The sequence below is a fragment of the Elephas maximus genome, chromosome 7, assembly GCF_024166365.1.
Source record: "Elephas maximus indicus isolate mEleMax1 chromosome 7, mEleMax1 primary haplotype, whole genome shotgun sequence".
Classification (NCBI taxonomy): domain Eukaryota; kingdom Metazoa; phylum Chordata; class Mammalia; order Proboscidea; family Elephantidae; genus Elephas; species Elephas maximus.
In genome coordinates this window covers 113,331,678-113,449,180 of record NC_064825.1, presented here as the reverse complement: position 1 = coordinate 113,449,180, position 117,503 = coordinate 113,331,678, and the positions used below count along the sequence as shown (strand labels likewise).

Sequence of the window (117,503 nt, the reverse complement as noted above, 5' to 3'; positions counted from 1 at the left end):
AGAGAAATCATGACCTGAAATTTGCCAAAATATGGGTTGAAACACCAACTTCCAGGTGTAATTCACTATAAAGTCATCATTCATTGATCCCAGGGCTTATTCATTGAGTCCAGGACTAGTCACAGACAAAGCAGTGACATGTTTTCAGAAAACACTCATACAGTCTTTAAGAATGGTTGCAATATTAAGAGAAATAACCCATAGAAACTCTACAACTGAAAATTGCTCTTCCTATCAGCTGCAGTAGAGAGCCTATAATTAGAGCATTTCTAGGGAAATTCTGTAAGCCCAGTTTTACTGCTCCAGGATTCAGGAGACAGTTCCATTTTTATGTGAATAGACCAAAGATAAAATCCATATATTTGGAAAGAATAAAGGCAAGTAGGAATTACTGATGAAGAGTTTTTTTAGTTAGAAAATTATGTATAAATAAAGCAAGAGAGACATGGATGGGGAAAGGAGAGTCCCCAAATTTTATATCCTAGTGTGTTTTAAATCATAGTTTTCATATCCACTTAGTATCTTCATTTATCCCAGAAAGCATTTAAGGAGCTTAAAGTATTAAAAAAAAAAAAAAAAACTTTTCAAATTTGTGCTGATGGTGGACCACAAATTTGACTCTAAGCTTTCTAGCGGCATGTGCAAATTGTTCAACCTTCTTTTTTATAGAATTGTATTGTCCAGAAGTTATAAAAGAACTGATCAAGATGTGTAGACTTATATGTTGTACAGAATTCATATTAAGCTATCAGAATAAAAGTATTAAACTTTTGGATACTATTATAATTTTGGGTAACATTGAGTATAATAAAATGATAAAATGAAAAATTATTGTGCCTGGAGTCTGGAAAATATTTTTTCATTATGTATTCTCAATGGTGTCATGTATTACTTTACAAGTAATGCAATAAAAGAGATAAGGGATCACAAACACAAATGCTTAGGGGAGCCATTTAGATAATAGAGATAAGTGAAGTAGATTGGCATAAAAGTGAACTAAGGTGAATTGGAAAGGGACCCCAGACAATCTGGCCAGTTGAATTTTTGCCATGTGGTAATGTGGGCGCAACATTCCAAAATTTTAATAGTGTCCAATTTTGAAGAGATAGCAGAACTCATTATTTTTATATGAAATATTCCAAATATAAAATGATGGCAACTAATTTAATTTTTAAAACTATTTTTAACCAGAGCACTGTAAAAGAAGGCTTGATGTGTAAATAATAATTCTGTGTAAGGCCCATGCAACAGAGTATATTCTCCTACTATCTGAATTGTTCCTGGTAACCAAATATTCTTACAAGATATTTGCTTTGACTAGCCTATATGGTTTACCCATTACACAAAATAACCTATGTACTCAAATAGCATGCAACAGCATGCATGAAAGTCTTCACTGGAAAAATAGAGATAACATAACAATTCTTGCCTTGGAAGAGTTGGTTGGTGTCTACTTCATGAGCAAGACATATGAAGAGAAAGTTACAGTTAAATGTGATTAGTACAATAATAAAAATGTGAACAAAATGACTAACTGCAGGCATCAGGGTAAGCATCAAAGAAAGATAAAGTTTAACTAGGATTTGTAGAATAAGTAGGATTTTCTAGGAGAGCAAGAGTAGCGAGGACTTTCAGGGTGAGTGAACACTACATGGAAAGACAGGAAGAATGCAAGAGGAATCAATGATATTCCACATGGATGCAGGGATGGATTTTTCATTGTAGTAAATAAAACATTAATTAAGTAATAAACTGAAAAAGTCCTTCTCATAGTTCAAGAAGTATGGACAATTCCCAAAACTAAGAAGTTGCTTTTCTCTGAATGTATCTTTGCTATTGGTCTGAAAAGGAGCCCTTGTGGCACAGTAGTTAAACATTCAGCTGCTAACCCAAAAGTCCACAGTTGGAACTCACCAACAGCTTCTCTGAAGAAAGATGTCTGCTTCTGTAAAGACTACAGCCTTGGAAATCCTATGAGGTAGTTCTACTATGTCCTCTAGGATTGCTGCGAGTCGTAATACAGTCAATGGCAATGGGTTTGGTTTTCTGCTTTGAAAGAGGATCCCTGGTTGTGCAATGGATAGGTACTCAGCTGCTAGGTTAAGCGCTCTACTGCTAACTGAAAGGTCAGCAAATGGAGCTCTCCAGAGGCTTCATGGGAGAAAGATGTAGCATTCTGCTCCCCTAATTATTAAAGCTTTGGAAATCCTATGGGGCAATTCTACTCCATCCTATAGAGTCACCAGGAGTTGGAATCAACTAGACAGCAATGTATTTGCTCTTTTTTGGTTATTCTTTAGTAGCGTGATTGTGCATTTGAGTGTGTGAGTGTGGGTATGTGTGAGAGAGAGATATCCAAATTATGGGTGATGAATTACAAATGACAATTTGAGATCTTGAAATAGAGGCAATATGTGCGGCTTAAGTCCACAAACCTTTTCATGTCCACAAAATTTTTTTGTGTCAGTTTGTCATATTGTGGGGTCTTGCGTGTTGCTGTGATGCTAGACACTATGCTACCAGTATTCAGATACCAACAGGGTCACCCATGAAGGACAGGTTTCATCTGAGCTTCCAGATGAAGACAGACTAGGAAAAGAACCCAGCAGTCTACTTCTGAAAAGAATTAGCCAGTGAAAACTTTATGAATAGCAGAAAAACATTGTCTGATATAGTGCAGGAAGATGAATCCCCAAGGTTGTAAGGCACTCAGAAAATGACTGGGGAAGAGCTGCCTTCTCAAAGTAGAGTCCATTTTACTGGCATAGATGGAGTAGAGCTTTCTGGACCTTCATTTCCTGATATGGCATGACTCAAAATGAGAAGAAACAGTGGCAAACTTCCATTAATCAGAACATGGAATGTACAAAGTATGAATCTAGGAAAATTGGAAATTGTCAAAAATGAAATGCAATGCATAAATATCGATATCCTAGGCATTAGTGAGCTGAAATGCCCTGGTATTGGCCATTTTGAATCGGACAATCATACAGCCTACTATGCTGGCATTAACAACTTGAAGAGGAATGGTGTTGCAGTCATTGTTAAAAAGAACATTTCACGACCTATCCTGAAGTACAAGGCTGTCAGTGATAGGATAATATCCATAGGAAGACCAGTTAATGGCACTATTATTCAAATTTACATACCAACCATTAGGGCCAAAGATGAAGAAATTGAAGATTCTTATCAGTTTCCTCAGTCTCAATTGATTGAACATGCAATCAGGATGTATTGATAATTACTGATGATTAGAACGTGAAAGTGGGGACCAAAGAAGGACTGGTAGTTGGAAACTATGGCCTTCCTTGGTGATGGAAAAAAAAATGCCAGAGATCGAATGATAGATTTTGCAAGACCAAAAACTTTTTCATTGCAAATAACTTTTTTCACCAACATAAAAAGCGACTAAACACAAGGACCTTGCTAGATGAAACACACAGGAATCAAATTGACTATATCAGTGGAAACAGATCATAGAAAACTTCAATATCATCAGTAGGAACAATGCCACGGACCAACTGTGGCACAGACCATCAGTTGCTCACGTTCAAGTTCAAGCTGAAACTGGAGAAAATCAGAGCAAGTGCACAAAGCCAAAAAACAACCTTGAGTATATCCCACCTGAATTTAGAGACCATCTCAAGAATAGATTTGACACACTGAACACTAATGACTGAAGACTGGATGAGTTGTGGAATGACAACGGACATCATACATGAAAAAAGCAAGAGGTCACTGAAAAGACAGTAAAGAAAGAAAAACGAAGATGTATTTCAGAGGTGACTCTGAAACTTGCTCTCGAACATCGAGCAGCTAAAGCAAAAGGAAGAATTAATAAAGTAAAAGAACTGAACAGAAGATTTCAAAGGGCCTTTCGAGAAGACAAAGTAAAGTATTATAAGGACATGTGCAAGAAACTGGAGATAGAAAACCAAATGGGAAGAACATGCTAGGAGTTTCTCAAGCTGAAAGAACTGAAGAAAGAATTCAAGCCTTGAGTTGCAATAGTGAAGGATTCTACCGGGAAAATATTAAACGACTCAGAAAGCATCAAAAGAAGATGGAAGGAATACACAGAGTCATTACACCAAAAAGAATTAGTTGACATTCAACCATTTCAAGAGGTAGCATATGATCAGGAACCAATGGTACTGAAAGAAGAAGTCAAAGTTGCACTGAAGGCATTGGTGAAAACAAGGCTCCAGGAATTAATGGAATATCAATTAAGATATTTCAATAACCAGATGCAGCACTGGAAATGCTCAGTGAACTATGCCAAGGAATATGGAAGACAGCTTCCTGGCCAGCTGACTGGAAGAGATCCATATTTATGCCTATTCCCAAGAAAGGTGATCCAACCAAATGTGAAAATTATCAAGCAATATCATTAATATCACACACAAGCAAAATTTTTCTGAAGATCACTCAAAAGCAGCTATAGCAACGTATTTGCAGGAAACTTACAGAAATTCAAGTCTGATTCAGAAAAGGATATGGAACCAGGGATATCATTGCTGATGTCAGATGGATCCTGATTGAAAGCAGAGAATGCCAGAAGTATGCTTACCTGTTTTTTATTAACCATGAAGAGGCATTTGACTCTATGGGTCATAAAAAATTATGGAAAACATTGTAAAGAATGGGAACTCCAGAACACTTAATTGTGCTCATGAGGAACATGTACATAGGTCAAGAGGAAGTTGTTTAGAGAGAACAAGCGGATGCTGACTGGTTTAAAGTCAGGAAAGGATTGTATCTTTCACCAAACTGATTCAATCTTTATGCTGAACAAATAATCCAAGAAGATGGAATATATGAAGAAGAATGGCACATCCAGATTGGAGGAAGACTCATTGACAACCTGTGTTATGCAGGTGACACAACCTTGCTTGTTGAAAGTGAAGAGGACTTGAAGTACTTACTATTGAAGATTAAAGACCACAGCCTGGATTACACCTCAACATAAACAAAAATCCTCACAACTGAACCAATAAGCAACTTCATGACAAACTGAGAAAGGTTAGAAGTTGTCAAAGATTTCATTTTACTTGGATCCACAATCAACACCCATGGAAGCAGCAGTCAAGAATTCAAAAGACACATTGCATTGGGCAAATCAGCTGCAAAGAACCTCTTCAAAGTGTTGAAAAGCAAAGATGTCACCCTGAAGACTAAGCTGCGCCTGACCCAAGCCATGGTATTTTCAGTACATCGTATGCATGTGAAAGCTGGACAATGAATAAGGAAGAACGAAGAAGAAGAATTGATGCCTTTGAATTGTGGTGTTGGCAAAGAATATTGAATATACCACTGACTGCCAAAAGAAAGAACAAATCTGTCTTGGAAGAGGTACAACCAGAAAGCTCTTTAGAAGCAAGGATGACAAAACTGTGTTCTTACACACTTTGGGCATGTTGTCAGGAGGGATCAGTCCCTGGAGAAGAACATCATGCTTGGTAAAGTACAGGGTCAGTGGAAAAGGAGAAGACCCTCAAGGAGGTGGATTGACACAGTGGCTGCAACAATGGTTCAAGCATAACAATGATTGTAGGGATGGTGCAGGACAGGGCACTGTTTCATTCTGTTCTGCATAGGGTCGCTATGAGTCAGAACCAACTTGAAGGCACCTGATGACAACGACAACAAGTCCACAAAGGAGCCCCGGTGGCTAAGCGCTCTGCTGCTAACCTAAAGGTCAGTGACTCAACCCACCAGCAGCTCTGCAGGAGAAATATGTGACAGTCTGCTTTAGTAAAAGTTACAGCCTTAGGAACCCTATGAGGCAGTTCTACTCTAGCCTACAGAATCACTAGGTGTCAAAATAAAAAAAAAAAATAGACTGTACAAAATGGGCTTAAGTCCACAACTTTGGCCTTTGGGAGGCAATCACAATAATTAGAAAATTGAGATTTGTGTAAATAGTAAAAGTGATCTCCCTCACTCCCAAGAAGGAACTACACTTTGGAAAATATTCACCTTATGTTAATTGTTTTAATGGCATAAAGACACTCATGTAATCTATTTAAGAAGACAACGAGAAGATTAGAATTTAATCTACCGATTTCCTACACTTTCCTTTAAAAAGATGCAGTAACTCACACTCTAAAGTTTTGGAAGAAAATCAATATATTATGATGATAGGACCTCCTCCCATGCAGTTAGGTACTTAATTAATACAAGCCAAATGCACTGCTTTCCTTTCATTTTATCTTTAGTGGAGTCCTGTAACTGATATAGAACGAGTACAACTACAAACGGGGTTAATGGGCACAAATGTTTTTATTATTTTCTTTAAATCTTACCTTTTTTTTTTTTTTTTAACAGTACCCTTCACCACAGTTTCCGTCCCACTCCTTCCCTCCCTCATAACCATCAAAGACTGTTTCTTTTTTTGTGTAAACCTTTTCATGAGTTTTTCTAGTAGTGGTCTCATACAGTATTTGTCCTTTCATGATTGACTTATTTCACTCAGCATAATGCCCTCCAGATTCATCCATGTTGTGAGATGCTTCACAGATTCATCATTGTTCTTTATTGTTGCATAGCATTCCATGGTGTGTATGTACCCGAGTTTGCGTCTCCATTCATCTGTTTTTGGGCGACTAAGTTGTTTCCATCTTTTTGCTGTCATGAATAATGTTGCAATTAACATGGGTGTGCATGTTTCTATTCATACAACTGCTTTTATTTCTCTAGGATATATTCCTAGGACTGGAATTGCTGGATAACATGGTATTCTATTTCTAGCTTTTTGAGAAAGTGCCATAACACCTGAATTTTCCGATTAGTAGTTTTAAAACTGTTCTGCAGAAACAATGGATATAAGGCAATGAAAAAAGGTTTGTGATAAAATAAGATTGGGAAGTACTGGAGTTTGAAAAAAATTGTGAAATGGGATTCTCTAGTGCAGGAAGCCTCAGAGCCTTCTATATGTCATGCGCATCGTGAAGCTACAGGAGGCTTACAAGGTTATGCAGCCTTTCCAGAGCTCACTTGTTCAAAAACCCTGGAGCATCTCAAGTGTTCTCTTAAGGCTTTTTTTAAGGATCCCTAATTTCACACTGAGCAACAGGGAATGCTAGAATCTGTGCACCTTAACAGCTACCCAAAATATAAGGAAGTAAGATATACTCAGTTTTAGTAGGGAAACCACCTTCATTCAGTTGTACCACTGGCGGGCACCAAAACACATTTTGAATTTATCATTGGTCCATGCTTTCAAAAAATAAATGCTTAAGGGAGATACTGACTATGCAAGAGGCACTCCATAATTGTAGAAAGGGGGAAGAGAAACAAGCAGAAAAAAGAACTGAGAGAAATAAAATAGAATGTGACATCAGAGCTTTGCACCTCAATCGAAGGTAGACACAAATTTTATCTACTCTCAAATATCCAATGTATACAACTAGACCCTAAATAATACCACCTGTTTTTCTTATAATATTATATTTAACCAATAATAATGGCTGCTTATTAAATATCTATTTGAGTCAAGACATATGGGGTATAGATAGAGAGATGATAGAGAGATAGATGATAGCTGTAGACAGCTAAAAATAGATAACATAGCTCATGAGACAAGCTCCAACTATTTAAAATACTCTCATATAACTTGCACACATTATAACTTTTTCTCTTTTGAAATTATGACGTGTTAAGCTGTTCTTTGGTCATACCTCCTTAGTCTCTTTTCCCTCTCTATTTTTCAGCCTTCTCTTATCATCCACAACCCTCTTCCCAAAAACCTTCTTAGTCAGTTTCTTACCTGATTCACATTTTAAAGGATGTAAGTACCTGGGAAACATTATTCTCAATTTCTCAATAAAGAAAAGATCTTTGAGATCCAAAATATTTTGAATACCTTACTGCCTGGCCAGGAGATTATCAATGTCATGTACTTAATCACATTAAAAAGATACAGCTTCATTTTTAGAAGATCTCAATGTAACCTAAGGCTGTTACATGCATGTGCATGTAAGTATTTATGTAAACGGATTATTAGTGTGTGGATAAGATAAATATTGTCAACAAGTTTAAAATACACTTGGTACTCCCTATGATAAACTCAAATTTGCTGCATTAGAGCTAGAGCCATTTTTCTACCGAAGGGAAATAGCTGAATGATCATTAAATACTTAATAAAAATTCAGCTGAAGATGATTTTTATTTCTATAACCAAAGGATGATAGAGCTTGCACTGTCAGGATGTGTCAAAGGCTCATGTTTAATGGCTGTAAGAACCACCTTTGATAGCTTCCTATTTACTTTTACTGCAGTCAGTGTGCCCTGTATAGTTAGAAAGATCGCTCACTTATTACACATTTATGCAAACAGTAGCTAACTTTATCCCACCTAAATCATTTTCTAACTCCTTTCTCAATGTATAATTAGAGAGATTGCTGAAACTGTTGTGTAACAGCCATGAATATATTCATGTCTGTATGGGAAATATCACACAGGGAAATAATTAAACCTCAGTAAGTCAGGGAACCAGAAGATCTTTAAAGGAGGGGTTCTTCTATGACACTGAAATTTAATTTCAGTAACTCTGCCCAGAAATGACTTCAACTGGGCATTAAGACATAGGTAAGTCTGCCAAAATAGCTGGGTAATTATAAATATTTAAAACAATAAAATGAAGAAAAGTGTAGATAAGTCATGTGGTCATTGGATCCACGTATCACATGTAAATATACATTTCCCAAGAAGGAGCGTCTTCCTTGTTTACTCTGCCATCATGAACCTCAGAGACATCCCCCCTCTTGGCATTCTATCCCAAGTGTGTCGCAAATGCACGACAATGCATTAACCTAATTTTAGGTCATATTACCCTCATTGTGCCTGTATACTAACCAGTGATATGTCAATAAAAACTCTTTTGAGTTTTGATTTGAAAAAAATGGCCTTGTTACATTAATACTTAATTTTTCTTTCTGTGGGCTTTGGAGTCCACACTTATTCAATCTCAGACTTTGGCTAAATGATTTCTAATGTGACTAATTTCTAACATTCTGATTCTGCATTTATGTGTTCAGCAATCTGATCCCTCATATACATTCATTCCTAGCGTGCTTTGTATCTCTAGTGTACATACCTTTGAAACTCATTGCTGTCGAGACAATTCCGACTTATACCGACCCTATAGGACAGAGTAGAACTTCCCCATAGAGTTTCCAAGGAGTGCCTGGTGGATTCTAACTGCCGACCTTTTGTTTAGTAGCCGTAGCTCTTAACCACTACACTGCCAGGGTTTCCACATACCTCTTAGTAAATATTAAATTTGACCTAGAAGTTTCTCTTCCCAGTAATTTAGAGAGATTTATAAAGTTATGTAAGTTTTATTTTTGTTAAAATTAGTAAGACTCCTACTTGAATTTGTCTGTCTCTCCTTTGAATTACCTTTGAATTATTTGATAATTTTGAGGGTGTTGGGGAGGTTGCCCTTTCAACAGATATTGCTGTAAAAAATATTAATAAAAAGATCAATTTAAGTGCTTACTTCAATGTGGATATTCAGTGCCTGAATGAATGCTGAGAATACTATTTGTAAAGTAAAATTATTATTATTCCAATAACATTTTAATGTTTTCGAGTAACCATTTTAATTAAAAAAAAAAAACTGAGTCATTTCAACTGCCTAAAAATGTAAGCTAACATTCAAAGAATATTTGGTTGTCACCTGACTCCAGATAAAGTTCCAGAATTGAACCAAAAGGAGAGAGTGCAAGTATACAAGTCAGAATTTTTACCCCTGCCTGAGCCCAGGAAAGATTTTTCTCAGAGACACTAGTGGTCCAAGGAACAAATTGCCAAAAATTATTTATACCCACCTTGCAATTTGGAGCTTTTATCCCTAAATATTTTTTCAACACTCCCTGAAGAAGTAATTATAATGTTACTACAAGAGACAGCTCTAGGGAAAAACAGTAATTGGTACAGATTGATGCTCACTAGATTCTTGGGATTTGGTAATGTGATTGCAACAATTTGTGATCACTTTGAGTTGATTGCTTTGGCTGATAGTTTGTTCTCATGGGAATTTTACATTATGGATCACCATTTATTCCAAACATATGACTAAAATAACTGAGAAAGATATAAAACAATGACATAATTTATGAACTTAGATGTTTTCTGTGATCCTTTGCTAGTCTGGATTGTGTTTTGTACACACCACCTTCCACAAAAGAGCTATCAAGTGAATGCTTACTGAAAAGAATTTCATTTCTAGAATAAGATAGTTAGGTTATAAAACCTGGTGACTTAAATTATTTGGACAAGATGACATAAAGAGTTGTGACAGAGTTAATTTAGATGATAGACCCAAGTGTTGGTAGATGATATTTTATGACAAACCTGGTAAGCATGTAAAGTAACTTAGTGATATGGTATTTATTTCCCCATACATGAAAACAAAAAGGGTAAAGTTTAAAATAGTCTGACTACCGAGAAGAGACAAAATTTCTCAGTAGTTAATAGAGCAGATCAGCGATTACCAAGGGTTGGGTATTCAAGGAGGAAATTTTCTTCAAAGGGTCAAAGAGGAAATTTGAGAGGTAATGAAAATATTTCATATCTCCTTTGTGATGGTTATTATATTCTTGTATGCATTTGTCAAAACTCACTGATTTATAGTCAAAATGGATATATTTTATTTCATGTAAACTATATTTTAAAAATTAAATTTTAAAAGATCCTACAATTAGTTATTATCATTCCCAACCAAGTGAGAGTAAGGTACAAATCAAAGAAATCACTTGTCCAAAGCACACATATCAAACTTGAGAAACAGATTCAAAATCATCTGTACTTCATTGTTTATTACAGTACAGAATCTTCCCAGGGAACTACTGCTTGTATGCAAGCTTTATATGCTTCAGCCTAGATAAGAGAAACATGTTCTGAGCATAGTCCCCAAAAGGTCAAGTTGATTTGTCCTTTTATTTGTGATTCCTGCCATTGCTACAAATATTAAGAGACAGAGAACTCCAGAGTTTCATTTACAAAAAGAAAAAAAAAAAAAGAACCTGAGCTACCATATTCATGGATTCTAAGAAGTGAAGTTTTACCCACATTTCAACATGTATGAAGTCAGGATATGCTTTACAAACGCAGTCAGCCAAGTAACCATCATGACGTGGCTGTCACTATATGGACACGCACATCAAAACTTGTAGAATGGGGCTTTTCTTTTCAATGGTGACAGAATATTCATTAAATGGTATTTAATGAATCTCACCACTGGAAGCATCTAAATTACTGCTCCAAATTTACTTATGTGACACAGGACTAAGCTCCCGGAGAGGAAACCAACAAGATATGCTATACTTAGCAAAGAGAAGGCTGCTCGTATTCTGAGAGGAGAAATGAAACACTGGTACCACACAAAGTTATGAGATAATGGATTTCAGAAACAGAATGAATGGAGAGAGCTTGTTAATACACTAGGCATCTAGGAGAGACACCATCAAGCTAACACTTTAAGAGAAAGAACCACATCAGATCCCAGAAAAAGGGCTACTTGAGTTCTGACCTAATAAAATCTAAAATCTATCCTCTACAGGATCAAAAAGAGATATCAGAACAAAATACCTGACAGAAAATACCCCCAACACCCTTTGAAGTAAGACAACACAATTCTAGATATCCTACTTTGTATCATCCATAGTTCCAGAATACAATAAAAAATATATATACTATGCATGTAAAAAATAGAGAAACTATGAACCATAAACAAAAAGGAACACAGACAATAGAAACAGATCAGAAGACCATCCAGGTGTTGGAATTAGCAGAAAAGAGACTTTCAGCTGTAATAAATTTGTTCAAAGACACAAAGAAAACATGGTTTACGATTGAAGAGATGAGTACCGTTAGTAGAGAAGTGGAGACTATAAGAAAGGACCAGATGAAAATTCTAGAGCTAGAAAGTACATACCAAGATTCAGAAATGAAGAGAAAAATAGCCAAAATTACAGTTGTAAATTTTAACTCCTTTAGTAAATGTTAGAGAAAGTAGACCAGAAATCCATAAGAATATACTATATCTATTCAATATTGTTAACAAATTTTCTTCAATTGATATTTATGGAACGTGACACCCAAAAATTGCAGAACGCATATTCCTTTCAAGTATACATAGAATTTACACCAATGTAGATATGCTGAGCCATATAACTAGTCTCAATAAATGTTAAAGATTAAAATCATAAGGAGTATGTTCTCTGACAACAATAGAAATAAATTAGAGATCAATAACAATAAAATATCCATAGAATCCTCAAACATATGGTAATTAAACACACTTTTCTAAAGAATCCGTAAGTTAACGTCACTAGGTGAATAAGAATATATTGCAAAGTGAGTGATAAAAAAGTATCAAAATTAGTGACTTGCATCTAAAGCAATGTTTAGGGGGAAATGTATAGTTTTAAACATTTACATGAGAAAAGAAGTAAATCTTTGATTTTGAAAAACTAGAAAAGAGGGAAGTGGTTCAAGATGGTGGAGTAGTCCAATGTTGCATAAAGTCTTACAACAAAGACCCAAGGAAACAAGTGAATTGGATGTAGATGACAACTTTGGAGTCCTATGCATCAAAGACAAGGCTGAACAATGAGACCGAGGACCAACTAGAAGGAGAGGCAGTACGAAAACAGCAGACATGGAAAATTACAGATCGCTAGCACACTGCTAGCCAAATCTGCACAGAGTGGCTATATTGAGAAAAAGCAAACAGGGTTCCCAGCCAAAACTCCCATTACCTTGTGCCGCCAAGTAGGAGTGTCTCTGCACTCCTGTCCAGAGTCCCCTCCCTGCATGTACCTCACTCACTGTGCCCATGCCAACCTCCCCAGCTGGAAGTTGGTGGGCATGTGGGGCCCCCTATCTTCTTAAACCATCTGCCTCCTTACATGCAATCACAGTCTAGTGGCATCCACCACTGCCCTACTTCCTAAGCTGAGGGACACAGACCTGTAGCACCTCCTACTCCCTCTGGTCACCTGCACCGGGGACCAGAGGACCAACAGAGCCTCCTACACTCTCTGGCCCCCACACCAGGGACCTTAGGGCAGACAGTACCTCCCACTCCCTCCAGGCAACTGGGGGCCTGAGGGCTGGAGGTCCCTCTCACTCCCTCTAGCCACCTATGCCAGCGACCCAAGGGCTGGCAGTACCTCCTACTCCTTACAGCCACCTGCAACAGGGGCTTGAGCACAACCTCTCCTGTGATGTGCTATAGTGGACGGGAGTACAGTCTCCAACATGGCACCTGTGAACAGGTGACATCCGTCTTGCTCTCCCCCTGAAACCGGAGGCTTGTACCCATTCCAAATACCACCTTGCAGACCTGTCTGCCTGGGACTGTCAGTGACAATTTCTGGACTACCCACCCAGTGACCAATGACCCAGGCACCCTCACCCTGACTGCCCAACTATAGACAGAATGCACACACAACACTCAACCCAGTGACCAGGGAGAATGACCTCTGCATGCACTGCCAGGTGACTGGCTGGACAGTCACATCACCTCATCAGCTCCATCCTCAGCAGGCCCACAAAACCGGTGAACAGAGACCTACTCACACGCACATACACAGACACTGCCCAACTCACCCAGAGACAAGAGGTGAGAAGTTCAATGCAGCCAGATTTACCACCAGAGTAGCACACATACCCAGCCTAATTGGATATATCAAAAAAAAAAAAAAATTAGGGACACACCAAACAAACATAATTCAATAAATGTATATAATAACTTCTTCATGCCTCAGCGAGAACAGTCAATATCAAATTATATAAAGAAGCAGGACAAGATGGCTCCAGCAAGTGACCAAATAAATAATCAGAAAACCTTCCAGAGGAAGAAATACCAATGGAACTACCTGATGAAGAATTCAAAAGACTAACATACAGGGCTTTCCAAGGTATCAAAAAAGAGATTAAGGAAACACAAAGAAAACCAAGCAAAACATAGACAAAATCAAGAAAAACACAAACAAAACAATAGAAGAATTCAGGAAAACAATTCAAGAGCAAAATGACAAAATAAATAGACAATTAGAAACCATACAAAAACATCAACTAGAAATCTAAAAAATTAACAATAAAATTTCAGATAGACAATTCAATAGAAGGATATTGGAGCAGAATTGAAATGACAGAAAACAAGATCAGTACATTTGAAGACAAATCCCTTGACATCAAATTGTTTGAGGAAAAATCATAAAAAAGAATGAAGAAAAATGAAGAACCCTAAGAATTATGTGGGACACTATCAAGAGGAAAAACTTGTACATGACTGGAGTTCCAGACCAGAAGAGGTGGAAGCAATGGAAAACACAAACATAATTGTTGGAGATTCGCTGGCAGAAAAATTCCCTAATATGAAAGAAGAGAAGATATTCATCTAAGAAACTCAATGAACTCCATACAGGATAGACCCCAAAAGAAAGTCACCAAGATGTATCATAATCAAAATTGCCAAAACCAAAGACAAAGAATCCTGAGAGCAGCTCAGGAAAACAAAAAGTCACCTACAAAAGGCACCAGTAAGACTAAGCTCTAGTTACTTGGCAGAAATCATTCAGGCAAGAAGGCAATGGGATGACATATATAAAACCTTGAAAGAAAAAAATTAGCAGCATAGAATTATATATCCAACAAAACTATATCTCAAATGAAATGGCAAAAACTTGACATTTACAGATAAATAGAAATTAAAGGAAATTTTAAAAATCAGACCAAACTTAGAAGAAATATTAAAGGGAGTACTTCGAATAGAGAACCTTTGGAACACAGCAAAATGAGTGCTCAGAGGATCATAACAGAATAGAGTTAAAAACTGTACTCCAACAATTTGAAAACCTAGGGGAAATGGACAAATTTCTAGAAATACACTATCTACCTAAACTAAAACAAAGTGAAGTAGAAAAATTAAACAGAACCATAACAAAAGAATAGATTGAAGAAAAAAAAAAACTCCTAATACAACAGATGACGTCCCTGGAGATTTCTACCTAACATTTGGAGAAAAGATCACAGCAATACTACTCCAACTATTTCAGAGCATAGAAAAGGAAAGAATTCTTTCTATGAAGACAGTATACCCTCGAAAAAAAAAGGTAGGCAAAGATAACCATGAACAAAGATTACAGACCAATATACCTCATGAATAAAGATACGAAAATTCTCAACAAAATTCTAGCCAATAGAATTCAACAGCATTTCAAAAAAAAAAAAAAAATACATCACAACCAAGTGGGATTCATACCATATGTAAGGATGGTTCAACGTTAGAAAATCAGTCAATGTAGTCCACCATATAAATAAATCAGATGATAATCTCAATGGATGCTGAAAAGGCATTTGATAAGGTCCAACAACCATACCTGATTAAAAAAAAACTACAAACAAGATAGGAATAGAAGGAAATTCCTCAACATAATAAAGGGCATTTATACACAACCAACAGGCAATATTATTCTCAACGGAGAGAGACTGAAGGTATCTCCCTTGAGAACGGGAATCAGACAAGGATGCTGTTTATCACCACTCTTACTCAACATTGGGTTTGAAGTCCTAGAAGAGCAATAAGGCAAGACAAAGAAATAAAGAGCATTATAGTAGTAAGGAACAAGTAAAACTATCCCTATTCACAGATGTTATGATCTTATACACAGAAAACCCTAAAAATTCAAAAAGCAAGCTACCGGAACAAATAGAAGGATCCAGCAAAGTAGCAAGTTACAAGATCGACATACAAAAATCAGTTGATTCCTTTACATGAACAAAGAGAACTTTAAAAAGAAAATCAGGAAAACAATACCATTTACAATAGACCTATAGAAGATAAAATACTTAGGAATAAATTTAACCAGGAATGTTAAAGAACTATAAAAAGGAAACTACAAAGCACTACTGCAAGAAACCAAAAGAGACCAACATAAATGGAAAAACATACTATGTTTATGGATAGGAAGACTCAACATTGTGAAAATATCAAAACCGTCCAAAGTGATCGATAGATAAAATACAATCTTGATCCGATTTCCAATAGCATTCTTTATCGAGATGGAAAACAAATCACCAACTTTAATAGAAATGAAAAGTCCTCAGATAACTAAAGCATTATTGAAGAAGAAGAACAAAGAATAGGAGGCCTCACACTACGTGATCTCAGAAGCTACCATGCAGCCCCTGTACTCAAAACAGCCTGGTATCAGTACAACGACAGACACGTTGACCAAGGGAAAAGAACTGAGAACTCAGACGTAAATCTATCCACCTACGGACACCACATCTTTGACAAAGGACCAGAGTTCATTAAATGGGGGAAAAAAATAGTCTCTTTAACAAATGGTGCTGGTAAAACTGGATGTTCATTTGTAAAAAAAAAAAAAAAATGAAATAGGACTTCTACTTCAAGCCATACACAAAAACTAACTCAAATGCCTCAAAGACCTAAAGACAAAACCTAAAACTGTAAAGACCATGGAAAAAAAAATAAAGATAAAGCTAGGGGCCCTAATATATGACATGGAAAGAATACAAAAAAAAAAAAAAAAACTACTAATACACAAACAGCAGAAGACAAACTAGATGAATGGAACCTTCTAAAATTAAACACTTAGGCTTATCAAAATACTTCACCAAAAAAGTAAAAACAGAAGCTATATACAGGGAAAATAATTTTGGCTAAAACATATGCAATAAGGGTCCAATCTCCAAAATATAGGAAACCTGAACACCTCAACAACAAAAAGGAAAACAATCCAATTAAAAAATAGGCAAAAGATATTAATAGACACTTCACCAAAAAAGACATTCAGACAGCTAACAAACACATAAATAAATGTTCATGATCATTAGCCATTAGGAATATGCAAATCAAAATTACATTGAAATACCACCTCACCCTAATATCACTGGCACTAATGAAAAAGAAAATAACAAATGTTGGAGAGATTGTGGGAAGATTGGAACTCCCATATACTGCTGGTGGGAACAGAAAATGGTACAAGCACTATGAAAAATGGTATGGCACTTCCTTAAAAAACTAGAAACAGAAATACCAAATGGCCCAGTGATCCCACTCAGAGGTATATATCCCAAAGAAATAAGATCCATGACATGAATAGACATAAGCACACCGATGTTCACTGCAAAATTATTCACAATAGCAAAAAAGATGAAAACAACCTAAGTGCCCACCAGCAGATAAATGGATTAAAAACCTGGTACATACACACAATGGAATACTATGCAATGATAAAGACTAATGATGACTAATGAGCAAAACATCTCACTACATAGATGAGTTTGGAGGACATGATGCTGAGTGAAATAAGTCAATCACAAAAGGAGAAATATTGTACGAAACCACTTTTATAAAGAAACAAGAAAATGTTTACTCACAGAAAAAAGGTAAATATCATTTAATGGTGACCAGGAATGGTATGGGAAGGGAGAGATAATGACCAAATAGATGGAAGACGTGCTAATATTGGTGAAAGGAAAGGCAATACACAATAGGGGGGAAGTCAGCAAAACATGATCAAGAGAAGGGAGGACACTGAGAGGAATGCAAGAACAAAGGGTAGCAATGGTAATTACTATAGCATAGGCAATCCTGCGACAATAGTATTAATAAACAATAATTTACAAGTGGATACATAGATAAGTATGCCAAGAGATGTGGGAGGGTGTAAGTGAACATGCCCACCTGCAGATATAGACTTGGTGGTGGATATTTCTACATACAAAACTGTAGGTTCTTCTTATATATTAATGTAGACAACAGAGCACACAAGGGCCACAGTCAGGGCAACTTTTTTGACATAACCAAGCACCTCACGACAAAGTTCCCAGGCTCCAGGCAAAGGACCTAGACTCGGGGGACATCTACATCAATTGACACAACATAGTTCATAAAGACAAAGTTCTGCATCCTACTTTGGTGAGTAGTGTTAAGGTCTTAAAAGCTTGAGAACAGCCATCTAAGATACAACTATCATTCTCTTACCATCTGGAGCAAAGGAGAATGAAGAAAACAAAAGAGCCAAGGAAGCAATAGTCCAAAGGACTAATGGACCACATGAACCACATCCTATGCAGCCCTGAGACCAGAAGAATTAGATGGTGCCTGGCTACCACTACCAACGACTCTGACAGGGATCACAACAGAAGGTTCTGGACACAGTGGGAGAAAAATTATAAAACAAAAACTCAAAATCATGAAAAGACCAGTCCTACCGGCCTGACAGAGACCGTGGGAACCACCAAGACTGTGACCCTGAGACACTGCTCTGAACTGGAATTAAAGCCATTCCCAGACACCACCTTTCAGCCAAAACATAGACAGAGCCATAAAGTAAACAATAACACCTGAGAGGAACTTGCTCCTTAGAACAAGCAATTATATGAGATCAAAAGGGCAACATTTGCTCAAAAGCAAAGATAAGAAGGCAGGAAGGGGTAGAAAATCATGAAGAAAGGAAACGGGAACCTGAGGAGGAAATGGAGAGAATGCTAACACATTGTGGGGAATGAAACCAATGTGATGGAACACATTACGAACAAACTGTGGAATGGGAAACTAATTTGCTCTGTAAACTTGCCTAATGTGTAATATATATATAATGGATAAAAAAAACTAGAAAAGAAGATAAAAGTAAACTTCAAGTAAGTAGAAGAAAGTTAAGAACACACATCAATAAAATAGAAAACAGATAATCAATGCAAAAAAAAAATCGGTTTTATAAACCTGCTAATTAAATTGAAAAACCACCGATCAGAATGCTCAAGAAAAGAAAGAGAGAGAGAAAAGACAAACTGGTAATCTCAGGAATGGTAGAGAAGATATTTGAAAATATGAAAATATAAAAAACCCAAACCCAAACCAAACCGAGCGCTGCCAAGTCAATTCCAACTCATAGCGACCTTATAGGACAGAGTAGAACTGCCCCATAGAGTTTCCAAGGAGTGCCCGATGGATTCGAACTGCCAACCATTTGGTTAGCAGCCGTAGCACTTAACCACTACGCCACCAGTAGTACACATTAATGGTGGAATGACGGTGTTTTAGAGAGCAGGAGAATCTTGCATTTGCATTTGCCCCTTAAGCCATTCTTTTGAGCACTAATCATGAAGGCAATTATATTTTGCTTTGTTGGTATTTTAGAAGAGGTCAGAGCAACATCATTTCTTCCCTTAGACCATGTCCTCATGCCTGTAGTACATTAAAAAAAAAAAAAATCCATCTCACTCTAGGCCTATATTCAAAAAGGAAAGACTTAATATTACATAATTGAGCAAAATTCAGAATAAAAGCAATTCGCACATCAAGATAGTTCCTCTATTTCCTATGACCCATTGCTTTTCTCAGGTCCTCTGTTTCTCCACCCCTTAATTTTAGTCCTTCCTCTCATATCACCTCATTCTAAAATTTTTAAGTGCCAGTGGTATAGAAAGATTTCTCTCTAGGCTGGCATGCCAGAGGGATGAAATTGGTCCCTGTACCTCAGAAGTCTGGATCTACAAACTCTAAGTAAAGCGCTATCATTCTATCCCCTTCTCTTCCCTTTGCCAGCTCCACCACTACACAAACAAATTAATAAGAACCAAGAGATCACTATCATGACCCTTCGTTTCTGTTCTTCCTTGAAAAATCAGGGGACGATCTCAGAAGGATGTGTTTCTTAAAGATCTCCCAAAGACAAGTAGGACTGAGAATAGATTCACATCAAGTAACTGAGCTGAGAGCATGTTTATCCGTTTTACATTTGTGCTTACATATGTAAGCACTCAGGCACACCTATGCGACAGGGCATAGTAGTTGGGAATAAGTGACCTAGAGCAGTGCTTCTCAAACTTTAACGTGCTTACAAATCACATGGGAATTTGAATGAAATGCAGACTTGAATACAGTAGATCTGAGGTGCAGCGTGTGGTTTTACATATCTAACCAATTCAAAGGTACTCGCTATGTGGCTGGTCCATGGATGATGCACCTTAAGGAGCAAAGGCCTCAAGTAATAAATGCAGCTCATTGTTCCCCAGACATAAGACCTTCAGCTGAGATATCTGACACGTACCTATAGAGAATATTAATGCTCAATCTCAAAATGTAAAGATACTTGAGCCAATCTTTTTGAGTGATCATTTATTGGACAGTGGAGGTATTGCCATCTTACTGGCCATATCGCGTCTAAGAACATTCTTCAAGGCTCGCTTTACATCTTTGTTCCGCAAACTATAGGTCATCGGGTCAAGCACTGGGCTTACAAAGGTGTAGAAGACAGCTATTATTTTGGATTCCTCAGCAGTCTTGTCTGTTGGTGGTCTTACATACATGCAGAAGAGTGTCCCGTAAAATAGGATGACAGCCATCATATGGGAACCACAGGTAGAGAATGCCTTGTGCCTTCCCTCGGCTGATTTGATGTGGAGGATGGCAGCAATAATGAAGACATAGGACACCAGGACGATGGTGAGGGAGTTGGAGAGGTTGAAGCCAGCTGAGATAAGCATGGCATGTTCCTTGATGTTAGTTTCAGAGCAAGACAGTTTAATGAGTGGTGGATCGGCACAGTAGTAGTGATTAATGACATTGGATTTACAGAAGGTCAAGTGGAAGGTCAGAATGGTCTGCAACAGACCATCTGAGAAGCCATAGACATAAGGAAACACGGCCAAACTGATGCAGATTTTCCTGGACATTTTTACACTGTAGAGCAGAGGGTTGCATATGGCCACATAGCGGTCATAGGCCATTGCTGCCAGCATATAAAGCTCAGTGAGGAGAAGTGCGATGAAAAGGTAACACTGTGTAAAGCACCCAGCAAAGGAAATGGTCTTCTTCTCTGACAAGAAATTAGTCAGCATCTGTGGGGTTGCATTTGAGGTGTAGCACAAGTCCACAAAGGCTAAATTAGTGAGGAAGAGGTACATGGGGGGGGTGAAGACGAGAGTCCAGTCTGATTAACACTATCATACCCATGTTGCCTATGAGGGTGACAAAATAAACACCAAGGAACAGCACGAAGAGGAGAGGCTGGAGTTCTCGGCGATTTGTGAGCCCAAGGAGAATGAATTCTGTTATCATGCTGTCATTTTTATTGGAAAATTCCTGAAAGTTCATGCCTGCTCCTAAAACAAATGAAAATAAAACAAATCATGTTTAATTAAATCATTTTTCTCTAATCTCCTTATGTCATCCAAACTTTCTTTTTCTGAATACTACCATAATCGATTTTATACCTCTACCAAGTCCTTTCTTCTACCTTTGCATTAAAGTACTTATATCTTCCTACCTATACCTATAGCTACACATATAGCTTTGTTGTTGTTATTAGAGGCCACCAAGTCAGTTCTGACTCATAGCGACCCTAAGCACAACAGAAGGAAACACTGCCCGGTCTTACGTCATCCTTAACAATTGTTTCTATGCTTGAGCCCACTGTTGCATCCACTGTGTCAATCCATCTCATAAAAGGTCTTCCTCTTTTTCATGACCCTCTATTTTACCAAGCATGATGTCCCTCGCCAAGGACTGGTCCCTCCTAATAATATGTCCAAAGTATGTGAGATGTAGTTTTGACATCCTTGCTTCTAAGGAGCATTCTGACTGTACTTCTTCCAAGACAGACTTGTTCACTCTTTTGACAGTTCATTGGATATTCAATATTCTTCTTCTTTGGTCTTCCTTATTCATTGTCCAGCTTTCACATGCATATGAGGCGATTGAAAACACTACGGCTTGGGTCACACACACCTTAGTTCTCAAGGTGGCATCTTTACTTTGCAACGCTTTAAAGTGTCTTTTGCAGCTTTGAAGAGGTCTTTTGCAGCTGATTTTCCCAATGCAATGTGTCTTTTGATTTCTTGACTGCTGCTTCCAAGGGTGTTGATTGTGGATCCAAGTACAATGAAATCCTGGACAACTTAAATCTTTTCTCTGTTTATCATGATGGTGCTTATTGCTCCAGTTGTGAGGATTTTTGTTTTCTTTGTGTTGAGGTGTAAACCATACTGAAAGCTGTGGTCTTTGACCTTCATCAGTAAGTGCTTCAAGTCCTTTTCACTTTCAGCAAGCGAGGTTGTGTCCCTTGCATAACACAGGTTGTTACTGAGTTTTCCTCCAATCCTGATGCCTCATTCTTCTTCAAATAGTCCAGCTTCTCAGATTATTCCCTCAGCATACAGATTGAATAGATATGCTGAAAGCATACAACCCTTACACACACCTTTCTGACTGTAAACCATGTGGTATCCCCTTGTTCTGTTCGAACAGCTTCCTCTTGATTCATGTACAGATTCCTCACGAGCACAATTAAGTGTTCTGGAATTCTCATTTTCTACAATGTTATCCATAATTTGTTATGATCCACACAGTTGAATGGCTTAGTATAGTCAATAAAACACAGGTAAACACCTTTCTGGTAGTCTTTGCTTTCTGTCAGGATCTATCTGGCATCAACAGTGATATCCGTAGTTCCACATCCTCATTCCACATCCTAGTTCCACGTCTTCTTCTGAATCTAGCCTGAATTTTTGGCAGTTCCTTGTGGAAATATTGCTGCAGCTGCCTTTGAATGATCTTCAGCTAAATTTTACATGCATGTGATATTAATGATATTGTTTGGTAACTTCTGCCTTCATTTGGATCACCTTTCTTGGGAACAGGCATAAATATGGACCTTTTCCAGCCCGTTGTCCAGGTAACTGTCTTCCAAATTCCTTGGCATAGACGAGTGAGCACTTCCAGTGTTGCAGCTGTTTGTTGAAACACCTTAATTAGTATTCTGTTAATTCCTGGAGCCTTGTTTTTCACCAATGCCTTCAGTGCAGCTTGAACTTCTTCCTTCAGTACCATCAGCTCCTGATCATATGTTACCTCTTGAAATGTCCGAACATATTTTTGGTATAGTGATTCTGTGTATTCCTTCTATGTTTTGTTGATGCTTCCTGTGTCGTTTAATATTTTCCCTGTAGATCCTTCAGTATTGCAACTCAAGGCTTGAATTTTTCCATCAATTCTTTCATCTTGAGAAATGCTGAGTGCGTTTGTTTCTTTTGGTTTTCTATCTACAGGTCTTTGCACATGTCATCATAATACTTTACTTTGTCTTCTCATGCCACCCTTTGAAATTTTCTATTCAGCTCTTTTACGTCATTATTTTTTCATTTTGCTTTAGCTACTCAAAGTTCAAGAGCAAGTTTCAGAGTCTCTTCTGACATTGATTTAGGTCTTTTCTTTCTCTATTGTCTTTTTAATGACCTCTTGCTTTCTTTCTGTATGATGTCCTTGATGTCATTTCACAACTGGTCTGGTCTTCAGTCATTAGTGTTCAATGTCTCAAATCTATCCTTGAGTTGATCTCTGAATTCAGGTGGGATGTACTCAAGGTCATACTTTGGCTGTCATGGACTTGTTTTTATTTTCTTTAGTTTCAGTTTGAACTTGCATATGAGTAATTTATGGACTGATCCACAGTCAGCCCCTGGCCTTGTTCTGACTGTTGATATTGAGCTTTTCCATCATCTGTTTCCACAGATGCAGTTGATTTGATTCCTGTGTATTCCACCTGGCAAAGTCCATGTGTATAGTCGCTGTTTATGTTGGTGAAAAAGGTATTTGCAATGAAGTTGTTTTTCTTGCAAAATTTGAATCGTGGGATCTCTGGCATCATTTCTATCACCAAGGCCATATTTTCCAGCTACCGATCCTTCTTCTTTGTTTCTAACTTTCACATTCCAATCTCTAGTAATTATCAGTGTATCCTGATTGTGTGTTCTATCAATTTCAGAAGTTGGTAATAATCTTCAATATCTTTGTCTTTGCCCTTAGTGGTTGGTACGTTAATTAGAATAGTTGCATTAACTGGTCTTCCTTGTAGGCGTATGGATATTATCCAATCACTGACAGCGTTATACTTCAGGATAGATCTTAAAATGTTCTTTTTGATTATGAATGCAATGCCATTACTCTTCAAGTTGTAGTCCTGGCCTAGGAGACTATATGATTGTCTGATTCAAAATGACCAACACCAGTCTACTTCAGCTAACTAACGCCAAGGATATTAATCTTTATGTGTTCCATTTAGTTTTTTATGATTTCCAGCTTTCCTAGATTCATGCTCCATACTTTCCAGATTCCAATTATTAACGGATATTTGATGCTGTTTCTTCTCATACAACATCCACAAATGAAGGTCCCAAAAGCTTGATTCCATTCACATCATTAGGGTTGACCTTACTTTGAGGAGGCAGCTCTTCCCCAATTGTATTTTGAGTGCCTTCCAACCCGGGGGGCTCATCTTCTGACACTATATCAGGTAATGTTTTGCTGCTATTGATAAGGTTTTCACTGGCTAATTCTTTTCAGAATTAGACTGCTGGGTACTTCTTCCTACTCTGTCTTAGTCTGGAAGCTCAGCTGGATCCTGTCCACCGTGGGTGACCCTGCTGGTATTTGAGTACAAGTGGCATAGCTTCCAGCATCACAGAAACACACAAGCCCCCACAGTATGACAAATTGGCATACAGCTTTACCTATATCTATTCCTATATCTTTCCTTATAAGTTTGGAATCCAGCCAAAGCACCTCACGTGCAGCCACTACCTGTTTGTCAGTGAAAGCTTGTGTATTGTTACAATGCTGAATAGGTTTCACTGGAGCTTACAGGCTAAGATATACTTCAGAAGAAAAGCCTAGCAATCTATTTCTGAAAAATCAACCAATGAACTTAGAAAAACAGAACAGAGGAAAGTGGGAGTAAAGAAAGCAGGATGTGAGACTTTCAGATTAAAAAAAAAAAAAAAAGAAGATGTGGCAAGAAGTTGGACATGAAAGTTTTACTGGTTGGAGGGTTCATTTTTTGCATGTTACCTAATGACCCAATGACCACCTATAGGGTATGAAAAGTTTTGAATCACAATCTCAATGATCTGTGTAGGATCCAGAGATATTAGAGAAAACCGCAGCAGGCCCAGCTGCTTATGTCAGGCCAGAAGAAAAGGGGAGAACTTTCTGAACAGAGAACTCAGGGTTTACTAGGTCACAGCAAGGAACAGCCTCTACCTCATGGGGGAAGAACAGTGAAGGAGTAGCTCCAGGGCAAGAGACATCTGTGACTTGGGAATTGAGACCAGCTCCACAAATTACAAGACACAATGCAAAACAAAAAATGTGGGTATCCTTGCTCAAAAATGGCTAGGAATTTAGACACAGTGGCAGCAGAGTATTGAAACATGTTCTGGGCCCCATGTGAAGTTACAGTTCACTCTCCCGTAAACCCAGCCATGCCTGGATCACATAAACCTTCAGAGTTGACAATGGAAATTTGGCAGTGAAGAAAAACAACCCACCCCCACAAACAAACAGACAGCAAAGACTAGAGAAAGAACTCCCAAGAGACTTTTTCAGCCCAGCCAAGAAGTGCTAAAGGGTAAGCCATCTCAAGGGTCTAGTTGTCGAGACAAATTTTGTAGTCCAGGGCCCTGGTAACGCAGTGGATAAAGTGATCTTTTGGCTAGATGAAGTTTCCAAGGTTTGAAACCACCAGCAGCTCCACAGGAGAAAGATGCAGCAGTCTGCTTCCATACAGATTTACAGCCTTGGAAAACCTATGGGGTTGCTAGATGGCAGGTGTTTTTTGTTTTGTTTTGTTTTGTTTTTGGCTTATTCAATTTTATGTGAATGAGAAAATAACTTTTTTTTTCCAGAAAACAAAAAGGAGGTACCATTAATGAAAACCTTTTAGCAAGAATTAATTGTAAGAATTTTTTTTCCTTCTTTTTACATAAATCCCTTGAAAAATCCAATAATGAAACCCTGAATCCTCAATCAAAATATATGCACATGCACAAAATCACATAATTCATGTGTCATCCAGACCCAAGTATAAGAAATCCTGCATTGGAGAAAGCCCTAATCCCATGCCTGGACATATTCCTACAGTTGTGTGTGGTAAACAGAATGTTTCCCTTTCTCTCTTCCTTTGTGCCAGTTAGAGTTCTTACATACTGCTCAGGAAGATCAAAGGAAATTCCAATACGTCTGTTTTCAGAGCATTTAGTTGAGGTTCACACACTGCTACTAAAAAAAAAAAAGAGAGGATGACATGGACATATTTTCAGGAACCAAGGTGCATCAAATGTAAATTTGTTCTAGAAGCCTATAGAGGGCTAAATCTCTTTGTCAATGTATGCATGCAAAGGTAGAGATAAGCAGTATATTTGAGATGAATGCTTTTGTTGGGTGCCATTGATTTGATTTTGACTCATAGCAACTTTATGTGACAGAGTAGAACTGCCCCATAGGGTTTTCCTGGGTATAATCTTTCAGGGGGCAGATTTACGGGTCTTTCCCCCACAGAATCACTGTGTTGGAACCACCAACCTTTGTGTTAGCAGCTGTGCACTTAATTGTTGTGCCACCAGGGCGCCTTTTGAAATGAATACTCTTGTTTTGTGCTTTCAAGTGTATTCTGAATCATAGGGACCCAGTAGGATGGAGTTGAACTGCCCCAAAAAACTTTTTTTTTTTTTCCAGGCTATAATTTTTATAGGAGCAGATAGCCTTGTCTTTTCTTCTGCAGAGCCACTGGTGTGTTTGAACCATCAACCTTTCAGTTAGCAGCTGAGAAATGTAACCACTGAGCCACCACAAAATAGTAGACTTAAGTAACCCTTAAGTAAACTTAAACATCTTGTAAATATAACTGGTTCATTTACTATAAATGTGGGAGGAGAGTGCAGTAAAAAGTAAATTGACTGAATTAGATTTCCGTTTTGACCTCAGAAGCACATAAAGGTCTATGCTGTTGGAAACCACAGATAAAACTGACTCCTCTTCTAATCTGTTTTCAAAATTATTTCCTTTTTAGAGGAAGTAGAACAGATGGGACTACCTCCATCTCCTTCCCCTTGACCCCTATTCCTTCTGCCACCAATGGTAATTTGGAAATATTCTAACAGATGCTGAAGGAGAAGAAATGACCGAAATGCAAGTTATAAGGTGTTTTCAGGCAAATCAGTAAGGAAACACCATCAATTCCCTAAGGCATCTGGAAGGAAAGAAAGCACAAATGGTGTTCAGGTGGAAGGTAAAGCCATAGCCAGCAGAAACTCTTGGTGAACCTTGACCCATGCAACCCTCAGATGGGTAAGCTCTCATGATAGTTGTACACTCACACCCTGCTTGTCCTTGGGACAGTCTTTATGATCAAATCCACATCCCTAGTGGGGCACTAAAACTCCAACTAGCTGAACTGTCTGTCTGGGGTCAGAGGAGAATTCTTTCAAACTAATCCAAGTTCTGGATGGATTTAGAGCCTATACCCAGCTCTGTCAACAGCTTACTCTCTGGGTGAACTTGGGTAGCATTTAGCTCAGTTACAATCTTTGCCAAATAAATGAATTAGATTATGCCAGGCTACTCCTGCTCTAACATCTGGAAAGTCAAAGGAATGAATATTTTAGTATTTGGAAGGTTAGACTTTCAAAAATACACTTCCAATCCATAATTCTATTTCTGGCTCCATCAGTTATGAACTGGGTGATATTGGCAAGGTATTCAGCCTGCCTGGCCTCTGTTTCCTCAGCTGTAAAAGGGGAAATGGGGTTGAAATGGGGAATAAAATAGCACTCTTAACTAAAGCTTTGCATAGAGTAAGCATATAATGACAGTGGTTAGACATAGAGTTACTTTTCATAGAGGGCTCTCTCTACTTCCTCTACAGCCACTGAGGGAAAAGCAGGTCCTCTTGTAGAAACAAAACTCAAGGTTCATGTGCCCTACTGACTTCCAAAGTCAAAGAAAACCTGATTTTTAAGGAGGGGGGGTAAATTGCATATGATCTGTGGGCCTCAGGTAAGACTTTAATACAATTTCCTCTTCACAAAAAATAAAAACGGCAAAGACACAAAGACTTACTTCTAATTCTGATGGACACTGATTTTCTCAACCTCTCATTAAGGAAGTTTCCTGATGTCTTTCTACGCTGCAAAATGAAGTCGTATTTATAGCAGGATGAAGGAGGTGGGGACCTGCTCACAAAAGCAACTCTCAGAAGAACTGGGGAGTAGGAGCGATGAGTATTACATCCTGAATTGCCCCCTTGGGTTTAATTGGAACTCTCTGGAATCAGGAAGATAATCATATACCTTAGCCACATTTCTTCTATTTTCAAGTTCACCAGTGTTTATCCTAAGAGCTCTGTGGCAGGTGCACAAAGAAGTTTCATCTTCTAATTTTGGCAATAGTCTGAATTTTAAGTTTTCTTTTATAGTACAAAGAACCCCATCCTAAAATCCAAGCTCTTAGAGGTGTTCTCTTCGTGAGCATGAACATTTTGAACATGGTCAGCCATAAGCAGGATTATTAAACAGAAGGTGTCCTTCAGCAAACATCTTGCTGAGCAGTTCCTGTGTCAAACACTTTCACATACACAGTTTTACTGATTCCTCAAAGTAAGCCTATGAGACAAGTATGCTATTTTTCAGCTTTCAGCTAAAGAAAAGGGTCTCACAAAAGGAATAGTGGCAGACTATCTCACAGTAGTTCTATGGGGTGAAGCAAATAATTAATGTGCTCAGGTACTAACCAAAAGGTTAGTGGTTCGAGTCCACCCAGAGATGACTGGGAAGAAGACTCTTTCTTCCAAAAAACCAGCTATTGAAAACTCTATGTCAGACAGTTCTACTCTGACATCCATGGGGTCTCCGTAAGTCAGAATGGACTTGAGGAGAACTGGTAGCTCACTCAGTGCCATGTAGCTATTTCGTGGCAGGATAGGATTTGAATCCCTGTCTTCATATGCTGAGCTACTACTTTCTCAATTCCAGGTTGCTATCATTCCTCAATGTATAATTATTCTTCTTCCTTCCTTTCCACACCACTTTTTCAATCTTTCCTCCAGTCAGTTATTGTTTTTTTCTCATCAAAATCAAGCTGCTTTTGATACTAAGAAAGACTCAGTTTTAAGAAGGCTCAAAAGAAGCAGTCTCTGCCTCCAGGGACCTGGGTGTGAGCTCCCTCCTCCATGCTGACCTAGCCCTCTGCCCTCATCTGTATCAAAGTTGGAAGCACATACTGTTATAGTCACGTGTGAATAATTAATTATAATTCCACCATTAGACTCTAAACTCTTTATAGGCAAGAACTCTGGTCTTCACAGTGAATACAGCCCTTGCAGGTAATGGCTGATCAATAAATATTTGCTGAGTGTATAAATAAGTGTGTACTCTGCATTTAATTCAGCAAATATGTAATAAATCTTGCTTATTTATTGAACGCACTCTATTGTCCCCTAAAAAATGAAATTCTGTAGGAAGATATGAGTAACTAATGTGTATAAGAAACCACATGAAAGAAAAAAAGAACAGTGGTAATTAGTTATAGGTAATCAGCATTGAATACTTAGCACGTGCCAGACATTGGGCTTAGTACTTTATAGCATTGGCCCACTTAATCCTCATACAGTTTGATGAGGTGGTTAGTACTATTTTCTCCATTTTACAGATGGAAGACTGTGGCAAAGACTGGCTAAGTAACTTTCCCTGGTGTATACAACTAATAAGTTGTGAGACTGGAGTTCAAACAAGCCAATCAATAGTCCTTAGTATAGAGTTGTTGTCGATAGTTTAGCTAAGAAATGTGACAAGTTCACACAATACTGAACGTAGTGAGTATAGTGACATTCATTCATTCATCCATGTATTTAACAAATATTCAGGGATCGTCTTCTAACTGCTACTATTTTGTCAATACAGAAAGTATAAGGGAAAACCAAAAGATGGTTTGTGTCCTTAAAGAGTTTCTGTCTCACCAGAGAAAGAATGAGGCATGAGGAACCCTCTGGCACACCTGGGTACTTACCAGATACTAGACACTGGTGTGCTAAGAAATCCATGTTCATTGTCAAGGAATAACAAAGTTTATTTAATGCTTAAATTGCCCTGTGATACAGATATTATTATTTATATATTACAGATGAAAAGCCTGAGGCTCAGACAGTTTTTATTTGTTTTTTTTTTCAGTGACTCTTCAAGAGTTAGGTTTTAAATCAAAATGTTATTTTCCTAGGTATTCCTATGCTGTCTTTAAAAACACTCCAAATCATATGGATTGATAAAAATGCTTAATGGGTACTCATATTTCTGTCCATTTTGGAAATTTATGAATATAAATAAGTATATTGGAAAAAGAAAGATTTCTTATGGAAAAGACTCAGGGAGGGCACTAAAATGATCATAGTTTTTAGACAAACATGGTGGTGTCAGGTACTAGGTTAACAGTGGTTGATGAGATAAAAGGTGGCCAGAGACATGACTAGCTTTCTTTGTGTCATGAATTTTCCATTCCCAGAAATTCACCAAAGAGGTAATTTTTATTAAAGAAATAAATTAATAAAAATCTATTCATTTTGAGAAAAAAAAAAGCATTATTTCAAGCTTCTTTGAAGGTTCTTGAAAATGTAGCAGTTCCTTTTTCTATTCTTTTCTTTTGCTTTTAACTTAGGAAAGTTTGCTTCTTGAAATATTTAGAAAGCCACAGAGATTGTTTGGCTATGGGAAGGGTTGGAAGGAGGGGAGGAAATCTAGGATGATTCAGAAATTTCTGGAATGCAGTAATAAATGAAAGGAGTGCCACCACAATAAAAAGGATTGAGGCAAAAGTTTTGATAACCTTGGAGGGAAAGGTTTAGGGCTTTTGGATGCTTCTTCCTAAATCCCTCATGTTGTTCCCTCAGCAGGGTGTACAGAGATTGATGAAATCATAAAAATGATCATTCCAGCCTCCTGACTGTGAGCTCAAAGTGTCTTCTTTTCCTGTATTGATTGATAGTTACCCTGATGGCCATGCCCTTTGAAAGGGAAGGATAGAGCAAGAGTTATCCTGCTGCTCTGCTGTGTCTGAGTGACCTTGATTCAGATGAAATGATCAGCAAAATAAGTGCATTCCTAAGCTACATTCTCATATCCACCTTTACCTCAAAGCTGCTAGTAATTTTAATATTTAACTCCTACATATACTCCTCAATTGATTCAAGATCCGAAGGTGGGTGATTCAGTGTTCCCTTTAAACTCCAATAACAGTGAATCCAGAAATATCCCAAGCCTTTAAAAAAAAGAACAATTATTGTTACAATAAGTTTATTACTGCTATAACTACCATAGCCACATTTATTGAATAACTACCGTATGCCACTCTGGCCTGAGTCAAGGACACGGCATGAAACAAAATACCAGTCAGATGGTTTCTTGTTGTTAAGTGCCATTGAGCTGCCTCCCACTCATAGCTACCATTTGTACAACAGAAGGAAACCCTGCTTGGTCCTTCACCATCCTCACAACTTTTGTTATGCTTGAGCCCATTATTGTAGCTGCTATGTCAATCCATCTCCTTGAGGGTCTTCCTCTTTTTTTCTGACCCTCTACCTTACCAAGCCTGACGTCCTACTCCAGGGACTGATTCCTCCTAATAGTATGTCCAAAATACTTGAGATGAAAACTCCCCCTCGTTGCTTCTAAGGAGAACTCTGGATGTACTTCTTCCAAGACAGAGTTGTTTGTTCTTCTGGCAATCCATGGTATATTCATTATTCTTTGCCAATGCCATAACTCGAAGGTATCAATTCTTCTTCAGTCTTCCTTATTCATTGACTAACTTTCACATGCATATGAAACAATTGAAAATATCATGACTTGGGTCAGGTGCGCCTTGGTCTTCAAGGTGACATCCTTGCTTTTTAACACTTTAGAGAGGTATTTTGCAGCAGATTTGAGCCATGCAATGTGTCTTTTGATTTCTTGACTGCTGTTTCCATGATTGTTGATTGTGCATCCACGTAAAACAAAATCCTTGACAACTTCAATCTTTTTTCAGTTTGTCATGATGTTGCTTATTGGTCTAGTTGTGAGGATTTTTGTTTTCTTTATGTTGAGATGTAATCCATATTGAATGCTGTATTCTTTGATCATCATCATTAAGTGCTTCAATTCCTCTTCACTTTCAGCAAGTAAGGTTGTGTCATCTGCATATGGCAGGTTGTTAATGAGTCTTCCTCCAATCCTGATGCCAAGTCCTTCTTCACATAGCTAAATATAATTTAATGCAAAGACAGAGAAAAACAGTAGTATCAGGAAATCAACCAAGGAAGTTGAAGCACCTGGAGGCTAAATTGCAGAAATAATTCCCACACCTAAGCAAGGGCAGTTGATACTGTCACCAGAATCCAATGCAGGAAGGAAGGTTCTCCCTATCTTTTTCACCACATACAACCCAGTGAGAGTTTCCTTGTATGGATGCAGTCCTTCTAGAAAACATTCATATTGAAGCAATAAGGGAATGAGAAAGAAATTCAATTATTTCTCTCTCTCCTTTCTAGCTCTGACATCCTAATGTTGCCTTCCATTGGCCAAAGTCAGATGGAAACTAGACAGCAAAGAAGCCCTATTGATTCAATCCAGAGGGGTTAAACTCCAGTTGCAAAAAGCAATGCAGAGGATCTGAGCTTGGGGTAGGGGTGGCAAAGGGAGAATCATCAGCACTCCTTTATTATCTATAAATCCACACATTCCCGTATCTTTGTATTATTAGTTCCATTAAAAGTATAAGGTACAAGGCTCAGAATGAGTAAATAGTCCAAGTTCACCAAAAATTTATTGATCTTCCAAATCCCAAATTTTTCTTTTTATACCTTATGCCATTATTTCTTACATGTTATAAACAAAACAACTTATTATTTCTCCAACTTAAAAAATATTAAGACATTCAAGTGTACATTAAAATAATGAATCATATTGCTTCCTCATTCTTAGGAGACTTGATTCCCTAATGATTTTGGGGAGTGGGCAAAAATCATATCCCCAATGAGTTTAGGATTATCAAAAAAATAAAAGATAATAGTTGTTTTTAATGAGAATGACTTTCTGCTAGAAATAATTGAACCTTAGAGATTTGGTCCCCATGTAGCAATTCCATTATAAACTCTTCTTCAGGTTCTTCTTATCCATCCTGTGTTTGAGAAATCACTCTCCTTTCTCAGGTATGATTAAACATTTTTTTTTAGATTTTGGAACCCAGAAATAAATCTTTTAATCAATAAAAATAAAACAATAGGATAAAACCCATATTCTGACATATTAGCTAATGCCTCTACTAAAATATGCTAACTTTTCTCATGGTACAATTATTTACAAATGTACAAGGGAGTGATATTTACATAATGGAAAGGGAATTATACCAAAGGGAACCTCCATTCTATTGGTAGTTATTGAACATTTACAGTTGAGAAAACACTGTTCTAGGTTCTATTAAGGCTACAGCTACAGATTAGGTAAAATCCTCATCCCAATAACAAAGATTACACTTTGATGTTAGGCCTTCTTCTAGCATAAAAAAAATAGACCTGGTCTTTTTCACATCAAGTAATCATGGTAGCTACAAATTAGTAAGTGCGTGTTTTGAAAGTGTTATGGTACTTTTCTTAATTATGTAACCAGGTAGAGTGAGGTAGAAGTATAACAAGATCCTTATGATCAGAGCAATGTTTCTCAATATTTTTTGCATTATTACCCTCCAAGGAAACATTTTCATCCATTTTTTTTTCTAACTGCCCCTCCTCATAGATATCTAATCTGTGATATATATATATATATATATATACACACGTAGACATATATTTTAATGCTCTATGTGTATATCTGTGCTTTATATATAAAACAGTAAGATTTACTTTTGTTCCCCAAGAACCAATATTCATACCCTTAGGAAACAAATGCACAAAATATAAGAGATCCAAAACGTAAAATAGAAGGAAGATTAGTGACATGAGAGCTAGCCGAGGTAGATCAGAGTGGAGAGAAAGGAAGTACATGGCAAGGCAAAAGAACAACTTGAAAATGATCTTTGGTTTAGAGGAGCAATAAAGGAGGTCCTAGATCAATAAGGCTATGCACCACGCATAAATCCCACTGTCCCTGAGCTAATTAATCTATGCCTGAGGCAGGTAACTTTCCACGACTCGTATTTTAGGTATCTCATCAAAAGGTGTTGTATAAAACAAAATATTACAACTTCAAAGAAAGACAATGCTTACACTCATATGTCCAAGAAAATTGTAAGTAGAAATGCAATAAAGAATTACAAAAAGGTACCATGTAAAATATGAATATACCTATATATATATGGAACATTAAATGTTTAAAATATCAGTCACATGCTCACTAGGTTATTTCCTTATGCCACATACTTTTACAAGTTTGAGAGAAAAAATTATCAGAACACATGATGGGGGTAATGGATAAATGACAAAGAAAGTATTTTTATTTCATTTTCTTTAGACTTTATTAGAAGCCAAGGAACACGATGTTAAAGAAAAACCACTCCGACGTGACTGAATTTGTTCTCCTGGGCCTGACTGACCGAGCTGAGCTGCAGCCTGTACTTTTTGTGGTATTCCTAGTGATCTACCTTATCACAGTAACAGGCAATGTGAGCATGATTTTTTTAATTAGAAGTGACTCAAAACTGCACACGCCAATGTACTTTTTCCTCAGTCACCTCTCCTTTGTAGATCTCTGTTATGCCACCAATGTCACTCCGCAGATGCTGGTTAATTTCTTATCCGAGAGAAAAACTATTTCTTTCATTGGTTGCATCATACAATTCCACTTTTTCATTGCCCTGGTCATCACAGATTATTATATGCTTACAGTGATGGCTTATGACCGCTACATGGCTATCTGCAAACCCTTGTTATACGGTAACAAAATGTCCAAATGTGTCTGCACCTCTCTAGTCGCTGCTTCTTACATTTACGGCTTTGCAAATGGACTGGTACAGACTGTACTGATGCTACGTCTGTCCTTCTGTGGACCCAATGAGATCAACCACTTTTACTGTGCAGACCCACCTCTCATGGTCCTCGCCTGCTCAGACACCTATGTCAAAGAAACTGCCATGTTTGTGGTGGCTGGATCCAACCTCACTTGTTCTCTCACCATCATCCTCATCTCCTATATTTTCATCTTCACTGCCATCCTTCGCATCCACTCTGCTGAAGGGAGAAGTAAAGCCTTCTCCACCTGTGGGTCCCATCTCACGGCTGTCACCATCTTTTATGGGACTCTGTTCTGCATGCACCTGAGACCCCCTTCTGAGGCATCTGTAGAACAGGGGAAAATTGTAGCTGTGTTTTATATCTTTGTGAGTCCTATGCTAAACCCTTTGATCTATAGCCTGAGGAATAAAGATGTTAAAAGAGCAGTAAGGAAAGTTATCCAAAAGAAATTGTTTGTTAAATAAGTAGATATTTTGGACACAGGTACCTAATGTATCTTTATCATCTGGGCAATTAATGAGCATTTTTAATTAGCAAATCCTTTCCTGTCATGGAGAATTTTTTTGTCTTTCTTACATCATATATGGACTTTGGAGAGTGTGTCAAATTATTCGCTAGAGTTTACAGAGCCATCACAATAAATACACACACACAACAACAAGAAATACTGCTTAGAAATTCAAATAGAAGACCAGAAGCTATTGTTACTGCTCTGTAAAATCAATACAGATGACTGCATCCATAGTGCTATTACCCATGCAAAATTGAAAGAGAGAATTACCACATGCGTGGCAATGACATGAAGTCCCTGGGTGGTACCAACAGCTTAGTGCTGGGCTACTAAACAAAGGTCAGAGGTTCAAGCCCACACAGAGCCTCTTTGAAAGAAAGGCTTGGTGATCTACTTTTGAAAAATCAGCATTGAAAACCCAGTGGAGCACAGTTCTACTCTGACATACATATAGTCACCAGGAGTCTGAAAACACTTGACAGCAACTGTTGTTGTTAGCTACATGGCAATGGCAATTCGTTACATTTTTATAGTGCTGAATAATGTCCAAACTATTTTGTAAGAACTTTTTCTCCCTACAAGTTACACAGCTATGATCTTTTGGTTTTATTGAAGTATATTACTCAAAGAACCATCTTTGGAACGATATCACTGATCCAGTGCAATTCTTATTTGTAAAGATTTTGATAGAAATGACAAATTTCCTCAAGAAGCTTTTGTCTTTTCTTTTAAAACCAATATGCAGCTGCACACAGTTTGTGACCTCTTCTTCTCTGCCCTTTTGTTATTATCACCTTTTCCCTTTAAAAACTACATCTCATTTGTGTGTGCGTATGTATTTGATAACAAGATGACATTTCATATGGTCATTGTTTAGTTGAGTTTTTTTGTGAAATTCTTTATGAATTTACTTTTTAGGTCCTTTTCCTTGTATATTTTTAAATTTTGGTGTTTATCTTTTTTTTTTCTATATTCATTTTAGGACTTCTTTCTTAAAGATACAAATGAATTCCCTGCTGTATATTCATAATAATAAAAAATACATGCTTATTAAATTTCACTTCTTTTATTATGTTTTTTAAATGCAAAAATTTTATTATTGTTAAATTTTGCCAAACAATTTATATTTCACTTTATTACTTCTTTCTTTGCTCTTAGGAAATTAAGTTCTTTTGTACCTACGATCAAGCTGTTATTTCCTATATTAGTAAATTGTTTTTGTGGTTTTATGGTCATTTTTTTGTTAATTTTTTTCTGAACTATTTCCAACATATTGCCAAAAATCAAAAATAATATAAAGACCACCTATGTAACCACGGAAACCCTGGTGGTGTAATAATTAAGAGCTACAGCTGCTAACCCAAAGGACAGCAGTTCGAATCCCCCAGGCGCTCCTTGGAAACTTTATAGGGCAGTTCTACTCAGTTCTATAGGGTCACTATGAGTCGGAATCGACTTGACAGCAATGAGTTTGGTTTGAGTATAACCACAACTAATCATTATTAAGTCTTCACACAATGTTAACATTTTTTCATATATTTTTTTGGAAATTAATGATATTATAGGAATAGCTGAGTCATCCTTGCCTAATATTGTTTCTCTCTCCATGTGTTGAAGTAGACTGTATTATGAATTTGCTTCTTATCCCTACATAGATTTACATCTTCTTAATATTTATGTTTCCATATAATTATACAGTATTTTTTGCATGATTCGAAACTTAATATAAGTGAAATCACTCTATGTATCTTTCTGAAACATCTTTTATTTTATACTAAACACTGTTATATTATTTATCCATGCTGATTCATATAGTAGGATTTTTCACTGCTAGTTCCAATGTAAATATATAAATATGACACATATTTATCCATTCTACTCTTTATGGATGTTATTGATAGAGTTGTTTCACCCAATATAGGTGTTGTGAATACTAATCTCTACGCCTGTGATTATAGGGTATTTTTATGAAAATAGCATATGCCTTGTATGTTTGTTTGCCAACCAAGTCTTTCCTCCAGGTGGTACTTTCAGAAGTGTCACTTTGCCATTTTTTTTTTACATGTTGCTGTAAAAATTTAGCCTAGTGCACTTAAGAAAACACTTCACAGGGAGAGGGAGTGGTTGGCAAACAAAGGTAGACTGCACACTTTTTTGCATAAAAATAAATTAATCCCATTTGGGAATGGGTTGTCTTTGTTATGTTAATGAGCCAGAATTAGTGTTGGGTGTATTTTAAGTCAATCTCTGTTGAGATATAAAAGAGATTAAACAAGTGAGCAGAATGGAGAGGGGGAAAGAGATATGCCAAGCCACATGAAGATTACCAAGGAGCAGAAGTCAGAAGAGACTAGGGCTTTCTAACAGAGATGTCAGAGAGAGAGATTGCCCTTCCAACCAGCACCCTGAATTCTGTAAGAAAATAAATTATTGTTTGTTAAAGTCACCCACTTGTGGTGCTTCTGTTTCATCAACATTAGACAACTAAGACAATGGCTAATTGCATTTTTCCAGTTCCTTATTAACCCGAAAATCCAACAATAAATATTCTCATGTAATTCTGCTTGTGTACTGGTACAATAACTCCTCTCACGTACATACCTAAGACCATAAATTCTGGTTCATAAGATATGACCAACCAAACCAAACTCACTGACATCAAGTCGATTCTGACTCATAGTTCTCTCTACTAATTTACACTCTCATCAACAATGCGTGAGTTCACTTTACTCCACGATCTTTCTAACACAGCGTATTGCCAGACTTTTTAAAATGTTTGCCAATCTAATGGGTGCAAAATGGGTTCTTATTTTCATATTGTAAGTTTTTGGATCCCTCATTACAAGTGAAGTTAAGTATTTTTTAAATGTGTTTATGGTAATTAAAGGTTTCCCTTCTTTGTGTTGTATTCCTATATTCTTTGTCCACTTTTCAGCTGGGGTATTTTGTTATTTACTTTATCCACTTGTGATTGCTCCTTCTATATTCTGTTCTAAGTATTAATTTTTTCATGTCATATGCAGTACAAATGCATTCAACCTATTTCTAGCTTGTATTTAGCTTTTGTGTATGATGTATTTGGTGGTACACAAATTCATTTTAACATAGTTCACATTTATTAATGTCTGTGCTTTGTATATCTTGTCTAAAAACATCATTTCTCTTATATACATACAAGTATCATTTCTATTATATAGATATAAGTTTTGCTTTTTCATGTTTAGGGCTTTATTCTTCCTGAAACTTTAAATTGTGCAAAATAGAAGCTAATTATATTTTTTTAATGAAAATAACCAATTTTCCAGTTATTGAATAATCCCTATTTTTTTTCCTCATTAAGTTTGTAATGTAAACTCTGTTATGTGTTAAATTTCCACACCTGTATCAGTCTCTTTGGGTTCTTAATTGTGCGGCCAACTTGTCAATCGTTGCATCATTATAAACTCTTAGTTACAATTGTTTTATAATGCGTCTGCTACCTTTTCTCTGGAAGCTTGAATTTAAAGTGTTTTCATAAAAGATCTCTGAGTGAAGCCTACTTTAAGCTGAACAGAAATATATGGGTTTTTTTTTTTGCTTTTTGCTTTTGTTTTCTTTTTTCCAGAGGCTATGTATTTCATTTCCTCAGAATGACAAAGACCAACTGCATTGATTCAGTAATGGTGTCTAAGAGAATGAGAAAGAAAAAAAAAAATTAAATACTATATTTTGTCCTGTATCAACCCACTTATATTGGTAGACACCATTGTAAATATTCTCTACCTGTGGCTGCACATGCTTTTCAAGTTAAGATTTGTTCTGCCTTCATTGGCCGTATTGTCCTCTAGACTGTCAGATCCATGAGGACAAGGTCCATTGGTCACCATTTTTAAAGTCAGTATTTATCATGAAACCTAGGATATAGGTGGTTCTCAAAAAATACTGGTTGAGTTAATAAACCAAAACCAAACCCATTCCCACCAAGATGATTCTGAATCATAGCACCCGCATGTGTATAGAGTAGAATTACTCCATAGATTTTCCTGGCTGTAATCTTAAGGGAAGCAGATTGCCAGGCCATTCTTCTGTGGTGTTAGTTTGGTAGTCAAGCTCAAACCATTTGACTATCATTATGAACTTTACATTATGGTTATGTGAAAGCTCTAACTCTCTATCACCTTGCAATGGGATTTTCATGAATTGCTCACGATCTAAAACTTGATTGTGAAACTTAAAATATACATGCCTCATCCTTCCCACAATGAGGCAGAAACACTTTAAGGACACAAACCATCTTTTGACTTTCTTTTATGCTTCTTATACTGACAGCACAGTGACATATAGAGAGATGTTCCCTGAACATTTGTTTAATACACCAATGCCTGAATAAATGAGTACCACAATACTCAGAGAATGTTTAGTATTTTGTCAGCAAGTCACATTCCTTTGCTAAAATCTCAACAACAGCTTGATATCAAGGACTACTGTTCAGCCTGTTTGAACTCCAGTCTCACAACTTACTGGTTATATTTAGCATGTGATTGGAGGGAAGCTGAGGGAATATTTTAAAAAAAGGCGAAAGAAAGACGGACGAACTATGATTATAGGTTGCGGGATGACAGCCACCTACAACCCAGAAAATAGTTGACTTAGTATACAAAGACAGGGTTTCAAATTCTACCCTACCACATAATACTTTAGTGGTGTTGGATGAACAAACCAGTTGCCCTTGAGTAGATTCCAACATGGTAACCCATGTGTGTCTTAGAAATGTACTAATAGGGTTTTCAGTGGCTCATTTTCCAGAAGTAGGTCAGTAGACCTTTCTGGCAAGGTGCCTCAAGGTGGACATGAATCTGAAACCTTTTTAGAGACCATCTCAAGAACAGATTTGATGGTTGAACACCAATGACCAAAGACCAGAGGAGTTGTGGAGTGATATCAAGGATATCAATGTAAAGAAAGCAAAAGGTCATTAAAAAGACAGGAAAGAAAGAAAAGGCCCAAATGGATGCCAGAAGAGACTCTGAAACTTGCTCTTGAATGTAGAGTAGCTAAAGCAAAAGGAAGAAATGATGAAGTAAAATGGATGAATAGAAGATTTCAAAGGGTGGCTTGAGAAGACAAAGTAAAGTACTATCATGACATGTGAAAAGACTTGGAGGTAGAAAACCAAATGGGAAGAACATACTTGGCGTTTCTCAAGCTGAAAAATCTGAAGAAAAAATTTAAATTTTGAGTTGCAACATTGAAGTTTTCTAGAGGAAAAATATTAAATGAAGCAGGAAACATTAAAAACGATGGAAGGAATATACAGTCACTACAACAAAAATAATTGGCCAACCTTATACCATTTCGTGAGGTAGCATATTATCAGGAACTGATGGTAAGGAAGGAAGTTCAAGCTGCATGGAAGGCATCGGCAAAAAATAAGGATCCAGGAATTGACAGAATACCAATTGAGATGTTCCAACAAACAGATGCAGTGCTGAAAGTGCTCACTTATCAAGACCAAGAAATTTGGAAGAGAGCTACCTGGCCAACCGACTGAAAGAGATCTGTATTTATGCCTATTCCCAAGAAAGGTGATGCAATCAAATATGGAAATTTTCAAACAATATCATTAATATGACACACAAGTAAAATTTTGCTGAAGATCATGCAAAAGTGGCTGGAGCAGTATATAGGCAGGGAACTGTCAGAAATTCAAGCTGGATTCAGAAGAGGACATGGGATGAGAGATGTCATTGCTGATGTAAGATGGAGCCTATTGAAAGAAGAAAATACCAGAAAGATGTTTACTTGTGTTTTCTTCACTACGCAAAGGCATTCCAACTGTGTGAATCATTACAAGTTATGGATAACATTGCAAAGAATGGGTACTGCAGAACACTTAATTGTGCTCACAAGGAAGCTGTACTTTCGCCAAGAGGCAGTCATTCGAACAGAACAAAGAGATACTGAGTGGTTTAAAGTCAGGAAAAGTGTGTATCAGAGTTGTATCCTTTCACCATATTTATTCAATCTGTATTCTGAACAAATAATCCAATAAACTGAACTATATGTAGAAGAATGGGGCATCAGGATTGGAGGAAGACTCATTAACAACCTGCATTATGCAAACACAACCTTACTTGCTGAAAGTGAAGCACTTACTGATGAAGATCAAAGACCACAGACTTCAGTACGGATTACACCTCAACATAAAGAAAACAAAAATCCTCACAACTGGACCAATAAACTACATCATGATGACTTGAGAAAAGATAGAAGTTGTCGAGGATTTCCTTTTATTGGATTCACCATTGACACTCATGGAAGCAGTGGTCAAGAAATCAAAAGACTAATTATATTGGGCAAATCTGCAGCAAAAGACCTCTTTAAAGTTTTGAAAAGCAAAGATGTCACCTTGAAGATGAAGGTGCTCCTGACCCAAGCCATGGTGTTTTTAATCACCTCATATGGATCCAAAAGCTTGAGGATGAATAAGGAAGATCGAAGAATTGCCGTATTTGAATTGTGGTGTTGGCAAAGAATATTGAATACAGCATGCACTGCAAAAAGAATGATCAAGTTTGTCTTGGAAGAAGTAAAACCAGAACACTTCTTAGAAGCAAAGATGGTGAGGCTGTCTCACATACTTTGGACATGTTATCAGGAGGGATCAGTCCCTGGTGAAGGACATCATGCATCAAACCATATTTGCACCTCAGAGCTACTGTTTCCAAATCTGCATTTTATCCAAATCCCAAGGTAATTTGTAGGCATATAAAAGTTTGAGAAGCACTGCTCTTGGTAACATTGTCAACTGCTGTGCCCTGGCACACTGGCATGCTCCGAGTGTTTACAAACGTAAATGGGATAAACATGCTCTCAGCTCAGTTACTTGAATTGAATCTATTTTCAGTCCCATATATCTATTTTTTTTTTTATGTCTGTCTTCGAGAGGTCTTAAAAAGCACGTACTCCTGAGATCCTCCCCTTACTTACTCTGAAAATAGAAATTAAGGACCAGTTTATTAAATGTCTTCTATGCCACCAGGGTTTCCAAATATCTTCTTACTAACCCCAAATGTAGGTGGTTTTGTGTTTCTTATCAATTTCCTTACGTGGCAGGTGGGGGGTGGTAAGGGGAGACAATGGGGGAAAGAATGGTCAGGTGCCTTTCCTAGAGTTTGTACATCCAGACCTCTGAGCTATACGAACCAACTTCAGCCCTCTGGCACTCCAGCCTAGAGAGGAAGCTTTCTCTATCACCTGCACTTGAAAATTTTAGACCAAGATGTGAGAGGAGGGACTAAAATTAAAGGGGTGGGGAAATAGAGGGCCTGAGGAAGCAATGGGTCATACCAATTGATTTCAATATACCTTTTATTCTTAATTATGCTTAATTAAGTTATATTAATTCTTTCTTTCCTGAGCGTAGTTCTAGGGAGATATGACCTGTTTTTATGTATCACAGACATGAGGTTATAGTCTAGGGGAGGAAATGACCTTGCTCTTGCCACTTCTAAAACCCCAACAAAATAAGGCAAAATAAGTTTGTCCTCAAGGTTAGTGGTCCAAATGATGATTTAAAGGGTAAATGCAAGATTCTTCTGCTCTGAAAACACCTAATATCTTCTTATCTGTTGCCAGTGAGTCAATTCTGACTCATCGCAATCTCATAGTATTGAGTAGAACTCTCCCATAGGGATTTCAAGGCTGTAATCTTTACAGAAGCAGAGCGCCACAACTTTCTCCCCTGGAGTGGCTGGTAGGTTTAAACCAAGGAACTTTCAGTTAGCAGAGGAGCAGTTCAATCCCAGCACTACCAGGGTTCCTAATGTCTTCTTGCTACTGAAATGCTATTTTCTTCCTTTATTGGAAGACAATGTCTATCATTCCATCAGTAGAGAATTAAAAAAAAAAAAAAAAAAAACTCTGTTGCCTTCATGTCATTCTTGATTCATAACGTATAAAATACTGTTGTTAGGTGCCATCCAGTCAGTTCATTCTCATAAAAAAAAAAAAAAAAAAAACCACTGCCGTCGAATCGTCATAGAGACCCTTTTTAAGAAGGAACAAAACACTGCCCAGTCCTGCGCTGTCCTCACAATCATTGCTGTGTTGAGCCCATTGTTGCAGCCTATATGTCAAACCTTCCTCTTTTTCAATGACCCTCTACTTTACTAAGCATGATGTCCTTTTCCAGGGACTGGTACCTCCTCTTAACATGTCCAAAGTAACTGAGACAAAGTTCCACCCTTCTTGCTTCTAGGGAGCTTTCTAGCTGCACTTCTTCCAAGACAGATTTGTTCTTTCTTTTGGCAGCCTATGGTATATCCAATATTCTTTGCCAACACCATAATTCAAAGGAATTTATTCTGCTTAGGTCTTTCTTATTCATTGTTCAGCTTTCACATGCATATCAGGAGATTAACAATACCACGACTTGGGTCAGAAGCACATTAGTCTTCAAAACGATACTTTTGCTTTTTAACACTTTAAAGGAGTCTTTTGCAGCAGATTTCCCCAATGAAATGTGTCTTGATTTCTTGACTGCTGCTTCCATGGGCCTTGATTGTGGGTCCAAGTAAAATGAAATCATTGATAATTTCAATATTTTCTCCATTTATCATGATGTTGCTTATTGGCCCAGGCTTAGGATTTTCGTTTTCTTTACCTTGAGGTGTAATCCATACTGAAAGCTGTAGTCTTTGATCTTCGTTAGTAAATGCTTTAAGTCCCCTTTACTTTCCAGCGAGTAAGGCTGTGTCATTTACATATTGCAGGCTATTAGTCTTCCTCCAATCATGATGCCAAGTTCTACTTCATATAGCTGAAGATAATGTAATGCAAGACAGAGAATGCCCATAAGTATTAGGAAATCAACCAAGGAAGCTGAAGTACCTGCAGGCTAATTGCTGAAACAACCCTCACCCCTAGGCAAGGGCAGTTGATACTGTCACCATCTTCTTCATCATTTACAACCCAGTAGGAGTTTCCTTGGATGGATGCAGTCACTCTAGCATATTCATATTGAAGCAATAAGGGAATGAGGAAGAAATCTAGTTACTTCTCTCTCCTTCCTAGCTCTGACATCCTAATGGTGCCTCCCATTAGCCAAAGTCAGATGGAAACTAGACAGCAAAGAAGCCCTACTGATTTAGTCCAGAAGGGTTAAACTCCAGTTGCAAAAAGCAATGCAGAGGATCTGAGCTTGGGTAGGGGTGGCAAAGGGAGAATCATCCACACAGGTTTATTGTCTATAAATCCACACATTCCCATATCTTTGTATTATTATTCCCCTTAAAAAGATAAGGTACAAGACTCAGAATCACTGAATAACTAGTCCTAGTTCACCAAAAATTTATTGATCTTCCAATGGTATTCCACAATCCAAAATGTTCTTATGCAACATGCCATTCTTTCTTACATGTTATAAACAAGACAACTTATATTTCTCCAAGCCAAAAAACATGAAGACTTCCAAGTGTAAATTAAGATAAATAATGAATCATATTGCTTCCTCATTCTTAGGAGATTTGATTCCCTACTGATTTTGGGGAGTGGGCAAAAATCATGTCCTCAAAGAGTTTAGGATTATCGGAAAAAGAAAAGATAATAGTTGTCTGTAATGTGAATAACTTTCTGCTAGAAGTAATTGAACCTTAGGGATTTGGTCCCTATGTGACAATTCCATTATAAACTCTTCAGGTTCTTCATATCCATTCTGTGTCTGGGATATCATTCTCCTTTCTCAGGTATGATTAAACAATTTTTTTTTTTTTTTTAAGATTTTGGGATTTAGAAATAAATCTTTTAATCAATAAAAATAAAATGGTAGGATGAAATTCATATTCTGAAAAATTAGCAAATGCCTCTACTAAAATCTATAGTTAATTTTGCCACTATTCTTCCTGTAGTATGATTATTGATAAGTGTACAGTGGAGTGATATTTACGTAATGGAAAGGGAACTAGACCAAAGGGAACATCCCTTCCATCAATAGTTATTGAACATCTACAGTTGGGGAAGCACTGTTCAAGGTTCTGTTAAGGCTACAGCTATAGATTGGATGAAATCCTTGTCCCAACAACAACAACAAATGAGATCACACTTAGATGTTGGGTCTTGTTCTAGATTAGACCTGGTTCTTCTTTCATCAAGTAATCATAGTAGCTACTTTTGAAAGTTATACCTAAATTAACACATTTTCATGAAGGGAATTGCCATTAATAGCCAAATTGAGGAACAGAGAGATTAATAACCTGCCCAAGGCCATGCACCTGGCAACTAGAAGAGCTGGGATTTCTACCCCTGATGTCAGGCTCTCAAGTACAAAGTACCTTCCAAAGTTAACTCTTTCCATTCTTGGCGTTGTAGCTACTGAAAAACAAACAAACAAAAAAACTAATATCACATTGTCACACCTGGTTGTTACCATTGAAGGAGGCTGGAGATTTTTCATGATGGTCTCCATAGTCACTTTTACCCTCCCCAGCTGTTCAGAGATGCACTTTGTGATATCTTAAGGACAGTCTCAGTTGTATGGGTAGTATGATCATCATCTGGCTATGAACTCTGGGCATGTTTTAAGTAACTTAAGTTGCATTTATGTTTTAGTAGTTTTCTTAATTATGCAACCAGGTAGAGTGAGGTAGAGTTATAATAAGATTATTATAATGGGAACAATGTTTCTCAATATTTTTTTCATTATCCCCATCCCAAGGGAAAGTTTTTATGCATTATTTTTTTCTAATTGCCCCTCCTCATAAATATCTAACCTGTGATATATATACACAGATATATGAACATATATTTTAATGTACTTTATGTATACCTGTGCTTTATACATAAAAGAGTAAAATCTACTTTCATCCCCTAAGAACCAATATTCATACTCTTGGGAAAAAAAAATATCTAAATATAAGAAATCCAAAACTTAAAACTTAAGCAAGATGTAGTGATATGAGAGCCAACTAAGGTAGATCAGAGTGGAGAAAATGAACGTACATGGCAGGGTGAGAGAGCAGCTTGAAAACGATCTTGGGTTTAGAGGAGCAGTAAGGAGGCCCTAGATCAATAAGTCTATGCACCATGCATAAATCCCACTTATCCTGGAGTTCATTAACCTATACATGAAGCAGATGATTTTCAAAGACTCACATTGTAGATACCTCATCAAAAGGTGTAGTATAAAACAAAATATTACAATTTCAAAGAAATACAACGTTTATACTCATATGTCCAAGAAAATTCTAAGTGGAAATGTAATAAAGAATTACAAAAGGATACCATGTAAAATGTGTACATATATACAGAATATTATATTAATATAATTGTTCAAAATATCAATTGCATGCTCACTAGGTTATTTCCTTATGCTGCATACATTTACAAGTTGAGAGAAAAGACTATGAGACCACATGATGGGGGTAATGGATAAATGACAAAAATATATATTTTTTTTATTTCATTTTCTTTAGATTTTATTAGAAGCCAAGGAACACAATGTTAAAGAAAAACCACTCCGAGGTGACTGAATTTATTCTGCTGGGCCTGACTGACCGAGCTGAGCTGCAGCCTGTACTTTTTGTGGTATTCCTAGTGATCTACCTTATCACAGTAACAGGCAATGTGAGCATGATTTTTTTAATTAGAAGTGACTCGAAACTGCACACGCCAATGTACTTTTTCCTCAGTCACCTCTCCTTTGTAGACCTCTGTTATGCCACCAATGTCACTCCGCAGATGCTGGTTAATTTCTTATCCGAGAGAAAAACTATTTCTTTCATTGGTTGCATCATACAATTCCACTTTTTCATTGCCCTGGTCATCACAGATTATTATATGCTTACAGTGATGGCTTATGACCGCTACATGGCCATCTGCAAACCCTTGTTATACGGTAGCAAAATGTCCAAATGTGTCTGCATCTCTCTGGTCACTGTTCCTTACATTTATGGCTTTGCAAACGGTCTGGTACAGACTGTACTGATGCTACGTCTGTCCTTCTGTGGACCCAATGAGATCAACCACTTTTACTGTGCAGACCCACCTCTCATGGTCCTCGCCTGCTCAGATACCTATGTCAAAGAAACTGCCATGTTTGTGGTGGCTGGATCCAACCTCACCTGTTCTCTCACCATCATCCTCATCTCCTATATTTTCATCTTCACTGCCATCCTGCGCATCCGCTCTGCTGAGGGGAGACGTAAAGCCTTCTCTACCTGTGGGTCCCATCTCACTGCGGTTACCGTCTTTTACGGGACTCTGTTCTCTATGTATCTGAGACCCCCTTCTAAGGCATCTGTAAAGCCGGGGAAAATTGTAGCTGTTTTTTATATCTTTGTGAGTCCTATGTTAAACCCTTTGATCTATAGCCTGAGAAACAAAGATGTTAAAAGAGCAATAAGGAAAGTTATCCAAAAGAAATTGTTTGTATAATATATCTTTATCAACTGGGCAATTAATGAGCGTTTTTCTTAGCAAGTCCCTTCCTGTCATCGAGAATTTTTTGCTTTCTTATGTCATATATGACCTTGGGGAACGTGTCAAATTATTTGGTAGAGTTTACAGAGCCATCTCAGTGAATAAAGACACATACACACATACAGAAACAGCAACAAATACTGCTTAGGAATTCAAACAGAAGACTGCAAGTTATTCTTATTGCTCTATAAAATCAGTAAACAGATGACTGCATCCATAGTACTAAAACCTATGCGAAATTTCCACATGCTGTGGCACTGATGGAAACCCTGGTGGCCTCGTGGTTAAGTGCTACAGCCACTAACCAAGAGGTTTTCTAGAGAGGTTAGGCAGTTCAAATCTGCCAGGCACTCCTTGGAAACTCTATGGGGCAGTTCTATTCTGTCCTTTAGGGTCGCTATGAGTTGTAATGAACTGGACGGCAGTGTTTTTTTTTTTTTGGTGTCATTGATATGGAGTAGTTCTGCGGAGCCAACAGCTTAGTGCTGGGCTACTAACGAAAGGTTAGAGGTTCAAGTCCACCCAGAGGCTTTTCCAAAGAAAAGCTTGGTGATCTACTTCTGAAAAACCACCCATTGAAAACACTTGACAGCAACTGTTGTTGGTAGTTGTATGGCAATGACAATTCGTTACATTTTTATAAGGCTTAGTAATGTCCAAACTATTAAGAAATTTTCTCCCTTTTTTCTACAAGTTACAAGCTAAAGATCTTTTGCTTATATCTAAGAATATTACTCTCAGAACCATCTTTGGAATGATGTCACTAATCCAATGGAATTCTCATTGTATAAGGATTTTGATGAAAATGCGAAAAATTTTTCAGAAGGATTTTCTTTTCTTTTAAAACCAATAGGTAGCTGCACAGCATGTGACCTCCTCTCCTTTACTCTTCCGTTATCATTATCTTTTGCCTTTAAAAAGTAACCCCATTTGTGTGTCCTTACATACTTGATAAGAAGATGGCATTTCATCTGGTAATTGCTTATTTGTATTTTTTTGTGTGAAATTCTTTGTGAATATCCTTTTCATGTCATTTTCTTTGTGCATTTGTAAATTTTTTTGTTTCTCTTTTCTTTTTCTTATTCATCTTAACACTTCTTTTATAAAGATACAAATTAATTTTCTGCTATATATTAATAATAATAAATATATGCTTATTAAATTTTGCTTCTTTATATTCTATTTTTCAAGTGCAAAAATTTTGTTATTTTTAAATATGCCAAACAATTTATTGTTTCTTTCTTTGCTCTTAGGAAAGTAAGTTCTTTTCCACCTATGATCAAGCTGTTATTTCCTATGTTATTAAATTTATTTTTGTGGTTTCACTGGTCAATTTTTTGTTATTTTTTTCTGAACTATTTCTAACATATCACCAAAAATCAAAAATAATTTAAAGACCAGCTGTATAACCATGACTAATCATTATTAAATCTTCACATAATGTTAGTATTTTTTCATATTTTTTTGGAAATTAATGATATTATAGGAAAAGTTGAATCATCCTTGCCTAATTTTGTTTCTCTCTCCATTTCTTGAAGTAGACTCTATTATGGGTTTGTTTCTTATCCCTATATAGATTTACATTATATGCTTGATATTTATGTTTCCATATGATTATAGAGTATTTTTTGCATGACTTTAAACTTGATAAGTGAAATCACTCTTTGTATTCTTCTGAAACTTAATATAATTTAATATGAAATGCTATTGTATTTATGCTGTATGTATGTATGCTGATTCATGTTGCCCTGGTGCTTAAAAGCTATGGTTGCTAACAAAAAGGTTAGCAGTTTGAAATCACCAGCCACTCCTTGGAATCCCTATTGATTGGTTCTACTCTGTCCTATTGAGTCTCTGTGAGTCAGAATCCACCCCACAGCAACAAGTCATTTTTTTGTTTGTTTTTTTGATTCATGTAACAGCAATTTTCACTGCTGGTTCCAATGTCAGTACATAAATATGTCACAATATATTTATCCATTCTACTCTTTATGGATTGAATCATTTCCCCCAAAATGTGTGTTGTAAATACCTGCAGTTATAATGTGTTTTTACACAAATAACCTATGCCTTCTATTTTTGCTTGCCAACTATGCCCTCCCTCCAAAATGTATTTTCAGAAGTGCCACTATGCCAATTGTTTTGCATGTAGCTGTAAACCAAGGTAGAATGCACAGGTTATTGGGGAATGAGTTGTCTTTAAGTTAATGAGGCAGGATTAGTGTAGGGTGTATTTTGAGTCAACCTCTTTTGAAATATAAAAGAGATGGAAGAAGTGAGCAGAACAGAGATGGGGAAGAGATATGCTAAGGCACTTGAAGATTACAAAGGAGCAGAAGTTCAGAAGAAACAAGGTCTTTCCTCCAGAGCCAACAGAAAGAGAAAATCTTCCCCTAGAGCCAGCATCCTAAATTCTGTGAGAAAATAAATTTCTGCTTCTTAAAGCCACCCACTGGTGGTATTTCTCTTATAACAGCACTAAATAACTAAGACAATGGATAATTGCATTTTTCCAGTTCCTTACTAACACAAAAATTCAGCAATAAACATTCTTGTGTAATTCTGCTGCTGTACCAGTGCAATAATTCCTGTCATGTATGTACCTAGGACTGTAAATTCTGGGTCATAAAATATGGGCAACCTTGAATTTACTGTATTTATTGACAAATTTCTCTACCAATTTACACTCTCATCAATAGTGGGTGAGTTCACTTTACTCCACATTCTTTCCAAAGCAATGTATTGTCAGACTTTTAAAATGTTTGCCAATCTAATGGGTGCAAAATGGATTCTTATTTTTTTCTTGTAAGTTTTTGGATCTCTTATTACATTTTTTTTTAATTACAAGTGAAGTTAAGTATTTTTTAAGTGTATTTATGATAATTCAAGATTTCTCTTCTTTCAGTTGTATTCCTATATTCTTTGTCCACTTTTCAGTTGGGTTATTTTGTGCTTTATTTTATCGATTTGTAATTGCTCCTTATATATTCTAAGTATCAATTTTTTTTAATGTTATATACAGTGCGAATATATTCAGCCTATTTCTAGCTTGTATTTAGTTTTTGTGTATGACGCATTTTGTGGTGCACAAGTTCATTTTAACATAGGTCACATCTATTGATATCTGGGCTTTGTATATCTTGTCTAAAAACATCATTTGTATTATATATATAGATATAAGTTTTGCTTTTAGGTCTTTATTCTTTCTGGAAGTGTAAATTGTGCAAAAGAGCAAATAATTATATTTTCTTAATGAACATAGCCAGTTTTCCATTTATTGAATAACCTTTTTTTTTCTCATTAAATTTGTAATGCAAACTCTGTTATGCATTGAATTTTCATACATGCATCAGTCTCTTTCTGGGCTCTTAATTGTAGATCCAACTTGTCAGTTATCAGTTAAAAACTCTCTTAGTTATAATAGCTTAATAATACACCAGCCACATCTCCACTGGAAGCATGAATGTTAAAGCGTTTTCTTAAAGGGTCTCTGAGCAAAGTCTCCTTTAAAGTGAACAGAAATATCTGTTTTTTCTTCCAGAGGCTATGTTCATCATTTCCTCAGAAGGACAAAGACCAATTGCATTGTTTCAGTAGTGGTGGCTAAGAGAATGAGAAAGGAAAAAAAAAAAGTATAGATATATTTGAATGCTATATTTTGTCTTGTATCAACCCACTTATTTTGGTAAACACCACTACAAATATTCTCTACCTGTGGTTTTACTTGCTTTTCAAGTTACCATCTGTTCTGCATTCATTGACCATATTTTCCTCCAGGTGGTCAGCTCCACCAAGACAAGGTCCATTACTCACCATTTTTAAAGTCAGTATTTATCATGAAACCTAGGATACAGGTGGTTCTCAGAAAATATTTGTTGAGTTAATAAACCACAACCAAACCAGTTTCCATCAAGCTGATTCTGAATCATACCACCGCCGTGTGTATAGAGTAGAATTGCTCCATATAGTTTTCCTGGACATAAGCTTAATGGAAGCTGATTGCCGGGCCACTGTTCTGTGGTGCTAATTTAGTAGTCCAGGGCAAACATTTTCACCATTATTATAAATGTTACATTATGTTTGCGTGAAAGCTCTATCTAGTCTCTATCACCTTGCAATGTGATCTTCATGAATTCCTCACAATCTAAAACTTGATCGTGAAACTTAAAATATGCATGCCTCATCCTTCCCATAATGAAGCAGAAACACATTAAGGACACAAACCATCTTTTGACTTTCCTTTATGCTTCTTACATTGACAACACAGTGGCATATAGAAGATGTTTCCTGAACATTTGTTTGACACACCAGTGACTGAATAAATGAGTACCATGATACTCAGAGAATGTTTAGTATTGTGTCAACAAGTCACATTTCTTTGCTAAACTCTCAACAACAACTTGATATAAAGGACTATTGTTCAGCCTGCTTGAATTCCAGTCTCACAACTTACTGGTTATATATAGCATGTGATTGGAGGGAAGCTGAGGAAATATTTAAAAATGGTGAGAGAAAGAAGGAAGAACTATGATTATAGGTTGAGGAATGATAGCCACCTACAGTTCAGAAAATAGCCATGCCACATAATAGCTAAATGGCACTGGGTGAACTACCAGTTGCCCTTTAGTAGATTCCAACATGGCAACCCATGCGTGTCTTAATAGCAGTGTGCTAACAGGATTTTCAATAGTTGGTTTTTCAGAAGTAGGTTACTAGGTCTTTTTTCCAAGTTGTCTTATAGTAGTGTTGAATCTACAACTTTTGGTTAGCAGCCAAGCATGTTAACTATATGCACTACCCAGAGCCCTGGGTTAGCTAGTTGGCCACCATTCCTTCCGTAGAGCCTGTCTAGTGAAGTTGAAGGCTGTACCTATCACAAAGGGATACTATAAGGAATCAATTAAACTATGTCTGTGAAATCCCTTGACACATAGGAAGTGCTCAGCAAGATGTGTGCTGAATGACATCGTCTGTTTAACAATCCTCCTTACGGCTGACAACACTTAAAATGCCTGTGCTCACAGAAAGGATATCACTAAGAGCTTGGATTTTAGAAAAATAGATCATTTTGCTCTAATATAAAAGGAAAACATAAAAATCAGATCATTGTCAAAATTTTAAGATGAAACCTCTTTGTGTGCCTGTCACAGAGCTCTTGAAATAAACACTGGGAAATTTGAAATGATAGGAAATGTGACTAAAGTACATGATTATCTTCCTGATCCCAGAGAGTTCCAATTAAACCCAAGGAGGGCAATTCAGGATGTAATACTCATCACTGCTACTCCTCAGTTCTTCTGAGAATTGCTTTAGTGGGCAGGTCCCCACCTCCCTCATCCTGCTGTAAATACAACTTCATTTAGCAGCTTAGAGAAACATCAGGAAACTTCCTTCATGACATGATGAGAAATCAGTGCCGATCAGAATCAGAAATAAGACTTTGTGTTTTACTATTTTTATATTTAACCAAGAAAAAATTATACTAAGTTCTTACCCTAAGGCTCACAAATTATACACATTTTCCCACCTTAAAAATCAGGTTTTTTTTGTTTTTTTTGTTTTTTGACCTTGCAAGTCAGTGGGGCACACGAATAGAGTTTTGTTTCTACAAGTGAACGTGCTTTTCCCCCAGTGGCTGTGGGCAAAGAAGTAGAGGAAGTAAAGAGAGCCATCTATGAAAAAAGTTAACTTTATTTGTAACCACACTCATTATATGCTTACTCTATGCAAAGCTTTAGTTAAGAGTGCTATTTTACTTCTCATTTCAAACCCATTTCCCGTTTTACAGCTCAGGAAACAGAGGCCAGGCAGGCTGAATACCTAGCCAGTATCACACGGTTAAAAACTGGTGGAGCCAGAATTAGAATCATGGATTAAAATTAGATTCACAAAGTCTAACTTTCTAAATACTAAAGTTTTGACTCCTTCAGCTTCCTGGGTGTTAGAGCAAGAGCAGCTTGTCATAATCTAATTTGATTTATTTATTTGGCAAAGGCTGTTACTGAACTAAATGTTACCCAAGTTCACCCAGAGAGTTAGCTGTTGACAGAGGTGGGCATACGCTCCAGGCCCACCTAGAAATTTTGTTTGCTTGAAGGCATTCTTCTCTGAACATAGAAGTCTGCATGTTGCATGCACATACACACACATGCACACACACATGCTCACACATCACTAGCAGTTGTCAACAAATGAGTGCACATGGTATTTTTGCACCTTCTCTTTATTCTCCCAGAATACCCTTCCCAAGATATGCTTATTGGTTGTTTTCTTCCTCCTTTGATTTGTTGCTAAAAAAAGAAGTCATCATTTTGGTGAGGTCTTTTCTGATGTTCCCATTTAAAATTTCAACACCCTTTCCAGTAGTCCAGAGCCCTGGTGATGCAGATCTTAAAGCATTCGGCTGCTAACTGAAAGGTCGGTTGTTGGAACCCACCAGCTACTCCACTGGAGAAAGATGTGGCAGCCTGCTTCCATAAAGATTTTGGCCTTGCAAGGTCATGGAAGCTCCATAGACACACACAAACTTCCTAAGGGACCAAACTGCTGGGCTGAGGGCTATGGGGACCATGATCTCAGGGAACAGCTAGCTCAACTGGCATAACATAGTTTATAAAGGAAATGTTCTACATTCTACTTTGGTGAGTAGCATCTGGGGCCTTAAAAGCCTGTGAGTGACCATCTATGATACTCCAATGGTCTCACCTCTTCAGGAGCAACGAAAAATGAAGAAAACTAAAGATACAAGGGAAAGATTATTCCAAAGGACTAATGGGCCTCATCTACCAAGGCCTCCACCAGACCGAGTCCAGGACAACTAGACAGTACCTGGCTACCACCACTGACTGCTCTGACAGGGATCACAATAGAGGGTTCCAGACAGAGCTGGAGAAAAATGTGGAACAAAATAAGAAAGACCAGACTTGTGGGCCTGACAGAGGCTAAAGAAACCCCAAGAGTATGGGCCCCAAACACCCTTTCAACTCAGTAATGGAGTCACTCCTGAGGTTCACCCTTCAACCAAAGATTGGACAGGCCCATAAAGCAAAACAAAATTAAAGGGGCACACCACCCCAGGAGCAAGGAATAGAAGGCAGGAGGGAACAGGAAAACTGGTAATAGGGAACCCAAGTTTGAGAAGGGAGCGTGTTGACATGTTGTGGTGCTGTTAACCAATGTCATAAAACAATACGTGTTCTAACTGTTTAATGAGACTATTCCATAAAACATCATCTAAAGCACAATTTAAAAAAAAAAAAAAGATTGCAGCCTTGGAAATCCAATAGGGCAGTTCTACTGTGTCCTGTAGGGCCACGATGAGTGGGAATCAAATCAGTGGCAGTGGGTTTAGTTTATTTGTTGGTTCCCCAAAACTTCAGTTCCTTATTTTTCCTCCAACCACATACTGTTATTCGAAGCACCATTTTGCTTGCTTGCTTGCTTACTTACTCACTTAATTAACTTACTTACTTACTTCTTACTTACTTACTTCTTATCGAATATAAGATAGAGAAGGGCAGGAAGATTTTAAGGTTTTGTTCACTTCTGTATCTGCGATTTCTAAATACACAGCACAATGAATATCAATAAGTGCTTGTTTTAAGAATATCTGTTTGATGCCCACAATGACTTGCCTCTCCTCTTTATGCTGTACCTGGTTGTTTATCATAGGCAACCTGGGCATGATAGTGTTAATCAGACTGGACTGTCACCTTCACACCCCTACATACTTCTTCCTCACTAACTTAGCCTTTGTGGACTTGTGCTACACCTCAAATGCAACCCCACAGATGTTGACTAATTTCTTGTCAGAGAAGACCATTTCCTTTGCTGGGTGCTTTACCCAGTGTTACCTTTTCATCGCACTTCTTCTCACTGAGTTTTATATGCTGTCAGCAATGGCCTATGACCCCTATGTGGCCATATGCAACCCTCTGCGCTATAGTGTGAGTATGTCCAGGAAAGCCTGCATCTGTTTGGCCATATTTCCTTATGTCTATGCCTTCTTAGATAGTCAGTTCCAGGCCATCCTGACCTTCCCTTGACCTTCTGTAAATCCAATGTCATTAATCACTTCTACTGGGCCGATCCATCTCTCATTAAACTGTTTTGCTCTGATACTTACGTCAAGAAACACACCATGCTTATCTCAGCTGGCTTCAACCTCTCCAACTCCCTCACCATCATCCTGGTGTCCTATGCCTTCATTATTGCTGCCATCCTCCACATCAAATCAGCAGAGGGAAGGCATGAGGCATTCTCCACCTGTGATTCCTATAGGATGGCTGTCACCCTATTTTATGGGACACTCTTCTGCATGTATGTAAGACCACCAACAGATAAGACTCTCTTAAGGAATCTAAAATAAAAGCTGTCTTTTATACCCTTGTAAGTACAGTGCTTAACCCATTGACCCATAGTCTTCAGAACGAAGATGTAAAGCAAGCCTCAGAGAATGTACTTAGGTGAAATATGGTCACTAAGATGGCAATGCCTCCACTATCCAATAAACCATAACTTGAAAAGATTAGCTCAAATGTCTCTACAACTTAAGAATGAGTTTTGGTATTTTCCATGGATATGTCTCAGCTATCTCAGGTGAAAGACTCAGGTCTGGGGAAAAAATGAGATACTCTCATAACACTAGGCCCTTGCTCCTCAATGTATGGTCCATGAACGGGGAGCATCACCATTACCTTGGAACTTGTTAGGATGACAAAATCATGGTGATTTAAAGGGCAAATACAGGGTTTTCTGCTCTGCAAAACACCTAATGTCTTCTTATCCATTGCCAGTGAGTCAATTCTGATTCATAGTGACCCCATAGGAGAGAACAGAGTTGCCTTATAGGGTTTCCAAGGCTGTAATTTTTACAGAAGCAGAATGCAAATTCTTTCTACCCCAGAGTGGTTGGTAGGTTCGACCCAACAAAATTTCAGTTAACAGCGGAGCACTTTAACCACTGCACCACCAGAGCTCTTAAATGTCTTCTTCTTACCCAAATGCTATTTTCTTCCTTTATTGGAGGACAAAGTCTGTCATTCCATCAGTACAGAATTAAAAACAAAAACAAAAAACTTTTTGCCTTGGAATCATTCCTGACTCATAAGGTATGAAATACTGTTGTCGTTGTCAGGTGCTATCAAGTCAGTTAATACCCATAGTTACCCTTTGTACAATAGAATGAAACACTGTCTGGTCCTGCAGCATCCTCACAATTATTGCTATACTTGAGCCCATTGTTGCAGCCACTGTGTCAATCTATCTCATTAAGAATGTTCCTCTTTTTGTCTGACCTTCTACTTTACCAAGCATGATGTCCTTCTCCAGGGACTGGTCCCCCTGATAACATGTACAAAGTATGAGAGAGGTCGTCTCACCGTCCGTGCTTCTAAGGAGCATTCTGGTTGTACTTCTTCCAAGACAGATTTGTTCTTTCTTTTGGCAGTCCATGGTATATTCAATATTCTTTGTGAACACCACAATTCAAAGGCATCAATTCTGCTTTGGTCTTCCTTATTCATAGTCCAGCTTTCACATGCATATCAGGAGATTGAAAATACCGCGGCTTGGGTTGGGAGTGTCTTAGTCCTCAGAATGACACCTTTGCTTTTTAACACTTTAAAGAGGTCTTTTGCTGCAGATTGGCGAAATGCAATGAGCCTTGATCTCTTGTCTGCTGCGTCCATGGGCATTGGTTGTAGATCCAAGGAAAATGAAATCCTTGACAACTTCAATATTTTCTCCATTTATCATGATGTTGCTTATTGGTCCAGTTGTGAGGATTTTTGTTTTCTTTTTGTTGCAGTGTAATCCATACTGAAGGCTGTGGTCTTTGATCTTCATCAGTAAGTGCTTCACTTTCAGCAAGCAAAGTTGTATCATCTGTATATCACATACTGTTAATGAATCTTTCTCCAATCCTGAAGCCCCACTCTTCTTCATACTGTCCAGTTTCTTGGATTATTTGCTCAGCATAGATTGAATAATTATCATGAAAGGATCAATCCTGACTCACACCCTTTCTGATTTTAAATGACACAGTATTCCATTGGTCTGTCTGAAATAAAATAGTATATGAATATAAATATGGAAACCCTGGTGGTGCGGTAGTTAAGTGCTAAGGCTGCTAACCAAAAGGTCAACAGTTCAAATCCACTAGCTGCAACTTGGAAACTCTATGGGGAAGTTCTACTCTGTTCTATAGGGTCACTATGAGTTGGGATCAACTCCACAGCAATGAGTTTGTTTTATGGGTATATAAATATACACTAAGCTGAATATAAAATAACTATATTAAAAAGGGAAACCCTGCTGGCATAGTGGTTAAATGCTACAGCTGCTAAGCAAAAGATCAGCAGTTTGAATCCACCAGGCACTCCTTAGAAGCTGTGAGGCAGTTCTACTCTGTCCTACAGGATCGCTATGAGTCCAAATGGATTTGACGGCAAAGGGTTTTTTGGGTTATATTAGTAAGGTCTCTGGCTCTCTTTCCCTCTGTTTCACTCTTTCTTACATGTAACAAAAATCCCTTTAACTAGCTAAGAAAGAAGGGAATTTATTATAAGCATAGAATAGTATAGCTTCCAAGTAGAAGAGTACACTGGGTCTTGGGAATGAATCAAAATAGGTGATTCTAAGGTCATGAGAACGCTTATGTTTCATTATTTATCCAATATCTATTTGTTGCTAGGATATTGTCATGGATTGAATTGTGTTCATCAAAAATATGCTATCAATTTGCCTAGGCCATGATTCCCAGTATTGTGTGATTGTCCACCATTTTTTCATCTGACATGATTTTTCTGTGTGTTGTAAACCTTATCTCTATGATGCTAATGAGATGGGATTAATGGCAGCTTGTTAATGAGACAGGACTCAATCTACAAGGAATAAGCCAATCTCTTTCGAGATATGAAAGAGAGAAGTGAGCAGACAGACATAGGGACCTCATACCACCAAGAAAGCAGAAGCCAATCTCTTTTTAGATATAAAAGAGAGAAGTGAGCAGAGAGACATGGGGACCTCATACAACCAAGAAACCAGAACCAGGAGGATAGCACATCCCTTGGACCGGGGGTTCCTGGACTGAGAAACTCCTAGACCAAGGGAAGATTGATGACAAGGACTTTCCCCCAGAGTAAATAGAGAGAGAAAGCATTCCCCTGGATCTGGCACCCTGAATTTGGACTTGTAGCCTATTAGACTGAGAGAATAAATTCCTCTTTTTTTAAGCCATTCACTTGTGATGTTTCTGTTATAGCAGCAGTAGATGACTAAGACAGATATATAATTGAGTTCTGAATATGGGCCTTGTATCCTGAAACCTTACTCATTTCTAGTATTTTTTTAATAGATTCCCTAATTATTACTTACTGTTTGGGTTCTCTGAAAAATTAAGACAGTGTCTACTTTTTTCCACTATTTATGAGTTTTACTTTTTTCTTTCCTAATCGCCCTGGCTTAGCCTGATAGTAAACTATGTCTTGTTCCTCGTTTTACAAGGAACATATTTAATACATCATCAGGTAGTATAAAATTAGTGTTATGGATTTGTGTCCCCCCAAAATATGTGTCAACTTAGTTAGGCCTTGATTTCCAGTATTGTGTGGTTGTCTTCCATTTTGTGATTTTCCTATGTGTTATAAATCGAAATCTCTGCCTAGGATTAAAGAAGGTTAGGGTGGGATATAACACCCTTGCTCAGGTCACAACCGTGATCCAAAGTAAAGGGAGTTTCCCTGGGGTGTGGCCTGTACTAGGTTTTACCTCACAAGAGATAAAAGAAAAGAGAAGCAAGCAGAGAGTGGGGACCTCATATCACCAAGAAAGCAGTTCCAGGAGCAGAGTGCATTCTTTGGATCTGAGGTGCTGAGGTGCTCCCAGACCAAGGAAAGACTGATGTATCACAAGGAACTTCCTCCAGAGCCCACGGAGAGAGAAAGCCTTCCCCTGGAGCAAGTGCCCTGAATTCTGACTTCTAGTGTACTAGACTGTGAGAGAATAAACTTCTCTTTTTTAAAACCATCCACTTGTGATATTTCTTTATAGCAGCACTGGATGACTGAGACAGTTAGCTGTACATACTTAGCTATGATTATAAAGGATATTCACAGTTATCCTTTTTCCAGTTGAGCAATTTCTCTTATTTTCTTTCTTCTCTGATAATGTTCATCATGAATGGATGTTGAAATTTGTCAAATGTATCCTGCATCTATTACAACGATCTTATGTTTATTCTCCACGTTCTGTCAATGTGATAAAATATATCACATTTATCTTGCATTCCTGATATTGAATCAAATTAGTAATATTAAATCATCTTTTTTATCCCTTGATGGATTAGATTTGTTAAAATATTATTGTTTTTTTCTTTTTTATCTGTGCTTAGGAGGGATAATTTCTCTGTAATTTGCTTTTCTTGTAATGCCTTTGACAGGTTTTAATTTTAAAATTATGTTGCTTTCATAAAATGAGTTGGGAAGTTTTCTATCTTCATTTTCTGAAAGAGTTTGAGTAACATTAGTGCTGTTTCTTCCTTAAATAGGAAATTGTTAGAATTCACAAGTGAAATTATCGTGGCCTAGAGTTTTCTTTGCGGAAAGTTTTAGATTGTGAATTCAATTTCTTAAGTGGATATGGGGCTATTGAGATGTTCTACATTTTCTTATGCCTGCTTTAGTAATTTGTGTCTTTAAGGAATTTGTTCATTTCATTCATGTTAATTAATTTATCGGTATGAAATTGTTTAAAATTTTTCTTTTTGTCTTTTTAATGTTCTACGTTTTTAAATAGCTGCTGTAACATTACCGAGATGAACAATTTCTTTTCTATCTCTTTCTTTCTGTCTGTCTCTTTTTTCCTTTCTTGATCAGTCTGATGGGTGTTTATCAATCTAAAATTCTCATAGAATAATTTTTTTCTTAATTTTTTGGTACTGCTTATATGTTTTCTATTTTATTGATTTCTGCTCTTAATTTCTTCAACTAACTTTGGGTTTATTTTTATCTTCTTTTCTAGATTTTTAAAATGAAAGTCTATATTTTTGACTTGGGATTTACTTCTTTTCTCTTCTAAATATTAAATGATATACCTTTCCATATAAACACTGTTTTTGCTACAAGTCACTAATTTTCATACTTTTTTGTTGTTATCATTCGCTTAGTAATATTTTCTTCTTTAGCCTAATGACTTAACCTATGAGTTATTTATTAAAGTGTATTTAATTACTAACATATTTGGGACTTTTCAGATATTTTACTGTTGATATCTAATTTAATTCCATGGCTGTTAGAAAAATATTCCTTATGATTCTAATCTTTATCATTTACTTAGACCAGTTTTCTGGCTCAGCCTGTGATCTTTAGTGGTGAATGTTCCATGCATAATCGAAGAGAGTGTGAGTTCTGCAGTTACTGGGTATCATTTTCCACAAATATCAATTAAGTAAATTTCATTAGTAATGTTGTACAGATACTCTATATCTTTACTGATTTTTGGTCTACTTGTTCTGACAGTTACAGTTGTTGTTGATGTTGCATGCCATTCAGTCTATTCCAACTTATACCAACCCTATATGACAGAGTAGAACTGCCCCACAGGGTTTCTTAGAATGTAATCTCTACAGGAGCAGATTGCTGGGTCTTTTCTCCCATGGAGATGCTTGTGGTTTCAAGCCCACAGGTTATTTGCTTATTAGTCAAGTGCTTAACCATTGTCACCAGGGCTCCTTAACTGTTGCATTGAATGCTAATGACCAAAGAACAGACAAGTTAACTTCCAGGACATCATACATGAAAAAAGCAAAAGGTAATTAAAAAGATAGGAAAGAAAGAAAAGGCCAAAATGGAGGTCAGAAGGTACTCTGAAAGTTGCTCTTGAACATAGAGCAGCTGAAGCAAGTGAAAAAATGAAGACTGAAGAGAAGATTTCAAAGGGCAACTCAAGAAGATGAAGAAAAGTATTATAATGAAATGTGCAAAGACATGGAGTTAGAAAACAACCACAGTAAGTGTTACTCAAGGTGAAAGAACTGAAGGAAAAATTCAAGCCTTGAGTTGCAATATTAAAGGATTTTATGAGCAAAATATTGAACGACATAGAAAGCATCAAAAGAAGATAGAAGAAATACACAGATTACCAAAAATAATACATTGATATTCAACCATTTCAGGAGGTAGCATATGAGCAAGAACCAATGGAATCAAAGGAAGAAGTCCAAGCTGCACTGAAGGCATTGCTGAAAAACAAGACTCCAGGAATTGATTGAATATCAATTGAGATGTTTCAAGAAGCAGATACAGCATTGGAGGTGCTCACTTGTCTATAAGGAGAAATTTGGAGAACAGCTACCTGACCAACAGACTGGAAGAGATCCATATTTGTGCCAATTCCAAAGAAAGGTGATCCAAAAGAATGACAAAATTATTGAACAATATCATTAATATCACTTTCAAGTAAAATTTTGCTGAAGATCATTCAAAAGTGATTGAAGGAGGACATCCACAGAAAACTTCTAGAAATTCAAGCAAGATTCAGAAGAGGACAAGGAACTAAGGATATCATTACTGATGTCAGATGGATATTGGCTGAAAGCTGACAAAACCAGAAAGATGACTACCTGTGTTTTACTGACAATGCAAAGGCATTGGACTGTATGGTTCATAACAAATTATGGATAAGTTTGCCAAGAATAGGAATTACAGAACACTTAATTATGGCTCATGAGGAACCAGTACATAGATCAAGAGGCATTCAAACAGAACAGGGGGATACTGTGTGGTTTAAAATCAGGAAAGGTGTGTGTCAAGGTTGTGTCTTTACGTCATACTTATTCAATCTGTATGCTGAGCAAATAATCTGAGAATCTGTACTATATGAAAAAGAACAGGATATCAGAATTGGAGAAAGATGCATTAGCAACATGTGATATGCAGATGACACAACCATACTTACTTAAATGTGAAGAGGACTTGAAGCACTTACTGATAAAGATCAAAGACCACAGCTTTCACTATGGATTATACTTCACATAAAGAAAACAAAAATTCTCACAACTGGACCAATAAGCAACATCATGCTAAAAGGAGAAAATATTGAAGTTGTCGAGGATTTCATTTTACTTGGATCTACAATCAATGCCCATGGACACAGCACTTAGAAATCAAATAACTTAATGCATTGGGCAAATCTTCTACAAAAGACCTCTTTAAAGTGTTAAAAAGCAAAGATGTCACTTTGAGGACTAAGGTGTGTCTGACCCAAACCATGATGTTTTCAATCACCTCATATGCATGTGAAAGCTACACAATGAATAAGGCAGACCAAAGAAGAATTGATGCCTTTGAATTATGGTGTTGGCAAAGAATATTGAATATACCATGGACTGCCAGAAGAATGAACAGATCTGTCTTGGAAGAAGTACAGCCAGAATGTTCCTTAGAAACAAAGAGGAGGAGTCTTCATCTCAAGTACTTTGAGCATGTTAACAGGAGGTACCAATTCCTGGAGAATGACATCATGTTTGGTAAATTTGATGGGCAGTGAAAGAGAAGAAGACTTTCAGCAAGATAGATTGATACAATGGCTTCAAAAATGAGCTCAAACATAGCGATGATTTTTAGCGTGGCTCAGGGCTGAGCAGTGTTTTTTTTTTTTTCCCCCTGTTGCACATGAGCCGAAACTGACTGAACAGCACCTAACAACAGAAACAACACAAAGGTGTGAAAATTTCTAATGGCTATTGTGGCTATTTTTCTCTACATTGCTGTCTGTTTTTGCTTTATAAAATATGAAAGTCTGTCATTAAGTGCAGACATATTTAGGTTTTTTATGTCTTCTTGTTAAGTAGAATCATTTTTCACTATGAAACATACCTCTAATATCTGGTAACACTTCTCACCATAAAGTTCATTTTGTTTGATATTAATATAACTATTCCTGCTTTTTTTATGTCCATCTATTTCATGTTATATAATTTTACATGATTTTACCATTCAACCTGGTCTAATAGAAATTTCATTGTTGTTTCTTTTTTTTTTCACAATCTAGAAATCTCTGCATTTTAATTGATGGATTTAGTCAATTTACATTTAATGTAAAAATTGATATATTTACTGTATAATATATTAGCCTCCCAATATTACACTGTGTGGGCTTTTATGTTAATGTGATGCTGGAAGCTATGCCCCCAGTATCCAAGTACCAGCAGGGTCACCCATGGGGGACAAGTTTCAATGGAGCTTCCAGGCTGAAACAGGTTAGGAAGAGGGATCTGGGGGTGTACTTTTGAAGAAAATTAGCCAGTGAAGACTTTATGGATAGCAGCTGAACACTGATATAGTGCCAGAAGACGAGTCCCTCAAGTTGAAAGGCACTCAAAAGACGACTGGGGAAGAGCTGCCTCCTTAAAGTAGAGTCACCTTAATGATGTAGATGGAGTCAAGCTTTCAGGACCTTCATTTGCTGATGCGGCACAACACAGAGTGAGAAGAAACAGCTGCAAACATCCATTAATAATAGGAATATGAAATGTACAAAGTATGAATTTAGGAAAACTGGCAATTGTTAAAAGTGAAATGGAACTCATAAACATTGATATCCTAGGCATTAGTGAGCTGAAGTGGACTGTAATTGGCCATTTTGAATCAGACAATCATATGTTCTACTATGCTGGAAAGGAAAAATTGAAGAAGAATTGTGTTGTATTCATCATCAAAAAGAACATTTCAAGGTCTATTCTGAAGTACAATGTTGTTAGTGATAGAATAATATCCATACACCTACACGTAAGACCAGCTAATTTACACACTAATCACTAAGCCTAAGATAAAGAAATCAAAGATTTTTACTGTTTCTGCAGTCTGAAATCGATAAAACATGCAATCAAGATGCATTGATAATTACTGACAATTGGAATGCGAAAGTTAGAAACAAAGAAGGATTGGTAGTTGGAAAATATGACCTTGATGATAGAAATGACACTGGAGACCATCGCATCATAGAATTTTGCAAAACCAATGACTTCTTCATTGCAAATACCTTTTTAACAACATAAAAGGCAATTATACACATAGACCTCTCTAGATGGAATACGTAGAAATTAAATCAAATACAGTTGTTGAAAAGAAATGGACTAGCTCAATATCAGTCAGAACAAGACCAGGGTCCAACTGTGGAACAGACCATCAATTTCTCATATTCAAGTTCAAGTTGAAGTTGAAAAAAATTAGAACAAGTTCACAAGAGCCTAATTATCACCTTGAGTGTATCCCACTTGAATTTAGAAACCATCTCAAGGATAGATTCAACCCATTGAACACTAATGACCAAAGACCAGACTAGTTGTGGAATGACATAAAGGACACCACACATGAAGAAAGAAAGAAGTCATTAAAGAGACAGGAAAGAAAGAAAAGACAAAAATGAATGTCAGAAGAGATTCTGAAAGTTGCTTTTGAATATAAAGTGGCTAAAGCAAAGGAAGAAAGGATAAAGTAAAAGAGATGAACAGATTTCGAAGGGCTCCTAGGGAAGATGAAGTATCATAATGAAATGTGCAAAAACCTGGAGATAGAAAACCAGAAGTGAAGAACACACTCAGCATTTCTCAATCTGAGAGAACTGAAGAAAACATTCAAGCATCCGGTTGCAATATTGAAGGATTCTGTGGGGAAAATGCTAAAGAATGCAGGAAGTATCAAAAGAAGATGGCAGAAACAGAGAGTCACTGTACAAAAAAGAATTGACTGACATTCAACCATTTCAGGAGGCAGCACATGATCAAGAACCCATGGTACTGAAGGAAGAGGTCCAAAGTGCACTGAAAGCACTGGTGAAAAACAAGGCTCCAGCAATTGAAGGAATGCCAATTAAGATGTTTCGACAAATGTAGCACTGGAAGTGCTCACTTGTCTATGCCAAGAAATTTGGAAGACAGCCAGCTACCTAACCAGCTGAGTGAAAGAGACCCATATTTGTACCCACTCCAAAGAAAGGTGATCCAAGAGAATGATGTGCAAATTATCTAACAGTAACATTGATATCACATGCTATGGGTTTGTCATCAGGAGGGACCAATGCCTGGAGAAGGACATCATGCTTGGTAGACTAGACGATCGGCAAAAAAGAGAAAGACCCTCAACAACATGGACTCAATGGTTGTGTCAACAATGGGCTCAAGCATAACAATGATTGTAAGGCTAGTACTGGACTGGGCAGCGATTAGTTCTGTTGTATATAGAGTTGCTATGAGTCCGAACCAACAACAACAATAACAACCTAACTATAGCAATAACAATAAATTGGCAATAATCCTTCAATTTTCTATTTATTATCTATCTTTCTGAACTCTTTTTTTGTTCTTCTGTTCCTCTTTTCCACTATTACACTTCTGCTGACATTTTGGGGCTAATTGTCAATTTTCCATTTCGATTTCTTCTGTTTTCTTTTTTTTGCTCCAAACATTAAAATATACATTTGTAGTGACTGATTCCTACCTCACCTGTTTGCTAACAATTATCCTTATATCTTATATTTTCATCCTCACAGCCACCGTGAGCATCCACTTTGCTGAGGGGATGCTCAAAGCATTCTTCATCTACATTTCCCATCTCATGGCTGCCACTGTCTTTTATGGGACTCTGTTCTGCATGTATCTCTGTCCCCCTTCTGAGGCATTTGTAGAAGAGGGGGAAAGTGTAGCTGTTTTTTTTTTTTTTTATCTTTGTGAGTCCTATGTTAAACCCTTTGATCTATAGCCTGAGAAACAAAGATGTTCAAAGAGCAATAAAGAAAAGTTACCCAAAAGAAATTGTTTGTTAAATAAGACAGACATTTTGGACAGAGTTATATAATGTATCTTTATTACCTGGGCAATTAAGGAGTATTTTTAATTAGGAAATCACTTTCTGTCACTGAGGTTTTTTTTTTTTTCTTTCTTACATCACATATAGAACTTGGAAGAATGTGTCAAATTATTTTGTAGAGTTTACTGAGCTTTCTCAGTGAATTTAAAAATTAAAAAAAAAACAAAACACTGCTTAGAAATTCAGAAAAGTTCAGAAGGTATTGTTTTTGCTCTACAAAATCAATAAAAAACAGATTATTCCATCCATAGTACTCATACCCATGCAAAGTTTGAAAGAGGGAACTATGAGTTGGAATCAACTTGATAGCACTGGGTTGGGTAACGGTAAGCCCTAATTGTTTCCACTACCAGGGCTTTTTATCTCAGTCAAATGGAAGATTTATTACTATTGTATTATTTTATTGGTATGCAAAATTATGTCAATATAAACCTGACCCAAGGGTAGTAGTACAATACACTCTGCATCCAAATGGATAATGTCAATAGGACCAAAAGAAGGAAAATTTTATGAATTAATGTAGCTCAAGAATCATACACTAAATAAGTCTTTGTAGAAGGTGCCATGGTGATAAGTCTGCTTGCATTAATTTTATGTAAACTAATCTTGAAAATAGATACCAGAGTCTAAACACTGATTTCCTGCATTCACATTTTTACTCATGAGAAGAAATGATGTCAGGTCACCAGTGAAAACGAGATAAATTACTGTTAACATGAGAGGTCACTGGGTTCACAACAGTCTACCTAGAATCCCTGTTTAATTATTCATTCAATAGCTCTTCACTAAACATTGACTGAGCACCTAAATTTTGTTCTGATCTCTACAGGGGCTATCAAGATGAAACTGACAGTAATTCTGTCCTCAGAGCATTTACAGTCCAGTAAAATAGATAGAGAAGGAGGCAAATGCCTCAAGAGAGGCAGAAAAAACTGTGACTGGCATTCAGAGAAAGGAAAGACAATTCCAGATGTGGTGGAAAAGTCTTTGTGATTGTGAAGAATGAAATATCTTAACTGCTCCATAATAAATCTGAATATCAAAATTGTACCATGCGTTTCTGCATTTACCAAAAGACACTAAAGAAAGAGCAAACCCATTGCCATCCAGTTGATTCCAACTCATAGCAACCCAATAGAACAGAGTAGAACTGCCTCCCTTAGGGTTTCCAAGGAGTGGCTGGTGGATTTAAACTGCTGACCTTTTGGTTAGCAGCTAAGTTCTTAAGCCACTGCACCACCTAGTGCTCCATCAAAAGACACTATGTGCATCTAATTATTACTTATAAATTAGGATTCTACCATAAAAGATGTGGCTTTTGTAAATAATTCCAGAAGGAGCCCTAATGATGTCTCATGGGTTATTTCTTGATAAATCCTTCAGGGATGAGTCTCCCAACATTAGCCATTCAGGTATAAATACTCTCACTTGGGGGATCTTTGAGGGGGCTAAGAAATATCCCTCCATAGGTAAGTCTGGGAGTTTTGAAAATACAAAACTCAGAAGAAGTATCTTTTAACCTATTATAATTTCCTCTTTTGGAACATAGAGTGGAATTAGTAGTGACTAAAAAAAAAAAAAGAATGCAACTTGCCATTCTAAGGCAAAACCATAGGCAGGAAGGCCCAGTACAGTCTCTGCCAAAAGAAAGCAGGTGACTTTTGATGTCAGTATTGGAATGTCAGGCAGACATTGCAACCATCCCTGACCTCAGCTACTAAACTGTCATCCACAATACAGCTAAGGTTTAAAGTAGGCTTATAGATTGAGCTTTAGTGAAATCAGAATTCAAAACATCTGTGTATGATACTTTGCTTTCAACTTAAATTGATTTTCTCCAACCCTAGCACCTTAGGCTTTGGTTCAAGAAAACATGTTTCCACACCATTATACATTTAATGATTTCATACACTTATTAAGAGAAGAGTTTAAAGGGTTTTGAGTAAGTTAACGTAAGATTAACGACGAGAAGGAAAAAATGAAATGTCAACATCTTTCCTTTCTCACTTGAGAGGTTTTCTCTTGCAGTCTCCAATTCATGTTTGCACTGAAATACGATGGCATTGCTGCAGTCAGGGCTTTCAGAACATACTCATGCTGGTTTTGTTCAAGGGAATTGCATTTTTCTCTACTGTGTTTGTTCCCCTTCCCAACATTGCTCGGTAGTATTATCAATCTTGGGCTGAAGTACCCCACTTGGCCAGAGAGTGACAAAAAACCCTCTGTGGATTAAGTTGGTTTGTTTTGTTTCTTCCCCTACATTGTACATAGAGCTTTAATCTTTCCTTACCCTTAGTACACCAGGGTTCTTTTCAATAATTGTATTACTTAAACTGGAGTGATTTTATACATTTAATTACTCAATTTTTTGAATGTCCTGATTCCTCCAATTTTCTCATTTTCTTGGAAGGAGAGAACAGCACTGAATGAAGGAAAATGTCTCTTAACAATTTGGGGTGTGTCCATCATTATGGGTTCCATCAGATGGAGGTCCTTGCCATTTTGGGATTGTTATGTGATGTGCAACTAAAAGATTCTTAGATTCCATTCAATACAATCAATCTGTACTTGCATTTTTTAAAAATCTGAAAATTTAACAGGCAGGCATGAGAACGCATAAACCCCACTGCCCTACCCTCAACCCCAGCTTACCATTTGAAATATAACTGTATTTTAAGTTCTACTTTCACAATTTGTGTTTCTTCATGGCTTCCCAGAAGTGAACTCCTGGGGCTGTGTTACCCTTCATAAGAAAGTTTTCTTTCCGTTTCCTGCATGAAAGAGGACTTGAGATGAGATCATACAGTCTGTCATGGGTTGAATTTTGTCCCCCCAAAATATGTGTATCAATTTGGCTAGGCCATGATTCCTAGTATTTTCTGATTGTCTGCCATTTTGTCACCTGAGGTGATTTTCCTTTGTGTTGTAAAGCCTATCTCTATGATGTTAATGAGATGGGATTAGCGGTGGTTATGTTGATAAGGCAGGACACAAGATTAGATTGTGTCTTAAACCAATCTCTTTCGAGATATGAAAGATAGAAGGTAGCAGAGAGACACGGGGACCTCATACCGCCAAGAAAGGAGCACCGGGAGCAAAGTGCATCCCTTGGGCCCAGGGTCCCTGAGCTGAGAAGATCCTAGACCAGGATAAGATTGATGACAAGGACCTTTCCTCAGAGCCAACAAAGAAAGCCTTCCTCTGGAGCTGGCACCCCAAATTCAGACTTTCAGCCTCCTAGACTGTGAGAGAATAAATTTCTCTTTGTTAAAGCCATCCACTTGTGGTATTTCTGTTATAGCAGCCCTAGATAACTAAGAAAGAGGCTCTCAGGATAATTCCCTCTTTTCTTTCTGAAACCAACAGAAAAGCATAAAATCTAAAGTCAGAGCCTAGATGTGTTCTCCCTGTGGGCTAGGCTGGGATCCAGTCATCAGTGTTATCAAAGGCTCCATACATGATTCCAAGGTGAAGCTAATGTTGCTAATAACCAATGACATAAGTGTTAGCTTTTTGGGCATGTGACTCTGACAAAACAATATAGTCATTCTTTACAGGGTAGGAATCTTCTATGTCCTCCTGCCTTTACAGAGGATTAATGGTAGTTTGTTATTTTATTAACTTCCACCTAATTTCCAACAGTCTAGCCAGCAAGTTCTAACCATAGGTTATGAGGTTTCAAGTCAGGCACAGTTATCACTGTGTGTTCCCTCCTGTACATTCTCCTCAGGAAAGCTAGAGTTTTTACTCAGTATCCATGGATCCACAGGTAACATTAGAGAGCTAAGAAATCTACAAACCATGACAATTTAGGTGTTGTGAGATGGCAAAGTTACCACATTGACTCATCTATTCATTCAACTAACGTTTAGTGAATATTTACTCTGCTGCAAGTAGTCACCAAAATTCTGGGCACAAATATAGTTGCACAAAGTTCTGAGGACAAATATCTGTGGCACAAATACAGTTCCTTCTCTCATGTAGATAACATTCTAATAAAGGGTACAGACAATGAAAATATAAATAAAAATTTCAGGAAGTGATATGAGGAAAAATAAAGCAAGGTTCATGATTAAAGAGTAATTTGAAAAGGAGATAACTTAGACAAGAGGTTAGGTAATACCTTTCAGAGGAGATATTAGTAGAAGAAATATCTAAATGAAGTGGTAAATTGAGTCATTTAAAAATCTGAAGGGAGAGCATTCTAGGCAAAGGGAACAGCAAGTGCAAAGGCCCTGGCATGGTAATGGGCCCAGCATGTGCAAGGAACAGCTAGCAGGTCAATGTGGCAGGAGCAGAGAGACGGAAGGAGGAAGCAGCAGAAGATGAGTTTGGAGGGGTAGATGGGAAGACATCACATAGGTCCTTGTGAAATGCAGTAAAAAGGTTAGATTTTAGCCCAAGTGTGATGGAAATACTTGAACCATTTTAACACGTCAGTAATATGTTGTGATTTATGTTTATAAATGATCACTGGCAGGTGTTTGCAGAATTGAGAATCACAAGTGTGGAACAAGTGAGACCGTTGAAGTAGCTTGGGCAAGAGATGATTTTGTCTTAGACCTGGGTGGTGGCAGGGGAAGTGCTGACAAGTGGTTTTCAGATTGAGTATGCAATATTTTGAAGGTAGATCTGACAAGACTTCCTTCTATCCTGAAACCTTACTCATTTCTAGTATTTTTTTAAATAGATTCCCTAATTATTACTTACTGTTCTCTGAAAAATTAAGACAGTGTCTACTTTTTTCCACTATTTATGAGTTTTATTTTGTTCTTTCCTAATTGCCCTGGCTTAGCCTAATAGTAAACTATGTCTTGTTCCTCGTTTTACAAGGAACATATTTAATACATCATCAGGTAGTATAAAGTTAGTGTTATGGATTTAGTTGTGTAAATATAAATTATGTAGGAAAGAAAATGAGATAGATGGAAATATTTTGACATAAAAAGAGATTTGTAAGATAAAAGGAAATAATGGGTGCAGAAACAGCCCAGACTTTCCATTGTGAATCTGGTACAAAGGCGTTGGGATGAACAAAACACCAAGGGACTGGGAGAGGTTAGTTGCTGTTGGAGAGGAAGTGAGGAATGAGGAAGAAATTGAACCTGAGTTATATGCAACCGAAAACTTAAGATTTATGGCTCTCAAGACACATGTGCTCTTCCAAATTACAAGAGCTTGTCTTTCCTGGCAATGATGGGCTGAGTCCACTGACAGTCATGCATTTGCCCCATTCTCTCAAACATTTTTGTCATGATCGGGCTCTCACAGGGATCAAGCTAGAGGATAATGGACTCAGATTCTATAACCTATTTAAGGAAACCAGTGGGCTAAGACAAATTCCTTTTGTATTAACAGAATTAAAGTGGGAGTTACAAAACGGCTAGTACAAAAAAAAAAAATTATGGTGCATATACTTCATAACCACATGATGGCAGCTATTGAAACCCTTTGATCTCTGAGGGAAATTGCAGAAAATTTTTTTAGCATATTTTTATTGTGATAAAATATATATAACATAAAATTTGCCTTTATAACCATTATTAGAGGTACAGTTCAATAGCATTAATTACATTCACAATGTTGTGCAACCATCAGCACTATTTATTTCCAAAACATTTCATTACCCCAAACAGAAACTCTGTACCCAGTTAAGTAATAACTCCCCATCCCCTCCCTCCTTCATCCCTGTTAACCACTAATCTACTTCCTGTCTCTGTATTTGTTTATTCTAGAGATTTCATGTAAGTGGGATCATACAATATTTGTCCTTTGTGCCTGGCTTGTTTCACTTAGCATAACGTTTTTAAGGTTCAAGTATGTCGTAGCATATATTAGAATTTCACTTTTTGTGTGTGTCTGAATAATATTCCATTGTATGTATATCCCAACCCCAATTCCGTCGAGTCAATTCCAACTCATAGTGACCCTATAGGCCAGAGTAGAACTGTCCCATAGAGTTTCCAAGGAGCGCCTGGCGAATTTGAACTGCCAACGCTTTGGTTAGCAGCTGTAGCATTTAACCACTATGCCACCAGGGTTTTCTGTATGTATATATCTCATTTTATTCATCTATCCATCTATTGGTGAACATTTAGATTGTTTCTACCTTTTGACTATCATGAATAGCACTGCAGTGAGCATTGGTGTACAAGTAAATAGCAACTTTCTTTAATCTTTCAAAGCCAATTTGTTTACTCGTAAGTTTTGCACATTTTGGAGTTGCATGTAATTTATTTCTCCTCTTACCTAAAGCAAATTATTCTTCTCCTATGAGAAAACATGAAGATGAAGATAGTTCCCAAACACAACGACACTGAAGCCACTGAGTTTGTCCTGCTGGGACTGACCAGTCGGCCAGAGCTGCAGCCCATACTTTTTGTGGTGTTTCTCCTGATTTACCTCATCACCCGGACAGGAAACATTGCCATGATTTTACTAATCCACTTCACTCCTCAACTGCAAACCCCCATGTACTTTTTCCTCACCCATTTAGCCTGTGTGGATATTTTTTACTCCACTAATGTCTCTCCCCAGATGCTTGTTAATTTCTTATCTTTAAAGAAAACCATTTCCTACACTGGGTGTCTTGCCCAGTGTTTTGTGTTTGTGGCTCTGCTCCTTACTGAGTACTACATGCTCGGTGCCATGGCCTATGACCGGTACATGGCAATCTGCAATCCCCTGCATTACACCAGCAGAATGTCCAGACCTGTTTGCATCTGCCTGGTCACCTTCCCCTACTTGTGGGGCTCTATGGTAGGCACAGTGCAGGTAATATTGACTTCTCGCCTGTCCTTTTGTGGACCCAACACTGTCAACCATTTCTACTGTGCTGACCCACCCCTCCTAATGTTGACATGTTCTGATACTTACATCAAGCAAACTGCCTTGTTTGTGTCTGCAGGGATTAACCTCACAGGTTCTTTGCTCATCATCCTCATGTCTTACATTTTCATTTTCATCACCATTATGAGGATGCACTCCAGTGAGGGGCAGCGCAAAGCCTTCTCCACCTGTGGCTCCCACTTGACAGCTGTCACGATGTTCTACGGGTCCCTCTTCTGCATGTATCTGAGGCCGGCAAACAAGCAGTCTGTTGAGCAAGGGAAAATTGTGGCAGTATTTTGTATATTTGTGAGTCCCATGCTCAACCCTTTCATCTACAGCCTGAGGAACAAGGATGTGAAACAAGCTTTGAGAAGAGCATTTAGGAAAAACCTTGGTAAAAGGGAGAAAAGTTCCATTTCTACTGTCTCCCAATAAACAATAAGTCTCAAAAACAACCAAAACTCTCTCTTCCCTTGGTTCAGCCTGAATCCAGTTGTCTGGACTATCAATATTTTTCATGTATACATAGTTCAGGATCAATTGAAAATCTAATGGAAATTATGAATTGATGATTGATGAAAACACAAGAACAGAAAGTAGGGTCGTATTTTTAGTCTAACTTAGGAACTCATCTCTACCTGATTAATTAGCAAGTAAGTTTTTAGTTTCACTCTCTGTTGTTATTAGGTGCTGTTGAGTCATTTCCAACTCACAGCAACCCTTATATACAAAGGAGTGAAACACTTCCTGGTCCTGCACCATCCTCACAATTCCTCCCAAGTTTGAGCCCATTGTTGCAGCCACTGAGTCAATCCATCTATCCAAGGGTCTTCTTTTTTGCTGACCCTCTACTTTACCAAGCATGATGTCCTTCTCCCATGACTGGTCCTTCCTGTTACCATGTCCAAAGTAAATGAGATGAAGTCTCAACCCCCTTGCTTCTAAGGTGCATTCTGGCTGTACTTTTTCCAAAATAAATTTGTTCATTCTTTTGGTAGTGCATGGTATACTCAATACTCTTCATCAACATCACAATTCAAAGGCATCAATTCTTCAGTTTTCCTTGTTCATCTTCCAGCTTTCGTATGTATATGAGGAGATTGAAAATACCATGGCTTTTATCACGCGTACCAATGTCACTTTGAGGACTAAGTTGTGCCTGATCCAAGTCATGATATATTCACTCCTTCCTGACATAGTTAAGCGCTCAGCTGCTAACCAAAATGTCGGTGGTTCGAACCCACCAGCGGTTCTTTGGAAAAAATATGTGGCAGTCTTCTTTCGTGAAGATTACAGCCCAATTCTACTCTGTCCTATAGGATTGTTGTGAGTTGGAAAAAACTGAACAGGTTCAGGCCATCAATATTAAGTATCTCTGAGCAACTCTTATCAGCAAAGTGAAGTGATTAACAATATTTTTCCTGAATAAAAAAGCTATTTATATTCATGTAATGCATTATATAGCTCCCCTTTCTGAAGGCTAATTATCTTCTGTGAAGAAGCTTGTATTTCTAATTTCAAATGTTTTTTTCACTAACCTTTGGAGAATTTTTGCATCAAGTTATCTTGAATTTAAAATCATATGTGTTCTATTATTTCAACAAAGGTTTTAATATTTTATATTTTTTTGAGCCGTGATTTTTTTTAAATTAATCAAAACAGATTCCTTTCTTAAAAGGAAACACCCATTCTGATTTAGAATTTTCCTTTCTTACAAAGATTTATGTGATTTTCTCTCCACAATATTATTAACAACTATCTGTTGTACTATTTTATATATTACCTTCCACTTCTTGTCTACGTACTTATTATTTTAACATAAATGCTACTCTAATATGCATAAAAACTTGGTTTTTGTGTTTTACAATCAAATTTTTGCATAAGCATATTCCAGATTGTTTGGCATTCCTTGAAATAACCTTTTATTTAACTGTATAGCTTAATGTTAATACAAGATATTTTAGTACATCACCTCCTTTTAATATTCAGGCAATTTTTGTTTTCCCCCCTACAGGTAAATCTTCATTAGTATAAACTAATGCTTCTGTTCAATATTGCATTAAGCTGTATCTCCACAGTTTTCCTGTTGCATTTTTTTAATATGGCTTTCTTCTTGAATGTTTTGATGTATAAAACCACCACCATTTTTCTTGAGAAGTGTATTTCTGAATAAAAATGAGATTTGTCTTCCAGATTAAGATACTGTAGCTAGAGGTGTTGATAATGACTAACCTGTCCTCCTACACACACTCTTAACAAGCAAATAAGCATAGATTTCTTTATCACTAAAGAATTTCAAACTGTTCAGGAACATGGTACCTTTAGGAAAAGATAATAGGAGATTGAATTAGAAGGAATTTGGATGACCATTCAGTTCAATACAGATTTTTAACTCCCTCTTTTTTTTCTGCTTTCACATTAAGGTGCCAATAACAATAAATATTTTATTATAATTCTGTAATACAGACTATCTGGTGATATGCAGTTTTTTGTTTGCTTTCTCGCATATAAAAGCAAAAATTGTTTATTATGGGAAATGCATATAGAGATATAAAGAACAAGTTTTACTTCTTCTTAATGTTATTATTTTACAAAGTTGAGCGTAATATATATAACTTTGTACCCTGTTCTTTTCATAAATTACTATGTAAAATATCTTGTGATCGCTTTAACTGAGAACTTCATAGACATCACTTTAATGGCTGTATAACATTCTAATAAAAAATATCAGCTGGTATCTGCATACTTCTTTATAATCACAACCACCACACTCCTTTGTGATCATAGCCATCACATACTTACAGGGCTCTTAGGCACTTATAGCCAGCTTCAATTTTGTCTAGTAGATAACTGTGCCTCCTGGGTTATTAAATACAGGCTGTCCTCACTTTGCACAGTTGTGTGATAACTGAGAACCACGCAATGCCAGGATATATTCACAGTATGCACAGCTTTCTGTTAACACAGTACCATGCAAAGTGAGGACTGATTGCATTTTTATGTATCACTTGTTACCTTTTTCTCAGTTATAAAAATAACATTACAATGAATATCTTCACCTCAGTTTCTGACTCTGTCTTCAGCCTTTCCTCAATCTGTAATAGTTGAAGAACACCCTACAAACATTTTTAAGTTTTCTTAAAACATGTTAACTTGATATCCAAAAAACTATGCTAATGTTTTCCTTGTTACCATCAATTTACGAAAATGCCAGTCTTTTTGAACGCTCTTAAATGTAGTTACATACGAAACAGTAACCGAGTTCATGTTTTCAATCACCAATAAATATTTTGGCTTATGAATTTTAGCATTTTTGTATTTTTATTAATTTTCTATTTATAACCTTTGATATTTATATTGGTTTTGGGAGTTACAAATGATTTCTATGAACTTTTCCTATCTTAATAATTTTATCACTTTATCTTATTTGTGATAAATACCATGCCAAATTGTTGGGGCTTCTTAGTTTTAAATAGTTTTATGATCAAATTTTAATGGCTTTTCCATTGTGATTTCTCCCACTGCTACTAACCTCAAGGAGATTTTCTGCAGATTATTTAATGAATATATCTATTTTAATTTTCATCCAGCACAGATTTTTTTCAGCTTTTGAAATGACTATCACAGTTGAGGGATATGAGTGGGAATGTCATTTATTTTGGGGGAAACTTGCTGGCAAAAGGGAATTCCAGTTAGGGATAAGATTCTATATTTAGAGATTTTGGGTGAAAAAATGTTGCAATGTGTACACTGGTATGATGCAAAAATAAACGCTTGTGTAAAAACAGATAAGTCTACAGCATTAACATGCCAAGGTCGCTTGCCTTTCTTTCACTTATAGGCAAACAGCACCTTTCTGCCTTTCTGGAGAGCAAACTTAACTCAGCTCTAACCTTTCATTCCTAAACAACCTTCGCTATGGCCTCCATTCTATATATCTCCCCATCAGATCCCTAGAGACACTGCCTTAATAATAATACTCACTTTAAAAAATATATATATATATTCTTATACTGTTCAAATAATTCACAATGCATATGCATTCCACGTATAACTATACTTGATTTATATATACATGTACATATAATTTCTAGATTAAAACATCATATTCATAATTTCTGGGTTAAAAATATTGAATAGCTAGAAGCCTCTGATTTACATTCCACTAAAATAAGTATGACCAGAATTCTCCTTAGAAGCAAGGATAATGAGATTACATCTCACATACTTCGGACATGTTATCAGGAAGGAACAGTCCCTGGAGAAGGATGTCACGCTTGGTAAAGTAGAGGGTCAGCAAAAAAGAGGAAGACCCTCAAAGAGATAGATTGACGCAGTGGCTACAACAGTGGGCTTAAGTATAACAACGATTGTGAGGATGGTGCAGGACCAGGCAATGTTTCACTCTGTTGTACGTAGGGGCACTATGAGTTGGAACCAAGTGGATGTCACCTAACAACAACAACAAGATAAATTCGAGGAAAAAAAAGAAAAATGAATATGAAATCTCTCTTTTACCCACTGCCATCAAGTCGATTCGGACTCATAGGGACCCTATAGAAATTTCTTTAACAGACTTTAAAGCATATTTAAATCCACATAAATTATAAGAATTGGGTTTAATAAGTACAGAAACAAAAGAGAAAGGCCCCAAATGCACTCACTTGGTGTATAATAAAGGTGACATCACACAGTGAAAAAACAAAAGATTGCTTAATAGTGAGAAGAAATTACTGTAAAATATAAGACAGTTGTATACAACATCAAAACATACCATAAAACTATATCCAGAATAATTCAAGGTATGCCTATAAAATATGGTCACAAAAAAATTAATAACACAATATAGGCAGGGATGGGAGAAATACAAAACAAAACCAAAAATCAGTATAATTTTTCCAAATAAGAATACAAATATTGGTCATATCAAGAATCACCAGAAATAGCTTGAAAGGTAATAATCAAATTGATGTGTACACTTTATTTGTTAAATATATATTTAAACTCTTCAATTATGTTCAAATGAAAAGAAAATCCTTCCCTAATGATTTCCAGTTAAGACAGCAATGTAGCAAATAATTTTAAATTGTATTTTTGAGCATTGACAAAAGTGCATTGAAATGATTACTCCCAAACATTACTAGTCAGATGCATGGTCTGTTAGAAGATTTCTGTAGAAAATTTTATTCACAGAAATATTTATCAAAAGCTTTAAGATGATCAAAGCATTTAATTAGCAATTCCACTTCTATCAATGTATCCTAAAGGAAGAACAAAAGATATGTACAATGGGACATGAGTCAATCATAAAAATAATAGGGTACATTGATAAGATGGAATAATGGTTTTCAAGGTAAAGCAACTGGCATAAAATGCACCCCAATGCTAAGAGAAGCTCTCTATTGGTAACCCCACCCCAAGTGCTGTCGAATCGATTCTCTATTGGTGGGAAATTAAAAGTAAATATTGCTTTTATTATTTATACCCTTCTGCATTTTTCTTATTTTTTCTCCATTTGGTGTGTGTTAATCTTATTATTGAAATGAAGAACAGTTTAGTTGTGAAATAATATGCCACAATGAAAATGATATTCACCAAAAATTTGTAATCTGCATAAATATACAAGCATTATGCTATCAAGAGAAAATCAGTGTTCAAACATGCATAAGGTATATGCTTTCAATTTTATTTTATAAATTACGATAACATACGTATACATAGAAATTTATTTAGAAGAAATATAACAAGACAAAATTCAAATAGGAATTAGTCATTGATTTAGGACATATTACTGAATAAATTTTACTTCTTCATATCTGTCTGTATCCTCTAGTTATTTGTATTGAACATGTATGCTTTTCTAATTTGGAAAATATGTTCAGAAAATGCAGTCTGAATAAAAAAATAAATTCAACGTATTTCAAAATTGCTTGTTTTTGCATTGAACAGTGTCTTAGTCATCTAGTGCTGCTATAACAGGAATACCACAAGTGGATGGCTTTAACAAAGAGAAATTTATTTTTTCACAGTCTAGTAGGTTACAAGTCCAAATTCAGGATGTCGGCTCCAGGGGAAGGCTTTCTTTCTGTTGGCTCTGGAGGAAGGCAGTTGTACTTAATCTTACCATGGTTGAGGAGCTTCTCAGGCACAGGGACCCTGGGTCCAAAGGATGTGCTATGCTCCTGATGCTGCTTTCTTGGTGGTATGAGGTCCCCAACTCTCTTCTTGCTTCTTTTTTGTTTTATCTCTTGAGAGATGAAAGGTAGTGCAGGCCACACCCCAGGGAAACTCACTTTACCTTGGATCAGGGACTTGACCTGAGTAAGGGTGGTGTTACAATCCCACCCTAATCCTCTCACCATAAAATTACAATCACAAAATGGAGGACAAGCACACAATACTGGGAATCATGGCCTAACCAAGTTGACATATATTTTGGGGTGGACACAATACAATCCATGACAAATGGTAAGGCAGTTCTACTTACTCTGCACACAAATTATCCTGTTAACTTGAAATGTGAGAGAAAATACACATCAGTTATTGCTAGGAGAAATATCACTTGCATCATAGTCACCAGGATTTCATCTATAGCAGTAACCTCATTGGTTCATAATCTCCAATATGCCAACCAGCATTTGCAGTGTATTGACGAGTTTGATAACCACAGCAGTGTGTATTAGGAAGAGAAGAGAATTTTGAATTAAGGGACTTTTTTGTGTGTGTGTGCTACTTTGTGGCTGAGTGACTTTGGGCAAGTCATTTAATCTTTCTGTGCCTAAGGCTCCAAATATAGTAAATGAAAATAATAAATCATTCATTCATTTCTGAGGATCAAAATAAGTAGCAATATAAAAATGAGCACTTAACTATAATTGTCACCTATAACTATTTTTGGAAACCCTGGTGGCATAGTGGTTAAGTGCTAAGGCTGCTAACCAAGGGGTCAGCAGTTCGAATCTGCCAGGTGCTCCTTGGAATCTCTATGGGGCAGTTCTACTCTATCCTATAGGTTTGCAATAAGTCAGAATCAACTTGACAGCACTGGGTTTGGTTTGGTTTTTATAACTATTTTTATTAATCTTAGTTTATATTCTACCCTATCTCTAAAGAGTTTCTAAGGTGGTTTTATTCAAAGATTTACACAAAGAAAAAATTAAATCATAATAGAAGTAAATAAATAGAATAAAGTGAGCAAAAGAGAGAGAGACTAAAAACAGATCAACTATTTGGGTTAAGAGAGTTGCCAGGACTGGATGCACACTTGGCTCCTAAAACCCATGGTGGTTCTCAAGAATAAAAAACAAAAGGAAGCCTACAGTTATTTAGGCAAAAGATAGAATATTTTACACACTGATTCTAAATATATATTTAAAGGGCTTATACATTTGAATGTCAGATCATTCTGGTTGTTAGAAATGAAAACACATCTCTTAGCTTAACAAAAAAGGAAGCATGTTAAATGAGAAGTGATGCCACACAGACTAAAGGATGCTGATCTTCAAAGAGCAATTGCACCACACCAGGAGCTCATACACCTTCAGGACCTTCTGTCACTCATTCCTAGGCTCTCTGCCTTATTGTTCTCTGCAGGTCAGCTTCTGCTTCCCCACTACCATAGCCAAAAACCAAACAAATATACAAACAAACAAATGGCTCTGAAATTAAACACTATGTTCTAACCCCCCAGAAATTGCCCTTTCTATTTTTCAGTTACTGTTTCTGAAAAAGAATTTTGATAGGCATAGTTTGTTCAATCAACTCAGACTAAAGAACAGGCCAAATGTTAAAAAACTACAAGTCATCTGGGAGACTTCCTCAAAAATAATTTGAACACTTTTCATTAAATAAGTAGCCGATTTTTCATGAACATTTCTTATTATGCTTAGTTAAAATTATAGAACACAATGTTACAATATAAAACATTTTGGACAATTTAATAAGAATTAAATATATAGGATTCAATACACAGCCATGGTGGACTAATAATGGATGTATGCATTAATATGAATAAATTGATTCTCTTCTTCTATAGCTTACCATACTATTGTTTTCCTCAACAAAAGTTTTGAGGACTACTGGACCAGCCTAGAAAATCACGAGTCAAAGACCGCTTTGTGAATGTAAGTAAACATTAGTTCTTTGCCTTTGCACAGCAAATCATTTTTATACTGTTTCATTCTTGGGTCTGCAAAAGACAAATGATAGACCTTATTAACTCTTAGTAAATCAGCCCTAAGTTATTACTACCACTCTGGCAAATTACCTGGAATGACATTGTACTACATTGATGACTGAATTGGATGCATGCTTTTGGAAACTTATAAGAGGCTGTTGACAGTCCATTTCAAAATTGGTAAGTATAACCAGTATTATAGTTTTTCAAGTTTCTTCATGATATTTTTTCTCAAGATGCCCATGACCTGGGTTTGGGAAAAACCTCCATAAATTTTAAACATATACCTGATGCATACATTTAAAATTCTCCAAGTAAATCCAATGATTAGTCAGCTTTAGAGCCAATGTTCTCTAGCACACATTGTAGTAGACATTATTTCATCTTTTTTTTTTTTTCTTTAAGAGTAAAACTAGTCATCCTGTCTCAAACTTCACTATGGGGCAATGGATCATACAGTTCAGAGATGGTAGATTTCCAGTAATTCCATAAGGGTAAGTTAGTTACAAAAAGTACCCCCAAGAAACAAAAAACATTATCACATAGAATTACTGAATACAAACCAATTCATTTTCAGAGAATCTCTGCCATAGAAAACATTTTTAGTTTAAACACTAAAGATTTTAGGAAGGAAATCTGTCTTAAAGGTGTTGATTTTGAAGAGAAATTAGCCAAAGTGATCACTGGGAGTTCATGATGATAAACAATTAATGACCATACAGTAGTAGATATACCCTTTGATTGGAGTCATTATGTTATCACAAGTACTTAGTGATTAGAAAAGAACAGACTCCTAAGCTGCAATTTTTTGGAAGATACTTCCCTGATCACTTGCTGCATGGCATGAATCACATCCTTGTTCCTTAGGCTATAGATCAATGGGTTCAGCATTGGGCTCAAAAAAGCATAAAAGACTGCAATTATTTTGGACTCTTCTACAGACTTCTCAGATGGAGGCCTTAAGTACATGCAGAAGAGGGTTCCATAAAATATGGAGACTGTTGCCAGGTGGGAACCACAAGTAGAGAAGGCTTTGTGCCTGCCTTCAGCAGAATGCATTCTCAAGATGGCCACAAAAATGAAAAGGTAGGACAGAAGAATGATGAAGACAGAGCTGGAGAGAGTAAACCCAGCAACAATAAACATTGCCATCTTTTTGACATAGGTGTCACAGCAAGCCAGCAGTATAAGAGGAGGATCTGCACAATAAAAATGATTGATTTCAAGGGAGCCACAGAAAGATAAGTGAAAAGTCAAAACTGCCTGAGAGAGTCCATTAAGGAAGCCATAAGTATAAGGGACTGTGACTAGACAGACACAAACGTTCTTGGACATCCTGGTAGTGTAATGGAGAGGACTACAAATGGCAACATAGCGATCCAATGCCATTGAAGCAAGGATGTAAAACTCAATGATCACCAGGGTAATGAAGAGAAGACACTGTGTGAAGCATCCAGCATAGGAGATGGTCTTTTGGTCTGAGAGGAAGTTGTATAGCATATTGGGAGTAATACTGGAGGAATAGCAAATATCTACAAGAGAGAGGTGGCCAAGGAAGAAATACATGGGAGTTTGAAGACGCGAATTGGTCCTGATCAGCAAAATCATGCACAGATTCCCCACCAGTGTGACTAGGTAGATCACCAGAAATACCCCAAACAGGACCTTCTCCAACACTGGGCTGTCTGTGAGTCCCAACAGAATGAATGTGGTCACTGTAGTGCAGTTTGGGGAGGACATTTTCTCATGTTTACGACATAGAAGCATCCTAGAATATAAAGGTTTCCATCTGGTTCTGATTCTGCACTTATTCCATTTATTTTATCATTCACTTATTTATTCTTTCATCCATGGGGCAATTATACTTATATTATGCTTATTATTTTCAACAAATACATAAGAATGTCTACATAAACAATTTGCAGAAGCTGTTTGACACCAACTAACTACAAATAATCTGTGTTATCTGTTCTTTGCCTCTCTTTCTCCCTCTACCTCAAATTCTCTGTCTCTCTGTCTCTCTCTGTCTCTGTCTCTCTCACACACACACACACAAACAATTGCATGTGTATTTATACTCACACATTTATATCTGTGTTCTAGGGAAGACTCTGTATTTGATACTTTTTCCAACTTCATTAGTTAAAAAAAAAAAATGCAGAAGGGAAAGAAAGTCCAATACGAAGCAGCAGATCATATCAATCATCCAATGAAATGCATCAACAAAGGAAGGAAGCTGAGTCTCTCTGGTCCCTCCAGTTCTGACGCACTACTGTTTCAGATACAAGATAGAAGATTAATGTTCATTGCAACATTATCCCTTAAAATCCATGGTCATCTGGTAAATTTCTTTTATAAATCATTGAATTGGTTAAATTTATCTCTCTACATATACCTAAGAAGGCATAGACTTAAGAATTCTCTTCTCTGTTTTATAAATTAAGCCACCCATTTATCTTTTACACTGCAAAGCTTGATTTCTTATCTTCTGGAATTTTAGTGAACAAATATTCAACCCTTGTAAACCACTTATTGTGGTAGAAGAAACAGGTGTTGAAAAAATAGATAATAACTTATAATGTACGTCATGTAGAAGTAAGAACAGTGATGCAGAAATGAACGTTGGAAAAAATATAATAAGGCATGCTTTCATAGAGCCATTCTGAGAAGAACTTCTAAGAAGATGGAATATTAACAGTAAATAAACCATGTAAGAATCTGGCGAAAAGTGTGGATTTTTTTAGTTCTTATTTATTGTGCCACTAACACATTCATGAAAATGTTTGTTTAGGGAAGCACAAGCCAAAACCAAACCAAAACTTTTACTGCCCAGTCGATTCCGCCTTATAGCGACCCTATAGGAAGGGCAGCACAAGTAATGTTTAAATGTGATCTTGGTTTTCCAGATCTGGCCAACCTCTTTTCATTCTTTGTAAAAATAAGGTATGTCTGTAATAACTACTCTTAAAGAATTTCACCCAAGGCCTTGTTCATTTGGTTCTCACATATACATCAGAACAGTTTGAATATAATAATTGATTTTAATATGAAATATAATATCACTAATAATTGAACAGAAAAGTCTAGTGAAATGAAGAAAATAATATTTTTCCAAGTGGATGGAATACTAATCGCCATGCAAAAGAACAAGATGCTTTTTTTTAGTGTAAAAATGTAGAAATGACCTACCTGTAAAGGCTAATTTATCATATTCCGTCAGAACAAGTTGGGAAGATTTATACAGCATTTCTAAGGCATATTCCCTAAGGCATTTTAAACATATTTCTAAACAAGCAATTAAAATACTCTTTGTTCCTCAAGGGCATAACCTTCATTTGATGATTTCTGGGTTTAGATACTCATTGGAAGCCAAAATCCCTATCTAAACATGTGTGTACCATGCTTGGTAAATGAGTGAGTGAGACCTTGAGCACAGAGAGTATAATTAACCACCACTCTAAATGAGATGGAGCTTGGTTGCTAATCAAAATGTGGGCAGTTCTAATCCAGCACTCACTCCTTGGAAACCCTATGAGACAGATCTACTCTGTCCTATATGGTCACTACGAGTCGGAATCCACTCAAGGGCGATGGATTTGTTTGTTGTTTGTTTGTTTGTTGTGGTTTTAATTTCAATAAGATATAAGAAGGAAACTATAAGTGGTAAGTTTTGTATTTTTAGCATAGTAAAGATGAAGGAATTCCCATCCCAAATTTTCAGTTTTCTCTGAAAACCCTGACATGAAGTCATCTAAAGAGAGTGAGGGATAGGGCTGTGAAGTCAGTGAGAGATTTGAGGTGAAGAAAAGTTTGAAATGGTCAGTGTGGAGAGCAGGAGAGTGGCACATCTGTCAGAAGGAAGTAGAGGTAGTGGTCAGTGCTGAGGGTAATTCTCAGAACGGGCATTATGGATTTATCCTGGAAACAATAGTTAATTTCATCAACATGCTAAGAATCAAAGCCAAGATTGAGAACTAGCATCGTTCATTAAATGTATGATTTCCAAAATTGAGAATTTTGAAGGAGGGTTGAAAGGAAAGAATATTTGAATATTGTTTGGCCCTGTATTTGTTGGAGAATAAAGAAAGCTAGATATGCTTTCGCCAGTCTGTATATTCCAGTATATAGATAAAAAAAAAATCCAGGTTAATACAAATAAGAGAATCATAATGTAGTCTGATTAAGACAGCAGAGAACACAAAACCCACTGCTCTCAAGTCGATTTTGACTCCTAGTGACCCTATAGGACAGGGTAGAACTGCCTCATAGTGTTTCCAAGGCTGTAAATCTTTAGGGAAACAGGCTGCCACGTCTTTCTCCCCCATAGCAGCTGATGAGTTCCGACAGTGTAGCTTTTGGTTAGCAGCCTAGTGCTTTAACCACTGCGCCACCAGGGCTCCTTTGAGACAGGAAAGGTGTCCTTAATTTTGAAAGACCTCCAAATGATGGGATACACTGAGTAATCAGTCAAAGGAATAAAGCTGTATATCAGTTTCAAAACGTAGATTGTCACCAAGTCATGACATTTAAGCACTAGCATATCATTTTTCTCAAACTGAGGTGGAAAGATCTTTCTTCATTTCAATCTATTTTATTCTGATTTCTTGCACAAATAAAAACAATAAAAATTTAAAATATCAAATATCACTGCTTAAGTATTTCTAAGGAATGAAAGAGGATTGTAGAGTTGGTATCCTTTATTGCCTGACTCCTTAATGTGGAAATCCCTAGTTTTGTGCAAAAATAAATACTTAAAGATTTGACTGTAAGCAGGATGGTTACCTTCAGTTTGAAGAAGCTTTGTCCTGAAATATTTATTTATTAATGTATTTCTTGATATAAATTAATATACAACAATCCTAATAAATCACCAGACTTACAAACTGACTTTTCCAACAAGAACAAGGACTGGATCAGTAGTAATGGAATGGGTGGCAAGAAAATAATTCCTTAGCTCTTTCAGATCTGGAGTGACAGGGTGTCCATACTTTTCAGTATCAGAACACATTATCAGAAACCTACATGTAAGGTGACCTTTCTTTATGTTGCTACATGTAAGATCAGAGGGCACAGGCTTTACCTGGTATATAATATTAACTCAAAGAAGAGTTTTATGCATTCTATCTTATTTTGGATTGACACAGTGGCTACATAACAACTATTGCGAGAATAGTACAGGACCGAGCAGTTCTTCATTCTGTTGTACGTAGGGCTGCTATGAGTCGGAACTGACTCGATGACACCTAATAACAACAACATCTTATTTTTGGTAAGAAGTTGTCAGAAAGTTATGATAAAATTATACATGAAGGTGTTGAATTCCTTCATTAATGTCAATTTGCTTTGTTGTCATAATCAATTGATGTATACCAGCTAGAGGGACATCTAATGACTTTAGTTATACAAGTGTCCCAGTGGTCAGAGTATTGTATGTATCCTACTGGCCCAGTAGATTTTTCACTTGTGTTTTGTGATTATTCAATTGGTCTTTTTTTAAGTTTAAAGTTGAAACAATTCCAATATTGTACTTGAAGTCCTATCCTGTGTAGTAAATTTATACAGATTATTCAGGAAAAAAAAATAAAAGTGTTATTCACAGATAACACAATAGTTTACATCGAATTTCATTTGAAAATATACACAAAAAAAGAAATTAAGATTATATTTGGGAAGGTCACACAATTACAAGTTCAATACACAAAAATTATTATACAACTACATAAAAGGAACATTACACAATTGGGAAATAAACTTAAAAGTATAATTTACATAACATCAAAAACATAAACTACTTACAAATCAACATAATATAAAAATGTGAAAAAGCTAGATACTAAAGCCATGAAACCCGGTAGAGAAATATTAAAAAACATATAAATAATAGAGACATATGTCTCACTTATGGATTGAGATAGTATTGTTAAGATATCCAAAAGAAAAAAAAAAAAACCCATTGCCATCGAGTTAATTCCAACTCATAGTGACCCTATAAGACAGAGAAGAACTGCCCCGTAGGGTTTCCAAGGAGCAGCTGTTGGATTCAAACTCTGGACCTTTCAGTTAGCAGCCGAACACTTAGCCACTGAGCCACCAGGGCTCTGTTAAGATGTCAGTTCTTCCTAAATTGGTTTATAGTTTCAATGCCATTGCATTAAAATTTTCAGTAATATTTTTTCATTGTTATACAAATTGGCAATCTTGTTCTAAGATAGACAGATTGACACACATACGGACAGACAGACAAAAACCAGGACTTCCTCCTGAGTCGCCTCTGGGAAATTAAGGTGGTAGTAATATAACATGGATTAACTAAAAAGAACATGCCAATTTATGTTCTATCCTATCTCTAAAGGGTTTCTGAGGTAGGTTTCATCCAAAGACTTGCACAATGAAAAAATTAAATAATAAATAGAAGCAAACACAATTTTAAAAAAGACAGAGACTACAAAAACCCAAACCAAACCAAACCCAGTGCCGTCAAGTCAATTCTGACTCATAGTGACCCTAAAGGTCAACTATTTGGGTTCAAGAGTTGCTAAGATTGGATGTAAATGTGGCTCCTGAAAGCCATGGTGGTTTTCAGGAGCAGAAAAGAAAAGGAAACATTCAATTATTTAGGTAATACGTTTAGGTAAAAAACAGTGTTTTTTGCACAGATTCTAAACACTTTTTTAAAATGAGATTTAAATTTGGTGGCAAAGCAATCTGGTTGGTAGAAAAGGAAGCACAACTCTTTGGTTAAGAAAAAGGGAAACTCAATGCACGATAAGGGAACTCCCACAGACTAACTGATGCTGGTCCTCAAAAAGGAAGTGCCACCAGGAGCTCTGTGAGCATCAGGACCCTCTGTCAGGCATTTCTAGCCTTTTGTGTTTCATTGTTGTCTCTCTGCAGAGCAGCTTCTTTTGCTATCCCACTACCACAGCCAAAACACAAACCAATATACAAATTGACAAATGGCGTTGAAATCTAAGTATTATATTCTATTCATCCAGAAATTACCCCCTCTATTTTTCAATTGCTATTTCTGAAAGAGGATTTTCATAGGCACAGCCTTGGGCAATCAACTGAGATTAAAAATGGAGCCTAATTTTTAAAAAACTGCCAGTCACCTGAGAGATTTTCTGGAAAATAATTTAAATGTGTCACAGTAAAAATACAGTGGTTGGTTACTAGGAACATGTTTTATAGTCATGACAGTTAAAATCAGACTACAAAATATTAAAATACAATGTATTTAAGATAATAAGGGTTATATTTATAAATGGTTCAGGATGTACTTATTTATTTGACTAATAATGTATACAGTAATATGTGTGTGATATATATTTCTTTATATAGACTTCCTTATTATCACTTTCCTCAGGAGAAGTTTTCAGAACTACCAGACCACCCTTATCTAGAAAACCATGCTTTATGAACCAAAATAAACATTATGTCTTCACACCCAGAGAGATACATACAAACCAATGAGATTTTATAACTTCTCCATGCATTCTTGGTTCTGCAGAAGCCGATTAGTAGGCCCTATTGACTCTCTGTACATTAGCCTGAAGTGAGACCTACTGCCTTGAAAAAACACCAGGAATGCCCTTATACAATACTGATGATGAATTGGGTCTATGTTCCTGGAAGCATACAAAATGTTGACAGGTAAAATTGAGGATGCTAATCAGTATTATGGTGCTTCTTATGTTTATGCATAACAGTTTCTCAGCGTGGGTTTGGGGAAAACCCACAGAAAGTTTAAACCTCTGAATGACACATGTATTTAAAAATTTTCAAAAGATATCACAGTGATTAGTTAGGATCCAGAGTCAAGATTCTATAGTACACATTGCAATAGAAATTACTTTGTAATCTTTTATTAAAGGAGTGTAAAACTAGTCACCCTATTCAGAACTTCACTATAGCTTTGTGGACCATATTATTCACAGAAGACAAATTTCTAGTGTTCTCATCAGGATCATTTACTAATGAAATTTGTCCCCAGGTAAGTAACCACATTGATTTTTATATGGAATTTTTGGACTCCAACCAATTCATTTCCAGAAGATATCTGCCAAAGAAAATATCCTTAGTCTAAATATTAAAATTTCTACTAAGACACTCTGTCCTGAAGGTGTTAATTTTGAGAAGGAACTAGCTAAAGTGATCACTGACAGTTCATGATTATAAATTATGATCACTGAATAGTAGGTATATCTTTTGATAGGAGTCATTGTGTTATCCAAGGAATTTAGTGACTGTAAATGAACAGACTCTTAAACTGCAATTTTATGAAAGAGATTTCCCCTGATCACTTGCTGCATGGCATGAATCACATCCTTGTTCCTTAGGCTGTAGATCAATGGGTTCAGCATTGGGCTCAAAAAAGTATAAAAGACTGCAATTATTTTGGACTCCTCTATGGACTTCTCAGACGGGGGCCTTAAGTACATGCAGAAGGGGGTTCCATAAAATATTGCGACCGTTGCCAGGCGGGAAGCACAAGTAGAGAAGGCTTTGTGCTTGCCTTCAGCAGAACGCATCCTCAAGATGGCTGCAAAAATGAAAAGGTAGGACAGGAGAATAATGAAGAGAGAGCTGAAGAGAGTAAAGCCAGCAACAATAAACATTGCCATCTTTTTGGCATAGATGTCAGAGCAAGCCAGCATTATGAGAGGAGGATCCGCACAATAAAAATGATTGATTTCAAGGGAGCCACAGAAAGATAAGTGAAAAGTCAAAACTGCCTGAGAGAGTCCATTAAGGAAGCCATAAACATAAGGGACTGTGACTAGACATATACAAATGTTCTTGGACATCCTGGTAGTGTAATGGAGAGGACTACAAATGGCAACATAGCGATCCAATGCCATTGCAGCAAGGATGTAAAGCTCAGTGATCACCAGGGTAATGAAGAGAAGACACTGTGTGAAGCATCCAGCATAGGAGATGGTCTTTTGGTCTGAGAGGAAGTTGTACAGCATATTGGGAGTAATATTGGAGGAATAGCAAATATCTACAAGAGAGAGGTGGCCAAGGAAGAAATACATGGGAGTTTGGAGACGTGAATTGGTCCTGATCAGCAAAATCATGAACAGATTCCCCACCAGTGTGACTAGGTAGATCACCAGAAATACCCCAAACAGGATCTTCTCCAACACTGGGTTGTCTGTGAGTCCCAACAGAATGAATGCGGTCACTGTAGTGCAGTTTGGGGAGGACATTTTCTCATCCTTTACAGCATAAAGGCATTCTGGAATATAAAGGTTTCCATCTGATTCTGATTCTGCACTTATTCCATTCCATTTATTTTATCATTCACTTATTTATTCTTTCATCCGTGGGGCAATTATACTTAGATTATGCTTATTATTTTCAACAAATACATAAGAATGTCTACATAAACAATTTGCAGAAACTATTTGACACCAACTAACTCAAATAATCTGTGTTATCTGTTCTTTGCCTCTCTTTCTCCCTCTACCTCAAATTCTCTGTCTCTCTGTCTCTTTCTGTCTCTCTCGCTCACACACATACACACAAATACTTGCATGTGTATGTATACTCACACATTTATATCTGTTTTTAGAGAAAATTCTATATTGGGTACTTTTTCCAACTTCATTAGTTAAAAAAAAAAATGCAGAGAGGAATGAAAGTCCAATACAAAGGAGCAGATCATACCAATCATCCAATGAAATGCATCAACAAAGGAAGGAAGCTGAGTCTCTCTGGTCCCTCCAGCTCTGATACACTACTGTTTCAGATACAAGACAGAAGATAAATTCCAGTACAACATTTTTCTCTTAAAACCCATGGTCGTCTGGTAAAATTTCATTCAGAAAACACTGAATTAGTAAAATTTATCTCTCTACATATAGCTAAGAAGGCATAGACTTACAAATTTTCTGTTTTGTAAATTCAGCCACCCATTTATCTTTTACACTGCAAAGCTTGATTTCTTATCTTCTGGAATTTTAGTGAAGAAATTTTCTACCCTTGTAAGGCACGTATTGTGGTAGAAGATGCAGATATTCAACAAATAGACAATAACTTACAATGTATGTCATGTAGAAATAAGAATAGTGATGCAGAAATGAACTTCAGCAGAAATATAATAAGGTATGCTTTCAGATAGTCATTCTGAGAAGAAGTTCTGAGAAGGTGGTATATTACCAGTAAGTAAACCATGTAAGAATCTGGGGAAAAGTGTGGATTTTTTTGGTTCTCATTTATTGTGCCACTAACTCATTCATGAAAATGTTTGTTTAGGGAAGCACAAGTAATGTTTAAAAGTGGTCTTGGTTTTCCAGATCTAGCCAACCTCTTTTCATTCTTTGTAAAAATAAGGTATGTCTGTAATAATTACTCTTAAAGAACTGCACCTAAGGCCTTGATCATTTGGTTCTCACATACACATCAGAACAGTTTGACTATAATAATTGATTTTAATATGAAATATACTATTATTAATATATAAATAGAAAAATCAAGTAAAATGAAGAAAATAATATTTTTCCACATGGATAGAACATTAAACTCCATGCAAAACAACAAGATGCATTTTTTTTTTAGTGCAAAAATGTAGAAATGACCTACCTGTTAAAGCTAATTGATCATATTCTGTCAGAACAAGTTGGGAAGATTTATACAGCATTTCTGAAGCATATTCCCTAAGTCATTTTAAACATATTTCTAAACAAGCAATTAAAATACTCTTTGTTCCTCAAGGGCATAACCTTCATTTGATGATTTCTGGGTTTAGATACTCATTGGAGGCCAAAATCCCTATCTAAACATGTGTGTACCATGTTTGGTAAATGAGTGAGTGAGACCTTGAGCACAGAGAGTATAATTAACCACCACTTTAAATGAGATGGAGCTTGGTTGCTAACCAAATTGTGGGCAGTTCTAATCTACCAGCCACTCCTTGGAAACCCTATGAGACAGTTCTACTCTGTCCTATATGGTCACTATGAGTCGGAATCCACTCAAGGGCAATGGATTTGTTTGTTGGGGTTTTGATTTCAATAAGATATAAGAAGGAAACTACAAGTAGATAAGTTTTGTATTTTTAGGATAGTAAAAATGAAAGAATTCCCATCCCAAATATTCAATTTTCTCTGGAAACCCTGACATGAAATCATCTAAAGAGAGTGAGGGGTAGGGCTGTGAAGTCAGTGAGAGATTTAAGGTGAAGAAAAGTTTGACATGGTCAGTGTGGAGAGCAGGAGAGTGGCACATCTGTCAGAAGGAAGTAGAGGTAGTGGTCAGTGCTGAGGGTAATTCTCAGGATGCACATTATGGATTTATCCTGGAAACAATAGTTAATTTCATCAACATGCTAAGAATCAAAGCCAAGATTGAGAACTAGCATCATTCATTAAATGTATGATTTCCAAAACTGAGAATTTTCAAGGAGAGTTGAAAGGAAAGACTATTTGAATATTGTTTGGCCCTCTATTTGTTGGAGAATAAAGAAAGCTAGATATGCTTTCGCTGGTCTGTATATTCCAGTATATAGATAGTTCCAGGTTAACACAAATAACAAAATCAAAATGTAGTCTGATTAAGACAGCAGAGAACACAAAACCCACTGCTCTCAAGTCGATTTTGACTCCTAGTGACCCTATAGGACAGGGTAGAACTGCCTCATAGTGTTTCCAAGGCTGTAAATCTTTAGGGAAACAGGCTGCCACGTCTTTCTCCCCCATAGCAGCTGATGAGTTCCGACAGTGTAGCTTTTGGTTAGCAGCCTAGTGCTTTAACCACTGCGCCACCAGGGCTCCTTTGAGACAGGAAAGGTGTCCCTAATTTTGAAAGACCTCCAAATGATGGGATACACTGAGTAATCAGTCAAAGGCATAAAGCTGTATATCAGTTTCAAAATGTAGATTGTCACCAAGTCATGACATTTAAGCACTAGCATATCATTTTTCTCAAATTGAGGTGGAAAGGTCTTTCTTCATTTCAATCTATTTTATTCTGATTTCTTGCACAAATAAAAACAATAAAAATTTAAAATATCAAATATCACTGCTTAAATATTTCTAAGGAATGAAAGAGGATTGTAGAGTTGGTATGCTTTATTGCCTGACTCCTTAATGTGGAAATCCGTAGTTTTGTGTAAAAATAAATACTTAAAGATTTGACTGTAAGCAGGATGGTTACCTTCAGTTTGAAGAAGCTTTGTCCTGAAATATTTATTTATTAATGTATTTCTTGATATAAATTAATATACAACAATCCTAATAAATCACCAGACTTACAAACTGACTTTTCCAACAAGAACAAGGACTGGATCAGTAGTAATGGAATGGGTGGCAAGAAAATAATTCCTTAGCTCTTTCAGATCTGGAGTGACAGGGTGTCCATACTTTTCAGTATCAGAACACATTATCAGAAACCTACATGTAAGGTGACCTTTCTTTATGTTGCCACATGTAAGATCAGAGGGCACAGGCTTTACCTGGTATATAATATTAACTCAAAGAAGAGTTTTATGCATTCTATCTTATTTTGGATTGACACAGTGGCTACATAACAACTATTGCGAGAATAGTACAGGACCGAGCAGTTCTTCATTCTGTTGTACGTAGGGCTGCTATGAGTCGGAACTGACTCGATGACACCTAATAACAACAACATCTTATTTTTGGTAAGAAGTTGTCAGAAAGTTATGATAAAATTATACATGAAGGTGTTGAATTCCTTCATTAATGTCAATTTGCTTTGTTGTCATAATCAATTGATGTATACCAGCTAGAGGGACATCTAATGACTTTAGTTATACAAGTGTCCCAGTGGTCAGAGTATTGTATGTATCCTACTGGCCCAGTAGATTTTTCACTTGTGTTTTGTGATTATTCAATTGGTCTTTTTTTAAGTTTAAAGTTGAAACAATTCCAATATTGTACTTAAAGTCCTATCCTGTGTAGTAAAGTTATACACATTATTCAGGAAAAAAATGAAAGTGTTATTCACAGATTACACAATAGTTTACATCGAATTTCATTTGAAAATATACACAAAAAAAGAAATTAAGATTATATTTGGGAAGGTCACACAATTACAAGTTCAATACACAAAAATTATTATACAACTACATAAAAGGAACATTACACAATTGGGAAATAAACTTAAAAGTATAATTTACATAACATCAAAAACATAAACTACTTACAAATCAATATAATATAAAAATGTGCAAAAGCTAGATACTAAAGCCATGAAACCCAGTAGAGAAATATTAAAAAACATATAAATAATAGAGACACATGTCTTACTTATGGATTGAGATAGTATTGTTAAGATATCCAAAAGAAAAAAAAAAAAACCCATTGCCATCGAGTTGATTCCAACTCATAGTGACCCTATAAGACAGAGAAGAACTGCCCCGTAGGGTTTCCAAGGAGCAGCTGTTGGATTCAAACTCTGGACCTTTCAGTTAGCAGCCGAACACTTAGCCACTGAGCCACCAGGGCTCTGTTAAGATGTCAGTTCTTCCTAAATTGGTTTATAGTTTCAATGCCATTGCATTAAAATTTTCAGTAATATTTTTTCATTGTTATACAAATTGGCAATCTTGTTCTAAGATACACAGATAGACACACATACGGACAGACAGACAAAAACCAGGACTTCCTTCTGAGTCGCCTCCGGGAAATTAAGGTGGTAGTAAAAAAAATTTTTTTTTTAGTTAATATAACATGGATTAACTAAAAAGAACATGCCAATTTATGTTCTATCCTATCTCTAAAGGGTTTCTGAGGTAGGTTTCATCCAAAGACTTGCACAATGAAAAAATTAAATAATAAATAGAAGCAAACACAATTTTAAAAAAGACAGAGACTACAAAAACCCAAACCAAACCAAACCCAGTGCCGTCAAGTCAATTCTGACTCATAGTGACCCTAAAGGTCAACTATTTGGGTTCAAGAGTTGCCAAGATTGGATGTAAATGTGGCTCCTGAAAGCCATGGTGGTTTTCAGGAGCAGAAAAGAAAAGGAAACATTCAATTATTTAGGTAATACGTTTAGGTAAAAAACAGTGTTTTTTGCACAGATTCTAAACACTTTTTTTAAATGAGATTTAAATTTGGTGGCAAAGCAATCTGGTTGGTAGAAATGGAAGCACAACTCTTTGGTTTAGAAAAAGGGAAACAACGTACGATAAGGGAACTCCCACAGACTAACTGATGCTGGTCCTCAAAAAGGAAGTGCCACCAGGAGCTCTGTGAGCATCAGGACCCTCTGCCAGGCATTTCTAGCCTTTTGTCTTTCATTGTTGTCTCTCTGCAGAGCAGCTTCTTTTGCTATCCCACTACCACAGCCAAAGCACAAACCAATATACAAATTGACAAATGGCGTTGAAATCTAAGTATTATATTCTATTCATCCAGAAATTGCCCTCTCTATTTTTCAATTGCTATTTCTGAAGGAGGATTTTCATAGGCACAGCCTTGGGCAATCAACTGAGATTAAAAATGGAGCCTAATTTTCCAAAAACTGCAGGTCAACTGAGAGATTTTCTGGAAAATAATTTAAATGTGTCACAGTAAAAATACAGTGGTTGGTTACTAGGAACATGTTTTATAGTCATGACAGTTAAAATCAGACTACAAAATATTAAAATACAATGTATTTAAGATAATAAGGGTTATATTTATAAATGGTTCAGGATGTACTTATTTATTTGACTAATAATGTATTCAATAATATGTGTGTGATATATATTTCTTTATATAGACTTCCTTATTACCACTTTCCTCAGGAGAAGTTTTCAGAACTACCAGACCACCCTTATCTATAAAACCATGCTTTATGAACCAAAATACATTATGTCTTCACACCCAGAGAGATACATACAAACCAATGAGATTTTATAACTTCTCCGTGCATTCTTGGTTCTGCAGAAGCCGGTTAGTAGGCCCTATTGACTCTCTGTACATTAGCCCGAAGTCAGACCTACTGCCTTGAAAAAACACCAGGAATGCCCTTATACTATACTGATGATGAATTGGGTCTATGTTCCTGGAAGCGTACAAAATGTTGACAGGTAAAATTGAGGATGATAATCAGTATTGTGGTGCTTTTATGTTTATCCAAAACATAGTTTCTCAATGTGGGTTTGGGGAAAACCCACAGAAAGTTTAAACCTCTGAATGATGCATACATTTAAAATTTTTCAAAAGTTATCACAGCGATTAGTTAGGATCCAGAGTCAAGATTCTATAGTACACATTGCAATAGAAATTACTTCGTAATCTTTTATTAAAGGAGTGTAAAACTAGTCACCCTATTCAGAACTTCACTATAGCTTTGTGGACCATATTATTCACAGAAGACAAATTTCTAGTGTTCTCATCAGGATCATTTACTAATGAAATTTGTCCCCAGGTAAGTAACCACATTGATTTTTATATGGAATTTTTGGACCCCAACCAATTCATTTCCAGAAGATATCTGCCAAAGAAAATATCCTTAGTCTAAATATTAAAATTTCTATTAAGCCACTCTGTCCTGAAGGTGTTAATTTTGAGAAGGAACTAGCTAAAGTGATCACTGACAGTTCATGATTATAAATTATGATCACTGAATAGTAGGTATATCTTTTGATAGGAGTCATTGTGTTATCCAAGGAATTTAGTGACTGTAAATGAACAGACTCTTAAACTGCAATTTTATGAAAGAGATTTCCCCTGATCACTTGCTGCATGGCATGAATCACATCCTTGTTCCTTAGGCTGTAGATCAATGGGTTCAGCATTGGGCTCAAAAAAGTATAAAAGACTGCAATTATTTTGGACTCCTCTATGGACTTCTCAGACGGGGGCCTTAAGTACATGCAGAAGGGGGTTCCATAAAATATTGCGACCGTTGCCAGGCGGGAAGCACAAGTAGAGAAGGCTTTGTGCCTGCCTTCAGCAGAATGCATCCTCAAGATGGCCGCAAAAATGAAAAGGTAGGACAGAAGAATGACGAAGAGAGAGCTGAAGAGAGTAAACCCAGCAATTATAAACATTGCCATCTTTTTGGCATAGATGTCAGAGCAAGCCAGCGTTATAAGAGGAGGATCTGCACAATAAAGTGATTGATTTCGAGGGAGCCACAGAAAGATAAGTGAAAAGTCAAAACTGCCTGAGAGAGTCCATTTAGGAAGCCATAAACATAAGGGACTGTGACTAGAGAGATACAAACGTTCTTGGACATTCTGGTAGTGTAATGGAGAGGACTACAAATGGCAACATAGCGATCCAATGCCACTGAAGCAAGGATGTAAAGCTCAGTGATCACCAGGGTAATGAAGAGAAGACACTGTGTGAAGCATCCAGCATAGGAGATGGTCTTTCGGTCTGAGAGGAAGTTGTACAGCATATTGGGGGTAATATTAGAGGAGTAGCAAATGTCTACAAAAGAGAGGTGGCCAAGGAAGAAATACATGGGAGTCTGGAGACAGGAATTGGTCCTGATCAGCAAGATCATGCACAGGTTCACCATGAGTGTGACTAGGTAGATCACCAGAAACACCCCAAACAGGATCTTCTGCAATATGGGGTTGTCTGTGAGTCCTACAAGAATGAATTCAGTCACTGTAGTACAGTTTGGGGAGAACATTTTCTCATCTTTTGCAACCTGAAAGTGTAAGGAATGAGAGGGTTTCCATCTGATCCTAATTCTGCACTTATTCCAACCACATTATCATTCACTCATTGATCCATTCTTTCATGGTCAACTTCTCTTCATTTTTCAACAATCATAACAGAATATCTACATGAACTATTTTCACCCTGTATCCCTGTGTTATCTATCTCACTGCCTCTTTCGACATGTACCTCAAATATTCTCTCTCTCTCATATACACACCAAATATTTGTGTGCATACACATATATACCTGTCTTTATGAGGAACTCTGCATTTGGTATTTCCTTTCAAACATCATGAGGAAAAGAAAATTGCCAAAGAGGGATAAAAATCAGATATGAAAAGCAGTTGATCATTTGCATCATTGAAATGAACAAATGAAGGAAGTTGTATCTCTCTTGAATTCCTCCGGGTCTGATATCCTAGTATTTTCTGTACAAAATAGAAGGTAAATATTCAGTACAGCATTTTCACTTGAAACCCATAGATCTCCAGCCTCATTTCATTTAAGGTTGTTGTATTGGTGATATTTATCTCTTGATACAGGATTAAGAAAGTACAAAATCAAGAATTGTCCTCTCTTCATTGTAAATTCAGCCCTTCACACTGCAAAGCTTGATTTTTTTTTTTCTTTTTGTTTTAGGTTCTGGAGTAACAGCAGTACACAAATTAACAAATCCCCCACCTTAGTGCAGCATACATTACAGTAGAGGAGGCAGATATTAAACAAATAAACAAATGTATGTATAACCTAATAGCAGGTAGAAGCAAGCAGTGTGAAGAAAAATGAAGGTGGGTAAAAGCACAATGAGGAATGACATAAGGTAGCTATTCAGAAAATGTGAAATTTGAACAATAAGCTGTTCAAGAATCTGAGAAGATTATTCATTATTTTGGTTCCCATCTTTTTTGTGCACTAACTTGCTCGTGGAAATGTTCAAGGAAGCACAGATAATGTTCAAATGTGTTCCTAGCATCCATATCTATCCATTCTCACTCTTTCTATGTTCTTCGTAAAAAATAAGATGTGGCTGTAATAATTACTCTTCAAGAATTACGCTTTCAGGTCGTTGTTTATTTACATACATCAGAACAACTCTGCATAAAATAACTAAAAGTAACTTTTATTAATACATGAATAGAAAATAATTATTTATAATAATAATGAAAATAATATTTCTCTTCCCCATTGGTGGAACACTGATCACCATGCATAAGAAGAAGATATATTTTTAGTGGATGAATGTAGAAAATAACCTACCTGCAAAGGTGACTTACTACATTTTGTCAGAAAAAAAAGGGAAGATTTATAATACATCTCTTCAGTGTTGTCCCTAAAGCATTTATTTTTTAATAATTCAAAATAACCAATTAAAATACCCTCTGTTCCTCAAGGGCATGACCATAATTTGATATTTTGAAGAGCTAGATTTTCCTTAGAGGCCAAAATCTCTACCTAACATTTGTGTACCTTGCTTGGTACCAGAATATGTGAGATTCTTCTTCTTTTTTTTTTTTTTTAATTGTGCTTTAAGTGAAAGTTTACAAATCAAGGCAGTCTCTCAAAGAAAAACTTATACACACCTCGTTATGTTCTCCTAGCTGCTGTACCCCTAATGAGACAACACACTCATCCTCTTCACTCTGTATTCCCTGTGTCTATTCACCCAGCTCCTGTCCCCCTCTACCTTCTCATCTTCCCACCAGACAAGAGCTGCCAACATAGCCTCATGAATCTACTTGTGCCAAGAAGCTCAATCTAATACATGAGATTCTTAATGCAGATAAATTAGCCACCACTTTCAATAAGACAGAAGAAGGAAAATATGGGTAGAGAAGTTTTATGTTTTTAGTATAGAAGAGTTGAGGGAATTCCCATCAGAAGACTTCAGTTTTCTGTTTTATTTCCTATAAACACCAAGGTGAGCTCATCTAATGAGACTGAGCAGTAGAAAAGTAGGGCTGGCAAGAGATTCGAGGAGATAAGAGACTGAAAATAGTGTAGGGAACAGAAGGACTTTTTTTGAGGATGAACATTATAAATTTAGGAGCCCTGGTGGCACAGTGATTAAGCTTTTGGCTGCTAACCAAAAGGTCAGCAGTTTGAATTCACCAGTCGCTCCTTGGAAACCCTATGGGGCAGTTCTGCTTTGTCATACAGAGTTGGCTATGTGTCAATATCCACTCTACGGCAATGGGTTTATTATAGATATATACTAGAACCAATTTGCCCTACTGAGTTACCATCATCAACATGCCAGGGTAAAGCCAGATCTGAGAACCAAGATTATTCATGAAATTGATGATTTAGTAGGAAGACTGAAAGTAGAATTAAAAAAAAAAAAAAAAAAAACTTCTGAATATTGTTGGAGTTACATGTATTACAGAATTAAAAAACTAGAGATGCTTTCCACTGGTCTGTCTCTTCCATTACACTGATCTTTCAGGTCAATAAAATTAAATGAAATAAAGTGTAGCCTAACCAAACACTCATATGTAACTACCACATACATTCTAACTGGCTTCTGCCTTCTAGTTTATTAAAAGATATTAGAATAAATGGGTAGTCTGAACCTTAGTCAGGCAAAAAGTAGAGAATTGAACAATGCTAACAGTTGGACTCATGACCATTTCATTGTGTGGAAGGTAATCTAATACTAATTGTTTCAATAGAATATTGACTAGCATTGCAATCAAGGGTGCTGATAATACTGGACATATTTATATTTTTCTATCAGCTGAATTCTATACACATAATTGGCAGTGCTGCGAATAAGTTTGAAAAGGGGAACTCATAAATTATATCATATGTGATAGCGTCTAATCTATCATCTAACCTAAGTATTAATAAAGTTAATACTAGTGATAACATTTTTATTAAGGTCACAACAGTGTAAAGATTTGCAGTCTATCTATGAGTTTGTAAATGGGAAGAGAAGTGGGCAGACAAGGAACTGAATTTTCCTATGTAAATGTACAATGAACTGAAGTAGCTATTGGAGAGTAAGATCTCTTCTTGTAATGTCTGACCACATCGTCAACACACGACATATACACATGCGTACATGCAGATGCACATATACGCATACACACACACACAATGGACGTTCGAGCCATGTCAGGCAATAACAGTCTTTCCTAAAAAAAGAAGCAGCTTTTTCCTACAATGCAATCATTCTGGAGAGAGAGAGAGAGACCTGGTGGCATCAAGTCCTAATCTCAGACCTAAATTGGTTTGAATTCAATTTTGTCCTTCTGATGAAAAATCCTTGAATATGTTGAAATCACATTTATTTTGTTTATAATGAAAGATATTAGATAATAAAATATCATGTTTGTTAATCTGTTTAATTTCCAAAAAAGAGAACAGTTGCTTTAAAAATAAAACATTATCTGACAGATCACACAATCATCTGAGAACTTTTTTCCATTTCTAAGATTAGCTTTTTGAACTTGTCCTTGTTGAACACTTCCAGCTCCAGCTACTGCAGCAGCAATTTCTCTTTCATCACACTTTGCCTTTGGTTGGTATTATTCTTTCTTGATTTTAGAACATGTATTGATCAACTGCTGTAAAGTCATATGAATATAAAGTTCTTTCCAAGGAACTCTCATTCTATGTGGGGAAACCTTACACTGTATTGTGGTAATTTGTTTCTGTGACTAAGAGCTTGTTTGGGGTTGTAATATCTACAGAGTCACAGTAGTGGGAGTGTGTAACTGCCTGTTTTAGGAAGAGTGAGAGAAGGTCTGGGGAATCTTAGAGGAGATAGCACGTGTATTGTGTTTTGAAGGATGAGGGCTTCGCAAGAAAAAGAATGATGAGATGGACCAAAATCACTGGATAAGCAATAAAGGAGGGTGAGAAAATTATGTTTTTAATATGCAATGTCTGAAAAATAGAATGAAGGAAGACAGTATTATAAAATTTAGGTTCATCCAAAACCATAGGCTGTAACTGAAAGCAAAATTATTCCTTAAAGCATTAAAGTGGCTATTTTTCTATTTGGACTACAGTCAGTTTTCATTTACAAGGATACATACAAGAATCACAATTAGTTTATTTTATCCAATACCAGTCAGGTCAAAACAGTATAGGTTCACATGTCAGTGGTCACCATCTGTAAATAAAATCAAGTCCTTTGGGGGAGATAGCTCTGCCATGAAAACACCAGTCCTATCAACTCAAGGCCCAATCAAATTGCAGATAGTAAAATACATACACATGTTTATGAAGACATTTGGGAAATGATATTCATCTTCTCTAGTGCTTCAAGCTTACACAGGTTAACATGCAAATGCCAGACAACGTGAAACTTTATCTCCAGAAATTATGAAAAATACTTTTTCTAAACCCCAGAACACTCCATTCTATATGCCTTTGATTTTCTTTCTCTATTTCCCTCTTAGATTTAGGCAATAGTTTGTTCACATTATTCCCTAAGCAGTCTAGATTACTTTCCCAGGTTAGAAGCACTTAACTTCAGCACCCCATCAGGATTTAGTTTTGAAATTTGTCTCTGGTTCACTAGGGACAAAAGACAGCCTTGCAACCGAGTCGCAGTACTCTTGTTACATTCTGACTCAGCTTGCTCCTTATCACCTCCCCTCTAACAGGTCTACCACCATCCAATCAAGATGCCATGCTATCAGACAGGGAAGAAGATTGAAATCAGTCCTTTGTTCACTCAGTCTCTCTCGCTCTCTCTCCCATCTATTTCTATACTGGGATTTATAACTATGAACAGGGAAATGATATATGATATTTGGTTATTTTCTGAAGTTTAGGTACTCTGGAATGAGTGAAATTTGTAAAAGTGACCATATTCCCCAGCATATCTGGGACATTTGGTCCAGCTCCATTACCAGAATAAAGCTTCATGACAGAATAAAGGTTTGAGCCAGGGTCGATGGAGGTGGGTTTGATTATCTCTAAGTTCCATTTTTAAATCTAGAATCCCAGTTTTATGATTCTAAAAACACATGTAAAAAGAGTTTGTTTTAAACACTTTACCGAAGGAAGATTTGACCTCTTTGTTTCTCAGACTATAGATGAGAGGATTTAACATGGGGATGATCACTGTATAAAACACAGACACCACGTTGTCTTGGTCCATTGAGTAGCTGGAGCTGGGGTGCAGATACATGAAGAGGATTGTCCCAAAGAAGATGGTGACTGCTATCAAATGGGAAGCACAGGTGGAGAAGGCTTTGCACCTTCCCTCAGCAGACTGGATCCTCAAGATGGCCACCAGGATGTAGAGATAAGAAATGAGGATAGTCAGGAGGCAACTCAGTTCATTAAAACTGGCAAAAGCAAAAATGACAACCTCGTTGATGTGTGTGTCAGAACAAGAGAGTTTAAGGAGTGGCAGAATGTCACAGAAAAAGTGGTTGATGGCATTTGAGCCACAGAAAGACAGCTGGAAGGTGAAGCCAGTATGAATGGAAGCATTTATAAAGCCTGCAAGATACGTAAATAACACCAATAGGATGTTGAGATGCGGGGACATGGTGACTGTGTAAAGTAGAGGCTCGCAAATGGCCACATAACGGTCATAGGCCATCACAGCCAACAGGAAGCCCTCAATGCCAGCAAAGGAACCAAAAAAGAAGAATTGAGTGGCACATCCATTAAATGAAATGACTGGGTTCTCCACCCAGAAGTTCACCAGCATATTAGGGGCAATGACAGAAGAGTAGCAGAAATCAACAAGGGACAAGTTACTGAGGAAGAAATACATTGGAGTGTGGAAACGAGAGTCAGTTTTGATTAACAGGATCATGCCGAGATTTCCAAGAACAGTGGTCACATAGATAAGTAGGAACACCACAAAAAGAAGACATTGTAGCTCTGGATGATCCCTGAATCCCAGGAGAACAAATTCAGTCACGGTTGTATGGTTGGTCATACTTTTTTCTCAGATTGGAGGGTTCTTTTGCTGGGATAAGAAAGAAATCAAGAAAACAAATAGTGCAAAAATACCAGGAAAATCAAGTAGTTCATTTCCTGCCTTAAACAAGGATACTTTTAAGATCACATCTATGATGTTCTGAGGACATGAGTATTAAACATATTTGTTTTCTTATTGAAGAGGAAAAGAGTCCCTAAGTACACTCCATAGTCGTAGTTTACTGTGTTTAAATAGGATTATATGCATACATACCTGTGTGGGGGTGGGGGTTCTAACACCTGTGTTCCTGCTGCCTTTCTCTCCTCATCTTAGCCTGAATGATATAATTTGATTTCAAAAATAACCCTTCCACTTTATTGTTTAAAATTCCTCATTGTCAACTTTTTTTAAAAGTTGACAATTCACCCCCTTTAAAAAGGACTTTGATAATCTGACCTTTATTTGTTCATATTCCACCCTACCTCCCAACTTTCCTCTCTTTCTTCTCCCCTCCCCTACTCTACCTTCACCTCCACACTCCTCATCTCATCCTCTTTTCTTCACTCTTTTTCTCTTCCTTCCTTCCCTCTTTTCCCTTTCCTTCTGTTTCCCTGTCTCTCCATTCTTCTCACTTTCCCCTCCCTTCCCTTCTTTACTCTCTCTTCTCTCCTCCCATCCCCACTTTTTTCTCTCCCTTCTCCTTCTTTCCTTCTTCCTCCTCCTTCTTTTTCTTTTTCTCCTTCTTCTTCTCTCTGTCTCCATGCTCCAGCAGTCCAAATATTCTGAATCATTTTATAATTGTGCGACTAGATCATTTCCATTGACATAACAGCATGCTGTTATTTTTTCCAGTTTACATGTATATATATATCCATTGCCACTGAGTCATGACCCTATAGGACAGAATAGAACTGCCTCATAGAGTTTCCAAGGAGCAGCTGGTGGATTTGAACTGCCAATATTTTTGGTCAGCAGCCATAGTTCATTGTAGCTCTTAACTACTGCACCATTGGGGCTTCATATATATATAGATATAGAAATAGAAATAGAGATACTCTTGATTATACTGTCTTTAATACCTATTATACTATCCTATTATACCATTCCTTCACACTTCCCTTGGCAATAAAATGTATCAAAACAGTGGAATATACTTGGTGTATCCAAGTCTGTTTTTCCTGTTTTCTTTTAAGCCCACTTCAACCACGCTACCACTACTATCACTCCAGGGGGAAATTGCTTGTTATGGATTGAACTGTGTCCCTAAAAAATGTGTGTCAACTTGGATAGGCCATGATTGCCACTATTGTGTGATTGTCCACCACCTTGTCATCTGATGTGATTTTCCTGTGTTGTAAATCCTACCTCTATGATGTGAAAGAGGCAGTTACGTTAGTGAGACAGCACTCAGTCTACAAGGTTACATTGTATCTTACGTCAACCTCTTTTGAAATACAAAGGAGAGAAACAAGCAGAGAGACAGGGGGGTCTGATGCTACCAAGAATGAAGAACCAGGAAGGAAGCATGTCCTTTGGACTTGGGGTCCCCAACCTAAGAAGCTCCTAGACCAGAGGAAGATTGATGACAGAGACCTTCCCCCCAGAGGAGAGAGAAAAAGTCTTCCTTGGAGCTGGCACCCTGAATTCAGACTTCTAGCTCCCTAGACTGTGAGAGAGTAAATTTTTCTTTGTTAAAGTCATCTGCCTGTGGTATTTCTGTTATAGCAGCACTAGATAACCAAGACACTTGTGGTATTTCTGTAATAGCATCACAAGATAATCAAGACACTGCCCTTGTCAAAGTATCACTGATTTTTATGTTGCTAAATTCAGTGGTCAATTCTCAGTCTTCATCTTTCTTGACCTACGAATAGCATTTGGCAGAGCTGATTGCTTACTCCTCACTGAAAAGCTTTCATCTTTTAGTTTTCAGGACACTGGACTCTGAGTTTTCCTCCTACCACATGGGTTGGACCTTCTCAGCCTTCTTTGCCAGTTGTTCCTTTTCTCCTTGATTCTTAATGTTGGAGTATCTCAGAGCGCAGTCCTTGACCTCCTTGTCTTTTCTATTTACATATTTTACCCGAGTGCTCTTACTCAGTCTCACGGTTTTAAACACCACCTCTATACTTATAACTCCTGAATTTGTATCTCCAGTCCTAACCTTTTTCCCAAACATTATATCTATAGTTCAACTGCCTACTCACGTATCCGTGTGAATATTAAGTAGCAACTCAACATGACCAAAACTGAACTCCTCATGCATCCCCCAAATTTACTACACCCACAGCATCCTCCAGTTCAAGTCGATAACTCTCTACTTTCATTTGCTCAGATGAAATTAATTAAACAAATAAATATTAAACTGTTATTTCTTCACTTTTTCATACACACCATACCCGGTACATCAGAAAGTTCCATTTGACCTACCTTCAAAATATCGCTATCCATAAGCCAACTACCTTATCCACTCATAAAACTGAGACTCAAGCCAACATCATCTTTCACCTAGATTATTATTGTGATAGTCTTTTAATAGATCTTCCTGTTTCTAAAATCTCATCCTGTAAAATAATCTTTTTTTAAAAATCTGTAAAAGCATATAATTTTTTTGAAAAAATATTATATATGATTATATATGGGTGTGTGTATGCATGCAAGTGTGTGTGTGTATGTTTAAGAGGGACGCAGTTTGTTTTGCTTTTCTAACTCTGCTTTCCACCATATGTACAAAATTTAAACTCAAATTCAGAGAAATATATACGGAGTAATACACAACATTTAAGGCATTGCCGAAGAGCACTGTATACATTACCCCTCACGGACAACTCACAACAAAACCGAATGGAGATGGAATTCTCCTTGTTGTGGAAATGAAAAATTGACCTCAGATATTAAACAACTTGTCTAATGTCACAGAGCTAGCACAACTAAACTACAAGATGAAGGCTAAACATGGTCAATTTATTAATTTATGCATGTAATAATATATAATTAGTTTAATGCCCTTCAATGGGCCTTAAATTTGCCAGGTATTTTGGGACACTGTCTATACCAAATTAATTAAATTTTCCTGTTTACACACACACACAAACACACATATAAATACATAAATATATTCATGTATGTATGTGTATACATGTGTTCAGTATTCTGTTCTTCAACTGTTTCTAGTGCTTCTACGTCTCTCTCCTCTAAAAAAAAAAAAAATATGTGCTCATGTTTTAATTGATATCTTACTTAGTGCTGCCATAACTTTATATACTACAAGTGGGTGGCTTTGAAAAAGGGAATTTATTTTCTCACAGTGCAAGGGACAGGAAGGCCAAATTCAGAATGTGGCTGTAGGGGGGGAGGTGCCTCTTATTCTATTTCAGCTTCTAGTAGCTGCCAGAAATCTTTAGCATTCCTTGACTTGTAAGTGCATCTGTCTCTATTGTCTGTCTTCCTCTGCCCCATGGAGGAAGACAGACAATATTTTTCTCTTTTTATAACCCAGAAGTGATTAGGTTTAGAACCCACCCTACTCTGGCATGACACACTAAAAAAAATAGCACAGCAAAATGAAACCCTCATTTCCAAACAGGTTCACATTTACAAGTACAGGTGTTGGGGTTTCAACACATATTTTGAGGAGACACAATTGAATCCATATTAGTTGGTAACATTAATGTCAGTATTATAGACAAATTCAACTTGAAATGTTTAGTCTCATTATTGAACGTTTTTTGAGTCCTCTTGAAAATTTTACACATCTAACACTTTAGGATAAATAAATTATCTTACCTTTTGTCATTAGATACTCATTAGAGGTAATGGTGTTTGTTAGTTTAGTTTTATTTTATTTACTGGTTTCTGGACAAGCACCAGTTTTCTGCTTTCATCAGTGGAATTTACAGCTTTGATGATCATGGAAGTGGCTTATAGGAATCATCTATTGCATAATAAATACACAGCCAATTAATTCAGCAAAGGGCAGAGTGTGCTGCTTCTGAATCCAAGACATAGAATCAGCCTTGTTAAGGTTTTGCTCCTTCTCTTGAGATTTAGTCTCTGCAAAACACTAAAATGTCTAATGACTGAAATATGCTGAAAATCCACAATTAGAGCTTGTCTTTATTTTCTGCTAAGATAATTGAACTGCATTCTCCCCAGTGAGCCACACATACCCTGGAGAGTAATATAGACATTTGGTAAAGTACAACAAATATGTTATGGTCCTGAGACTCTACTGATCATGGCATGAAATTAAATGCTACAGGATTGCCCAGCTCCCACCTCCAAACTCCAGAATTCCACCTAAAATAGGATCCCTACTTATTTCTACAGGAAGATAGCTCTCCATTCTTTCATTTATTTATTCACGCATTCAACAAATATTTAGTGAATTTGTTTTACGAGGCAAACGTGGTCCTAAATGGTGGATAGAGTAGACAATAAAAATTGATCTTGCCTATTTCTTCGTGATGCTTGCAGTCTGAAATTGGGGAAAAGCAGCCGTTACAGAGTGACACGAAGAAGTAAAACTGAGAACCTTAGTATGAGCTACAAAGTCTTATGTGATCTGTCACTCCTTTCCAAACACCTTGCTAATTGTGGCTCTTTCTCTTCTCTCACTTGCTTCCTTTGTTTCACATATATTTTTTTCTTGGGTGTTCCTCTAACGAACCAAGAAGAATCTGTTTCACAGCTTTTTTATTCACAGTGACTATGTCTGAAATACACCACTTGTCTGTCAGTTTGTACTACTGTGGTGAATTCATGTTGCTGTGATGCTGGAAGCGATGTCACAGGAATCAATTTGACTACATCTGTGTTAAGAGTCAATGGAAATGCTCAATATCATCGGTCAGAACAAGGCCAGAGGCCCACTACAGAACAGACCATGAATTAAATGTAAGCAAGTTGAAGCTGAAGCTGAAGAAAATAAAAACAAGTCCATGAGAGGCAAAGTACAACCTTGAGTATATCCCACATGAATTTAGAGATCACCTCAAGAGTAGATTTGACTCACTGAACACTAATGACCGAAAACCAGAGCAGTTGTGGGATAACATCAAGGACATCATAAATGAATAAAACTTTTTTTTTTTTTAATTAAAAAGACAGTAAAGAAAGAAAAGCTCACAATGGCTGTCAGAAGAGGCTCTAAAACTTGCTCTTGAACATAGAGTAGTGAAAGCAAATGGAAGAAATGATGAAGTAAAACAGTTGAACAGAAGATTTCAAATGGCACCTTGAAAAGACAGCATAAAGTATTGTAATGGAATGTGCAAAGACTTGGAGTTGGAATGCCAAAAGGAAAGAACACGCTCAGCATTTCTCAAGCTGAAAGAACTGAAAAAACAATCCAAGCCTCAAGTTGCAATATTGAAGGATTCTACAGAAAAACTATTGAGCCATGTGGAAGCATCAAAAGATGGAATACATAGAGTCATTGTATCAAAAAGAATTGATCAATGTTCAATGATTTCAGAAGGTAGTATATGACCAAGAACTGATGCTGTTGAAGGAAGAAGTCAAAGCTGCACTGAAGGCATTGGGGAAAAGCAAGGCTCCAGGAATTGACAGAATATCAATTGAGATGTTTCAACAAATGGATGCAGCACTGGAAGGGCTCACTTGTTTTTGCCAAGAAATTTGGAAGACAGCTACCTGGCCAACTGACTGGAAGAGATCCATATTTATGCCTATTCCCAAGAAAAGTGATCCAAACAAACGTGGGAATTATTGAACAATATCATTAATATCACACACAGGTAAAATCTTACTTAAGATAATTCAAAAGTGGTTGCACCAGTACATTGATAGGAAACTGCCAGACACATCCAAGCTGAATTCAGAAGAAGGAAGGGTATCACTGCTGATGACTGGTGGATCTTGCTTGAAAGCAGAGAGTACCAGAAAGATGTTTCTTTTTGTTAGGTGCACTCAAGTTGGCTTCAACTCACAGTAACACTATGTACAATAGACCAAAACTTTCCCCACTCCTGCACCATTTTCACAATCATTCTTATGTTTGAGTTTTTGTTGCAGCCAGTGTATCAGCCCATCTCTTCCAGGGTCTTCTTCTTTTCTGAGAACTCTCTACCTTACCAAGCATGATATCCTTCTCCAGGGACAGGCCGCTCCTGATAACATGTGCAAATTATTTTGAGATGCAGTCTCAAAATCCATGCTTCTAAGGAGAATTCTTGCTGTGCTTCTTCCAAGACAGACTTGTTCATTCTTCTGGTAGTCCATGGTATATTCAATATTCTTTGCAAACACCGTAATACAAAGACATCAACTCTACTTTGGTCTTCCTTATTCATTGACCAGCTTTCGCGTGCATATGAGGTGGTCGAAAACACCAGAGCTTCAATCAGGCACACCTTAGTCTTCAAAGTGATATCCTTGCTTTGTAACACTTAAAAGAGGTCTTTAGTAGCAGATTTGCCTAATCCAGTAAGTCATTTTATTTCTTAACTGCTGCTTCTATGAGCATTGATTGCGGATCCAAGTAAAACGAAGTCCTTGACAGCTTCGTTTTTTTCTCCATTTATCATGATGTTGCTTATCGGTCCAGTTGGGAGGATTTTTGTTTTCTTTATGTTGAGGTGTAATCCATACTGAAGGCTGTGGTCTTTGATCTTCATTAGTAAGTGCTTTAATTTCTCTTCACTTTCAGCACGCAAGGTTCTGTTATCTGCATATTGCAGGTTGTTAATGAGTTCCTCCAACCCTGATGACTCATTCTTCTTTATATATCCCAGCTTCTCAGATTATTTGCTCAACATACATATTGAATACGTATGGTGAAAGAAAACAACCCTGACACACACCTTTCCTGATTTTAAACCACGAAGTATCTCCTTGTTTTGTTCAAACCCTGCATCTTGGTCTACGTACAGGTACCTCATGTGCGCAATTAAGTGTTCTGGAATTCCCATTCCTCACAATGTTACCCATAATTTGTTGTGATCCACACAGGCAAATACCTCTGAATAGTCAGTAAACACAGGTAAACATCTTTCTGGTATTCTCTGATTTGGGCCAAGGTCCATCTGACTTCAGCTATGATATCCCTTTTTCTACATCTTCTTCTGAATCTGGCTTGAATTTCTGCCATTCTGTGTCAATGTACTGCTGCAACTGTTTTTGAATTATCTTCAGCAAAATTTACTGGCATGTAATATTAATGATATTTTTTATAATTTCCTCATTCCGTTCGATCACCTTTATTTGGAATGGGCACAAATATGGATCGCTTCCAGTTTGCTGACCAGGTAGCTGTCTTCAAAATTTCTTGGTATAAATAATTGAGCATCTCCAGGCATGTATTTGTTTATTGAAACATCTCAATTGGTATACCCTCAATTCCTGCAGTCTTTTTTTTTTTCCCCCCAACACCTTAAGTGCCTCTTGGGCTTCTTTCTTTGATACCATTGGTTCTTGATCATATGCTATCTCTCAAAATGGTTGAACATCAGCCAATTCTTTTTGATACAGTGACTCTGTGTATCCCTTTCATCTTTTTTTGATGCTTCTCTGTGGTTCAAAATTTTCCTCCATAGAATCCTTCAATATTGCAACTAGAGGCTTCAATTTTTTCTTCAGTTCTTTTAGCTCAAGAAATGTCAAGCATTTTCCTCACATTTGGTTTTCTGACTCCAAATCTTTGCACGTTTCATTACAATACTCTACCTTGTCTTCTCAAGCCACCCTTTGAAATCTTCTTTTCAGCTATTTTACTTCATCATTTCTTTGGTTTGCTTTAGCTACTCTACACTCATTAGCAAGTTTCAGAGTCTCTTCTGACATTCATTTTGGTCTTTTCTTTCTTTCCTTTCTTTTTAATGACCTTTTACTTTCCTTATGTATGATGTCTTTGACGTCACCCCATGAGTCTTCAGGTCTTCTTTAGCATCCAATGTGTCAAACATATTCTTGAGATCATCTCCAAATTCAGGTGGAATGTACTCAAGGTGGTGTTTTCCAACTATCGATCCATCTTTTTTTATTTCCAACTTTTCATTCCAATCACCAATTATCAATGCATATTGACTGCATGTTCAGTCAATTCCAGACTGCAAAGGCTGGTAAAAATCTTCAATTTCCTCATTTTTGACATTAGCAATCAGTGCTTAAATTCGAGTAATAGTCATATTAACTGGTTTTCCTGCTAGGCAAATGGATGTTATCCTATCACTGACAACATCGTACTTCAGGACAAATCTTGAAACGTTCTTTTTGATGATGAATGTGACGCCATTCTTCTTCAATTTGTTTTCCGCAGCATAGTAGACCATGAGACTGTCTGAATCACAATGACAAATACCAGTTCATGTCAGCTCACTATATAGCCTTCGATATAAATTACACCCCAATACAAAGAAAACCAAAATCCTCACAACTGGACCAATAAACAACTTCATGATAAGGAAAATATTGAAGTTGTCAAGGATTTCATTTTACTTAGATTCACAAGTAATGTCCATGGAAGCAGTAATCAAGAAATCAAAGAATGTATTCTTGCATAGGTCAAACCTGCTGCAAACAACCACTTTAATGCATTAAAAACAAAGATGTCACTTTGAGGACTAAGGTGTGCCTGACCAAAGCTATGGCATTTTCAATCACCTCATATGCATGTGAAAGCTAGAGATGAATAAAGAAAACTCAAGAAGAATTGATGCTTTGGATTACAGTGTTGGCAAAGAATACTGAATATACCATGGACTGCCAGAAGAATGAACAAATCTGTCTTGGAAGACATACATCCAGAATGCTCCTAGAAACGCAGATGGGGAGAATTTACCTCATGTACTTTAGACATGTTATCAGGAGGGACCAGAACCTGGAGAAGGACATCAGGCTTGGTAAAGGAGAAGGTCAGTGAAAAAGAGGAAGATCCTCAACACGATGGATTGATGCAGTAGCTGTGACAATGGATTCAAACACAGCAATGATTGTGAGGATAATGCAGGATCAGTCAATTTTTTCTGTTGCGCTTGGGGTCGCTATGAGTCAAAACTGACTCAGTGGCATCTAACAACAATAATATGCCTGAACAGTTCTTACATATAAGTAAATATCATATTATTCCATTTCTCTGTCCAGGTCTTGCTCTAATATTATTTTCACAGAGAGTTCTCTAATACCACTTCAATAGCGAAACAACACTCTACCACTCCCTTGCCTACTTTATTTTTCTTTCAAACATCACACATATCCATATCAAACACACACACAAGCATATGTATTTACATGTGACAAATCTGAGAATGACACACTTTTACACACACGTTTGATATAGATAATAGTCTTCCCCGCCTGAACATAAGTTTCATGAGATCAATAATTTTTTTTATTCCCTGCAATATCTCCAGCTCATGTTTCCTGCTAATTATTCAATGAATAGCTCTGAATGAATTATGAATAAATAAAAATATAAAGGGTGCCCATTTTTCTCCAAGCATAATCTAAAGAAGTATGACAATAAAGACCATTTGTAACAATACAGAAAATGATACTTTAAGCCCAATGAGATGTATATTTGATGCTAAGGTGCCTAACTGTACAAAATAAATGTCTGATTATTTTATAGGTGTCTGAGCATGATAACTAAGTGAGGAATGCTGATTACTTAATTCTTTCATGAGTCCAAAATCCCTAGAAGCCAGATTTTCACTTCAATATATAAATCTGGAACTCAGATGGGAAGTCAAGGTTGAGGACATAATTTTGGAAATCATTGCAGACTTCTTGTATCACCAGAGACATAGATGCAGATAGAGGATCAAATGTTAAGGGTTAAGCCTTTGGTTCCAAGATTTAGAGGTCAGAATTAGGAGAAGGAAGAGCCAGAAAAGCTGACTGGGAAAAAGTGACTGTTGAGGGAGAAAGAAAACCAGAAGAGTGTAGTGGTAGAGAAACCTAAGGAAGGATGTTTTAAAGTAGATGGAAACATCAATTGTGGCAAATTCTTCTGATATATCAAGTGAAAATGGGGAAGAAAGTAATTTTGAATGTGGTGATGTGGAAGTCTCCTGTGTCCTTGACAAGATTAGTGTCAATGAGGTGTTGGTACATTAACACAATTGGAGTGTGTTGAGGAGTAATGAGACATGAGGAAGTAGGGACAATTCTTTTAAGGGTATTAATTGTAAAGGGGAGCATAGAAATAGGTTTGCATCTAGGTGGGGTTTTCAGTCAAGAACATTTTTAAGAAGGATGATACTATACCGTAACTGGAAACATATGAGGATATTCCAATTGAGTATGAGAAATTGATGCTTGGAGAGAACAGATATATAATTTGAGATGTAAAGTATTTGGACAGCTTCAAACATGTGAAAGAGCTGGTCCTACACATTATCCATTATGAAAGGATATATGTATAAAGATTTAAACGTGGGAATATGTGGCAACTTTATCTGATTGTTTATACATAGTAGGATAAAATATGAGGCAAGGTCAGGAACAGAGAATGGAGCGCTGAGGGCTTTCCTCTAATTGCACTAAGCAGCTTAAGTGGAGGACCAAAGTGAAGAGATAATTAAGTTTACCTAAGTTGGAATGCAATTGACCCAAGTCATGGTGTTTTCAATTGCATCATATGTATGGGAAAGTTGGACAGTGAATAAGGAAGACCGAAGAAGAATTGGCGCCTTTGAATTGTGGTGTTGGTGAAGAACACTGAATATACCTTGGACTGCCAAAAGAATGAACAAATCTGTCTTGGAAGAAGTACAACCAGAATACTCCTTAGAAGCAAGGATGGCGAGACTGCTTCTTACATACTTTGGACTGTTGTCAGGAGGGATCAGCCCCTGGAGAAGGACATCATACCTGGTAAAGTACAGGGTCAGCAGAAAAGAAGAAGACCTTCAATGAGATGGGTTGATGCAGTGGCTGCAACAATGGGCTCAAGCATAACAAAGATTGTAAGGCTGGTATGGGACCAGGTGGTTTTTGGTTCTGGGATACATAGGGTCGCTATGAGTCAGAACAGATTCAACAGCACCTAACAACAACAAGTTGGAATGTAGTCAGGTGAGTAGAAAGGAGTGAAATTGGAACCATGGGACTGAGTGCGATTGTGAGTGAATGATTATATAAGGACATTGAAATCTCAGCTGGGACATGAGCGAAATGTCCACATGAACGTGTTGTGAATAATGATAAAGTTTCCTAGATTGGTGAGTAAGAAGCAGCTAAAGAGTGGATATTACAGTAGGTGAGCTAGAATAAAAGGGACACAGAAGATGGATGTCAGGCATGATACAGTTCTGGATATATTTGAGTGAAGGTGGAAGTTATGAGGAGATGGGAGGACTGCTCCTGAGCTTACAGGAGATGGGGTGGATGAGAAGAGTTAAATTCTCCTTTGTGAACTCTAAAGAATTATTCAAGAAGAGGTGGCTGAGAGATGGTCTCACTTGAAACATGCAGAATATTATTGTTCTCTCTCATAGTAAGAAATGGATAGTGGAAATGGAAAAAATAGCACATACACATTTACTTGATGTCCAAATAATTACTTAGACCTCTTTTGCCATATACCTCATCAAAGAAAGCTGTTGTTCCTTTGCTCCAATACTGATGACATTCCATCCCACTACAAAGAGCAATAGATAGATAATTTACAAAAGTTTATTGAAAATTATGTGAAACTTTGAAAGCATGAAAAGATAAAAAGTTAAAGCACAGGGATTACCACCTTTAAAATATTCCAATTAACTCACAAAGCTTGTAAGATATGCCTAGAACATTGCTCTGGTTCCCATATTTTTTATATCTGACAAAATTCTTTCATGCATTTTATTTGATGGTCTTGGCATCCATGTAAGTCAAATAACTGTTATTATTTATAGTGATGCTGTAGTAAATCACCCAGATATGCCTTTCAGGGTAGAAATTTCCTCATCTGCCAGATATATCAGCAGCTAAATATTCATAGCTGAGTTACTCTCTGGGACTTTCCCTGTGCTTTAAGGGGTTGTCTTCCCAAATATTATGCCCCCTCCCAGTAGGTAGCCCACATTCAGAACCAATCATTGTGGATGGAAATGTATGACTCTTTTATTACAATCTTGGTCATCACTGAAAGGCCATCCTAGCTTCAGAGCCCAGGATGCTTGGGGAGAGTAGACATATAATTGGCTTAGTCTTTGTTTGAAATTCATCACTATTCAGCTCCTTCCCAATCCTTCTTTCCTTTCTCCCTTGAAGGTATTGTTTCGGGAAACATTCTGTAGTAACTCTTCCTGCACTCAAATCTTTTTTTTTTTCCATCCTGTTTTCCTGGAATCCAGCTGGAGACATCAATGTAGATACAATAAAACTGGGGTTGACAAGAATTGAATATTGAAATTGGAACATAAACACAGGCTAGTGGATTCCAAAAGTTTAAACATTCTACCAGACACTGCCTTCACCTACTGTGCTGAAGCATCAGATGGGCTCATGTATATATGTTTCAGATATGAAGAGAACAAGCAGGACATCTCATTTTAAATCATCTATCTTAATGCAAGTAACAGGAAGATGTTCAACATGCCTTCACAGCATGGTTTTCTGTAAGACCTTCTTTAGGGCCTCTTTCACATCCTTATTTTTCAAACTGTAGATGAGGGGATTCAGCATAGGGATCACCACGGTGTAAAAGACAGAGACAACCTTGTCCTGCTGCATTGAGTAGCTAGATGTTGGGCGCAAGTACATGAAAAGAATCGTGCCAAAGAATATGGTGACAGCAGTGAGGTGGGAGGCACAGGTGGAGAAGGCTTTGTACCTGCCTTCTGCTGAGGGCATTCTCAAGATGGTGATGAAGATGCACAGGTAGGAAATAAGGACAATAACAACACAGGTGATGACATTAAAACTGGAGGAAGCCATCGTGACAATGCCATTGATGTAGGTGTCAGAGCAAGAGATTTTAAGCAAGGGTGGAGTATCACAGTAGAAATGGTTGATTCGATTAGATCCACAAAAGGACAATCTAAAAGTCATCCCTGTATGGATGGCTCCATTCCCAAAGCCTGCAAGGAATGAGGTAGCCACTAGTATGAAGCAAATTCTCCCAGACATGAGAATGGGGTACCGCAGGGGGTTCCAAATGGCTGCGTAGCGGTCATATGCCATCATGGCCAACAGGAAGCACTCAGTCCCTAGGAAGGAGCCAAAGAAGTAGAACTGGGCAGCACATCCATTGAAAGTAATGGCCTTATCCTCAGTCACAAGATTCATCAGCATCTTGGGAGTCACAGAAGAGGAGTAGGAAGCATCAACAAAGG

General features: G+C 36.9%; 7 protein-coding genes and 1 pseudogene across 7 annotated transcripts in view; 3 read left to right on the top strand and 5 right to left on the bottom strand.

Moving 5' to 3' along the window:
• Positions 1–20,163: 20,163 nt before the first annotated feature.
• On the bottom strand, positions 20,164–83,436 carry LOC126080416 (olfactory receptor 5M11-like). Its single transcript, XM_049891637.1, is given in 4 exon segments — positions 20,164–20,961; positions 20,963–21,110; positions 51,536–51,550; positions 82,841–83,436. Coding segments are annotated over 4 exon segments (1,557 nt in total).
• On the top strand, positions 29,315–35,320 carry LOC126080760 (olfactory receptor 1030-like). Its single transcript, XM_049891935.1, has 2 exons — positions 29,315–29,325; positions 34,381–35,320. Exon 2 carries the CDS (start codon positions 34,382–34,384, stop codon positions 35,318–35,320), a length of 939 nt encoding a protein of 312 aa, XP_049747892.1. The 5' UTR covers positions 29,315–29,325; position 34,381.
• On the top strand, positions 46,843–47,778 carry LOC126080746 (olfactory receptor 1030-like). Its single transcript, XM_049891923.1, has one exon. The coding sequence runs from the start codon at positions 46,843–46,845 to the stop codon at positions 47,776–47,778; it is 936 nt and encodes a 311-aa protein (XP_049747880.1).
• On the top strand, positions 55,449–73,955 carry LOC126078860 (olfactory receptor 1030-like). Its single transcript, XM_049889669.1, is given in 4 exon segments — positions 55,449–55,854; positions 55,857–55,948; positions 56,422–56,434; positions 72,988–73,955. Coding segments are annotated over 4 exon segments (1,479 nt in total).
• Positions 83,437–89,960: 6,524 nt separating the features above from the next.
• Positions 89,961–90,908, bottom strand: LOC126080740 (olfactory receptor 5M1-like). The gene has a single exon (XM_049891917.1). The coding sequence runs from the start codon at positions 90,906–90,908 to the stop codon at positions 89,961–89,963; it is 948 nt and encodes a 315-aa protein (XP_049747874.1).
• Positions 90,909–97,354: 6,446 nt separating this feature from the next.
• Positions 97,355–98,301, bottom strand: LOC126080741 (olfactory receptor 5M10-like; annotated as a pseudogene).
• A 5,001-nt stretch (positions 98,302–103,302) lies between these two features.
• Positions 103,303–104,241, bottom strand: LOC126080415 (olfactory receptor 1020-like). The gene has a single exon (XM_049891636.1). It carries the CDS (start codon positions 104,239–104,241, stop codon positions 103,303–103,305), a length of 939 nt encoding a protein of 312 aa, XP_049747593.1.
• A 12,528-nt stretch (positions 104,242–116,769) lies between these two features.
• The window catches only part of LOC126080737 (olfactory receptor 5AP2-like), a 954-nt gene continuing 220 nt past the window's right edge, over positions 116,770–117,503 (bottom strand). Inside the window, exon 1 of the mRNA XM_049891915.1 lies at positions 116,770–117,503. This exon is cut by the window's right edge and continues 220 nt beyond it. Coding sequence (XP_049747872.1) covers positions 116,770–117,503 — 734 coding nt within the window.

Excerpts from the sequence above, each read along its gene's own strand:
- LOC126080740 (XM_049891917.1), bottom strand. The coding sequence starts at position 90,908 with ATGTCCTCCCCAAACTGCACTACAGTGACCGCATTCATTCTGTTGGGA.
- LOC126080746 (XM_049891923.1), top strand. The coding sequence starts at position 46,843 with ATGTTAAAGAAAAACCACTCCGAGGTGACTGAATTTATTCTGCTGGGC.
- LOC126080760 (XM_049891935.1), top strand. The coding sequence starts at position 34,382 with ATGTTAAAGAAAAACCACTCCGACGTGACTGAATTTGTTCTCCTGGGC.
- LOC126080415 (XM_049891636.1), bottom strand. The coding sequence starts at position 104,241 with ATGACCAACCATACAACCGTGACTGAATTTGTTCTCCTGGGATTCAGG.